General features: G+C 45.2%; 1 protein-coding gene across 1 annotated transcript; it reads left to right on the top strand.

Moving 5' to 3' along the window:
• The first annotated feature begins 42,382 nt into the window (after positions 1-42,382).
• On the top strand, positions 42,383-143,376 carry TRPM8 (transient receptor potential cation channel subfamily M member 8). Its single transcript, XM_008172588.4, has 26 exons — positions 42,383-42,461; positions 57,428-57,552; positions 60,645-60,718; positions 65,434-65,590; positions 68,184-68,361; positions 69,415-69,587; positions 70,956-71,130; positions 73,489-73,556; positions 78,782-78,979; positions 85,555-85,657; positions 88,288-88,406; positions 89,125-89,415; positions 91,177-91,272; positions 92,514-92,643; positions 94,619-94,764; positions 95,625-95,737; positions 96,484-96,700; positions 106,927-107,018; positions 108,857-108,998; positions 117,719-117,890; positions 118,974-119,151; positions 127,052-127,242; positions 132,370-132,469; positions 136,377-136,410; positions 137,733-137,820; positions 141,746-143,376. The coding sequence occupies exons 2-25, from the start codon at positions 57,454-57,456 to the stop codon at positions 137,781-137,783; spliced, it is 3,297 nt and encodes a 1,098-aa protein (XP_008170810.3). The 5' UTR covers positions 42,383-42,461; positions 57,428-57,453; the 3' UTR covers positions 137,784-137,820; positions 141,746-143,376.
• Positions 143,377-144,179: the final 803 nt, after the last annotated feature.

Raw genomic sequence — 144,179 nt, 5'->3', positions numbered from 1 at the left:
ACAAGGAGAGAGGTTCTGGTGACAACATAGTTAACGACAGAGCAGTTTGAATGGCTTGGACATCCCTGCAGCATTCAGATGACCACACAATAAAATGAAGTAACATTTAACTTGTGTGCTCTTATGGGCTGCTGCCCTTCTTAGTCCCCAGTCCTGGATAGAGTTCTTCACGGGTGGATCCCTGTGCCCACGTGGAGTCATTTTGGCTCTGTGTGCCCAGGGGACTCCTCACACCAAACTCATTGCTGGAATGTGGCCCTTGCCAAAATTCTCATTGAGTTAGAGCTTCATCCAAGCCCATTAGAGTTAATGAAAAGACTTCCACTGAGCCCCATGGGCTTTGGAACAGGGTAATTGGGAATGTACCTGAAAATGGACTGCTTCATTAGTCTAATTGTTACTGGTATTACAATAACATTTGGAAGTCCCAGTTGAAATTAGAACTCCATTGTGCTAGGTACTGTACATATTCTATGTACAATAAAATATGGGACAACAGTTCCTGCCCCAAAGAACTTGCAGTCTAAATAGATAAAGAATAGGCAAGGAAACAGAATTATAATGACTTGCCCAAGGTCCCACAGTGGAGCCTGGATTAGAACTCTGTTCTCCTGAGTCCCAGTTCACTGCCAATTTAAACCATTTTGCCTCTTAAATTCAAGCCTCTACCTATTTCCTCTCATATTTAAATTCAAGTATCCGGCACAGTTGCTCACCACAATGAAAATAGGTCTGAGATTGAAAGAATATCAAAATAGAGGATGTCAAGGTGCTTTCACTAAAAATGAAAATTATACTAACAATACTGGACTACACAATTGGACTACCTGACCCTGCAATTGGACCCGTGGTGGTAACCATTTGGTCCTGTGTGGTGTTCCATATAAGTCAGTGGGGGTCTGCGTAGCATGTAAGCGTACCCAAGTAGACGAGACTGCAGGTTCATTGGTTTTGCCTATTAAGGTCTGTGAGCCAAATTCTCATGGTCTTCTTATTGCATGTAGTTCCATTGGAAGCTTAGTTTGTTCCGATTTATAAGTCAAGGATAGACATCCATGTACTTCTGTGCTTTACACATCCAGGAGTAACAATGAAGAATACAGTAATGGGAAAATAACTGAAAGTGAGCTGACTGATTAATAAGAAATGGCAAGTTCTTTTAATTAAAGAAGAACAAGTTCTAATAAACAGCTGGAGCTTTTGGAGATCAAAGCCCAGGAAAAGGCTTTGAAATGAACGATTTTGGGGGGAACTGCATGTGGCTGTGTGTAATTTTAGCTGGAGCTCCTCCCAGGATTGAATCTCAAGCCAAGGGTTTTTGTTTTTTGGTTTTTTTTTGTGGGGGGGAGGGTGTCCATTTTGAAATTAATTACTAGCTCAGTTACTTAAAACTTTCAAGATTCTTAGCTGTGGTGTTTGTTAGGCTTTCTCTGAATAGGTCTGCATTAATATATTTCCTTTGAGGGAAGTGGAAAACTTCATTTTTTTTTAATCTTCTAAATCATATGATTAAAATTCATCTCCTCTGAGATGCCGAAGCTTATTCTCCGTCCCAGAGTCTGAGTGACACACACCCTGTCTAGTTCATTCAAGGATGGCAATAGAATATCACCCAAGCTTGGCAAGATTCACTGGTGGCATGAATCTCCATTGATTTCAGTGGACTTGGATCTGGTTACACTGATGGTGAATTTAGCCTTTAATCTTAGTATGTGAAGCAGGCCTCAGTATTGAGTCTAAACTTACTCTACTCTATTTTTGTAACTTCCCCCCTCACAGGGCCAGAGTCTGGCACCTTGGTACCTTCTGATTCCCAGTATTGCCTAAGCGTAGTTGCTTCCCTCCTGGAATCAAGTATAGCCGGGTAGCCTCCATTCTAGCTCTCCACAGAGAATGCCACACTCTAATTAAACAGATTTTATTCTCGGTGTGTTCAACTCTGAAAGTCAAGGGCATGTTTGCTATTGTGACCCTTATTTTGGTAGGAAATTATTGTCTGGCCTTTAAGGAATTAAAAATACTGAAGTATGAAGCATTTGGCCCCATTGTGCATTTTGTTCCATCTGGCAATATCTAGCAAGTGATGTAACTGTTGGGGTCTAGTGTGGTAAGCGGTGTTCAAACGTAACTGCTGTCGGACATACTCAGAATGCTTCCCAGGATTATTTTCATGGAGTAGCTGCTGAAATGAAATAGGAGGATTTCTAGTACTTGTCACGGTCACTTGACGCTAAATGGGGGAAGAAAGTACATTGCTAAACCCAGCTTTTATGGGTCATTCAGGGAGATTCAAGGATACACCAATTCCCACCCACTGAGATGACAATATGCCCCCAGAGGTGGGGCCTGATATTTGATGGAAGGAAATCTGAGCTGTCTAAAGTGGTGATGACTTCTCTCCAGAGCCTCTTGAGGGGTCTGTAGTAATCTGCTTCTGTCAACTGCTGATTCCCTTATCACAGACTGCAAATAGACTGCTCTGTTAGCTTGTTTTCTTTCTCTCCTCCATTGTTTACCTTCAGACTGTTTCCTTAGGACTGCCTGCATAAAAAGATGTATTAGGACTAACATGGGGCAAGGTATGTGATATGCCAGCACATTAGTGTGAAATTACCTATGACTGTACACTGTGACCTGCTCCAATGTTGGCTTTCTTACCTACATGCCCCTTTTCAAATGGCTTTTTCCACGGTTAACCCTTTTAAGCAGATGTTTCTTCTGGCCATATGAAGTGTGTGCAATGTTACACTTGTGAATTGACTGATTGCTTTTTCCTGAACTGCTTCGTTACTTTAAAAAAAACCCAATGTTATATAATAGATTCTAAGGCCAGAAGGGACAATTGTGATCTTCTTGTCTGACTGCTGCATAACATAGGCCATAGAGCTCCCCCAAAATAATTCCTGTTTGAACTAAAGCATAGCCTTTAGAAAAACATACCATTCTGATTTAAAAGTTGACAGTGATGGAGAATCCCCCACAGCCCTTGGTAAATTGCTCCATTGGTTATTTGCCCTCATTGGCTAAACGTTCACACCTTCTTACTGAGGCACAAAGAGGTGAAGTGACTTGCTCAAGGTCACACAGCCAATCAGTGGCAGAGCTGGGAAAAGAACCTAGCTATCGAGACTTCCAGTCAAATGCCCTGTCCACTAGACCAACCTGCCTCCTAAGCATATGTGTTGATTTTTTTCAGTAACTTAATTTTTGTTGTGGGGCTGTGTGGCGCAGCACAGAAAAAAATATGTAACAGCTGTCCTGGATTAGCTTTATTCTCAGGCAGGCTGCTCTATAGAATCATAGAAATGTAGGACTGGAAGGGACCTCAGTAGGTCATCTAGTCCAGTCCCCTCCACTCATGGCAGGACAGGCTATTCCTACGCTACAACCGGGATCCACGTTCTGAGATCGATCCACCGGCGGTCGATTTAGTGGGTCCAGTGAAGACCCACCAAATCGACAGCAGATCTCTCTCCGGTCGATCCCTGTACTCTACCGCCGATGAGAAGAGTAAGGTAAGTCAATGGGAGAGTTTCGCCCGTCGACCACCCGTGGTGTAGACCCCGCGGTAACTCGACCTAAGGTACATCGATTCCAGCTACATTATTCACATAGCTGGAGTTGTGTAGCGTAGGTCGACTTACCGCGGTAGTGTAGACATAGCTTCAGTAATAACTAGATCGTCCCTGACCGGAGTTTGTCTAACCTGTTCTTGAAAATCCCCTCCAAGGGGCAAGTGAGTAAAGCAGTCAAGCTCCTGGGAAAGAGCAGCCAATTAGGGAGCGGGCACAGATTCCTCCCCACCTCAGGAACTGACACCATCCTCACAGGAGGGAGCAAAAAGAGCCCAGCAGGTGAGGGCTGTGCTGCCTCCTCTCTCCCTCCCTGCAGCAGCTGGCCTGCGGAGGGGACCCGGCTGTGGCCCCTCCAGTGTCTGGGAGATGGGGTGAAGCGCCCCAGGAGAAGCTGGGCAGAGGGATGGGCAGGTGTGTGATGGACCCCTACTTTTTTCAGATCACTTTGTTACAGGCAACGCTTAATGTGCGGATGGGTTAACAGGGGTCGGCAACCTTTCAGAAGTGCTGGGCCGAGTCTTCATTTATTCACCCTAATTTAAGGTTTCGCGTGCCAGTCATACAGTTTAACATTTTTAGAAGGTCTCTTTCTCTAAGTCTATAATAGATAACTAAACTATTGTTGTAGATAAAGTAAATAAGGTTTTTAAAATGTTTAAGAAGTTTCATTTAAAATTCAATTAAAATGCAGAGCCCCCCGGACCAGTGCAGTGTGTGTGCCACTGAAATTCAGCTTGTGTACCGCCTTCGGCACGTGTTCCATAGGTTGCCTACCCCTGGGTTAACAGTTCTTTGTGGATGGACTTAGAGATGGACCGTGGATGTAGCCTGCTGGGACTGTGGGCGTAACGTACTCACGAAGATGGAAGAGCTCTGGGACTGCTGTTAGGCAGCAAGCACTGCTAGAAGTTGTTCGGGGCAGCTGACTGAAGAGAAGTCACTGCTTGGGTGCTCAAAGGCTAAGTGACTGTGGACTCCTCCCCAGAAGGTGCCGTGGAGAGGCATGCTGCCATGTGTGGGCACGGGCCTGGCTACAAGGTCTGAGGGATGTGGAATTTCAGTCTCCTTTATATTAATGCAATTTCCCCTCACATCCTCTGTACTTCTGGATTAAAATTCTGGATTTGAACATTGGGGTCTAAATCCATTTCTAATTCTTGCAACTTGCTTTTATTCCTTTACTTAGCTCATATCTAGGAGCTAAGGATGCCTTTTCCTGCCTTGCTTCCTGTCTCTCGGGAGCCCTCCCCTCCTGTTGTGTTACTTGTGCACTTCTGGAGGGCTGCTGAAGATTGCACAGATGTTTTCCCCAGGCTGTCATACACCTTTAAAGCAGTTTTTTAAGCAGCTGTCCATGTGTGAGCACCACCTCGTGCTTAAAGACACATTTTCTGCACAAACTAGAGTAGTGCAGCTCCACTATGTGCTTCTGATTTGATCTAAAGAGGAAAAGAATATTCCACACAGATGAAGTCTTTCTCCTCTAGGTTAATTGGCAATGGAACACAGAGCTATCCTCTACCTAACCTTCTCTCCCACACTGATAACACAACACACATCTCTAGTCTTGGTGATTTCTCTAGCTCTTGTATCCCAGCCTTACTGCTTCCCTAACTGTTTCATTGTAGGTTCAATTAACAATCAGACCTGGCCTCATTCTTCCATGCCAAACCAAGTCCCAAATTCAGGGAGTTGGGGTAGGGCAGACATGACATTGCACTGTTGCGTGGTGATGCCACCAGGGGGTGATATGCTCCTGGATGCTATCTCTGGGCCATCGGAAAGTGTTAATGATGCTTTAGCTTTGTGGTTACACTCAGCCCCAGTCTGCCTTTCTCAGTCCTTTGTGCATCTTGGGTCCTTCTGACCTTCTAGCCTCTTCCTCCGTTACCACCATCAGTAACATAACTGCATCAGCAGCTTCCTGGCTGTTAGCCCACTCAAAGCTTAGCAATGACAGCCCAATGAGTGGTAACCGTCTCTGCATCATTATGTGCAACGTTTTTGCTTTGTCACAGTTGCTTTCCACCTTCCTTCTAATGCTGCTTTGAGCTGTCGCTGTTCCTCCTTGGCTTTGGCCATCGCTTGCATCAGGCATTATTCACCATACGGCTTTATGATGCACGCTCCAAGGACTTGTTTGCTGCATGTGGAGAGCAGATCGTTCCTACTTACTGTATCCTTCGCTTCTTGGTACTTTGCTCCTACCCATGTCCTCTCCCACATTTACCTCAAAAGGCTCAAACCAGCTGTCTCTATCACTTGCAATTCTATCACCAGCCTTGCAACCTCTGAAACTGGCTTCAGAGGAAGGTGCAAGAAACCCTGCAGTACCAGTTACGGGATATTTATGGGAAAATTTCTTCTTAACACACACTTGATTTGGTTGGGTTTTGTATCCCTTCCAAAACTCCTGGGTGAATTTTAAAACTTTACAATTAAACTGGATATTCTTGTTATCCTTCTTTTGAGTCTTGTTCGTCTGGGGCTGAATGTTGCCACAAACCATTTGTGCATTGTGTGGGTGAAGTATTTTATTCAGTCAGCTTTAACTATAACTGATGTGGATGTTGAGAAGTCTTCTGCTGTACTGATGAGGCTCCTGCTTCCATATGACAGGTAATGCCACTTCCCTGACTCCTTCCAGACAAATCCTACCCCTTGTTTGTATGGCTGAAGATGGTGGAGCTGCTCAATTGAATTTGACAAGCTAAAGAGTCAAAACTGGTATCTCCTTTGCTAGTGGCACATGTTCCTGCTAGTACCAGTCATAGAATAACAGGGTTGGAAGGGACTTCAGGAGGTCATCTAGTCCAACCCCCTGCTCAAAGCAGGACCAATTCCCAAACAGAGTTTTGCCCTAGATCCCTAAATGACCCCTTCAAGGATTGAACTCACAACTCTGGGTTTAGCAGGCCAATGCTCAAACCACTGAGCTATCCCTCTCCCCCTCCAACAAAGGATGACTTTGTTATAGTGGTTTAAATGGATGGGACTTGGTTACGTTTCTGCTCACTCATCACCATGCCCAGTTTGACTGAGTCACAACTTCAAATTGCGGGTGCTGAGCCACAGTGCTGCACCTCCTGGTGCCTTGCTTTCTGTCGCCTTTGTTATGTTAATAGGGCTTGGGTGCGGAGATAAGTCACTTTCCATCACCCCTTTGATGCATTTCATCTGCACATCTGAGATGGTGGCAGAGCACAAAGCCAGCCATGTTATGCTTATCCAAAAGATCAAAAGCAGTGAATCCAAAGTCTGAATTCAGAAGAGGGAGAACAGACATGCAGATTGCCCCAGTGGGGGAGACTAGCTGTAATAGCCTCTAAACTTCCCTGCTTTTTGAGCGACTGTTGTGGTATAAAGCCCAGTCCCCTTGCAGAGTGGAACTTGGGGTCCTACCCTGGTACTTTCTGAATCATTTGCTTGATCATGAAACCTACTTGACAGTGTCTACTCAAGATGCTATAAGGGATCCCTCCCTCCTTAAGTGGGGGGACTGTAATTTTAAGTAGCCAAAAATAAGCAGAGTTCAGAGCTGGGGCTGGGCTCTGAGACCCTATGGGGTTTTTCCATTGCACTGTAGACATTGCCTCAGAGGATTGCTCGACGTATGCTTGTGTTATAAAGGTGGCCCTGTGAACAGTAACGCACTTAGGTATCAGGTCACTTCTGATAAGTGAGACCCTCCAGCTTGGCCTTAACTGCTCCCTCTCTGAAATGACAAAGGATGCCACTCTGGTCCCCATCCCACAAGGTCATTTGGATATTACTGTGATAAGTACCATGCAAGTGCCTAGATAGAGGAGGACTGAAGGATGAGAGAAACAATTTGGTGACCATCCAGATACAGTACAAAAGACATCTGTTTGATAGGGCTTTGGGGGGAGGATGGAGGGTAGGTTTCCAGTAACGATGAAGGGGTGAAAATGAATTTTGTAGATGTCTGGCTGGGTTCCTGTTGGAATGCTGGTGGCATTTCATTATATCACTGTATTGTTACTGACTTGTTAGGCTGCCTGGAGTCTTAGATAGATGTCTGTTTTATTTTAAATCTAAAAATAAAATTGTGGGGAAGTTTGGAGCACAGGAGGGAAAAAAATCACAATAAAAGGATAAGGAGGAAAAGGGCCAAAACCCAAGGAAAAATGTCTTGAGAAAAGTTGTGTATTTATATTTAAAATATAGAAATGTAGCCTTAAACAAAACAGCAGAGGAGATTCAAGACAGAGAAGCACAAAATGGGAAAACCATGTCCCCGCCCTAGAAATAGCCACATTATGAGATTCAGTGTTGCATAAAGCGAACTTCTGCTCTCAACAACAACAACTACAAAAAAGCCGGTCTGAAAGCATTCCTGGCTTTCATAGGAAAGAGATGACATCGGATCCTTACATGACCCTCTTGAGATACAAGAGAGAATGCTTCATTTTTCTATGAAAAGCTGACCAAATTAATCTTCCTGTTGTCTGGGAAGGTATACATCTATAAAATCTATTGGCTTTCCAGAGGGAAATAAGTAATTATTACTCGCCTCTTACATCTAGTACAGATGATAAAAATAAATGTTCCTGTTGGGGAAGATCTAGATTGCCTGTAATCTGACTTGATGCTGAGTTCTGTGCTTAAATAAACAGAATCTGAGGAAACAGATGCAACAGAATTCCATCTCAGGAGCACCGTGCCCTGCACTGAGTCGTCATTATGCAGGCTGCTTAACCTCTGCTCCTCAGGAAGAGAGATTAAGGTGCCTTTCTGTCGTGGTCTGGATCTTTTTAGTTTTGGAAAAAATCTGCAGTGCAGCTGCTTACTGGCCTCACAGAGGCATTATAAGGCTGAATTAGCAACGAGTTATATTTATAAAGGGCTTTGAAAATGAAGGGCCACTGTATCCCTGGCATAAGTTGGCACAAGTTCATTGTCATCTATAGAGCTGTCATTGTGAAATGCTGCAGTCCCTGCTCACATATTACTCCCCATTTTTCTGAAGAGTCCCTTATTCTGTGGGTGCATCTACACTGCAGAGTTCTAACGCAGGCCAACCCCCCTTCCGTCTACACACATTGCACGCTAACCCTGTCCATCACATCTCACACTCCAGTGTGTCTATGTTGGCTGTACCCCAAGTCTGGATGGTGGGAACGTCCTTTAGAAGGTTGTACTTCAACTAGATAATATTCTAGAGGGCTCTGCCCAGCAAATCCTACTTATTTTCAGATTTATTCAGGGCCGGATTAACCTTTTGTGGGGCTCGACGCCAAACATATTTGTGGGCCCTCATGACGGCAATGGAGCGTGGTGCGGAGGGGCCGGCCCCCGGAGCGAGGGGCCGGCCAGGGGTATGGCATGGCAGGGTTGGCCCCGCTCTGCCCAGCCCAGTGTGAGGGCACTATTTACAAACTGGCAGTTGGCAGATGCACAGTCGCCCGCCCGGCTCTGTGCTGACAGCGTGCCCCTTCCCCTCACAGAGCGGGCAATGCCGCACCACACATCCCCCTCTCCCAACACCGTAACACCCCCCCTTCCGGGGCAGCCTGGCCCAGACCCAGCTGCGGACCGGACCCAGGTGCGCCCCAGACCAGCCCGGACCCAGGTGCGGCTCGGGGCAGCGCAGACCCAGGAGTGGCCTGGACCGGCCCAGACCCAAGCACGGACAGAGCGGCCCGGCCCAGCCCAGACCCAGGTGCGGCTGGAGCGGCCAGGCCTGGCCTGGCCCCAGGTGCAGCTGAAGCAGTGTGGCCCGGCCCGGCCCTAGCAGCAGTCACGGTGGCATGGACCCAGGCGTGGCCGGAGCGGCCTGGCCTGGACCCAGGCACACCCAGGGCGGCGTGGCCTGGCCTAGCCCCAGACGCAGCCAGGGAAGCACAGCACAGCCCCAGTCCTGGCCTGGGTGGCGTGGCACGGACCCAGGTGCAGCTGGATCACCCCTCCCCTGGCCCAAACCCAGCCCTGGCCCGGACCTGCTGGGGCCAGGGAAGTGGTGCCTATCCTGCAGCCCAAATCCCGGAGCTGCCACGGCAGGGAGAGGCCCCTCTCCCTCACAACCCAGGTGTTACTGCGGGGAGAGAGAGCTGGGCGGAGTCCTCTCTCCGTGCAGTAGCCCCAGAGCCCCATCCTGCACCCCAAGCCCCTCTTCCCCTGTCCTACCCCAAAGCCCGCACCCCCAGCCAGAGCCCTCACACTCCTGCACCCCAACCCTCACATATCACTTCCATATTGGTGCACGTAACAAAATTAATTCTGCACATGGGTGGGAAAAATTAGTGGGAACACTGCCCAGTACTGACCCCTGGGGCACTCTGCTTGATACTGGTTGCCAACTAGACATCGAGCCATTGATCACTACCCGTTGAGCCCGATGATCTAACCAGCTTTCTATCCACCTTATAGTCCATTCAGCCAATCCATACTTCTTTAACTTGCTGGCAAGAAGCTGGCAGGGAGGGCCAGGGGGTGGAGAGGAGCCCTCGGCCAGCTGGTGGGCAGGCTAAGAGGAGCAAACGGTGGGTGGGGTGGGGGGCTGGTGGGGTCTCGGGGCACAGTGCAAGCAAAGCAGGCCGGGGCCTCTTCTGAGCATGGGCCCAGCTCCATGGAGCCACTGGTGCCATTGTAAACCTGGCACTGGATCTATTGGGCTGTGGGCCTAAGTGAGCAGAGTTTCTTTTGATTTACAAAAGTCCATTCTGTCCATTTTAATAAATTGCTGCATGAGGGAGCGAGGATTGGCATTAACAATGGATGACGCATGAAATCCAAATAACAACCCAAACCTTTGCCTGAAATGCAAACTGAACTGGAACCTCTTATGTGCATTACAATCCAATGCACTACTCATGTCTGCTTTTCTGGTCTGTGCCAGACATATACACAAGGTCTTTTAGAGAAAAGCCACCGTCCACACAAACAAGACAGCAATGGAAACCTCCCAAGAAAGACTGTTCTCCCAAGTTCTCTAGTCTGACTTCTCAAGCAAAGAGGTTTACAGGAGCATGCCAGTCAGCTGAGATTCTGTTGCTGCTAATTGGTTGTAATGCCGGGCAATAAAAACAAGAAGTCATTGACAAGGTAAGCAGCAAGGCTTGGGCCATGATGTTTTATTACAGTACTTGTTTGATCTCATGTGCAAACTGGGGCTGTTTCGAGTGCGGTGTTGTAGAACTGAACGAGCAACTGCTTCAGGCCCACAGGCAGTGCCGTACAGCTGTCACTTTGCCAAAGGGTGTTTACTGAGGAGTATTTCACGTACACAGGGGGCCCAATCTGGTTTTCTTTGCGCTCCAAATGGGGACGGGGGACTTGGGTTCTGTTCCCAGCTCTGTCCTGTGAGCAGAGCTGGTTGGGAAACCATTTAAAGAGAAAATGCAAATTCATCGAACCCAGAACATTTTGAATCACAGGCAGGGTTCTGATGGAACCCTGCTTGGCTTCCTAGTGGGTTGATAGGGAGCCCAGACTTTAGTGCCCTTGGCAGCACCACCACCATTCCGGGGCGTCAGGTTTCCTTCCAAGTGCTGAAAAGCATCTGTGAAACTGACAAGAATCATGTCTATTTCAGTCAGCAGCCAGTGGGCTCCCAGAGAGCAGGTTTCATTTCAGGAACACCATGTGTCAGTGCAACTTTTTTGGACATTATGGTTCATGGGAAATTTAGAAAAAAGTGGGTTTGTTCAGATTCGGAGTGAAACCAGATTTCAATAGGTCAAATTTCTTGTAATCTGGAAATTCTGAGTTTGGCCGGCTCTAGCCGTGTGAAGCCTAGGGCAAGTCACTTCTTTTCCCCGCCCATCTTCTCTCTGTCTTGTTTACTTAAGGCAGGGCAGGGGCTGTCTGACTGTCTGTATCCTGGCACAATGGGACTCTTGTGGTGTTTAGATGCTGCTGTAATTATTAGAACTGGGAGCACTGGCTGTTGGGAGTCTGAAAGGACAGGAAACAGGAAGGAGCAGGGAGGAGCTGAGGAGGCTGGGTGAGAGTTACAGAGGGTGCAGCTACAGCTTGGTAAAGAGGTTTCTACTGTAAAAATAAAGTCCTGTTGAAGCTTGTTAGTACCTTGCCTGGTTGATACAACATTTTGGCGACGAGGATGGATCTTCTGCCTCTGAACCCACCTGCACCCTTTCTGCAAAGCCCAGTTGGGCCTCCAATTGCTTTTAGTGTCTGGATCCATATGTTTGAGACTTATCTGCTTGCAATCAGTGCTACAGATACAACGACTCTCCTCTTGGTTGGGGCTACAAATAATGAGATTACAAGGAGCATTCTCATTTCTCAGGAGCTCTCCATCTCCATGTCGGTTCTACACCTCATGGAAGTTCCTGCAGCTTCAGTGCTGGAGTTACTCCTCTACGTGGGTCCTGCGTTAGGAGACTGGTCAGACCAGCTCTTCCAATAGGCTGGAAGGAGGGGAAACACCTTGTGACAACACCCATTGGTGATCCGATCCTCCTCCTCCCCATGGATGGGTCTGTAACAGATGAGGGTGATTGGAAGCGTGGTAGTCTTCAGAGATGTAGATCTAATCTTCCAGCCTGATGAGTGATGTATCCATTTCAAAAGGAAGCCATGCTAGTGTAACACCGACAGACCCTGGTTGTTGGCGGGCAGGATTGAACCTGGGACCTCTGGAGCTAAATGTATAAGCCGCTACTGCAATAGCTAAGCGCTACATGGCTCTCAGCTAAGGCTGTAGAGCAGACTCATTTTATATCGCTCTCTAAGTGGTCTCGGTGCCACTTCATGGGACAGAACACCACACCCAGGAGGTGTGGGGGTTACACTAGCATTCTACTTGGCTGAACAACATCCAGTCAGGAGGGCATAGTGCCCAACTGCTGTGCTGATAGGCAGCTGTGCAGTGCCTGTAATAGCACATTATGTAGCTGCTAGTGAAGGGGATGATCATGTATTCCATTTTGATTCAGTGGCAGGGAAGCCTTTGCAGGGGCGGCCGTCCTGAGCCTGAGAAGTAACCAGAATCTACCAATGTACATTGCCAAAGAGTCACAGTAATATGTAATGATTATATACGTATATGTGTGTGTGTGTGTATATATGCACACACATAATCATTATATAATTTGACAATGGATATTAATTATACATGTATAATATATAGTTAACGATAATAAAAATGTAACCTTTTACTTAGTGGGACTTCTGGCAATCTTTGCTTTCAACAATTCCCTTGAAGTTTGGTTTGTGTTCAGTTGTGCTCACGCACAACAGTTCTCTTAAATGGCTGTCTGTCCAAATGGATTGGTGCTTGGATTTTACGTTTGTGTGTCAAGAAAACAGACTCACAAAGATAGGTCGAGGCAAACATCGCGATTAATTTTAGGGCTGCACCTCTGATGTGGGGTATTTATCCTTTAGTACAGATTTCCAGAAAGTAAGGGTCCCCTCTGTCTTCTGAACAGATTTCAATCTGTCATCTTCCAAAAGTTCTATTATTTCCATCTGGGATGTTGCTTCGTCGATGACTAAAGGGGGCTTCAGACAATCGGCTTCACCACTAAAAGGGTCAATTAGAAATCTGATTTGAGGTCTTTTCTGCTGCAAATCTTGGAATCTTTCCTCAAAACTGTCTTTAATCACACTCGCATATCTAGTTGTGCTCAGTTTTAGGGGTTCTACTGCTGCGTCTTCTTTTGATCTAGCTTGAAGTTGTGACATTGAGGGAAAGTGTGTCAGCATTTGTCTGTGAAACAACTGCAGTTTGTTCATGAATGCAAATATGCTTTGCACTAGATCAGACAGCAAGTGGAATTTTCCTTGTAAGTCCGCATGTCTCCAAGAAGTGACCTCTAGAACCCACCCAGGATCTGTAAGTTCAGGGTGTATACTGTGCTTCTCCTCCATAAACATTTTTGCTGGTTCCAGGAGCTCGAAAAAAATGGGAAATAACTTTACCTCTCGAGAGTCATCAAACTGCGCATGAAATGGCAAATCGGCAGGGGAGTTGTCTTCATCCAGTTCTTCAGTTAGATTTTGAAATTGTCTGTGACTGAGTGCATTTGAGAGAATGAAATTCATAATGTGCAAGACAGGTTTCATGACATGATCAAATTTGATCTCATCAGACTTACAAAGCCCTATAATCCATTCACAGATCCCCACGTGGATGGAGCCCCGTCCTTTGCAATGGCAGTGAGCTTCTGTAAAGGAAAGTGGTGTTTCACAACTAACAACATCAATGCCTCCTTTAGATCTCATCCATGAGTTCTGTCCTTTAGTAGCACGATATCAAGGAGTTCTTCCCTTACAACACAGTCGTCAGACACAGTCCGGACAAATACCACTAATTGAGGTTTGTCCTGTGCATGACTTATCCAAAGCGATGCTCAAATACTCTCACTGATGAAGTTGCAAGTGCAGTTGCGATTTGATGTCACTGTTCAGGTCAGAGATTCTGCATTCTGTTGTGTGGCATGAAAGCTGCAGGCCAGAAATTTTCTCCTGTAGATTCTCATTCTCTGGTGACAGGATTGAAGTCACATCGGTGAGGCACGTTTTTATGAACTCACCTTCAGAGTAAGGCTTTTTCGCATGGGGTATGTGCCAGGCCACATAATAGGAGGCTAATGTTGCAGTCTGCGATTGGTTGGCAAATCTACTGAAGAACTGGGCTTCTACATCTGTTTGGTTTTTCAGAGTTTTGAGTTTTAAAGTGCGGAGCTCAGAACCTTGTGGGAATTCTTGATCCACATGTGCACGGCTACAAGTGAAATGACGCTGAAAATTTGAAGATTTGAACTGAGAGATTCACGTCTGGCAAAGAAGACACATGGCCTTATCATTACATTCAATGAAAAAGTACTTATTCTCTCACTCCTGTTGGAAGCCTCAATTTTCATCTATGTATTTTCTTTTCTGTTTGCACTTGCCTTTCAGTTTTATATGGTGTCAAGAAAAATTTTGGTTAAAAATTTCCACACTAGCTAGTCACCGTGTGCTGTATTCAAGGAGACACTGGCACTAACCGGGGGGTGCTGGACCCCTGGCTCTACCTCAGGCCCTTCCCCCCACTCCGGCCCTTTCCCCAAGTCCCCACTCCCACTCCGCCTCTTCCTGCCCCATTCTGCCTGTGACGGGTTCGATCACAGAAACCCCCTTGGGACTGCCACCTGATGTGCTGAGACTACCTCTGAGCCTGTTTTCCCTGCCAGCTTGGGACTTCAGAACCCTGTCTTGTTGAGCCAGATACGCTAGCCTGTTGCAAACACAGACCCAGGTCTGAACCACATTCCCCAAAAGCTGCAGACTTCACTGAAAATAGCTTAAGAAGTGCTCCTGTCTCTAACACCCAGATACCCAGTTCCCAATGGGATCCAAACCCCAAATAAATCAGTTTTTACTCTGTATAAAGCTTATACAGGGTAAACTCATAAATTGTCTGCCCTCTATAACACTGATAGAGAGAGATGCACAGCTGTTTGCTCCCCCAGGTATTCATTACTTACTCTGGGTTAATTAATAAGCAAAAAGTGATTTTTTATTAAGTATAAGAAGTAGGATTTAAGTGGTTCCAAGTAATAACTGACAGAACAAAGTAAGTCATCAAGCAAAATAAAGCAAAACAAGCAAGTCTAAGCCTAATACATTAAGAAACTGCATACAGGTAAATCTCACCTATAGAGATGTTCCAATAAGCTTCTTTCACAGACTGGACTCCTTCCTAGTCTGGGTCCAGCAATCACACCCTCTTTGTTCACACACTGTCCTTTGTTCCAGTTTCTTTCAGGAATCTCTTGGGGGTGAAGAGGCCATCTCTTAAGCCAGCTGAAGACAAAATGGAGAGATTTCCAGGGCCTTTTATATTCTCTCTTTTGTGGGTGGAACCCCCTTTGTTCTTCTGTGCAAAGTCACAGCAACAAGATGGAGTTTGTAGCCACCTGGGCAAGTCACATGTCTATGAATGATTCAGCTTTTTGCAGGCCAATGCCATTGTTTACATGTAGTTTGAAGGTTCCCAGGAAAGCTCAGATATGGATTGATGTCTTCCAAAGTCCATTGTCGGTTAAGTGTTTCTTGACTGGGCACTTACTGAGAACAGTCCTTTCTCAAGAAGCTGACCAAATGCTTCACCGAGGCTACTTAGAATCAAACACATTGAGATACAAGTACATAGCTAATATTCATAACTTCAAATACAAAAATGACACATATACAAACAGCATAATCATAACCAGCAAACTACAACCTTTCCATAGACACCCCACTTGAGCTCCTCTGTACAAGACCTGGTGCAACCATAGGACCCTGGTTGCAACAATGATCTATACGGTCACAGTTCATGCCAATAATGTCACACTGCCCCCGTCCTTGAGTGAGCTGCGTCCTTGCCCCTGCCCAGGGAGGGAGGGGAAGGCGCTGATGGGGGGGAGCACCGGCACGTGGGAGGTGCTGGGGGAGGGAAGGAGGGAGGGGTGGAGGCTGGTAGGGCTACTGGTGGGTGCTGAGTACCCCCCATTGTTCCCCCAGAGTCGGCTCCTGGCAGAAGCTGCATATTACCTTCTGAAGAGCCACATGCTTTACAGCTTCTTTCAGCAGAAGCTCAAATCTGCTGTGTTGAGGGCATAATGCTAAACATAGGGCAGGAATGAATGAATCCTAGAAACATGGTAGTGACTAGGGCTGGACAAACTTCTTAATATCCAGACAAACATAGCTCCCTTTTCTATTTGTGAATGATTTGCAAACACTTAGGCTTTTATGAACGGGTGTGGTGTTTGAACAGTTAATGCAAACATACTCCAGTCCATGGATGGCTTGCGAATCATTCACCTTCCCTATTGCTTTGATTATTGACCATTCAAACTTGCTATTCACACTGAGTCATGTGGTATACTTTCTGTGCTGATCTGAGTGAATTCTAAGCCCACACAAAGCTTTTCGAGATATCCTTGCAAATACTCATGGGAGCATACCCATGAAGTCTTCCTGGCACACTGACCTGCCAACACTCTTGCAAAGAAAAATTCACTTGTGCAAATATCCAGGGTAAATAAAAAGGGTCACGGAAAGAAACTGTGAGTTCATGTAATTGTTTGGTCAAATCAGCATTTGCAAATTCTTCTTTGCAATGTTTCCCCCAGCTCAGGTAGTGACTTCAAGCAAAGCTGGTGGAATAATATTGGTTGAATACATCAAGTTAGGGGGTTTGTTGGCTTCATGAATTCTATGTACAATAGATCTGTTAGATAATCCGTTTGGCAAAATATTCTACAAATATTACAAGCAAAGTATAGGAAGTATATGATGATGTATACTGTATAGATCCTCGGTTATTATGATGGATAGATGGAGTATTCAAGCTTAGAAATGGGCTACTCATGTCACACAATTTTGTTTTTGGCCCTATGCTAAGCTCTTAAACAGTGGCTGACTTTTGGACTAATTTTCCTGCTCCCACATTGCTGTATGACAAAGGCGTGTAAATGTAGAGCGTGTGAGGAGATAGAAAATGCATTCTACATTGAATTGCAGGCTACGTGTATTTGATCCTGGAGATGTGTATTGGACAGAAAAGCTTTGAATTCTCACTACCGTTCTGGATAACTGAATCTAACTGAAGGCAAAGTCACAAAATGTTCACAGCTGTATATCTAGGTCATGCTAAGCAGAATGAATGTGACGACACGTGCTCAGCTGGAACAGAATGAAAGTGTGCCTGTGCGATAGTTGAAGAATATTCTAAATATGCATAATCACGACTCTGCCACCTAGGTTGAGTCCAGCCTACCGAGGTGTGTGCTAGAATATTCAAATGCTTGCTAAGGCACCATGGAAGAAACTTTCATTTTATAGACTATGGTATCTCAGGCCTAGGATCACTCCTGGGGAAATGTGGTGTGTAGTAGTGGTTGAAAGACTGAGGGTTTAAACCACTCGCAGAACGTCCATGACACACTTAATTCCAAGCGTGACATTGGGAAGAGGGGTTAGAATGTTCAAGTGGAATAAAGTAACGAGTGCAGCCATGCTTAGCGCCCAGGAGCCGAGCAGCAAAGTACTCTGGAAAGCTTGGTCTGGTGGCAGATCAATGGAACAATAGACTGGTGGACACAGCCCAGCCTTTTGCTTTCCTCCCTTCCCCTCTATACCCCTTCTGCCCATCAGAGTTGGCAGCAACAAGGGCCTTTTCAATAACGCAATGCAAAACCGACTCAAGCCCCCATCCAGTGACCTGGGACAATTACCTACCACTCCCCTCGTTGCCTCTCAGAGGCAATACTTCCCCTCTTGCAAGCACAGAGTCTGAGTGTAGCAAAAGCCTTTTAATAAAGGAGGGAAACAATGCGGCATTATGTTGGGGAAACATCACAAACAGGTCTCATAACACAAACCGTGAGCAAAGATCCACCCCCAAGCAAGTTGGGCAGTGTCCTTTTCCCCTCAGGGTCTTAAGTCCAGCAACCCAATAGTCACCCAACTCACAATTGCTGTCCTTGGTCAATGCAGCTCCAGAGTTCAGAAGTTCATCTGCAGAGTTCACCTCCTAGCCTGGGTGGAAGGGGTGGAGAGGTATGGGGGGCATCTTACACTCTCCGCTGCTCGAGCCCTCGGCGGCCGATTGCCATACCTCTCTGTGGGGTTCTGCTCCAGTCCTCTCCGCCAGACACCCAGCTGGCCCCGCCTCTCTGCTAGCTGCTCACCAATAGGTCTTCAGGCTAGGCGGGGTGGGTGTGCCCATGCAAATGAGATCAGCCCCTGAAGTACTTTTCCATGGCTCACCACCAGATGTCAGGGGAGAGCTCATTCTGACTCTGCTTACACCTCTATGCCAGGCTGTAATGGGTGACTACAGAGGCAGTGATAATTTCAGAATTATTCATGTCCTATTTCCCTAGGGTTCAGTAAGAATCTCAGGGTTTTGCTTTTAATGTCATTCCGAGCTTTAAACGCTGTTGACCAATCCTCAGTTGTGGAAAAACTGCAAGCCGATTAGTGTTACTATGAGCTACAGGGCCTGGAAGGCCTTTCTTGAGAGAAGTCTGTGTTCATTGCTTAGCTTATCTTACCACTTGGAGAGTAGGCAGAGCAGTTGTAAGAGGAGAGATTGGTCTCCCTGCTGCCTGTCTCTGCTGTCTGCAGAGAGCTCCCTGCTATGCTGTTAACAAGCTGTTGTATCATCATGGCTGACTTGCAACTCCAGTCTTGAGTGCCTTTAACTTAACTAGCTCTAGGACTCCATTCCTCTCCGGCCCATGGAAAGGTATGGAGCTTTGAGTAGGTTTAATTTTCCTTTAATAAATGAAAAGAATGTTGCTGTATTCTGCAGAGTCTCTGTGCTTTGGGAATAACGCAAGCAAGGGAGGTCATCTTAATGGGAGCCGAATCCTATAGAAGAGACTGTAAATGGGAGAGATGGAGTGACCTTGTCTGTTCTCTGGCTGTGTCCTGTGGTATGGCTCAGGCAGAGAACTCCTCAGCATTCTGCAGTGGACTCAAAGAACATCGGGAGATGTTGACATACACCTGCCAGGCTGGGAGACTGCCAAGAAGTGCAGAGCTCAGGTGTATTGAACAGTTTAATCATTAATCTGCTTTAATGAGCAGGTACCTCCAGGGTGCTTAATACAGGGTTGAGCCAGTCTGCAGGAGCAGGCAAGCAACTGATCTGGATTTTTGCTACTCTTGTCTGACTCGTCACTCTCTCCTCAGTGTGCTGTACTCCCTCTGCCCTCTTTGTGTGGATGATCCCTGCTCTGCATAGGCATGTACAGTACCTGGCAGTGTTTCTGAGATGGCGTCATCAGAGTTGCAGTCCAGCTGCGGGTTTCCTATCTGGGAGTAGCTTGTGGCTAGCTGATCCAGCTGAAGGCTGCTAGTATAATTCTTTGCCTTTCCAAAGGGCCACTACTAGAGAAAGGACACGTCTGTTCTTCTTCAGTGACTGATTTCTGAATAACCATGAGTCACTTCTGAGACCTGGACAGCAGTCTTGGAATGAGATCTGTGGTTAATCAGCCAGACACAGCTGGTTGTTGATTACTTCTCCACTGATGGTACTCTCAAAAGGCAAGGTCCCAGATTCTGCTCTCAGTTGTACTGGTGATGGAGTTACTCCAGATCTACTTTGGGGTAACAGAAATCAGGATCTGGCTTGGGGACCTTGAGTCAAATAAATAGTCTGGACTTGCTGTAGATCAGGGGTTGGCAACCTACGGCATGCGTGCCAAACACGGCACGCGAGCCGATTCTGAGCGGCACGCAGCTCCCTGCCACGGTCCTGGCCCCCAGCCCCACTCAGCCCCCCCGCTCACCGCTCTCCCCTGTGGGGGCAGGAGGCAGAAGCTTGGTTCTGCGGCAGCCAAGCTTTCCCCCTCCCTCGCTTCTTCCCCTAGTGTGGTGCTTTCCGACCCCACCTCCTCTCCGTCCCTGGCCAATCAGCTGATGGCCCTAGCGAGGGGGAGAGGGAAGAGCGGCAGCGTGCACACAGCTCCGTAGAGGACGCAGAGAGAGGTAGGGATGGAGCCTGGGGGAAGGGGGTGGAACAGGGCATATCCCTTCCAGCCCCCTGCCCTGAGCCGCTCAGGGCAGGGGGCTGGGAGCACCCCCACGAGCCGAGCACCCCAGCCTTCTGGCCTGCACCCCCCACCCCTCTGCCCTGACCCCCCCACCCCAACACACAGCCAGGCCTTGCCCTGCTCCCCCACACACCCCCAGCCCTCTACCCTGAACCCCCCACACTCCAACACACACCCAGCCTTCTGCCCTGCACCCCCATACCCCCAGCCTTCTGCCCTGAACCCCCCCACCCCAACACACACCCATCCCTCTGCCCTGAACCCCCCCCCCCACAGCCTTCTGCCCTGCACCCCCACACCCCAACACACACCCAGCCTTCTGCCCTGCACCCCCAGCCCTCTGCCCTGAACCCCCCCACTGCAACACACATCCAGCCTTCTGCCCTGCACCCCCATACTCCCAGCCCTCTGCCCTGAACCCCTCACACCCCAACACACACCCAACCTTCTGTCCTACACCACCCACACACCCCAGCCTTCTGCCCTGCACCCCCTCCCCCAGCCCTCTGCCCTGACCCCTGAAACACCCACCCCCAGGTCTGGGGTCCCGGCCGCAGGCCCTACTCAGCCCGCTGCTGGCCTAGGTGAACAGAACCCCAGGCTGGCAGCGAGCTGAGCAGGCTGGTGGCGTAAGATCAGCATTTAATTTAATTTTAAATGACGCTTCTTAAACATTTTGAAAACCTTGTTTACTTTACATACAATAGTTTAGTTATATAATATAGACTTCTAGAAAGAGACCTTCTAAAAACGTTAACATGTATTACCGGCACGCGAAACCTTAAATTAGACTGAATAAATGAAGACTCGGCACCCCACTTCTGAAAGGTTGCCGACCCCTGCTTTAAAATAATGACAGGAGGTTCACTGTTCTCTTAGTCTCTCCATGAAAGAGGACAGGAGGTAAAAGCATGTAGAAGGAAGCAATAGCTGAGCAAGGTCACCGTGTGAAGTAAAACTGGGTGCTCAGGGACAGATTCTGGGCTGGTGAACTGGTATAGCTCCTGTGAAATCAATAGCCAGATGCTGCACAACATGACCTGGCCCCGAGTTAATAAGGAACATAAGAATGGCCATACTGGGTCAGGTAATGGTTTACCAGTATCCTATTTTCCGACAGTGGCCGGTGCCAGGTACCTCTGAGGGAATGAAGAGAGCAGGTAATCATCAAGTGATCCATCCCCTGGCTCCATGATGTATATTTCTATAGGTAAACTGGGGTGAGAGTCACTGTTTACATGGCCAGAACCTGACACTGGATCCAGCATAAAGCAGCAGCACAAATCAGACAGCCTGGCTCAATATCTGTTCAGAAAGCAGAGTTGTTTGGGAGCTCTGTAAGGCTGGCTCTGGCTTTGGGGTAAGGCAGGGTGTGCGGAGGTCTTGGGGAAGAGACACTGTCATCCTCAGTGTACTTGAGTCCTGGTATCCATTCTCTGAGGGCTCTCAGTGGGACAGATGAACGGGGCACTGTAATGGTTCTGACATGGGGAGGTGGGGGGGTCAGGAGGGACTCAAAGAATCCTCCCAGGAGGAAGGCGATTATTCCAGGCATCTCAGAGCCCTTCCCAAAGCCTAATTAAACCTCCTGCTATCTTTGTGAGGTAGGTAAGGGAGAGATAAAGGCAGGGCCCGACACCGCTGTGCATCTAGCATGCTAATTCTGTGCTGTCCGACTCTTCAGTCAGTCATTGCAGTCCTTTGAAATAGAGGCCGTAAGCCTGATCTTGTTGTGCTGTTTGAAGATGCTGATGAAATAGCTGCTTAAGGGCCTGACTGGAAGCCCATCAAAGTCAATGGGAGCCTTTCTGGGGACTGCGGCGAGCTTTGGAGCAGGCTCTAAATTCACATCAAAGGGTTTTTTGAATAACATGCAGAACGATATCTCTCCTCAGCAGGACTGTTGTTGCCGGTGTTCCGGTAGCAGATACTTCTGAAGTCAGTCCTATCTTGGAGAGTAAGGGAGACTTTATGCAATTGAATTACATTAATAGAATTAGCCAGTATAGCTCTCCAGTCTGCAGCCCTAGCCACCAAAGTACCCTGTGTTAGGAACAAAACACATCCACCCTCTGGCAAAGCAACTCGAGGGGCTGTTCTGAATCCATGACACCATAGAACATTGCTAACACGGAGGGTTGATTCTGCAAATAGCATCCCAGCTTGCCAAAGAATTAATCTTCTGGAATTGCAAAGTGAGACCAAACCGAGGCAAGGGGGATGGTCTTTGAAGGACAGACAGCAGCCACGCAATCCCACTTTCTGCATAAAGGCAGGGTCTTGTTCCATTGCTCTTGAAGGTGTTTAGTTCCACGGGAAGTAGCAAAATAACAAGCTTCCCCCCTCCTCCTTTTGCTGCTACGTCTAAAGAAAACTTTGCATTTTGTTTTTTGACAGAACTCTGTTTAGTTCTGTGACTGTGGTTTGAACCAGGCCATAGCTTCACCTACCTCCGCAGAATTTTTTTGCAAGTACTAAAGCAAACATCAACAAGCACAGTTCATTTCCACAGGGAGACTCATCTAATTATAACACTTCCCTGCAGGGGCCCTGTTATACTTTACAGCTACGATCTCTTTCATGGAACAGTGGCAGCAACCTGAATATGGAATTAATGTCATATCCTGCACCAGCGAAATCACTGGCAAAATTGTCATTAATATCGAAGGTCTTAATGTGTGTTTCTTGTATGTTCCCATATCTCACTAGATTTGGATTAGCCATGACCGTACACAAAACATATTTAAATAACAAAACCAGCCCATTTTCTTGACCATTTTAAAATTACTTAACTGACCCGCCCCGTCGTGTTACAAGTGAAATTTCTTGAAGCCAGCCTGATGTTACACTTGAAGTGCTCCTGTATAACTTAATTATGCACCATGTGCAAAGTACTTGGTCATTCAAAATATATGGAGAATACACTGCGGCAGGTTATAGTTTGAGATGCCGCATGTAGAAATGTCTTTATAAGGATGTGCCATTGATTTAGAAGGTTACTTTGATACCATCTCTGCCAGTGTGCTTGTGCCAGTTTCTGCAGCAATCATTTCAGATGAGATATTCAGAACCTTTGCTGTTGCTACAATTCCCACTGCAGTGTCTGAACCACTGAGGAATCGAGTAATGCAAATAGAGAAGCAAGTTCTTCTGCATGGTTATTGTCGCTATAGAAACCATTTGCTTAGTATCCATGTAAACAGCACTGGCTCCATCTAGGTATTTTAAAAGTCAAAATCTTACTTGAGCGACCTCTGGTGGCAATGGGTAAAAGTAGAGCAAAGTTTGTGTGAAATCAGTGAGAGAAGGTGGGTGAGGTAATATCTCTTACTGGACCAACAGTGCAAACAACAATGTGAAATCAGCATTACACTACATTGAAAAGAGGGTTTTTGTGTCAAGGAGGGGGGGATCAAAATCGGACTTATTACCCCCTTATTTTGGGGCATAAAACCCATACATTGTGTGTATGTTTCATGAAAAGGTTTAAAAAACAAAGAAATAGCACTGGGCCTACAATTTCCATGTACACAGTGAGTGAAAGTGGAGGAAGGACAGGTTACCACTTACTTTCGTTAGATCCTGCAGTCTGGAGGCTGCACAGGTATCACTGAAAGAATTTTTGATACCATATTTTTGTCTCCTGAGAAGCCATGCCAGGGTCCCAAGACACTGATTAAGAGCTCCATGTAAAGAGATGCATGGACAAGAAGCTTTATGGGTCCCATAAAACCCATATTGTTGAGTGCCATCTACTGGCACTTTATCTAGTAACTATCATGAGTTGACTTGGTTGTTCTCCCCCCCCCACCCCCCGAGGCTGCAGTTTGAGGGGGGTGGGGAGAAGGGGCTGGAGGGTTGAAAGAAGAAGGGGTTGTGGATGGCCACTGCTGTAGATCCAGAGGGGTGGAGCGGAGAGGTGGCATCAGAGACTTTGCAAAGCTCTATTCCAAGGCACCTCACAATTGCACAGGCATGCACCCGAGGAGAGGACAATGATGCAGACATTGGACCCTCTTCCTCTCACACCTGGTCTCACCCCCACAACTGCAGGCCTTAGTTGAGGCAGAGAAGTTTGTGCAGGCTTGGGGAGGGGGAGGGCTTGATGGGGGTGGAGCTGATAGAACAGGGGCAGCATTTCCGTTTAGTGTGTCCCATTGGGGAAGAATAACCCAAGTAATTGCCTCTATCAATGGAACTGGAAGGGGCAATTTGGGCTTTTATTACTGTTCACCCCAAGTGTTCAAAAATTGATTCATGCCCCAAATATCATGAAATTAGATAAAAGGAAATTGGGGAGTTGTCTGTATTTGCCTTCTGGTATTTGATCTCTTAGGGTTCATGTGTTTTCAGACTGTTCTCTGCAGACACATGTAGCATACGCAGGTTGTAATGTGCACAATCACACAAATTTGGCTGTTACTGCAGTGAAGCCCAATTGTATGGCTGTGCACATTACAACCAAAGGTTTCAAAGTAGCAGCCGTGTTAGTCTGTATCCACAAAAAGAACAGGAGTACTTGGGGCACCTTAGAGACTAACAAATTTATTTCAGCATAAGCTTTCGTGGGCTACAGCTCACTTCTTCAGATGCATAGAGTGAAACACACAGACAGAAGATATTTATACATGTATAAATGTGTCTGTGTTTCACTGTGTGTTTCACTCTATGCATCTGATGAAGTGGGCTGTAGCCCACGAAAGCTTATGCTGAAATAAATTTGTTAGTCTCTAAGGTGCCACAAGTACTCCTGTTCTTATTACAACCAAAGTGTACCACAAGGTGGCACTGTTAAACAGTGACAGAGATGCACGTATCTCAGAGATGCACAGAGCCAGAGATGCACCCATTCCTGCCTCCTCATAGGAGACCAAGGCTTCTGCAAACACCGGGGGTTCTACTCGCCGCAGCGATGCTGTGTAGCTTTCCAGTAACGACTCTGAATTTGTTACAGAGCAACAAAGCTGTCGACAGTGCTCGTTCCTCGCTTGCAGAAGCAACAAGTGAGTATCAAAGTGTAATGGTAAGGGGAGTACAACAGAGCTAAGGTCATGTAACATATCCATAAGAGTAGGGACACTTGCCTTACAAGAAAAATTAGCACCATGATTTGCTTTGTTTGCTCATGTCACTTGGTCCTTCTTTCCTCAAATAGCTCCGTTGTCTGCCTAATACGTGGGGTGGAATTGTGGCCATCCCAAATCAATGCACTTCTGTGCCTAGTTACCTCTCATCTTCCATCCTTTTGATGTGGCTGGTGGACTTGTTCCTTTCCTGCACTAACAGGGGTGTAGGAGCTAAGGAAGCAGAGTCTCTCAGGTTTCAGAGGAATGCATTTCATTGTATTAGTGTATCAGCGTCCGTCTCAAGGAACCTCTGAACTCTGTGTCTTCGCCCTACTTCCTGTGAGGTCCTTGCAGGGTCCACAAGATGGTGTTACTCTCCTCAGCATAAGTTTTGACTGTCCTGAAATCTGTGCATGTCTGATTACCCCAAGTGTCTCAGAGTTCCACCTGAGTGAGGTGCTTCTGTCCCACCTTTGGATCTGCAGAGTAAGAAGGTAACTGCTCCTTATCATTACTCAGGTTGAGTTGATTGAGAGTCCTGGGGGCCCAAGAGGGAGGCAAGGAAAGCACACGGGAGGGGAGAGTAAGATGTGACTGAGGAGGGAGAGCAGATGTGTCTGAGACACAAGAGGGGAGAAATATGAGGAGAGTTTCAAAGAGCAGGAAGGAGGAGACAATGATCTAGAGAGAGATGACCTCTTCACACTCACTGAAAGGGCTTGTTTTGCCTGGAAGATGTTTCCAGTTACAAGCGGTATATTTAAACCAGGATAGTTGTACTGGGATAATCCTACTGTGTGGACACTTGGGCAGGAATAAAAATGTCCACACAGGGAGTGGAACCAGTATAACTATAACATTTTAAATTCACACCCTACATTATACCGCTAGAACTTCCTGTGTGGACAAATCCTAAGAATAGTGGTATGAGTAGCAAACTACTGTAGCTGAGACACAGGCAGTCTCCAAATCCCCCTTTGCTCAGGGGCATCTGGCATTTGACAAACCAGCTGGTCTCTTCTATGCATGTTGTTTAGTTACTTACTCAAATTTTCTCTCCCACTAGGAAATTGCCTCACACACTGGCAAAACCCAGGGACCGTAATCTTATAAACAACATATATAGTTGTACAACCCCTTGATGCTCTTCACAAACACTAATGGATTCCATATCACTGCACCCCTGCAAGGGAGGTAGACGAGGTATCATCCCCTTTTTTACATATGGGAAAATAGAGGCACAGAGACTGACTCATCCAATGTCAGCCAATCAATCGCAGAACCTGGAACAGAAGCCGGGTCTCCTGCCTCCTAGCTCTGTGCTTAGCCATGCTCCTACTATAAACAAATACAGGTCTTGCTTCTTAGTCCCCTTCCAGTCAGCCCTCTTAGAGGCAGCCCTGTTATGTGATTGCTTGAGCAGAGAAGCATTAAACATGAACATCAGAGACTGAATTGACGTGATGAAATGTTTTACTACTGGCTTGCTGGTCGCCGGCAGGTACCAGTGTTAGCTCACAGTTCAGAAGGGGATAATCATTCTCTGCTGGTACCTAACAGATGGCAAACACTGCAGGCTGTCCTGACACCTGCCCACTTCTCTAGCCGGCTCAAATGGCACAACTTGATTCTCCGCCATCTTTTCTCTCAGAGCATCATCCACCTGCATGGGGTACTGATACCTGAAACACCTCTACCCCTCAGCACTGGTAAGTGACGGGCAGGATGGATAGTCAGTATATCCAGGTTTAATTACACTTGTAGACTGGCCATCTTTAGTCCTGCTCTCTGTTTTCAGATGGGATGAATGGTGGGGACTGAATTCCTCTCACACCCCAGGTTCCAGGCTGTACTATGTGACTAGAAAGTTAGTAGACCAGTAACTTGTGGTCGTACTAAAGCCATATTTCTTTAGAAAGGCATCTGATTTCGATTGTAAGACTTCCAAGTTGACAGAATAGCATTTAAGGTCAATTTCCAAGTGAGATTTCTGTACAAGCTAAAGAAAGAAAAACTCTCCTGTGTGCAGCATAGTGATGGATGGAGCCGTGTGTGAGGAAACTGAGTTTGCAGGAATTTAGAAATGCCATCCATTTTTCTTCCCCCCCACACCCTAAAAAAAGCCATGCACGCTTCTGCTGTGAGTCCCCACTACTCTTCAGAAGACAGTACTGTGCATTAGGACTGCCTGTGAAGTGTGCTCTGACCAGAAACTCTTGTAAGGCATGTGGATTTTTTGTTAAATGCCGAGGATTACCGTGCAGGCACCTCCTATAGTTGGGATACTGTATCTAAGATGTCAAACTTTGGGAAATCGGGACGGAGGCTGCTGGGATAAGACTAGAAATGTCTATTTAAGGAAAACTCTACACTATTGTGTCAAAAACAGAGGCCTAGATTAAGGCTGATTGATTCATAGAATCATTGATTAAAGCCAGGAGGAATCCCTGTGATCATCTAGTTTGACCTCCTGTATAACACAGATCATAGAACTTTGCAAGTTCATTCCTAGAGCAAATCTTTCAGAAAAAAACCATCCTTTCTTGATTTAAAATTTGCCAATGATGGAGAATCCACCACAAACCTTGGTACCTTGTTCCAGTGGTTAATTATCCTAGACCCCTCTAAAAACACACCTGTTTGATAGTGATTCCCTATTTTGAGACCTATCGTCCTGTTATGAATCCATTTGAGTGCCATGTTAATTTTATATTCTAGTTTTTAATCAAAATGTTGTGCACTACTAAGTCATATACTTTACAGAAGTCTATTACATCAACACTATTACCTTTATCAACCAAACTTGTTGTCTCATTTTAAAAAAAAGATATCAGGTTAGTTTAACGGGGTCTATTGGCATTAGTTGTTACCTGCTTTAATTCTTTATTAATACACTCCTGTATCAGCTGCTTTGTTACTTTGTTTGGGATTGATATCAGACTGACAGGCCTATAATTACCCGGGTCATTCCATTTACCCTTTTAAAATATTGGCACATCAATAGCTTTCTTCCAGTCTTCTGGAACTTTCCCAGCACTCCCAGACTTACTGAAAATCAGCATTAGCAGTCCACTGTGCTCCTCAGCCAGCTGTTTAAAAACTTTTGGGTGCAAATTATACACACCTGCTGATTTTAGAAAGTCCAACTTTAGTAGCTGCTGTTTAACATCCTCCTGCGAAGCTAGAGGAATGATGAGTGTTATCATAAGATGAGACTACATCTTTTTTTCCCCCAAATACAGAACAGAAATATTTATTGAATGCTTCTGCCTTTTCTGCATTATTATTATTACTTATTAAACCATTTCAATCTAGTAATGGAAGAGTACCACTGTCAGGATTCTTTTTGTTCCATATGTACTTTAAAAGTTCCTTCTTGTTGTCCCTATCTCTGCTGGCCACGTCCCTTTGCTTCCCTTATCATTTCCCCTCAATTCCCAGTTTCTGACTTATATTCATTACTTCCATTCATTATATATATATGTTTTTCTAGTTGCCTTCACATCCCATCTAAACCAGGTAGTTTTTTAACCAATATCGCCTTCTTCATTGATTGTGGCTTTTTGGGTGTCTGATTTTTCTGATTAAATTCTTCTTCTCATCTGACTTAGCTCAGGATTGTTTTCAGATTTGTGAAATTAGCACCAAGTATATCTATTATTTGTCTGGATTTTATTCTCTTTTGACACTATAAATGTAATCACTTCATGATCACTTGCCCCTAAACTACAATTAATTTTTCATTCTGTGATCAGTTCCTCTTTATCTGTCAAAGCAAGGGGTAATGTAGAATTCCTCTTTGTTGGAAACAACACTTTTTGACTGAGGAAATTGTCATCTATAATATTTAGAAATGCCAAGGATGTTTTAGTTCCTGCAGCATGAGACCTCTAGCATGTGCATATGATGGAGGATCCTGATACTGGTGACTTGGCAGGGACGAGTACTGGTAATAATAACCCAGTTGGTGGTGGTTGGTCATGGGATGAGACTGGGATTAGAAATGGTTTGAAATTTAAAAAAAATCAAAAGTTGCTTTGAACAAAAAAAAAATCATTTTGGTGGAAGTTTTTGGTTTTCAACAAACAGAAACCAGATTCTGTTTGGTAAAAATATTTCAGGATTGAGTAAAAATTTTCATTTTTTTCATCTCGCTTTTTGGTTACATTTTGGTTTTCTCCTTGTGTCTGGTCCTCCAGGTGGTTCAGGAGAGTATCAGATGACTGGTAGGGCTGGCAGTGATAAACGCGGGCCCCTTGCCATTAGCAATCCTGAAAAGGAGCTAGTCAATCAAGGATGTGGGTGTCCTGTCAGCACTACCATGCCTCCCACATGCACAGGCAGACTGCTGGGCTGGCTGAAAAAATCTGTAGGAGAGTGAAAATTGGAGCAGTGTGAACCAATGTAACTGAGTTGAGCGTAAGGGAACAAGAGGGATCTCACACTTCGGACTTTGGCCAATCCCACAGTGTTGATTACAGGGCTTGTTCAGAAGTGTTGTGATGAGCGGAACAAGCGTTTCTGGCTCTGGAAGGCCAACTCACGATTCCTGCAGAGAGGTGTGGTAGATCCCACTCCTCCTCTGCCAAGGATGATCCTCTTCTGCTGAGTTCCCTCCTTCCACTGCTGGTTCCTGCCTGCTCTCTCGTGTTGGGAGCTCAGGGCCAGGAGGCTCTAGCATGGGAACCTAGAGTGCCTCCCTCTGTTTAAGATATGAAGTTGGTAGCTGGGAGGAGGTAGGTCGGGGGTGGGGAGTGTGAAGCTGCCTGCTCCCTGGGAGGCAAAGTGAGGTCTTCAGTTTTGGGGGAAGGGAGGAGGTGGGATGGATCTAAGTTGCGATGGGAAGGAAAAGAGAGGCTATGGCAATACAGAATGGCAGGTAGAAGAGAGGGAAGCCAAATTCACCCACCTTAGAATCTGCAGAGCTATCCTGGGCCTTAATATGTGAAGTATTCAGTTCTCTTAATCACCCTTTATAGCCACTGTCCATGTGATGGAAAATTACTGCCCTGCTGTTCCCTCTTTGCCTTGTTATGGTACAAGCACTTTCATAAAGGTGCTTATCCACACTCCTAATGTGTAGTAATGGGATCACCATTTAAAAAAATCAATACAACCATCACATTAAAAAATCGGGGTTTATAGAGTTGTCTGGCAGGAGCTGTTTTTAATAGCTCTGTGTTTTCTGACATTTAAGACACCTTTCCCCCCAAAGCAACCATTCAGTGTAGGGTCTCTTATTATTTTTAAATATTTCACTTGGTACAGATTCCAGACTGGTAGATGGAAAGAATTATTATGTAACATACTCTTAATAGTGGAGGGCAAAGTTAGCTTTCCAGTAACTCTGAAAAATTAAATGAGAAATCAGAACTATATTTCCATTACTTAGTTTCCTGGGTTAATGGAAAGGCGGTCATGTAAGTTAGGGAGTGGTCAAATGCCAAGTACCCCCTGCAATACACTGTGTTTCAGTTGACTTGTAACTTCTGGACCATATAACTGGAGAGCTGAGGGGGTGATAGAATGATGAATATGGTCTTCTCCAGCTTGGCTGAAAACTCTGTTCAAAAGAAGGTAGTGATAGTAATGGGGAGAGAAGGATGGAGGAGATCATTAAAGGACAAGATGCTTCTTTGATGTCATCAAAGTCTTTATTCTTCTCTAATATACAGTCTGACATTTTCAAGGAGGAAAGCCACTGTCTATCTGAAGATCCCCGCAGGTTTCCACTTCATAACCCTTTCCTTCTCCCAGACAGTGAGGGAGAGAAGCCTGCATTACAAAAGGACTCGAGACTGTACCCCCCATTTCTGACACACTTTGATGAAAGAAGGTTGACAGTCAAGTTTCTTTTTCCTCATTTTCTAAGAAGAGGCTGTTCTAGACCCTCACCTGGAGTCCATCCCCCAGGAAATGACAAATCTCCTTGGGCTACCTTCTTAGGTTTTTTCCTGTCCTGAAATGAGACTAGCTCAGTTGAGTAACACTGGTGGAACCCAGAGCCCCGCTTCTGTCACGATCCTCATGAAGAGAGAGAAAAACATGGGCTTTGTATTTCCACGAGATACTTTTCAAAATTCCAGTGTCTGTTTGATCTGTCACAGGCCCAAACAAAGCTCCCAGATTTGAACTTCCTCAAACATAGAGTGGAGAGGCAAAATCCAAACTTGGATCCACTTCTTTGCAGCTTCTAGTTCCCTCCCATCTCTCATTCCGAGTTGCTGGATTAATGATTATTTAAGGGAGAGGTAGTTTTGGTCTCAAGGTGGGCAAACGCTGTCATTTTATCCAAACAACTGTCCTGGCCAAAAGCTTCACCAACAACTCAAACCTTAAACTTTTTTTGAGGCTTGGAAAATGCTTGCTTAACTTTCTTTAATTTTCACTTTTTTTGAGCTACTTCACTTCTGGAGATTAGTGTAACCTGGAAGCAGGAATTCTGAAAAGGTGTGAGAGCTTTTTTTAAAGATTAAGTTCTGTGCAAGTGGACTAGGTGATTTGGTTAGTTCATAGAATATCAAGGTTGGAAGGGACCTCAAGGAGGTCATCTAGTCCAACCCCCTGCTTAAAGCTGCCCCAAACAGATTTTTGCCCCGGATCCCTAAATGGCCGCCTTCAGAATTGAACTCACAACCGTGGGTTTAGCAGGCCAATGCTCAAACCACTGAGCTATGCCTCCACCTTAGTTAAACAAGTTTTGAATCAGAATCCAGCTCTCTTAAGTCAGGGGCTCCAGTGTCCTATCCAGTAGAAAACTCTCTGTAATGAAACTGAGCCCACCCATGTCTGTAGTGTTTGTCATCACTAGTCAAAGTGTGGGCCTGCTTGGTGCACTGAGAGGAAAATATTTTTGGTCCTGAAATCTTGGTGATGCAACTTCTCCCAGCTTGTGAGTATAGCATCTTAGTGAAAGGGAACGAATCAAGATTTGACCCCACATCCTCAGTGGAAAGAGTATAAAGCATTACGTTACAAAATTAGTTTGGCTTTGCACCGAACACTAGCAGACATTTGTCCTTCTCAGAAGACCTCTGCATAATTTACCGCAAGGTGTTACTGCAGCAGGTAATCTGATCAGGATAGGTCAAGAGCTGGTGTATTGGAGGTGTTTCAGGTTAGGTGTGAGTGATGTTGGAAAAGCTTCTGTCTGGCCTAATCTACTACAGTAACTGCACATTATAAAGTTCCTTCCATTTTTTAAAAAGATCGCCACTGTTTCCTGCATTCCCCATTTGAAGCATAGAGAATCTCTTAAAGATGGTAGCACCTTTCAAAATGGTCGAACTGTTTTAACCACAACTGCGCCGTCATCTATATAGAATATCCATGATCACAGTGGCTGAGATAGAGCCTTTAGCCTTACTTCAATGTCCACCAAAGTCCCTCACTCACAACCCCCCCAGCCAAACTCCTTAATGATCTTTCAAAAAACAAAGCATTTAATTGAGTGGATCAGAGTGATCAAATGCATAGTTTACTTTAGACCACTTACCTTTCAATGTATGTCAAGCATGTACTTTCATAAAGTAAAAACTGTAAACTGCCCCTTTAAAGAACATACTGAAGTGTTTTGGGCACAAAGACTTTGACAGCAGGACTGGATTAATAATTAATATAAATTAATGGCCAATGAAAGAAACATCTCTGCTAATTTATAATTACGGGAAGCTTCCTCATATATTTTTCATAAGTGTCTTTTCCTTGTAGGATTTTTTAAAAGGAAGTATATTCATTGTTTGTTGCTTTCAACAGTGGATTTCTGCAGATATTGACTGAAATACTGTATTGATCCATACCACCAGACCTCCCCATTTGGTGGATTTTATGCCTTTTGAATGTTTCTCTTCCTTCCTCCCTCCCAGTTGTCACATTACAGGTGGTCAGGCAGTGCTGCCTGTTCAAGTTGTCTGACACTTCTTATTACAAGATCGTGTTTTCAGTTGCTTATGACTTTGCCAAACTTCTCCCATGCCGGGTGAAATTCCGTGCCAGGTGTCTGCCTCAAGTTAAATTTTCTTGGCAAGTTTCCGTCAGAATGGGTTTTTGCCATTTGAGAATGAGGTTAGGGAAAAATCCACTGACTACCCATGTGTGTGTGTTTTTTTTTTTTTTTTTTTTGTAGCTCTGTGGAGATTGACTGTTTTGTCATTTCCAAACTTTTGAGCACTTGATATTGCAACCATAATGTTGTCTTAACATAGCAAGGTTTTGTGTGTGTGTGTGTGTGTCATATTAAATTAGTTTGGCACACACTGGATAGAAAATGGTTAAAATAAAATTTAGCTGCTCTTCACTTTTAGTTGCTGGATATCAGAACTACGACGGAGTGCTAGAGTTCCAGGTGAGCTGGTAGTGAGCGCTTACGCAAAATGCCAGTATAGATGACTGAGGCAAGAGTCCTTAAAAATAAGGGACTGGAAATGACTGCAATAGCTTGGGCTTCTTGGCTGTGTCAGGCACTGTAATGAGAGAGGAGCCGATAGGCAGAATCGGAGTGTGAGTCAGGACCTATTTGAATGCAGGCTGCTGCTGAACACTTTCTGTGCCACTTCCCATGGGCACTGAGGATCACGCCCCGAAAGGAGAATCCACCCCTCGTAGCCATTTATTTTCTGTTACAGCAATGCAGCAACAGGGCACAACGCTTCTGTGACTACTGCCAATAATTGCCAGTTTCCAGGACTTGCACGATAGATTCAAGGCACAGCAAGGGTTAGTACTTTGCACTTCCAGTTTCGCCTTCCATCTGAGATGCCAAAGCACTTTGCAGTCACTAACTTTTCACAACGGCCCTGTGAAAGAGAGGGAAGGATTACTACTGCTAGTTTACACATGGGAAAAGAGGCACAGGAAGGGACTTGACTCATAATCCAGCGAGCCGGTGGCACAGTCCAGATTAGAACAATGGTTCCTGACCCCTAGTGCTTTGCTTCAGCTGCTGGTCTTTGCTTCTTCTCTGCACTGCTAATTTCTGCTAGTTAAGATTTTGCATCTCCATGCTTTCATACCGGCCCAGTATTAAATGCACCTAACCAGGCATGATGCAAAGGAGTCAGGATGCATAATATATACTAGAGTTCATTGTTCAACAGTTCTCTGGTATTCCCTTTTTAACATACTGTGTCTCTTTCTCGCTAATGTGTTGAGTGGGTGCTGTTCTTGAGGGCAGTGCCAACAGCATGAGCCATTGTCTCCTTCCCTAATTTCCCACTTTGGAATAGTCTAAAGCTGCTTAGCATCTGTGACAGAGAGTGTGTATCTGGAAGGGAGCCACTAATTACACATCAGAAATGACAACAGAAAACAGAAGCCACTAATGACTGAAATAACCAACAAGGAGTCTGGTGGCACCTTAAAGACTAACAGATTTATTTGGGCATAAGCTTTCGTGAGTAAAAACCTCACTTCTTCAGATGCACGGCTAACACGGCTACCCCCTGATACTTGAAATAACCAAAACTCTGACCATTCCCAGGTCTGAAAGTTGGAATGAATTCTGATCAGGACTCTGAGTAGTGGAAACACTTTGGACAGACATGGAAAGACAGGTAAGTCACCTCTCCCACCCTCATGCTCTTGTCAAAAGATTTATACTGTGATTTGAGACAGTTGCTATTGGCTGGGGAACAGCCCTCTTTTTTTTGGTTCTGTTTCTGCTGGTGACCTCATGAGGTGAGTGAAGCTACCACAGCTCCTGTTGCTGGAATGCTGGTCTTGTATGTCTGGCACTCCATGATGAGGGTACCAGGTGTGATTACAGCATGTAAGACAAGGCACAGGGGTCTTCTGTTTTTGTTTGGTTGATTCAGAGAAACCAAATGCTGAGAAGCAATTTGTATAAAAGAACAAAGCAGGTCTGCATGTTCCTACTACTACTGGTGATCAGTGCAGATTGAGGTAACATGCTGTCATCCCCTTTTCTCTAAACAGAGGATTGAATGCAAAGGAATATTGATATAGGACTTTCTCCATTTATTTCAATTGACTTTGGATAGACCCTCCCCATCACTGACTTCAGTGTAGCACAATAGGGTCCTAGTCTGTGACTAGGGCTCCCGGGAGCTGCAGTAATACACATAAGTAATGACGGCTGCTTCTGCAAAGTTCTTGGGGGAAGAAACACTGTCTCTTTCATAATCTGTTAGTGTGTCAGTGAAAGAGATCCCGATTATTTTCATAGGGGAAGGGAATCCACTAATATGGATTAGACAAACATGGCTTTTAACCATTAAATTCCTCCAGTGGTGTCGTGTTGGGATGATGACAGAGGGCATGCTTTCCCTGTTGCTCTTGAAAGAACAGAGAAGATAACTGAAGAAAAAAGAAGTGATATAGGTAACAGTCTGCATCAAACGTTTAGTTCAGGAGAAATGTTGCAGTTGATCAGGAATCTGATATTAACAATGCTGCATCAGAGTAATATTTCTCTTAGCTAAAGCAAATACATGTACTGCTGTGTAGCTGTTTCCTTTTTATTAAATGCATTTTCATCTCTGGAAGCCCATTCGAACACACTTTTTCTTGTTTCTAAAAAATAATTTTTGCTCTTTGTGCTATAATGCTTCATTTTGAGCTCATCATGCTAAAAACCCTCAATAAAATACACACACTAATTCTATATGGAAGACAATGTTCCGTACCATGTGTCACTGATAAAGGGTTTAGATTAATATAATATATCAGAATGAGGTTACAGTGAAGAGGTTATGTTAGCTACTTACCAGACACTGGCTGTTGTAGTAAATTGTAAATTCTGCTTTAAAAGTATTAATTTAAGGCTAATTTCTGATATTTGCACCATATGTATCAGCCTGACTCTCACTTACATCAGTGGCATTAATGTAGCGTACGTGAGATGAGTTAGGGCAAGTGTGTAACATCTGTTGTCTGATTTTAGTCACGTTCTTTGATAAAAAGCATACACTGCGAAGCCCGTTAGGAGTTCTCTCTGTTACCATGCAACTTAAATAGGAAGGGCTTCTTGTTTCTGCTGAGCATTTGATTGTATTGGCAATTGGATTCTGATCTCTCTCACATCCGTATAAATCAGGAGTAATTCCATTGCAGTTGGAGCAAACCTAAGGTCATGATCTCACACTAGTGAAGCCATGGAAGCCAAGATTTTCAGAAGTGACTAGTGATTTTGAGCCTCAACTTGAGACACCTTAAAGGCACTTGAATTTCAAAGGGAGACTCCGCATCTTCTGAAAAGTAGTGATACCTTAAAAGGTGTCTGACTGAGGTATACAGAATCATTGGTCACGTTGGCAAATGTTGCCTTAAATGTTTAATATGCCACACAGAAAGTTACACTGATTATTTTCTACTAGATTTTATTTTCTTTCATTTTTTGTTCCCTATTTTTTTGAAAAACAAACAAACCCCAAAACCACTTTAATGTAGCATTCTGTTATCACCTGTTAATATTTCACACCAAAACTTGACCACAGGGCATTCTGGGCTAACATGCAAATTATAGAACACACTCATCCACTAAGCTCCGAGTCCTTATTCCTGTTTGTAGTCTTGCAGTTAGGACTGTACATTGTTAAAATGGATTTAAAATACCTGTGAAGCAAACAGCAAGATAGAAAGTAAGAGACACTAGGAACCAATCTCTTCCTTTTCAAAATCCAGTTTGGAAGCACTGTACAAGCCTTCATAATTTCCTAATTGTAAAAATGCATTTCCCTCCATGGAATTGCTTTTTTCGTGTTCTGTGAAATCTGCCTTGAAGAGCAGACCAGCAAAATGGGCCAGTGTGACAACCTAAGAGACAAGCAAAACATGGCTGCTTAGTAGATTTTAACTTTATTGATTTTCACTTTTTTATTGAGATCACAGACCTGCGTAATTATCTGAATATTCATCTCTCATTTGATCTATACCACCTTGAACGTGTTATGAACTGTAGAGTTGATAGAGTACTGTACTGATCTGTAACTTAAAGACAAATGGCTAAAAACTAGCTAAGTCACAAACAATATAGCTAAAGCCAGGTTGAGACTAGAGGTCGCACAGGTCATCCGAAACCAAAAGAGATAATATAATAATCAAAGCAAGTTACTAAACACGTTAGTTATACAAATGTCATAAACATATCAACAAAATGCCTTTTTGGTAGAGAAATTTGTTTGTTTGTTATCTTAGCCCCTCAAAATATTAATGAATTTCCCTGTGCAAGTAATATTCTCATTGTAGGGATGGGAATTGAGGCACAGAAACTGTGACTCGCCCAAAATCAGAGAGATTGTGGCAGAGCTGGGAATTTAATCCGATCCAATGCCTTAACCACAATACCATTCTTTTCTAGTGGTATGAGTTGTCCAGCCGTGAATGTTGTAAAACCAGTCCTTGTTGTAGGAGATGTTTATAGGGAAGCTCATTTTCTATGGAGAGAACTTACCATGTTTCTCTTAGCCATCTGTCCAATGCAGAGCATTGCTACTGAACAGAGAGAAGTCAACTGTAGTCCATGAATCTAATCATTTCACCAGTTTCTTTTCTTTACAGTTAATTAGTTTCAGCACCTAACCTTTATTGGGAAGCTCAACTAGCTCATAGAACATCAAACCATGCTGGCTTTCCATTAGAAGACACCATTTTAATTTTGTACGCTTTCCACAAAGATACATCAAGAACTCAGCTGACCACAATCTCCAACGTAAGGTAATAACAGCCTCTCTGAGGAAACTTATCTGCTATTAGTCCCCTGGGGTATGGTTTTGGCACAGCAGCCTTTAGAAGGTCATAGTAAAACAGTGACCAGAAAGGCTCTGAATAAGACTTTGGGACAGTTCCTTTTGGGTAAAGGCAGTGGTGGCTCATGACTCTTTTGACAAGTGAGGCATAAATCACTCACTAGTTATTTCTCCCCTTGCCGCATGTATAATGTAAGAGCTCTTAAAATATTCCTTATTTATAGCAAGGAAGCAGCGGGTGGGCCTGGGAGCTAGAGCTGCTGCCACTATCCGGGCCAGTGTGGGAGGTGGAGCACAAGGTGGGCCTGAGGGTTGGTGGCAGCTTCTCGTTTGCACACACCCAGTCTGCCCTGTGTGGGAGGGGACTGGAGAGGCGCAGGTGCAGGCCCCATCTCTGACACCTGCCACCTCCTGTAGCCTGGGCTTAACTGCTACAATACTGTTGTGGCCTCACCAAGCAGTGATCACCACAGCAAGGCTCCCGTAAAGTGGCGTGGTAAATTACCCTGGTAACAAGGCAGCCTCTTGAGGCGCTATTAGCTATACCAAGATTTGATCCTTTCACAGCACTATGTTGCACAATTTGAGAGTGTGAATTGGGACATTCAAATCAAATCATAATTTGTCCGTACATCTGTATGTATTTATCAATTAAGTAAAAAAGAGTATGCAAAATTTATTTTGTAGCTTTTTGGAATTCTTGGTTAAGGCTCTTGACTTGCATCTGAAGAAGTGAGGTTCTTACCCACGAAAGCTTATGCTCCCAATACTTCTGTTAGTCTTAAAGGTGCCACAGGACCCTCTGTTGGTTAAGGCTGTTACCTCATTTTCCTGGGCTGATGATATTGCAATGTGCTCTGCATTAAACTCCAGCCTACATTTATTTTCAACCACTGAAGTTGGTGCAGAATGCAATAGCAATTGTCTTGCTGGATGTAATGGCTGTACTCCAGGACCTGCCGTGGTCTCTCATTGGTCTCCAAAGGCATTAAAATGGTTGTTTTTGTCCTGCGTACATATATGGATGGCTGCCTCTCTGCTTTTGCCATATACTCCTGCAATTGTAGTCAATGGAAACACTTGAGCTGGGATCTCCCTGCCCCCTAACATACATGCACTCCCAGGGTATCTCTACCCTGGAGCTGGAGGTGTCATTGCCGGCTTGGATAGACCCACAGGTGCTAGCTTTGATCGAGCCAGTGCGCTAAAAATAGCAGTATCATCACAGCAAAATGGGCAGCGGCACAGGTTAGCCGTCAGATAGAATCTCTTCTGAAGCCCCAACATATGTACTCAGGATGCCTAGCCCATCCTGCTGCCCATGCAGCCACGGTTATGCTGCTATTCTTAGCATGCTAGTTTGGTCACAGCTAGCATGTATGTGTCTGTCTGAGTTGAAAATCATGTTTCCAGCTCCAGTGTAGGCAGAGACAAGGCTGCGGAAGGACCAGTTGTCTCTCTGACCTTCTCTCTTCTACCTTTTTTGTCCAGAATAATCCTAATTTGTTGACCTTCAGGGTGCATTGCATAACTAGATATCTGGTAGGGTTTCTGGGGTGGTCTGTGGGGTAGTTAGGTGCATTGGATGGGGTACATTTTTCTTAGTGGACAGTTTCAAGTTAGGCCAGCAAGTTCAGAAGAACAATGTGGATTATATATTCCTATGTGAAGATTACACTGTCAGGGTGTCTAGAGCATGTTGTATAGGTGTTAATATCTATGAAAATAAAATGACTGTTGCAGTAACCAGTTCCTATGTAATGACTTGGACCAATATAAGTCTGATGTAGGATTGATTTTGGGTTAGTTTATGGTTAACTCAACTTGGGCCTTTGAACATGATTCTGATCTGTTATACCACAGGGTAAATCAGGAACAAGGCCACTGAGCTCAGTGCAGTTATTTAAGTGTAAGCTGGTAAGAGGTCAGAATTGGTCCTTTATTCATATTTGTGGTCTTGAGGTCAGAATTTATTGGGATTTGGAATATTCATCTCTTTCCAAAGCCAGTGCTTGTGTAGCTCTACGGAGCCCTTTCTCCACACTTGGGCCAAACTGACCACCAGTGAATATTTTCATTGGCTTAAACAGAAAACGGGTTGATCTCTTTCTAAGGTGTATTCCTTGGCTATAATCTCTTTTGGATTTAGTCTGAAGATCAACTGAGATTTAGGTCAGCAGTGTAATGATTTTGTTATGCATAATCACTTGTTTAAGCAAAAGGTACTAAAATCAAGATAAGTAGCATTGTGCTTACCATGTCCGAGCTGAAATTCCATCTGCTGTGTACATCTCTGCAGGAGCTGATGAAGTGAAAGTTTTTGGATTCTGGCAAAATTCCCTGGAATGGAGTTGACTGATCAGTAACCAAAACTGATTGTTGAATGTTCTTTGTAATTTGAGGTTGATCAGCTCTTCTTTTGAGGCATAGTGAGTGGTTTAATATGGGCAAGGCTCTCTTGATACTTTAATGAATGCCAACGGGAACGAATCTCTACAGGCCCAATTCTGCTATCCTTACTTTGCAAGTAGTCCCATTGATATTAACAAGTTTCTATTACGTTGTTACTCTTATGTAAGAAGCTGCCTTGAAATGTCCAACCAAATTTTGTTTAATTTTTGGCAAAAGGAAGGAAATGTTGGCAAAACTTGTTTAAAAATGTCCCCTTCATAGAACGGTGCTCATGGTTTTTTCAACTAGCTGTGTACCTGTGAAATGACTGAAACATTAACCAGACATTCCAGTTGGTTTAGAACATTCTCAGATGTGTTTCTTGTTGAACCTATGCACTACTTAGAGCACAATTGCTTAGTGCAGTATATAATTTTTGCTTAGCATTGTTGATGGGTGTGATGCCAGATACAGCAGCATTGCTAGAAATATTTGCTTGATCGCCATTAGGCATGATGTTAAAGAATGATACTTAAGCATTTGGCTGGTTGTTGATGTATGCATGGCAATTACAATACATAGACCTGCCTGAGAGCATCCTTTAATGATTGTAAATGCTCTATTGTTTGCTGCACAGCAACTGGAGAGTAGAGCTCGGGGGAATCTATGCTAGGAGCAGTCAGTGACTGCCTTTCCTGTAGGACACCAAGAGATATTCCAGTTGGTCTCAGCAGGCCACTCACCATCTGCTACTCCATTGTGGCTCCACATGGCCTAAACTTTGTTTTGATCATTAGTTTGTTTCCCACTGCTACACTATTTTAAACAATACGATGTTTCCCACTGCTACAATATTTTAAACAATATTTGAAACAAAACTATTTTAAACAATACCTGAGAGGTACTGCAAAGTGCTTCTCTGAATTGAGCCATATATATATATATATATGGTGCAATCATAGAAGATTAGGGTTGGAAGAAACCTCAGGGGGTTATGTAGTCCAACTCCCTGCTCAAAGCAGGACCAACACCAACTATGCAACCGTCTATTCAACCATGCTCTGTAGCCACAACTTGGAAATATGGATCTTGTCACCATTGCTGGGAACACTGAGAACTTCAGAAGTGAGCTAGGGCCAGAGGTAGAAATGAACTGGAATTGAAATGGGGGTGAGGAGGGAAAATAGTAATGACTTATCTCATAGGTCTGTTGTGAAGATCACTCCAGTAATGTGTGTAAGGCACTTTGTGCTTGAAAAGTGCTTAGATAAGTGCTAAGTACTTTCCCACACTTCTTCACCTGTAATCTTTTGTCATTGTTATACTTTCCTGTGGTTTTTTCCCTCAGTGCAGCAGAGAAATGCAGTGTCTGAGCTGGAGACAAGATGAAACACATATATTGTCCCCAGTGGTTATGAAGGGATTGTTTTTCTTCTTCATTGTTACCACACAAGTGGCCAGAAGTCACACAAGTTATTACCTCTTAAAATAAGTTACAACAATTTGGATAAAAAGGGAAGAAATGAGCCGTTATTGCCTACAGTTATAAAAGGGGACACAGGAGACAGGTCATAGATGGCAAATTAGATGGAAAGTGAATTTTTTATGAACTAAAGTGGCTGTTTTCTTCCCTGGTTATGAGCTGAAGTGCTAGCAGACTGGAGCCAGAGCATAAGTGACATAGAAATTTTCACAGTTTGATTTCTATTACAAATAACGTTCCTACAAAAGGATAAAATTGCTTCTGGAAGAGTCTTTTATATTTGATTTATTTAAATCAGTGTAATAAGCCTTGTATTACAGAGCATCTTGGACATTGAGTGTTAGTAATCTGTGTAATAAAAACAGAAATATATTTTTATATATTGTGATGGGGCAAGGCCAGATGGCTATAGAAAAGTAGTGGGAGACAGATATATTAGCCCCAGGTTTAACAAATCCCTGGTACCAGGGTAAGTAAATGGCAGCTGCTCCAGGTCAATTAAGACACCTGGGGCCAATTAAGAGCTTTCCAGAAGGCAGGGAGGATGCTAGGTTGATTGGGACACCTGAAGCCAATCAGGGGCTGGCTGAACTAGTTAAAAGCCTCCCAGTTAGTCAGGTGGGCATGCATATCAGGAGCTGTGGGAGGAAGTTGTGCTGTTGGAGAGACTGAGCAGTACACACCATATTAGGCACAAGGAAGGAGGCCCTGAGGTAAGGGTGAAGTGGAGCTTGAGGAAGTGGGGGCTGCTGTGGGGAAGTAGCCCAGGGAATTGAATGTGTCCTGTTCCTAAAAGGTCAGCTACCATAGCTGATACTATTAGGGTCCCTGGGCTGGAGTAGAGGGTGGGCCTGGGCTCTCCCCCTTTGTCCCCTGATTAATCACTGAGACTGGGAGACAACAGAGACTGTGCAAGGGAGGGTAGCTTCTCCTCACCTCCCTCGCTGGCTTATGATGAAAATGGCTCAGTAGACTGTGACCCTTGTCTCTAGAGAGAGAAGGGTTAAGTGTAGGGTCACAGTGAACCTCTGAGGCTAGCGAAATCCATCAGGAAATGCAGGACCCATGCAGACAAGGACAGAGCTTTGTCACAATATGTATACATGTAATGTGTCAGGATTATCATGGTAGTGCATGGGGCCAACGGAGAATGGGTCACCATTGTGATAGGCACTATACAACAAGAATACGTGATATTTCCTGCCTGAAAAATTGACAAGCCAAAGACTAGGGTGAAGGGGTATAACTTTCAGAGTGAACAATGCGATGGCAGCAAATGTCAAGTGAGTTCTGTGACCTGTACTTTTGATTTGATCTGTGCTGAGTTGAGACACTGCATCGACCTAACTACATTGACCTAAGTGCCGGCGCACCTCAAAGAGATGGAGTTATTAGGTTGGTGTAGTGGGGGACTTGCATCAGCAGGAACAACACAGTAGTGTAGACACTTACAGAGTTAGGTCAACATAACGTTAAACTAACTCTGTAGTGTAGACCTGTCCTAAGACCCAAAGGACTCTCAGGAGAGAAGAGGAAACTTCCATGAGTGCAGTTGTTTGGTGTGTTTGTTTTCCCTCCCCTTAGATCTGTATGTCTCTTTGTCTAGAAGTAAAGTGTATGTGGTTTAGAGGTAGTTTTGCAGAGACTCTGTTACTTGATTTAACGGCGACAAAGTCCCTGATGTGTGAAACAGTAACTCGGGGTACCCACAAAGGTGGAGCTCTGGAGATGGCATGCAAGAGTGACTGGGAAATCTTGGGAGTGTGTGTCTTCATCAGTCTTGAGGCCTATGGCAGCTGGGCCCCACCTCACAAGAAGGAGGTGCCAGCACTGGAGTCTATACCCCAGGAGTGTGCCTGAAAGGCCAGAGAAAGAGACAGTATATGAACGCTGCTCAGAGACCGTAAGCTTAAAAGCCTATGGGATCCAAAGGTTTGCTTCGCGTACAGCCTGGTGAGTGTGGATAAGGGGAAACTCAGTCAGGGCTGTTACAACTGGTATTGTACGAATGACCTCATACGTTATGTGGTATTTGTAGTGTGAGTTGAAAGACCGTTATGAGAGGAGACACTCGACTCAGCAGAGAACCAGAGACTGGCCTCCTACCCAGAAGTCCCTCAATGACCAATATCAAGTCCTCTCTTTAACATATTCTGGTTCTTTCTAATATTCAGAGGATCAAGAACTCTATAAGCCTAACTTATCTCCGTTGGATTGCTACTTCTTGTTGTTCATGGCTTCTTATAATCTCAGTGTTTGTTTTTTTTTTTTAAAGGAGGTTTCAAATTTCCATTTTGTTGTTGTTGAATGAATATTCATGCTAAAATTCATGCAGCTTTAGGGGATTCATATGGATATGCACAATCTGACAACTGTAGAAATACTGAAAAATAACTATCATTCTGAAGTAGAAACCTCTATCAGTGGGAAATACTTGTAAAGCCGAATCGTACTATGTTGCTAACTTTAAAAAAACATGCTAAGTCATCCCTTGCTGCATATTATTCCTTGCATGTTAGTATATGTTTTGACTAACATTTTAGCCATCTCTAAATGACAGTACTTCATATAATATACATGGGTCTTAGTTAAATACTCATGAAACATAATAGGAGGAGCTGTTAGTGACCCCTATAATTAGATGGCCTAACATGTTCCATTATTATAGTGGTGGGCCAGCTCTGCTAAAATTAAGGTGAACCCCTTCCTGTTTAAAGGAAGACTCCTTCAAGAGCTCTAACATCTGGACGTTTACTTAGATTGACTGGACATTTGCTGTGTCTTAGGCAGGGCCGGCTCCAGGCACCAGCCGAGCAAGCTGGTGCTTGGGGCGGCAGATTGTATGAGGTGGCGTTCCGCCCAATCCTAGGGCGGCACGGCCACTTGTTTGTTTGTTTGTTTCTTTGTTCTTTGTTCCGCTCCGGCTGCCCTGTAGGGGGCAGTGGCATGGAGGACAGGAGCGCCCTGCAGCAAGCCCGGCAGGGCAGTCCGCGTCCTTCCCTCCCAGCCGACCGGGCGGCGCGGAGCCCTCCCGGCAGGTGGCAGGGGGCACGGCGGGAGGGGCTGCGTGGCAGCGCCCCGCTGAAGCCCTGGCCGCCCCCCTTCTCTCTCTCCCCCTACTCTCTTCCCCTCCCCCCGCTAGCTGGGGCACATCTGAAGCGCAGGGAGTCCGCCTGCACCCTGGCTCCAACCGCGTAGGTTTTTTTTTTTTTTGCTTTGTCGTTCTGGCCGCCCCGCTTTTTTTTTTTTTTTTGGCTTGGGGCGGCCAAAAAGCCAGAGCCAGCCCTGGTCTTAGGGAGATGAGGGATAGTTAGTCATTCAAATTTGGGGTCATATGAGCAAGGAGTTCCTGAGATACAGCTCCCCAACACCTGTGTTTCATAAAGTCCTACATGCGTCTGATGAAGTGGGCTTTCACCCACGAAAGCTTATGCTCCAATACATCTGTTAGTCTTTAAGGTGCCACAGGACTCTTTGTTGCTTTATAAAGTCCACAGTTGACCAACTTATTTTTGTACACACCTGGGGCTGAAACCATCACGCTAATCACTCCCGAACTGGTCTCAATTGCTTGATATTTTCTTAGTGTTTGATAATCACTGCTCCTTAGGGGAAGCGATACTGAAAATGTTGTTAAAAGAAGGGTTCAGTTCTCTAGATTGGTGTGTGCTAAACACTGGCGTACCAAACGGATTGCAATGCACATGTGCAGAAAGACTAGCTGAGAGGGTTTCCAGGCAGCCAGTTTTCATGTGACCTGAGGAGCTCAAGGGGACATGCTGTGCCTGTTGGACCTGAACTAAACCCAAGCGCTCTAAATTTTAACCCTACCGTTGGCAAAAATCTGAGAAGGGATTGTAGGCATGTTGCTGAAACCCTCTGTCAAGGCCTTCTTTTATTTTGGGGGGAATGGAAACTGAGCGCACGAGATAATTCAGAGGGTGCTCAAACTATTTATGGAAAGATAATAAAGATAATAATGACACATGCAAATGCTTGCTGCATGGTGCTGGGGATGTGGGGGTTGGGAAGGCACGGGGAGATGGGGGGATTAGTAGGTGGAAGGGAGTGAGAGCATACAGAGAGGGCTGTGGGGCAGTGGTGAGGGGAAGATAATGGGGAGCATGCTTGGTGGGGAGGGGACACTGGGAGGGTGACATGGAGGTGGGTGACAGAGGCAATGGGGGATTAGGGAAAGGGGGCTACAGCTCCACATTTACCCCTCCTGTGTGTGTGCTGGGGGTTTGGGGGAAACCCTAAGACCCTCTCCCTGCTGAATTTGAATGTAAAACTCTGAAAACCAGGGAATATAAAATAAGAGGGAGGAGTGAGGGCTTGGAATGGACTGGGTGGGCCAGGGGCATGATGGGGGGACATGAGGAGAGTGGGCATAATGTGTGTGTGGAGTGGCTCTGTGTAGAGCTCGGGCTCCATACCCAAGGAAGTGTGTAGCCCTCTAGTAAGCTGCTGTCTAATATGGACACAGCAGCAGAGGGCACCAGACAAGGAGCAACTTTTTTATGCACTTCTGCAGTGCTAATGGTTGAATGGGACAGGAAGGGGAGGGTGAGTGGGAAATGCTGGCAGGGAGGTGGTGGTGGGGAGACAAACTCCCCTGGAGCTGGCGATAGCGCCTGGCAATTATCTTCATGCCCTCCCGCTGAATTCACTGTGGTGAGGGTTGCTGTGCTGAACGGTGGAGAGAGTAGTAGGAGCAGCTTGCCAGAGTTGTGGTGGTGATATGAGGACAGCTGGAGGGCCCCTGCTTCTCTGGGGAGGGGTTCTGAGCCCCTTTCCCTGCCCCCCCTCGTGCGTGATCCAAGGAAAGAGGTGCCTGTCTGCTTCAAGAGAGCCTGGATTCCTCGTTTCAGAGACGAGTTCTGTAAGTGGGGTCATAGTCGTGCATAGGGGTCCTCTTGCCACAAGGGTTGTCAACAGCAAAGTGGGGTGTGGGTGGTTTGTAGGTGTGTGAAGGTCGAGTGTGAGATGGCGCTGTGAAGCTGAGCAGGTGTGATGTATGTTTGCCTGAGTCTCAGGCAGGTGTAGGTAGCTCCTGCTCAGTACAGCTCACTGAAACACAAGGTTTGCGTTACCAAAGAGGAGGCATTTGACTTTGTTCTGCAGTGGTCATGTGGCCCATCCCCACAGTGTTCTGCAGCAGCTGCAAAAGAAGAGTGAGAGGAGTATACTGGGACATGGCTCAAAGAGGGCAAAGTTAAGGCCGTGTTGTCCCTCAACTCTTTAGTTCCTGTTTTTCAGATGTTTGGGTTTTACTGAACTCAGTGGTTCTGAAAGTGATTAGATACCACTGGGCTAACTTTGTTAAAGCTTTCTGAAGGATTATAGGATCTCTCTCTCTGAGGAGCTCTAATATCTCCATTGTTTGCAGCAGCTTCTGCTGTCGGGCAGGGGGAATCCCCTCAGGAAAGAGGGCGTTTGTTCTGTCAGGTGAAATTCCCCACAGATGCAGCAGAGTTGTAAACCATTCGATGGTGAACCTGGCCAGAAGCTCTGAATGTTCTGAGGCTGGGCTGGCATTGCTGTCCACGCTGCGCTCCCCGGGGAGCTGCCAGAGTAGATGTAAGAGGGGTGGGGAAGAATCGGGCCTTCCTCCTCAACTCCTGAACCAGAATGTCCATTGTGGGGACCGCATGGGATAGGAGCTTCTCCACCTACTGGGGGTGGTAGTGAGAGAGAGAGAGAGAGAGAGAGAAACACCACATAGTTCAGGAGCTCTCCTAACTCCTGAGGTGTGGGGGAGAGACACGACCCAGGCTCCACCTCTTCTGGGGGCACCACGTAGGGCAGGGGACACCACGTAGGGCAGGAGCCACCCCATTGCTTCCCCACAACCACACTCTGGATCCAGTTCTCAGTGCCAGCAGCCCATCCCCTGCTCTGGGAGAGCAGCCCTATTCTGCTGCCAGCTAATGTAGTTAGTCCTGTGGCTCATCTGACAGCAGCCTGTGCAATGTTGAAGGTTCAGATCCTGCTGATGCTGTTATCATCATGCGCCAGTGGAAGGTAAAAGTGCCAGACTAGTAAAATATACCTATCTCATAGAACTGGAAGGGACCCTGAAAGGTCATTGAGTCCAGCCCCCTGCCTTCACTAGCAGGACCAAGTACTGATTTTGCCTCAGATCCCTAAGTGGCCCCCTCAAGGATTGAACTCACAACCCTGGGTTTAGCAGGCCAATGCCCAAACCACTGAGCTAACCCTCCCCCAGTACCTTTCTCTGTACGTACACTATTGTGCCATAAGGATCATCAGGAACCTGACACTGAGAGGAAAGATGGTGCAGTGATTAGCGTGCTAGCCTGGGACTCTGAAGACCCACGTTCAATTCCCTGTGCTGATGCAGATTTCCTATGGGACACTGGGTATGTGTCTGCTGCAGTCAGGAGGTGTGATGGCAACACACATAGCTAGATTGAGGAGCAGGCACGCGAGTATGTTCCCAGGGCCCTAGGCAGTCTGCTGCTAGCTAGATCCAAGCTAGGAGGGGCACATCTACATGTGCTCCAATAATACTTCTGTGACGCTGGCAGGCCAGATGCCAGCTTTGGCCCAGGTTGGAGGCATTAGCTAAGAGCTGACAACCCTCGTAGCTGGAGACCAAACCAGGCCACCTGTATGTTAGTTTTGCTCAAAATAGGTACTAGTATTATAAGAATGTATTTAGTCTTTAGACCCTGTGAAATGCTAGTATGTTGCTGCCTGCATTAATCTCACGTATAATGTCTATGCCCATGTTATAAGGTAATAGTTAAGTGTTTGCTCTGAAACTGTACACCTCCACAGTCAGGAGAGAAACATTACCAAGTGTGAAATACTAGTTTACCATGTGATGCTCTGTACCTCGGGGAAACACCCCACACTCCCATGTTCATCTTTATAAAATGATTGTGTGGTATCCAGTGCAAAGTTTGTCATGTTGGGTGTCTTCAGAAGGCTCATAATGCACTGAGCATGGTTGTTATAGTGATGTTATAGTAATTGTTACAGTGATTTTATAGTGAGGTTATAGGTTATAATTTCATGTATATAGTTATGAGGCTGAAAATGTGTCCTCATGACTTAAAGCAAGCCCAGGCAAAAACTCTCCAAGAACAGAGAGGCAGTTCACACCTCATCAGGGCATGGGTGGGACAAACCCAGCCCAGCCTCACAGGAACAATGGACACTGGCCTAGGCAGCAACAAAAGAATCTGTTAGACCCTCGAGGGAGTCACCCCCCTTCCCTTGGTCAGTTTGGGACTGCGGAGAGGTAATGCTCACCTGACTCTGATGGGGGGGAAGGGAGGGCAAAGTCAAGAGGAAAGAAAGGACATGGTAAAAGAGGGAGACATTTTTGCCAGGCTCTCTCTCTTCCACTTACGTCTACAGACTCCCCGACCAACAAATGACTGAAATGCAGATCAAAAGGGAGAGCCTGACTGAAAAGTAACCAGCCAGACTGTGGTGATAAGCATCTAAGTTTGTAAGGACATTGAAAGTGTTAAGATCCGCTTAGAATGTGTTTTGCTTTTATTTCATTTGACCAAATCTGACTTGTTGTGCTTTGACTTATAATCACTTAAAATCTATCTTTATAGTTAATAAATCTGTTTGTTTATTCCAGCTGAAGCAGTGTGTTTGGTTTGAAGCATGTCAGAGAGTCACCTTGGGATAACAAGCCTGATGCATATCAATTTCTTTGTTAAACTGATGAACTCATATAAGCTTGCAGTGTCCAGCGGGCATAACTGGACACTGCAAGACGGAGGTTCCTGGGGTTGTCTGGGACCGGAGATATTGGCTAGTGTCATTCGCCTGCAAGTAGCTAGGAGCAGCTTACATGCCAGAGGCTGTGCGTGAACAGCCCAGGAGTGGGGGTTCTCACAGCAGAGCAGGGTAAGGCTGGCTCCTGGAGTCAAGGATTGGAGAGGGCTAGCAGCTCACCGGTCTGGATAACACCAGGGGAACGTTACCCCCACGCTCCATGAAGAGGAGATATGCATGTGAATTCATCCCATCATCTTGAACTCTGGGGGGAAGGGAACAAAAATCCCTGACAAGGAGGCACCGCATCTTTTGGCTGTTTGAACTCTGAAGGGCTGGAGACACTAAGCTCAAGACCGAGATCCCCAGGGGCTGCCCAGAAAGATACTTTGAATTGACAGATCACTACAGCTCTGTCACTCTTAGGATTTAGATGGTAACTCATATCTGTGTGGGTTTGCTTTCTTTAGCCTGTAAATAATTATCTTATTCCTTTTTCCTAGTTTATAAACCTTTAGATAGTTTGTTCCAGGATTGGCTACAGGCATCATCTTTGATGTAAGATCTAGGGTAAGTGACTGTTCTCTTGGGACTGGAAGCAACCTGAATGCGGTGTGATTTTTGGTGTAAGTGACCATTTATCACCAAGTCCAGTTTGTCCGGGTGACAAGGGAGACTGGAGATTCTAAGGGGACTGTCTGTGACTCCACGGTAAAAGTGTTATAGTGATCCAGGAACTCACATTCATTACTGGCTTGGTGAAATCTAATTATAGAACACACCGCCAGTTTGGGGTGTCTGGCCTGTTTTTGACTGTCTGCCCTGAGGTCAGTACTCATGGTTTTGAGCCCTGTTGCCACGTAGACACACCTTAGTGTGTCTGTGCCTCACATCCCCACCTGTAAAATGGGGATAACTAATGCTTCATTACCTCACCAGGTGGCGGTTATGTTATATATAGTTCGCATTGTGAAGTGCTCAGATAATAATGTAGCAAGGACCAGAGATCACAAGGAAACTACACTCCATGGTCTTTGGCGTTAACAGGGGCTGGCAGCACTGGTGTTGCAGATCACCTGAAAGTAAAATTGTGTTAAATCAATCACTTGTCTTGTACCGGACACACTGCAAACAACATTGCCTCAGCTATGTACTTTTATTGTTCCCAGTGTTAAAGTGGCATATGTACTTCTGTAGAACAGTGCTACAACAAATAACTGTGCTTCCTACAATGTTTACATCCAGTTCAGTGCTGGATAATTTCCCGGGATACAAGGCTGAGAAGATCAGAACTACAGCTGTGCATAAACCTGTTTGTCTGTAGCTATTTTCAGGGATTCCACATAATGCGATCCCTATAAATACAGTTTCTTCAAGTGAGGTGGTTAGTTGAGCCGTCAAAAATCAGTGCAGTTTCATTCATTTCAGTGGAATATTCTGAGATCTTTTGAAACAGAAGAGTCTTGCAGTTTAAAAAAAAAAAAAAGGCCGTGAAATGTGGAATAAATTCTCTTTTGAGATCTCAATCCTTGGCAATAAAATTTCAGTAGCATTCTCATCAGGGTTCTTATCAGATTTATCTTAAAAATAAAATCTTTGTGTTATCAACATAAAGATATTAGTTAACACAGACTGTTGGTTTTCATAATGAGCATTTTCTCTTGCATTTGTGGCTTTCTAATAGTGCTGGTAATTGTAGAAATTAAATTGCGTACTACCAATGTACGGTAGAAATTGATAGCCATACAGCGAAGTGGAAACCAGTGTTATTTCAACAAAGTTTATAAATATCCGGCTGCAATTATTCATTTCGTACTCGTTATCAATCACTGAATAATCTCGCTCTTGATTTCTGTGTCCTGACCTTTTCATCCACCCACCATCCCCCTTAAAAGGGAGAATGACACAAATGAAAAAAGGCGGGGCTTTGAATGCTGAAATATATCAAACCCTTCCTCTTGAAAAGTAATGTGTACAACAAGATTGCTGGGACAAACATTCAGGAGATTTTGGCTGAGCGCTCTACACTGGTATGTCATTAGGGGTTGATTTTCAACAATTGCCTTTTGAAGTCTGAAGAAGAGATGGCAGTGGCTTAGGAAATGTACTTAGTAACTAATGTACTTCGTAACATTTTTCTTTTCTGTTTGTAAGCTTTGCTTTTTAAGCTAAGTGGCAGGATTAGACTGATGCAAATTGGCATTAGAAGCATACATTGAACTGAGAGAAACATTTTTGTGCATTGAAGTTTTCCTTGTTTAAGTCGGGACCAAGTACAGCTCAGTTTAGAAAACAGTTTGAAAAACTGGCGTGAAGTATTAGAGACTTTATAAAAATACCATTTTAAATGTAATTACCATTTATTGTTACTTCATTTAGCTCCAGGTACAAAGATTTCTCTGGAATGTACTTATTGCTGGAACTGCTACGGAATTCACAGTAACATTCTTACGATTAAGATGATTATTCTGTTTAGTTGGTGGTATAAAACTTGCTGGTTAAGAAGGTTAAGCTGTAATGGAATAGCCCATGCTATAAAACGCTAGTGTTTTTCCATAAACATATTGCAATACACTCTATAAAAAAATGAAGGGAACATATTGCTTTAGCTAGTTGGACAGTTCTCAGAGACTGAAATTCTGTATTTCATACTATTCTATATAGTATAAATGTGCGCAATACCTTTATTTCTAACCAAAACATGATTATGCATATGGAGCACTTTATATAAACTATCCATAATTAGTTAGCTGCTACATTTTTCTCACAAGCTCTCTAACAGTGAAAGAAATCAGAACTCTTTGAAACCTAAATTAAACATGGGGCACAAGATTTGCATTGATTCTGTGTCATCTCAAACTTTTTTTAGTTTTGCCGTAGCACAGCGAATCTTTTAAATTATTTACAAAGACAGCGAGAGAATTGAAATCCTTTGGAGTGTTGAATGAATAATTTAAAGCTTTCATTTCCATTTAACTTCTTTTTTTAAATGCAGTTATGTCCATGGTCACTTCTCTGGGTGTTAGATTTATTGGCCGAGTTTTATATGTTGGATTGCTTAATAAATTTATCGCGTAAATACAGATGAAAATGCATTTCTCCCTGTGGAGTTTTTACCTTGAAATGTAGCTTTAAAGGAAGCTTTACCCTGAAGGGAAATTCTTGAAAGTTAAAAGCATTTGCTTTTCAGGGTTGTGAGTTGGAAGTTAGTGGGCCAAATACTGCTAGTTTTACTCCAATAAAAGTTCAGCCCTGGTGTAATTATATGCTGATCACATAGACTTTGGTAGTCAAGATTTTTGGCAAAACTTGCCCCAAATAGTTATTTTACCATGTCTTTTATATAGTTCCTATGTGCTATGAAATTGTATCAGATTAAAAAAATAGTTTGGCATATGGGTACCTTCCATCTAATTAATGATGGATAATACACCAGAAGAACCAGCCTGCAAAAGCAGGACCTAAAGAGTTGTGGTAGCCTACTTTTTCTTCTGCTTTTGTATTTTTGAGATTGAACTTTGATGTAGTCTAGGAGTCCAGTTTTGGTCCCCTGTTCTACCAGCATAAATGTAGAGTTGTTACTGCAATAGTTACTATGGATTTTAGACAAGTAACTGGGAGCAGATTTTGGCCATTGTAGTTCCTGTCTGTGGCTGGAAAGAGATTATCTCCCTGGGACAGAACACCCATAAATGTGAAGGATCTGGGTGAAATGTGAGTGACAAAGAAGTTTGTGTACATTATGTGCAAAAAAATACATTAAACCAGCATTCAGGTTGCATAGTCAACCACTCACAAGTTAGGAAATGTCAGCATTCGTCATCTGTGCAACCTTAATTTGGCCCCCACGTGCATATACACTACAATAGTCTAATTACATGATAGCATAATATTTTTTCCACAGGACCCCTCCTGCATTCAGTGCACAGGATGGATAGTGCTTACTGAATTGGTAGCTGTTCAATATTTCTTTTTATCCTCTTCTTTCAGTGTGTTGGCCTCATGCCTTATTGACTGTGCACCACCAAACCCTCCACTGAATCCAGAATTATTTAATTTCCTCCTTGGCTTTTCCATGGCACTCATCACTGTAATAATCGAGTGCTTAACAAAGCCCCTCTGCGATATAGAGGTATCACCATTTTATCGATACTGAGGCACAGAGAGATGAGACAGCATTGTCTAGATCATCTGCTATTTTGGGTGTCTGATTTGAGAAGCCTAGGACCTGGCTTTCAGAATACTTAGCATTTTATAGCACTTCATATTTCAGTCTACAGGTCCCATTAACTTCTGTTGCTGTTGTGAGTGCTCAGTAATGTGTGCAAATCTCACCTCTGGGTGTCAAGTTGGGCTACTTATAAAATAAGGATAAATAAATGGAGATATCTTCTCTCCTAGAGCTGGAAGGGACCTTGAAAAGTCATTGAGTCCAGCCCGCTGCCTTCACTAGCAGGACCAAGTACAGATTTTGCCCTAGATTCCTAAGTGGCCCCCTCAAGGATTGAACTCACAACCCTGGGTTTAGCAGGCCAATGCTCAAACCACCAAGCTATCCCTCCCCCCTTAGTCACACAGTTAGTGGCCATCTGTGAAAATGTTTGATTTAAGAAACTTGTTCAGCATCACACAGGAACTCTGGGGGATAGAATCCAGTTCTCCAGGGTAGCTTTCAGCTGCCTTTACAAAGAACCCTTCCTTTCTCTTCCTGCAATGCCCTGCCTCCTTCACAACACACTTTCTACTGTCTGCAGTAAATGAGAATGGAAGAATGTGTAGGCAACTTGGTCTCTGTTATGCATGAGGAGTTGGTGCATGACTACAATTTGGACCAGAGTGACTTCCATAAAGAATGGGCATGGGGGACGTTTGCTGCCTGTAATGTACACGTGTAAGGTCTGAATGTGGCAGGTTGTCAGATTTACGTGGTGTACCCTCGTTTTGTCATCTGACAGAATGCAGATTCCATGTGCTAGTGTTACTTAAAAGTAACTTGAAATGATTTTTTTTTAAATTAGATTTGTCCCCTTTTTTTAAAAATGTTTTTCTTCATATAGTTTCCCCTGCTTTTGTTTTTACCTTAGAAATAACCGGAATGTGAAGTCAGGTCTTTCTTGCTCCTGTAGGATGACTTTCTTAGGTCTCCAGATATGTGGTGTGAGCTCATAGAATATCAGGGTTGGAAGGGACCTCGGGAGGTCATCTAGTCCAACCCCCTGCTCAAAGCAGGACCAATTCCCAACTAAATCATCCCAGCCAGGGCTTTGTCAAGCCTGACCTTAAAAACCTCACAGCTTCTGTGACAGCCTGGGGTGAGGGACATTCTCTCAAGCATTCATTAGTTACGTAGGTGTTAACCAAAACAGGTTTAAACAGTCTGATTCAAAATCTCATCGCATCTTACTTGTTCAGCTTTCACTCTTGAGTCGTCATATTTCCTATACGTACACCTCTACCTTGATATAACGCTACCCGATATAACGCGGTAAAGCAGTGCTCCGGGGGGGGCAGGGCTGCGTACTCGGGTGGATCAAAGCAAGTTCAATATAACGCGGTTTCACCTATAACACGGTAAGATTTTTTGGCTCCCGAGGACAGCGTTATATTGAGGTAGAGGTGTATAAAAAGAAAAAGCGGAAAACACCCTCATTCTTGACATTTTAATCCAGCCTTCCTTATACATCATGAAGTGCCTAACCTGACTTTGTCTCCAGCCCTCCCCACTTCTGCAGGTCATCTTTAAAGTATTCCTACTCTGACACGCAGAAAGCGAGGCCTCTCAGTTTGCTACCACCAGTACGCCATAATCCAACTGGCAAAAACTCTGCATTACTCGAATGTTGCTGGAATACTTCTACTGTTGCTAAGGGAATGCTCACTAGAATCCCTTTCCAGCAGTTCTTGAAATGACAAAAGCCTCTGAGGGGCAAAATGACTTCAAGACTGAAGGAGTGTTATATTTGGGGACAGCTTTAAGACTCCATTAACTCAGTAACGTTGAATTGTAATGGAACACCTATGGAACACATGGGACAGGCAGCCACGTAATTATACAGAGTTTATTTCTTATAATCAGTGCTGCTACAGAGCATATGAAGTGTATTCGCAATGATGGGACACAACGGTGTCGTTATTTTTGATAATAGCTAGTGAGAAGGTTGATGGGAAATTTCTGGGAACTGAGATTAGTTGAAAGACATCTAATGGCAAGAGATGTAATTCTTTTGGGATGACAATAAGGAATGCATGTTACAGATGCAGGGCCAGATTCTGATCTTGGTTACACTGGTGAAGTTATGGAGTGAAAGTGTAGATTTCCACCAATGTGATTGGGATCAGAATCTGTCCCACAGTGAAGAATGATATTAAATATTTGAGAGGAACAGTTTTCTAGCCTAGGAACACACATTAAATATTTGCTAAACAGTCATTAGAGAAGTGTAATATAAATAATACCTGATGGTATGTCTCTTGAGCTAGCTTGTTTTATCGCCTTCTGGGGTTACTTGCATCATGTTCTGAAATGGTATTTCCAGGCATTCATTGCTGTTTTTTGTCTCCAAACTCATGAATAAATCACTTGCCAGTTTTCAATCACCAGAAGTCATGTGCCTTATCACACAGACATGAGTATTTATTATTTACAATATAGAGGTGCTAAGTGACACCATTGTGCTCTCCATGCACAGAGGAGTATATGGTCCCTGCCCCAAACATCTTACACTCTAAATAGTCCAAGGGTGGGAAAAGGAAGTAATATTGGTCCCATTTTATGGATAGGGACTGAGGAGCAGAAAGATTGAGGCACTTATGGTCACACTTGAAATTTGGGTCTGAACTGGGAATTGAACTTAGTTCCATCTTAACCACTAGTTCCCTTTTAGAAGGGAGAAATAGCTTGTTTCATTGCAAGGTGCTAGGTGCCTTGGAAATAGTTTGCTACTTGCAACTTAAATTTATATTAGTGTTTCTATTTTCTGAGCTTCTGAATGTGGTTCAAATATGCTCACTGCCATGGGGACCAAGTTCTTATTCCTGAAAGTGCCTTAGTGAAGTCATAGTTAGAACTCTGTTCTGGGTAGCCTGGAGTACATACCCATCCATCCATTTCAACTTTCTCAATCCAGCAGTGTGCCACTATGCCTTGATTCTAACTATTGCAGTTCTAAATCCTTCTGACTAGATCTGTGAATTATGCTTAGATGTGGCATACTAATGCAGTAATTTTTATAATGAAGATAGACTAGAATGAACCCATTAAATATCTTTTCACTATAGAGATCAGAGAAGATTGTAAAAAATCCAGGCGAGGAAGGGTGGTATTGTTAAATAGTGGGATTAGGATTGAAGAGATGTGGTTTCAGTTTCTGCCTCTGTGCACTTCCTCTGTGCTGTTGAGCAAATTCTTTGATCTCTCTGTACCTCAGAATACTTTCTGTAGGAATAATTCCTTTTGTCTGGTTAGACAGTAAACTCTTTGGTGCAGCAACTGTTTTTTTTCTGTTTGTACGTACAGTGCCTAGTGACACAACAAGGCTTCACTCTCTGTTGAGACCTCTAGGCACCACATTATGTGAATTACTACAAGACTGCCCAACATGCTGAAATTTCAGCATCTCTACATCTATACACTATGGAATATATTGCACACTTCCTCTGCCTAAAGATGTTAAGTCAGTCCTGGGAGGAAAACCTGGTTCTTTCAATACTCTGGCATGAGGAATTTAGGGTTTTTTAGATATTGTATTTCACATTCCAAAAACCAGCTAGAATACCAAAGGCACTAATACAGGATTTTAATGGAACCCAAAGCACTAGGTGTGATCAATTTTTTTTTTTTTGTCTACTGGGTGGGGGAAGAGGGGAGAAGGCTAACACTAATGTTGATCCCCAAAATCTTTCTCTCCCCCCACAGGCTGGTGGTGGCTGCTTTTTGTTTGCATGGGCACCATGAGAAACAGAAGAAATGGCACTTTGGAAGGTTCAAAAGTTCTTTACTCCAGTATATCTCGCAGCACCGATGTGTCGTACAATGACTGTGTAAGTAACGGGCACAATGCATTTCCATTGTACGTGCATGGGTGTAGTCTCCCTTGGAACTGTGCCACAGTGACAATTATGAATTAGTCTCATACACAAGGAGGAAGATGTATAATGGTCTTGCAGCACTTTTTCTTTAAAGAAAAATACTGTTCTATTCTATAGCCAATGGCCTCTAAAGTTACTGTAAAGCTACAGTAGGTAGGTCAGTGTCACAGAATGCTAGAACATTTTTTTGAAGGACTTTATCACAGTTCTGGACCTTCTGTGGGCAGCAATAGAATGCTGCCCTATTGTGTGGGTAGGTTTCCATTATGGACATAGTTAAATTAGAATGAATCATGATCTAATTTACCACTTGAAACTAGATGTCCAGAAATGAGAATTTAAAGCACTACCCTCCTCCTCCTCGCCGCACATGTTGGATTCCAGGGATTTTTCCTTCATGCCAATCAAGACTCATTGGCTCTGACCCTCTGTTGCCTTGCACTTTGTGGAGTTACCCGATCAGAGTAGCTGTATGTTACACCCACTTTTCGTGGGTGTAAAAAAACCTTGCAAGGCGATGGACTTTGGAGCCTGGATGCTGTGGGCGGCTGCAGATGGACTCCTAACAAGTGTGAGCTTGGGGGTATCCCATAAACTATTTTTCATACTGCCAAAATGATGAATTATTAATGTAAAATCTTATTAGCTTTGTGCTTTGGTGAATAGTATCATCTTTGAAAGGGCACTATACTTTGAAGTATAAGTAGCAGATCTGCCGGTATAGGAACCGAAAGGTATAGGTACCGGCAGAGACCAGGAGCATATAAAACGAAGAGAATGAATTTGTCTCATGAAATGGACAGGCATCTGAAACAGAACAGTGCGAATGAAATAACTTTTGAGATGGGCCCAAGCTATTTCAGTTGGCTCCAAGTCTGGATTCAGAACACCCCAAATTGAAACATCTTCAGATCCAAGGTTTTGGTTTTGTGGCACCTTAGAGACTAACAAATTTATTAGAGCATAAGCTTTCGTGGACTACAGCCCACTTCTTCGAAAGCTTATGCTCTAATAAATTTGTTAGTCTCTAAGGTGCCACAAGTCCTCCTGTTCTTCTTTTTGCGGATACAGACTAACACGGCTGCTACTCTGAAAGGTTTTGGTTTGGCTCATAGGCAGGGGGCAGCTGCAAAATGTGACATGGGGTCTGTGTTTGGATTCTGTCCCTCCTCCTTCTATCATAGTCTAGGGATGTTCAGGACTGCGTGGCTTTGGTTTGGGCCTACTTTTGAATAAACACTTGAAGTTTTATACAAAGTCGATTTTCATATATATGGATCTCTTGGTTTGAAACACGTCAGACTTGAGGTCTTTCCAAGTGCTTAGCAATGTACATTTTTATTTCCAGTAGAATTTGTATCCAGGCTTCTTTCCTGGTCTAGATTAAACTCCACCGTTAACAGCAGCTGCACAAAAAGACCCCAAACAGGCGGTGCCTTTGAGAACTCTCATATGGTTAAAGGAGAACTCCACTTTACTGAAAAGATTCAGATTGTCATAGAACTAGTCGCAAAGGGGAGTAAACTGCTGCAGGCCCTGTGTGTGGGGCCATGTGCAGCAAGGAAAGAAATTGTACTTCAGAGGGATGTGACTCCCCTCCTCTTGTTCCAGGTGGGGAGTAACTTTGCTAATGGTAGCAACCTACTACTTCCCTCATCCTGGCTGACGTGTGGGCGTGGGCTAGGTTCTGCCAAATCTCTGCCCACTTGCTCATGGGGTTAGTAGCAGATATGAGTGCCTGCGCCCAAGGCCAGGGGAGGCTGTGCAGGAGTGTACAGGACAGGGTGCAATTGGTCTCCCCTTCCACGTCTGGAGTCAGCACAGTCCACGCCACGTTCTAGCCCTAAACAAATAAGAGTAAATAAAAGACAAATAAAATCATTTTATGATCAGATAGGAAGCTCCCATTTTGTTAGTCCCTGGAGGCAAATTAGGTGCAAAAGAACTAACATCTCCATAGAAACAGCTGCATATCGGAGAGCTTCCAATCATCCTAAGGCAAGGTCTATTGTAGTGTTAAACACTTGGTGTGTTTAATTTAGCAGGGTTTAATTATTAAATTAGAATTGGAAATTACCTTAAAACAATCTGAATTCCACTGGGGTTTGACTCGAGAGACTTAATCTCCTACTGGGGCATGCTGGGTTCGATTAAAATAGCAAGTGGAGCTGGCATCTCTTTTGGTAGAGGCTAAGGGGGAAAAAAAAGGTTTGTTTGGAATGATTTAAACACCATTTAGCAGATATGGTTAACTGTGATCCCATAACATTTCTAAAGGTGTTAAACCAGGTCTACACTAGGTGCTTAGTGGCGTTCAAAATTGTGGTGGAAGTGGGGGCTGCTTTGTAACTTCTTGATATTGACCTAGTTATTGGGATGTTTGCTGTATGAACATGTTGGGTTAAACCAATAGAGCTCTTACTGAATGAATAGGAAGATGAAGCCATGTTTCTAAATGTGATCCTGTGTAACCCACACACCTTCTGGTTGTGGTGTTCTGTCCCATCTAGTGGCACCGAGACCACTTAGAGAGAGAAAATGAGTCTGCTCTACAGCCTTAGCTAAAAGCTAGTTGGCTTTTAGCTCATGCAGTAGAGGTTCATGCACTAAACTCCAGAGGTCCCCGGTTCGATCCTGCCCGCCGACGACTGGGGTCTGTTGATGTTACATCTGTCCCCAGCATGTGCTTAAGGGACAATGCAAGAGCTGTTTGCTTTGATGCTCATCATGTTGTTAAAAACACCTTTTTCCTGATCTAAACAAGGCCTACTAGGACATGCTGATAGTTATTCATTATTTTTTTTTTTTTGAAAGTTCCTGTTTTAATATTTCTGTTATAGTTAAAGGATTTAGCTGTCACCTGCCGCGCTCTTGCATTGCTGCGTCCACACAGGCCCTGACCCTACTCTGCGAACAAATGAATTGCAATGAATCGCTGCAGTTTTCCTTTAAATGCCAGTGTAAAACACCTGTGTTGCCTTTAAAGCGTTTGCAGTGCTGGGAGTCCCTGAGCTAAAACTTTTCCCTCTAATCTTCCCCCAAAGGATTTGGTCACCTTCATTCAAGAACATTTTAAGAAGAGAGAATGTGTCTTCTTCACGAGAGATGCCAAGTCAATGTAAGCAAATACTCTGACCGTTGCTTTTGACAGGAGCGGGAGGTAGTGCTGGTTGAGAGCAACGTAATGAAGTAACAGTCAACACCAGCGTTAGGATTTTGGGGAGCTGCCAGGGCACTTCTTCCTTGTGCAGCCTCGTCTTCTAAGTCCCGCTTTTGCCTTCCACAATCTTTTTCTTTTCTCCCCTTCTCTGGTCATCCTCCCTGTGTTCTGGTCATGGTCCAGTGAGAGTCCTGATACAGCTCTGGGTTTGTTTAAGAGGTTGGAATGGCAGATTTTACTCTGCCCTTCAACACTCTGGCTGGGAGGAGAGATCAGGCCTCAAGTCTAGTCTACTCTGGGAAGTGAGTTTGATAAATGCACTCAAAGAGCAGGCCACACAATCCCATCTTAAAGTTGGGACTGTCATGCAAATGCGGGGGGTGGGGGAAGGGCACCCCGCCAGCAGGCATCTTCCTTCCCCACCAGCAGATTCCACAGCTCTCAAAAGCCAGTTTTGCATACAACTAGCTGGATAGCAGAGACATGGTGACAGAAGTTCTCATGGCCAGCACAGTAGCTTCTCCTTGGTATTCCGAACTTAAACTGATGCAACAAGAATGAAAAAACAGGGATCAAGGGACAAGGCCTATCCCGGGCACTAATGATTGTCTGGGTGTTGCTGAATGTCCCAATATCAAGTGCTATGGGAAATAATAAATTCAGTTGTCATGTTGTCTGGATCAAATGTAACATTATTTTACTGGCAAGCATCCCATTGAAGTGAATGGGGTCTCGTGGGATTGATGTGAGGTGGCATATTATTTTTATTATTATTTGTATTACCATAGCATGTAGGAGCCCTTGTCATGGGCCAGGGCCCCACTGTGCTGGGTGCTGTACAAATCCAGAACAAAAGATGGTCCCTGCCTCAAAGAACTTACAGTCGAAGTCTAAAACAAGAGACAACAGATGGATACAGACAGAAAGGGGAGTACAAGGAAACGCTGAGACAGTATTGGTCAGTATGATAGGCAGTGGTCTCAGCACACCTGGGGCCTAGGTGTTCTCAAGTTTTTGTAGGTATCACAGAAATGGAGAGTTTTAAAGAGGGTTTTGAAGGTGGATAATGAGATTAGCTTTGCGGGTGTTGATGCTTGGGAGGAGCTCCCCAGGAGGGGCAGCATGGGGGAAAACATGAAGGTGCTTGTTTGAAAACTCAACAAGCGGGTGGTTAAGGCTGGTATCATGGGCCAATCAGAGATGGTGGTCAACATCTCGATATTGGATGAGAGATGAGAGAGAGGGTGGGGATGGGCCATGATGGGCCTTGCAAGTGAGGGCAAGCTACTGCTCAATGTTATAGAGAAGAGGGAGCCAGTGGAGGGATGCAAAGAGAGGGGTGATATGGTCAAAGCGACAGGCTCGGAAAATGATCTTGGCAGCAGGATTCTGAATGGATATGAACGGGGCAAGACTGCATTTGTCAAGGCCAAAGAGAAGGTGGTTGCAGTAATCGAGACACGAGCTGAAAAGAGCCTCAATAAAAGAATCTTTCATCCCCAGTAGCATTCAGGGCACTCTTTACACTGGAAAGAGAATTTCCCCAAAATAATTCCTAGAGCACATCTTGTAGAGAACCATCTAATCTTGATTTAGTGATAGAGAATCCACCATGACCCCTGGTAAATGTGTTCCAGTGGTTAATCACTCTCATTGTTAAAAATGTACACCTTGTTTCCAGTCTGAATTTGTCTATCTTCGTCTTCCAGCCCTGCTGCATCTCACCTAAAGGCAAACCAGAAATGAAGGACCTGTTTAATAATTGATACACCAACAAAACCCAACTGTTGCATGTCTGACGACTTGCACGCTCCCCTTCAGCACAGGTGCCTCTCCTCTCGCATATAAACTGCGGCATGCTTTCCTATAACCTCAGAGAAGCCCTTTGTTGGAGTTCTGTAGGGATTCAGCTTTGGGGAAGGGTGAAAAAAGGACAGCTAGCTGGTTCTCACTAGATTCTCCCCCCACAAATCCAGGAGGAAAATATCAGACATTACTGGAGCATTTCCATTCTGTAGAGCCCACCTCCATCCCTTCCTTTTAGGAGAGAGAGGTGTGGCTAGCTGCCATGTTCAATCCCAGAGAGGGCTGTGCCTGCTTGGTGAGAGAACACAACATATATTGTTCTTTCATCAAAGCTCCCAACTAACACATCGGCACTTTATATTCCTAGAGAATTTATGAAGCATTTTAGAATTCTGGAATAGGCAAGCTATTAATCTTCTATCCAGTTCTTTCAGAGTGTTGGAAACCCTGGGTTCATAAAGCCTTTTCCCTTCTTTATTTCAACTTCCCTATCTGCACTGAACTGCTCTTCTGAAGGAAGTCAGTGCTGTGTTCTGATATGTCCAGAAGGGAAAGAAATATATGACATGTTCTTGTCCATAAACGTCTCCTGAGAGAACGCCTCAGAGACCTTGCAGATAATCAGGGATGTTAACACTCTTATAAACATACGTCAACAGATGGCCAGACCACTGTAGGTATCTTCTTGAGAATAGCACAAAAATGGAGGTTGGAGTCCATTTTGATTTTTCAAAGATATAATTAGCATCCGATGAGCACCTGTGTCATGCTGTTTAGCATTATGAATAGAGGTCACAGTCTGCAGCCCCACCATAGCAATTCACATATCTTATTTCAGAGAAAAAAGCTTTTAGCCGGTCAGTTCTACACTTATAAACAGCCCTTGTGTATCTCCTATCACCTTGGGACAATTTCTGCATCACCCACCCCTAAATTTCAAAGCAATGTTAGTATATTCTGTTACCATGAAATGTGCTTCATTCCTATTTCTCTCCCCCCACCTCCACACCTACACACCCCTATCCCACCACCTATGGCCATTGTTGAAAATATTTATGGACCAAAATTTTTTGATTATTTTTGACAGTGACTATTTCTAAGGATGGGTTTTTCCTCTATCCTGTAAGCAGCCCATTTTCACTCTCTGGGATTTTCACTCTCTGCAATATGGTCCAGGTAACCCAGCTCAGAATCCCCATCCTCATCCAGAGAAAGGAGACCTTGTAGTTAGCTTCAGTGGCTCAGTACCGAGGTATCTCATCTCACTAGCCTTCACTTCCAGCTCCTTTGGCTGCAAGCTGGACTCCAACTTTAGCTCCATAAACCCTATTGGCTGGTACCATGGACCCATGCAGGAAGCCTGCAGTGTAACCCAATAACGCTCCCTTGTGAGGAAAGTTGGAGAGCAAGAGGCAGATACTGGGCTGTGTCCTGTCTGTAACAAAATGCTGGTCTCCTGGCTGCAGCAAAATGGCCAACTCTGTGGCAGAATTGCTGAACGCCATACAGCTTAGAAAACACCAGAGTTCATAAAGCCTCAAATAAAATGAATGGAGCTGGTCACACCCTTTGGAGTTACTGTTCAAAGCTTTCTGCAGACTCAGGTGGGTGCCATGTGCATGGCATTGATTTACTGCATTGAATTGATAACCTTGGAAACATGGAACAGGAAATCTTCACAACCATAAGAACAAGGAAAGTTTTTCTTTTATTAAAAGCAAAGCTGAGATTCTGGTGCACAATCCTGTGGCATGATGTAAATTGGATGGTGGTGGAACACCTGGTGCCCTGTGTAGCGGGCCTATCTCTAGAGGAGTAACAGACTGTAACTTTTATATGTTCTTTCAATCCATCTGGGTGGTGGATACCAAGACATGTTGAGATGATCCTGGGATGTCGTCACTGGGAGTCCCCAAGTCATAGGCCTCAGATAGTGAAGGGACTTAAGTTCAAGTTGGCATCCTCTGACTCATGGTGGGATTTAGTTTAGAAGCAAATGTTATGGTGTTAGCACATTAAGATGGAAACCATCAGAAAGGCACTAATAAACTGAGCTTCAATCTGGCCAAAGCAGAGCAAAAAGGAGAGGGATTTAAAAATCCCTCATTGTCTCAACAAGAAACAGGTCAGAGACCCTCTAATATGGAGCAGAGTAGGTGTTGACACATGTGTTTGATTTTGTACATAAACAAGCTGAGGTCTTTCTGTAATATTACAGAGTTAAAACACTAAATATACTTTCTGTTTGTTGGGTAGGCCCATGACATGAAAACTTGAAAATACGCATCAGAGGGGTAGCCGTGTTAGTCTGAATCTGTAAAAAGCAACAGAGGGTCCTGTGGCACCTTTAAGACTCACAGAAGTATTGGGAGCATAAGCTTTCGTGGGTAAGAACCTCACTTCTTCAGATGCTTCTTGCATAAGCGTTCTTACCCACGAAAGCTTATGCTCCCAATATTTCTGTGAGTCTTAAAGGTGCCACAGGACCCTCTGTTGCTTTTTTGAAAATACGTGTTAGCTCTTGAGTTTTGGTTTTCTTCAGTCTTTCCCACTAGCGTAGACCTCAGCTATAGATGTTACATTTCACCTTGGGCCTTGTGCATCTTTCTGGCCAAGCACCGTAACTACTCAGTTTTGTTCAAGAATAAAACTTTAAATTCCCATGTAGAAGTATCCTATTTATTCGAGCATAAGTTGTAACATTATAGTTGCAAAATGTGCAGCCAACCTACTTGTCAAATACATGTGGAAAGGCTGCTCACCAGTCTTAGTTGTCATTATGCTATCAGTCACTGAAAGAAAAGAGTATGTTTTCTGGGCAAAAGATGTTAATCTATTTCTTTTTTTCTATTCACTCTTCATGGCAGGGACAACTTGTGTAAGTGTGGGTATTCCAAAAGCCAACATATAGAGGGGACTCAGGTAAATAACACTGAGAAATGGAGTTATAGGAAACACACAAAGGAACTTCCCACTGATGCTTTTGGTGACATTCAGTTTGAAAATCTTGGGAAGAGAGGGAAGGTGAGTAACTGCTGAGCTGACACGGGTATTTTAACTCCAGCCTATCCATAAATGGCTTCTGCCCTGTGACTTTTTGCATTAGCCTTTATAAAATAAATTCAGAATAATTAAAAAGAAGCTTAGATTTTTCCAACACGAGGAACCTAAAGTTAGGTACCTAAATAAGCAATCTGATTTTTTTTCAAGCCAGTGAGAACTGCTGGAAAATGGCAACTTATTTAAGGTTTAACAGAGCTGTTAAAAAAATTGACCTGTTTTAATGTTGGAAAATAGGGTTAAATGTACTTTTTGGAGAAAAAATTGTTTTTCTGAAATTATATATATATATATATATATAAAATATATATTTTGGGGAACAAACACTGGTTTTGAAATTCCAGTTTTTCCAACTGGAGAAAGTTGGGTAAACAGTCATGAATGAATTTCCCCCCACTTTACCACATTTTTAACCACTCCTACCACATGCACATATTTTCAAGTGGGTAAAAACCTTAAAAGAAACCAAAAAAATTCAAAAATCGAAATAAATTTCATTTAGAAACAAAATGGTTTTGAAATGAAATTTTTTTCATTCAGTTTCAAATGCAAAAATTCTGTGGAATATTGAAAAAATGGGGATGAAAAATTTCAATTGGGATTTTTTTTCTTGCAAAGTTTCTTGCAGGGAAAATTCCCATTTCCCACACAGCTCAATATGGATTTAGGAGACTTTTGGATGATCTTGTGCCCAGTTTTAAATGTTCAGATGGCCAAATCTGAAGATCCCGTAGCCCCTTAATAATGTTCAGGGACATTACACTATTCACGTAACTCAAATTGCGTAGCTTAGATCGACTTTTCGCTTTAGTGTAGACAAGGCCTGCGTATTCCATGGGAAGCCAGTGTAGAGCGCAGAGAACAGGGTTGTATTTGTGGTAGCCCATGTTGCTGGGGAGATGTGCTGTTGAAGTTTCCTAAGAGCTGATGACTTCATGCACAGGTAAATCACAAGCACAGAGAAGATCTGAATCCCATCTGCTACCTCCCAGGTGAGAGCCTTAATCACCATGCACAGAGCCATGCTCTCTCTCTCTCTGTGGCCCAATAAATATTTAAGAATTGATACAAGTGGAACAGCTTCAGTAGGAGAGTTTGGGAGCCACCCACCCTGGACTAGCCTACAGCCTGGTGATAAGGATGTTCACCTGACAGGGAGATGATGTGAGTTCAAGTCCCTGACCCAGAGTGGGGACTCGGACCTGGGTCTCATATCCTAGGCAAGTGCCCTAACCACTGGGCTAAAGGTTATAAGGGCAGACAGAGGGGAACACATCCTTTATCTGAAGCTGACCTTGAAAAAACTTTTTTCCCAACCAAAACTAATTGGATCAAATTCACCAATAGTTTCAGGTGGGCTGAAACTGCATTTTTTGAATAAATTTGTTGGAAAAACGTAGCCCATCTCTATTCAGGTGTCCTAGGAGTGAGGAAAATACAGGCCATAAAACAAGTCTTTAGAAAACACACACTGGGCCTGATTCTCCATTGCTTTGCACTTTGGTCATTTACTGCTGTGCAATGCGGGTGACAAATGTCACCTAATGGAACTGTTTTGACTCCTGCTTTGTATTTTGTTTAGATATAAATGACTGCATGGAGGGCAAGGGAATGGGAAACCAGGCCAGGGCCGGTGCAACCCATTAGGCGACCTAGGCGATCGCCAAGGGTGTTAGCATTTGGGGGGCGGCATTTTCTTTGGCGGCGACCGCGGCGGCTGGATCTTCGGCTGCCCCGGTCGTTGTCGGCATTTAGGCGGAGGGAACTGGGGCAGGGGGGCGCGGGGAGGGCCGCCTGCAGCAAGTAAGGGGGGGTGGGCGGCACGCAGGGGAACCGCTTCCCGCCCCAGCTCACCTCTGCTCCGCCTCCTCCCCTGAGCACGCCTCCCCGCTCTCCTTCTCTCCCTCCCAGGCTGATTGGAGCCGTAAGCCTGGGAGGCGGGAGAAGCGGAGCAGCGACGGCGTGCTCGGGGAGGAGGCGGAGCGGAGGTGAGCTGGGGTGGGGAGCTGCCGCACGGCTCCCCGGGTGGGGCGGGAGCTGCCACGGGGGGGCGCCTCAGGGCGGCGGGGGGGTGGGGAGCTGCCGCAGGGCTCGGGGAGGAGGCGGAGCAGAGGTGAGCTGGGGTAGGGAGCTGCTGCGCGGCTCCCCGGGCGGGGGGGGAGCTGCCACGGGGGGGCGCCTCAGGGCGGAGGGGTGGGTGGGAAGTTGCCGTGGGGGAGGCGCCTCAGGGCGGAGGCGGGGTGGGGAGCTGCTGCAGGGCTCGGGGAGGGGACGGAGCAGAGGTGAGCTGGGGTGGGGAGCTGCCACACAGCTCCCCGGGCTGGGGCGGGGGATCGCCTCAGGGCGGAGTGGGGAGCTGCCGCGGGGAGGTGCCTCGGGGCGGAGGGGGGGGGGCGGGGAGCTGCCGCAGGGCTTGGGGAGGGGGAAGGGCGCAAGGTGGAAGTTTTGCCTAGGGCGCAAAACATCCTTGAACCAGGCCATCGCTTTGAGACAAAATGGAATTACTCTGTTGCCATTTATTGCTGCTAACCCTGCATTGTGTCCTCTCTCATTGAAGTACATCCGGTTGTCCTACGACACAGACTCTGAAATGCTCTATGATCTGATGACTCAACACTGGCACCTGAAAAATCCCAACCTTGTCATCTCAGTCACAGGGGGAGCAAAAAACTTTGCTCTAAAGCCGCGGATGCGCAAGATATTCAGCAGGCTGATCTACATTGCCCAGTCCAAAGGTGAAAGGGGTATCTGGGCTGCCTTGAAGCTACTAGTTTTTATGTTTTTCTCCATTGTGCTAGCCTGGTATCTCTTGGTTTGTCAGTATAGTGGATAAATGGTGATGTTAGACACTAATATAGGGAAAGGAAAATAGATGATCAGGGAATATGCATCAAGAGAAAAATCCTGGTCCCATTGAAGTCCGTGCGAGTCTTTTAATTAAATGAATGTGGGCTTAATTTGGGGAAAAACGAGGCATATACCTTGGGGCAAGTCTATCTTTTTTGATGCCACTTTGAGTGTCCCCATGCCTTTTACAATCATTTATGTAATTAATACCTGTGAATTCAGTTGTAGCCATAGGCACATAGAGTTAGGATAGTAGAAAAAGCTAATTGTATTAATTTGTATTAAAAAAAACCCTAGGCTACGTTCACACCTAGTGTAACCCCTTTTTGAAGTCAGAAGAGTTCAAGCAAGTGAAGAACTTGGTTCAGTGAGTGCCATTGTGATTTAGCTGAAGTGAGAGGTGAATATTTCAGTCAACTGGTATATTAGCCTTCCACCAAATGAAGCTGGTGGAGAAGAAGAAGCTGTGAATAGTCAGCAGAGAGGCAGAGCTTTCTATTAGTGGTTGCCTGTTTAGTCCACTTCAGACAAATATGGCCTAATGACTTGGGAACTGGGTGGAGAGCCATTCTTGGCTTAGACAAGGATGTCCTTTGTAGCTTTGGGTAAGTCTCAACATCTCTTCTTCCTGTATCATATGGGAATTAACATCTGTCCTGTGATCGAGTGAGGATGAATTAGTTGGCTTAGTGTCTTGAAGGTAAACAACCCCGAGGGCCAAAATCCCCACTGCCTTGCCCTTTTGTGTTGTCACTTGCATCAGTGCGCAGTACTGCCACATCAGTGTCTTGCACCCATGTAACACAGGCCTTCATGACTACACGAGATGCAGGGCAGTGGAGAATTGGGGATGACACATGCACATATCTATAAAGACAAGAACTTTTTATGCACAGTGGCAGGTCTGTGGCTAAATTTCATTTGGTACCTGCCATCTGCAGGGGCCTGGATTTTCACAGGAGGCACTCACTATGGACTGATGAAATACATTGGCGAGGTGGTGAGAGACAACACCATCAGTAGGAGCTCAGAGGAGAACGTGGTGGCTATCGGCATAGCAGCCTGGGGCATGATTTCCAACCGGGATAGTCTGATCAGAAGCAGCGATACTGAGGTGAGGAAAATGTAGTGCTGTCAATGGGGTCATGGGAAGCCAGTGAAAACCCTACAAAACTGAGTTATATTCTGACCAAACGCAGTCTACTCTCCATAAATGCCTCACTGCTCTCCATCCACACCACTATCTGCATGGAGCCTGATGCCTTTGGCCTGTGACTGATTTGGATGTGAGGTCCTATTAGAGACTCTTCCTGCTACAGAACTTGTGCTGCACTGTTGTAAAATAGCCAGTGCCTATTAAAGATAATAGTTAAACAACAAATGAGATATATTGTACTCACAAATTGAGCATTGGATTTTGGAAAAGATGTGCCACTTAGACTCAGTGAGGTGGATTCACTAAAGGAGAAGGGGACAATATAGTCTCTCTTGTCCAGCTGAGCTGCACTTCTGCACAGGAACAAAGTAGGTGGTCAGAGGTGTCTGTGTGCACCTTTGTGTTGTCTCATTTCTGGCTCTGGCCTTGTGCCTGGGTAAGCTAGGCAGCTCTAACTCATTCGTCTGCTAGTGATCCTAAGAGGTTATTCCAGCAGCCACTAGTTGCTGTGGCATAAGAATATAAGGTTGTGGCAGCAAAAGGGAGGGCTTGTTATGCACACTAGAGGCTGGGGGGATGCAAAGAGGCACTCAGTAGTTCTTGGGTTGAACTGGGGCATCTGCCAGAAATTTCTGTAATGCAATAGTATTATTGTATATGTTGGTAAAAGGCAGAAATTTCAACTGAAGAGGAGGAGGAACAAACCAGCATGTCTTATCCTACGTCCACTCTGCTAGATTTCATAGAGTACATCAGCAAAACAGTGGACAAAGGAGACAATAGATTGTTTTGGGTTTTTTTTTTTTGAAAACCCATTGACACAAACCCTCACTAAGTAGCATTAAGGAAACAAAGCCTTGGGGTGAGGGGTAAAGGTTGGTCATAAATTAGAAAGTGGTTAAAATGGAGGAGAAATGAATTGTTAATTTTCAACATGGCCTAGCAGGATTCAAAAATCACTAGACATCTATACGTGTAACGAGAACATCCACAGTTCAGTTACATAAAACTATAGGAGGTGTAAACTCTCACTCTCCTGGGCACAAGCCCACCACGTGGGGGAAGGGAAGAATGTCCTCTGTGGACAGGTTATTCCATAACTGAGTTATGAGTGCTCTTGCAACTTTCTCTGAAGCAGCTGGTGCTGGCCATGGGTTAGATGGACCTTTGCTGTGAACTGGTCTGGAAATTCTTATGCTGCTAAAATCTGGAAAATAATAGAACAATAGTCATGCCCCTCCCACCGACCTGCTGTGTCCCCATTTCAAGTACTGCATGAACCATGCCCTTCCGAACTCAATGGAAACCCTTTGCTGATGTTTCTAGGGGTACTATTCAGCCCACTACATAATGGATGACCTTAAGAGGGACCCATTGTATTGCCTGGACAATAACCACACCCACCTATTGCTGGTCGATAACGGCACCCATGGATATCCAGCAATAGAGGCTAAGCTACGGACACAGTTAGAAAAATACATTTCGGAACGCGTTATCCCAGGTTGGTGCAGTTCTCTAACTTCAGATCATTCTGCTCAGGTGCTACAGGGCTAGATGCTACAGAACATACTGTGGGAGGAAACAAGCTTTCTCATGTTGCCATGCAATGGATGAGCGTTTTGCTCATATGCCTAATAACAAAGAAGGCTTCTGACGGTATACTGTCAATGTGACCCATGGTGATTTGTGCGTATTTCAAGGAGAACATGCATTCTGTGCATCTGATGAAGTGGGCTACAGCCCACGAAAGCTTATGCTGAAATAAATGTGTTAGTCTCTAAGGTGCCACAAGTACTCCTGTTCTCTATGCTTCCCATAGGTACAGATAAGTAGAGCTTACATACTCATGCAATAATCTATCTGAGGTTCACCACAGAGTACAATTTACTGGGTAAGGTGAGTTTCAAGTACTATATGGGATAAACATTCCTTTCCGTTCAGGAATCAAAGCAATTTCACCTGATGGGCCCAGGTTGCTTTCCATCCTTCTACTCTGTTTGTTGGGAATTCCAGCCTTTTGACACATGCTGGTGTGTTGGGGGAAGGGTTGTCTGAGGAATCTGGATTTGCCCTTGGGTCACACCTCTGGACTCAACTGGCTGTATATCTGTGTGGTGCTTTGCACAGCACATGGCATGGTGGGGACCTGACTAGGGCTCCTAGCCACTATGTTAATATAAATAATAATAACCAATGCTGATTATTAGCCACTACATGAATCATTCTGAAATAAATAAAATCAGTATTATACATTAGTGTTAAGTATATATTCACTGAGGCAATAAAACTGCACAAACTCATCACACGACTTTAATTTCAATAAATATGCTATTGGTTATCAACTAGTGTTTAACATATGAAAATCCTATTACATTAAACCCTTTAGATGTAATTGTAGGTGCTAAATTTTGATTTTCTAATGATTAAATTTACATCCATGTTAATGGTCCATCAGCTTAACTTCTTGATTAACTTATTCCTTTAATAATTACTAACGTATCAATCTACCTGTCATGATCCTGTGTGTGTGTGCGTATATATTTTTGTGTATAGATAATACAAACACAAGATCCGTGGTAGGTAGATTTAGAAAAGAATCTCAGACTTTGGCATAGGCCTAAACAGTCTGACACTCCCAACTTCCAGTCGGGATTGTAATCTGAGCTAACATACGAATGTTTCAGGTAACCCCCACTCTATACCAGAGTAATTCAAAACCTTGAACTCAAGCAGTCCCAAACTTGTGCGTGTGAAAACTGTAGATCTAAATTTACAGCTCAACCCCTACCTATCGTTCTAGCTCAGATTGTGCCTCTTTGCACAGCCCTGACCAAGGAGCGATCTGACCTGACTCATGAGTAGTGTTGGGCCTCTGAAGTACAAGTCCTCCTCTGCTCCTGTTGGGTGCTAGGCAATATACCGCTGCAGTCTTTTATAAGGCACAGCATGTTCCCCTCCTCACACTGCGATGGCTCCACCCCTTCCTGTCCACCCCCTATCTCTTTCTGCTGACATGCTCATGGGGGACATTTTGGACGCTTAACTCCTGCTCTTTCCCCACTCCACATGGCTGGGGGTGCGTCCCAGATGAGCCAAATGCATCTGTGCAGAAGCTGGCTTTGAACTGTCCTCCCACCTACTCCTGCTGTGCAGGTCCATTAGTCCCAGCCACAACCTAGTAGGGGGATCCACTCCCCTACATCACGAGAATGCAGGATCAGGGCCCTGGCAGAAGGACTATTTCTCTTTAAAGTTATCGCACTGGAATTAAATCTTTCTGAATGTTGGGATGTGATAAAATTGCAAGAGTTGGCACAATGATTGGTGGTTTTTCTTGAAGCTCTAACTCCTGGAGTCATGTGATTATGGTAGAATCTCTTTCTTTTGTTTTAAATTTACAGCCCTGATGCTTGCAAGGAGAAACTTGACGACCTACCCATACTAAAGGGTCAGAAATCAGCATGCAAATAACACTGCTCCCCCTCCTCCCAAGTCATGTCATGTATTTTTTTTTTTTTTTTTTTAGGCACTGTACATTGGCAATACTAAGTACTTAAGACTTTAGCCTTGCTTTGTTACTTCTGGGAAGACTGCATCTCGGTGTTGATATCTGACCTTAGAGTAGGCAAAATGGGTTAGTGAGAATAACTAAAGGTCATGTAACAATGGAGTAGATGACTTTAAAAATAGTTTGGTTAAATCAGCTGAAAGTCAGGAATACGAGTATTTGTGTGTAAAATATTATCAAAGCCAAATCTAATAAACGAGTGTATAAGTGATTATTGTGAAGTATAAAAATTGTTCAAATACATTGACACTGCAAAGTGAGACCCTCTCGCTTTTTTGGGATATATTTCAGATTCTAATTATGGTGGGAAGATTCCGATTGTGTGTTTCACCCAAGGAGGAGGGAAAGAAACTCTGAAGGTAAGTCTGAAAATAAGTCAGAAAAATTAAGTGTCCTGTGGTGTCTTGTCACAATTTTAACTGTATTCTAGATGAGGCAGGTAGCAAAGTATTAAGGTTGCCTGACACTTCCCATTATTAGACCCTATTTTCAATTGTGTTAAACTTTTTTCCAAATTTGGGCTGAAATTTTCCATGACACATGTCTGCCTCAGGCTGAAATGTTTTAGGAAGTTTCAGCCAACATGCATAAGCTGTTTCTGAGAGAGAGGCTAGAGGAAATTTTTTTTTCAATGTTACAAAACAAAACGCTGGTGACCTTTAGTTTGAGAATCTGTAGTGCCCCATGCTTTGGAGCAGGGACTTGTGTTAGAGATGTGCCTTTTGCTGTTCCTGTGAATATCCACTGAAATTTGAAAAAAATCTTAGTTCACACATTATCAGTAGAGACCAGGGTTTAACAGCTAAATTCCCGGAGGATTCTATCTGCACTGGGCATGCTCCATCTCAATCCTGTTCAGGACTTGCCCTGCAATTGCAGCTCTGGGCTATGCCAGTTGTCAAATTCAGGGCAGTTGCGCCTGTATTTCCCCATCATGGTCCACCAAGAGCACCCAGTCTATGCCCCTCAGCAGTCACCTCTCTTGGGAGGAGATGCAAGTCTCTCTCCCTCTTGACTGGGCTTTTTTCAGGCTGCACAGTTCCCTGCCTCTGTTGTGATATTCCCAGCAAGCCAGACTGCCTGATCGGGCCAACATCAGCACTTGGCTTTCTCTCCAGAGCCTATGAACAGCTGTAATGGCCAGCAGTTAACAAGTTGCCACACAGCTCTTTCTAAGCAAACAGGGTTATTCTTAAGGTGATAGCATTAGAGAAAAAGCATATTTAAAAGAACCTACACACGTGTTAATAAGCTTAGCAGAGATCCCACCTCTGACTCCCGCTAGAGCTCTGTCAGGAGTCAGTCCTTGAACACCTCACCCAGGGGTTCTTCTGTGGTTACAAGTTCAGCTCAGAACTAGTACCCCTGTAATAGCTTAGTCTTTCCTTTATACAGCTTGAGCCTTTGATTTTGAACAGGTTATCAGTAGACTGTGGACCTCTTATCAGGGCATAGCTTCAAAAGACTGTGGATTTGCATAACTGGAGATGGGGAAGTGAATGCAAATTCCCCTTCGAGATTCTCCAGGCAAATTACTTGACAGATTATCCAAAATCCCATTCTGATCAGACACGCTCAGTACAGTCCTTTGAAGTTCATCACACTTCCCGGGTGTAACAGGGCGCTGCAGGGCCCTCTTGGCTCCTGCTCCCGTTGGGCTGATAAAGTCACTTGGAGAACCTGGATTCGGTAACCACTTTACAGGTTGTGCTCCCACCACCCTTTTTTTTTTAAATTAAATTAATGGAGATATCCCATCTCCTAGAACTGGAAGGGACCTTGAAAGGTCATCTAGTCCAGCCCCCTGCCTTCACTAGCAGGACCAAGTACTGATTTTGCCCCAGATCCCTAAGTGGCCCCCTCAAGGATTGAACTCACAACCCTGGGTTTAGCAGGCCAATGCTCAAACCACTGAGCTATCCCTCCCCAGGCAAAGGGAGGGGAGAGCTACCTCCCTGCTTCCACTCCCTGCCTTTTCCCATTCTTCCTGCTCCCCCCCTGGTTTCCTTCTCCTGAGGCTTTTATACAGCCCCAGCCTAATTAGGCAGCAGGGGCTGTATAAAATCTCTGCTTCCCCCAATTAGGGCCAGGTGGTCTAACCAGCTCCAATTCACCTCCCTTAATTGGAGCTGGAGGGACAGAAGGCTGGCTCAGCAGTTCCTGCTCAACGCCCTGTCATACCAGGGTTCACATCACATCTCCCCCAGCATATGATCCAGCCCACAATAGTACATTACCTTTGCATTTAATACAATGGACTCCAAAGATACTTAAACTTAACACTATAAGGTTTCCAAGGATATTGGAAGCAATTGCCATATCTGTGTCACCAATGTGTCTCCGAGGCTCACCAAATATAGGGCATTGTGGGTAGTGCTATGCCAGGAGACGACACCAAGGCTACAGGTTTGCATGGCAACATCTGGTACAGTATTGTGGCTTGTCTGGTGATTCGTGTGGTGGAAATCTGTGCTGAAGGTTTAGGGTTCAAAGCCTGCTGGTGATAGGGGGAATTGTTACAGTCACACATAATAGAATTGATCCTAGTGCCTTAAAATATGTGAGTCTATAACTTCATGTCTGGGGCTGCATGAACGGCATGGACCATCTACAATGAGCTGGATTGTGTTCCAGAGAAGCTATCTAGGCAGATGAATTGAGTTATTGACACTCTTGTCAGGTCCAACTTTAACCCAAACTTTTTAAGACGTGTTAATAAAATATAATAAATCCAGTCCAGATAATCAAAGCTGATTACTACTTGTCTCCTCAGAAGAGGATTAGAAATGATTATCACTCTTGTTGCTGCCAATACTCACTGAAATAGATGGACTTAAATTTATATATTGATCATGCCAATTAAACTTATGTTATCCTGATGATCATAGTCCCATCAAAATCAATACTAACATTCATCTGTCTAATTTCTTCACCAATGTTAATTAATCCATTTGTCAATGCCACTCGCAGATTGTGAAATATCAAAGTGTGCCCCCAGCGTCACTGGTTGAATGATGTTCTAATATGCTTGCATTAAGTAGGCTTTACCCACAGGTATTTGCATCTGGTAGCATTCATTAACATAGATTTTTAATTGTTTCAATACACTCAATCTTAATTTTCATACAGATGCTCCCCGATTTATGCAAGCGTTCCATTCCGGAATGCCTTGCTTAACTCGAATTTTGTGTAAGTCGGAAACATATACCCTACCATTATGCAAAAAAAAAAAACCAACCCACCCTCCTATTTCTAGCTTATGGAACTTTTTCTGTAAGTGCGGATTTGCATAAATCGGGTTTGCGTAACCTGGGGGGCGTCTGTAGTTAAAATTGTTCTTTGTTTCTAAAGCCATATCAATTCATTTAATATCACAAATCAAAGATTTTTAAGATCAACTTCAGGTTGCTTTAGGTGCCAAGCTTTAGGCACCCAAGTTAATAATTTTGGCTATGACTGCTTCACTTATGTCCTTATGCATCATATAGAACCGTTATTCAAGCAAACAGAATGAGTTCTACACTGTACTGAGTTTAAGGTTTAATATTCTTAACAAAATATAAGTAGCCTACTGTAAATATTAATCTTAAACCCAAGTAACTAATGCATAAGGCATTCAAACTTAAAATCAGATGGACAGTTCTTGAAGTGTTTAATAACTTTGAAGAATAACTGGCTCATAATCCAGACAAGGGTCTGTGACAGTCTGACCAATTACTTGTCAGTGACACTGGTGAAGCACTGGAATGGGTTACCTAAGGAGGTGGTGGAATCTCCTTTCCTAGAGGTTTTTAAGGTCCGGCTTGACAAAGCCCTGGCTGGGATGATTTAGTTGCGGATTGGTCCTGCTTTGAGCAGGGGGTTGGACTAGATGACCTCCTGAGGTCCCTTCCAACCCTGATATTCTATGATTCTGTGTTGTTCAGATGTTCATGTCTTAGTTGTTACAGCTCATAGCTGGAGTGACCATCACCAGAAGCAGATAAAACTTTGTTTTAGTCCAAGGAGGCATAGCAATAGTTTCCAAGCTGCCGACTTCTCCTACTAAAAGAGACCCCAACTGAACAGTCATGCTTGATAGGTCTTACTGATATCAGCAATTGGCAGAATCTGAGAGAGGGCTGTACGCTAGGCTTGTGTGTTTCGTTTCTGATCGTTGGCTTCAGTTTAAGCAGAAGAGAAGTGGAAATCTTTCAGGCTTCTTCCTTATTTTAACATTCGCTGTGCCCCACACAGGAAAAGATCCTTTGTCCAGCTGGCATCGAAAATACGCTGCTCATGTCATATATCCCCTGTCCAATTGGAAGGCATACTATGTGCTTGTATTTGACTGCTCAAGAGTAATTTCTGTTCAGTAAATCTGCCTTTTCCCCCAAGTATTTTGGTGGATGTTCTCTCTGCGCTGTGGTCACGTGCCTTTATTTCTCCTGTCTCATTAACATTCATTAAGAATAGGGTTCCACTGGATAAACTTCTGTAGCTAATGGCAAACTAAATAAAGCCACCTGCTGAGTATTAATTGATAGACCTATATATGCTCTTTACGACATAGGGCTGACTCAAAGTCTAGAACGTCCTCATTCTAATGTCAGGTTAGATAAAAGGGTAATTTTTCTCACTCAATTGAGCAACTATCTGAGTAAAGCTGTTCTGTGATATTTAACAAAAATCATTAGATGCGTTATGTGCAATTAATAAAAACACCATCTTAATAATATAACCTGATATCTACAGTAATCCTGTGTGGATGTAAGGGTCTAGTTCCCACACCTTCAGCAAATAGACCAGAGCCTGCTACACTACTGGTCACCAGTACAAAAGTTTGGGAACCACTGAATTAGAGGCAATGGATACAAACTGGCCGTGGGGAAGTTCAGACTTGAAATTAGACGAAGGTTTCTGACCGTCAGAGGGGTGAAATATTGGAACGGCCTACCGAGGGAAACGGTGGGGGCGACGGACCTGTCTGGTTTTAAGATAAAGTTAGATAAGTTTATGGAGGGAATGGTTTAATGGTAAAACATAGTAGTCAAGGAAAGCCAAGCAATGGTGGGTAAATAGTATAATGGCTAACGGGGTCGGGCTGGAGACTCTTGCCTATATGCTCGGGGTCTTACTGATCGCCACATTTGGGGTCGGGAAGGAATTTTCCTCCAGGGCAGATTGGCTGAGCCTCTGGAGGTTTTTCGCCTTCCTCCGCAGCATGGGGCAGGGATCTCTAGCAGGAGGGTCTCTGCCGATTGCAGTCACTAAAAACAGGATTGGGGACTTCAACAGCAGAGTCCAGGGAAGGGGTAGGGACGGTTTTATGGCCTGCAGCATGCAGGGGGTCAGACCAAATGATCATAATGGTCCCTTCTGACCTTAAAGTCTATGAGTCTATGAGAGGCCATTGTAAAGAACTGGTATTGTAATATCCCTTGTTGGTAATAGTGAAAATATTTGGCTGGAGCTGGGGAATTCTGCAGTGCCTGCACACAAACCATACCAAAAATTGTTCTCTTGGTTACTGAACAGTAGACTTCAAATAGCCTGAGCCTTTATTAATCAGTTATCTCTGTCCCTCTCTGTTGTGTTTTCCTAGGCTATCAATGTTGCCATCAAGAGTAAAATTCCCTGCATAGTAGTGGAGGGCTCAGGTCTGATTGCTGATGTAATAGCGAGCTTAGTGGAGGCAGAAGGCACTCTAGCCTCTTCATCTGTCAAGGAGAGGTTGCTCCGATACCTGCCACACACCGTTTCGAGACTCACGGAAGAGGAGACTGAAAGCTGGATCAGATGGGTAGGTGTATGCTTTGCCATAGTGTTGATGAGACAGAAAGGAGAGGGGTGTGACATTACACTCAATATGCTTTATGGAAGTATGCTTATGAATATGATGTAACTGGAATATGCTTTATGCAAAAGGTCTCTTGTAAGGTATCATAAAACAGGTTATAAACTACTGAATATGTTCCTCCTATTCGTATGGATGTATCATTCTTGTATCTCAAACTAGAAATATGAAGTATAACTCGGAGGTCCTATTGTAATTATGCAAAGTGTGGGCCATTAATGGTGGCTTAGAATCTTGATGGCTCCCATTGACTAGGACAATTGGTTGTAAATGGTTTATTTACCTGCAAGACTTCCTGTGTACATGTGGGCCAATCCAGGAAGAATGGAGACTAGGGGTCTTACAGTGACATGTGACTATGTCACCTGATAAGGAAATCCATCTTAAATCTGGTACTTTTCCATTTAGAAGGAGGGGTGGGGACCCAGCGATACAAAAGATTCCTGCCTTGTGCCAAAGCTATAAAAGGGGGTGGAGCAGGACAAAGGGGGCTGCCAGTCATGAGAAAACCCCTGCTTACCATCTGAGATGTCTGCTGGAACTAACAAGGACTGTACCAGGGGAAAGGATTGGGCCCAGACTAGTCTGTGAAAGAAGCTTATTGAAACATCTTTGAGGATGAGATATTACCTGTAATCAGTTTCTTAATGTATTAATCTTAGACTTGTGTGTTTTGTTTTATTTTGCTTTGTGACTTACTTTGTTCTGGCTATTATTACTTGAAACCACTTAGATCCTACTTTTTTATACTTAATAAAATCACTTTTGTTTATTAATAAACCCAGAGTAAGTGATTAATACCTGTGGGAGCAAACAGCTGTGCATCTCTCAATCAGTGATATAGAGGGTGAACAATTTATGAAATTACCTTGTATAAGCTTTATACAGAGAAAAACGGATTTATTTGGGGTTCAGGCTCCCAGAAAGGCTGAACACTGGGTGCTGGAAAAGTCCCTGTTAACTGAGAAGCCCCTGGGCTGAGTGAATCTCAGTTTTGGTGAACTGCAGAGAGGCATGGCCCAACCTCTGGGTCTGTGCTGGAGCTGACGGGAGTGTCTAACACGGCAAAACAGGAGTGGAGGGGCGCCTTTTCTGGCAGGAGGGTTGTTCTCCGTGGTATCCCAGCTCATCAAGTGACAGTCTCGAGGGGAGTCTCTGTGACCGAACCTGTCACAAGGGGGATCAGGTGAGGAAAGGGCTACAGTTAAGCACCAAAGTATTTAAAACATTTAAAGAGCTTTCCTATAATAAATACGAAAACACTTTCTCTCACGGAGCACATTTAGCCTGTGCAACTCCTTGCCACAAGATACCTTTGAGGCCAAGAGCTTGCAGGATTTTAAAAAGATGGGATGCTTATCTGAATAACAAGAACACCAAGGGTTACTATAATGAGGATTAAAATGTAAAATACCAAGGTGCTTAAAGAATCATAGAATCAGAGAATATCAGGGCTGGAAGGGACCTCAGGAGGTCATCTAGTCCAACCCACTGCTTAAAGCAGGACCAATCCCCAAATAAATCATCCCAGCCAGGGCTTTGCCAAGCCTGACCTTAAAAATCTCTAAGAAAGGAGATTCCACCACCTCCCAAGGTAACCCATTCCAGTGCTTCACCACCCTCCTAGTGAAAAAGTTTTTCCTAATATCCAACGTAAACCTCCCCCACTGCAACTTGAGACCATTGCTCCTTGTTCTGTCATCTGCTACTACTGAGAACAGTCTAGATCCATCCTCTTTGGAATCCCCTTTCAGGTAGTTGAAAGCCGCTATCAAATCCCCCTCACTCTTCTCTTCTGCAGACTAAACAATCCCAGTTCCCTCAGCCTCTCCTCATAAGTCATGTGCTCCAGACCCCTAATCATTTTTGTTGCCCTCCGCTGGACTCTTTCCAATTTTTCCACATCCTTCTTGCAATGTGGGGCCAAAAACTGGACACAGTACTCCAGATGAGGCCTCACCAATGCCGAATAGAGGGGGAATGATCACGTTCCTTGATCTGCTGGCAATACTCCTACTTATACAGCCCAAAATGCTGCTAGAAGGATGTAAGCCCTCATGTTTCAGGGCTCAAGCCAAACACTAATCAATGGAGGTTAGGAAGAAACTTCAAGTAAGGGCCGGTTATCCCATAACTACTTACTACACGATTTCTTACACCTTCATCTGAAGTGTCGGCTACTAGCTGCTTTTCTTGGTAGGATACTGGTCTAAAAATGTAACTGTAAACAGGGAATCCTCATCAAGCCGGTTTGTTTCCAGTACAGTCCTACAGGGATCGGTTGTTGGCCCAGCGCTGTTTAACATTTTTATCAATGACACGGAGGAAAACATAAAATTGTCACTGATAAAGTTTGCAGATGACTCAAATTGGGGGAGTGAAAATGAACTGGACAGGTCAGTGATTCAGAGTGACCTGGATTGCTTGGTGAACTGGGCACAAGCAAGAAATATGTGCTTTAACACAGCTAAATGTAAGTACAGAGATCTAGAAACAAAGAATGTCAGCCATCCTTAGACGATAGGAGACTCTATCCTGGGAAGCAGTGAGTTTTGGGGAGAGGGGTGGATAATCAGCTGAACATGTGCTCCCAATATGACACTATGTGATCCTGGGATGTATCACGAGGGGAATCTCGAGTAGGAGCAGAGAGGTTATTTCATTTCTCTATTTGGCACTAGTGTGACTGCTGCTGAATACTGTGTCCAGTTCTGGTGCCCCCAATTCAAGAAGGAGGCTGATAAATTGGAGAAGGTTCAGAGAAGAGACACGGGAATGATTAAAGGGTTAGAAAACATGCCTTACAATGATAGACTCAAAGAACTCAATCTATTTAGTTTAACAAAGTGAAGGTTAAGGGATGACTATAGAATCACAGTCTATAGGTACCTACATGGGGAACAGACGTTTAATAGTGGACTCTCCAACCTAGCAGAGAAAGAAATTTGAAGCTGGACAAATTCAGACTGGAAATAAGGCGTGTATTTTTAACAATGAGAATAATTAACCATTGGAAGAACTTACCAAGGGCCATGGTGGATTCTTCATCACTGACCCCTTTTAAATCAGGATTAGATGTTTTTCTGAAAACTCTGCTCTAGGAATTATTTTGGGACAGTTCTCTGGCCTGTGTTATACAGGAGGTCAGACTAGATGATCACAATGGTCCCTTCTGGTCTTGGAACCTTTGATCCGATGAGCATGGCAGCTCCTATGTAAGCTTTGTAAAGAAGAAAAATGCTGGGGTGTGGGTTGACTGACACAACCATTCACTAAACAACACTATAACTGGTGAATTTCTCCAAGCTGACACAATATCATTCTGTTCTTTTTCCATAGATTTTCTTGAGGCAACAAGCTTACTATGTTAAATTTATAACATTGCTTAAGTTCCTTCGCTTACTTTCCCCTCCTTTCAGGCTTAACAGTGCCATGGACAAGTTTCCCCCTTCCTCTTCTAGACTGGGTTGTAGCTAGCAATACTAACTTTTCAGAGTAGCAGCCGTGTTAGTCTGTATCCGCAAAAAGAAGAACAGGAGGACTTGTGGCACCTTAGAGACTAACAAATTTATTAGAGCATAAGCTTTCGTGGACTACAGCCCACTTCTTCGGATGCATATAGAATGGAACATATATTGAGGAGATATATATACACACATACAGAGAGCATAAACAGGTGGGAGTTGTCTTACCACCTCTGAGAGGCCAATTAATTAAGAGAAAAAAAAACTTTTGAAGTGATAATCAAGCTAGCCCAGTACAGACAGACAGTTAGATAACAAGTGTGAGAATACTTACAAGGGGAGATAGATTCAATGTTTGTAATGGCTCAACCATTCCCATTTGACATCAGGAATCAAAATACTCAAAAACCAGTGGGAGAACACTTTAACCTGTCTGGCCATTCAGTGACAGACCTGCGGGTGGCTATATTACAACAGAAAAACTTCAAAAACAGACTCCAACGAGAAACTGCTGAGCTAGAATTGATATGCAAACTAGACACAATCAACTCCGGTTTGAATAAGGACTGGGAATGGTTGAGCCATTACAAACATTGAATCTATCTCCCCTTGTAAGTATTCTCACACTTGTTATCTAACTGTCTGTCTGTACTGGGCTAGCTTGATTATCACTTCAAAAGTTTTTTTTCTCTTAATTAATTGGCCTCTCAGAGGTGGTAAGACAACTCCCACCTGTTTATGCTCTCTGTATGTGTGTATATATATCTCCTCAATATATGTTCCATTCTATATGCATCCGAAGAAGTGGGCTGTAGTCCACGAAAGCTTATGCTCTAATAAATTTGTTAGTCTCTAAGGTGCCACAAGTCCTCCTGTTCTTCCTAATACTAACTTTGTATGCACACTGGCCAGTCTTTCATCACAGCAATACACCACAGACAACCATCTCCTTCCTTAGAGGTTTTTAAGGTCAGGCTTGACAAAGCCCTGGCTGGGATGATTTAGTTGGGAATTGGTCCTGCTTTGAGCAGGGGGTTGGACTAGATGACCTCCTGAGGTCCCTTCCAACCCTGATATTCTATGACTACGTGAAGTATAAGCTCACTACTACTATTCATTGGGTGCAGATAAAAAAATTAACATTGTCATATACCAGCAGATTTGCTTTTCCCTTGCTACTTGAACACAAGAGAGAGAGCCTCAGGACACTAGCCATCACTATGGGGTGCTTTACGAGGCTTATGCCTTCATGCCATGATGCTCCAGGGCCTGGAGGTGCTGTGTCTGCAGTGCTGCCAACTTGGAGACGTTGGCATGCTCAGGATAAAAATGTGATTCCCTTGCCACCTAACCAGCAGGCTGAGTTGTTTCAGCTGTGTTTCTACCCTCTTTAATAGTGGTAGGAAAAACTGAGTTGATGAAAACCTTAATGTTTAGTTATTTTTAGAAATGCAGTGCATAATAGCACTCACACAAGGAGCCATTATCATGGGGTAATTGGCTTTCTCAATTTCTTTTCCCAGTGCTTCATCACAGGGTCTCCTTATCTCTCAGTTGGTCAATTATTTTATGGCTGTGATCATCTTAGTGGGGGTATGATTGCTTGTTAGAACATCTGTTAAAATTCCTAATGTTAAGTTTATGGAAAATGTGCCATTACTTTCTGTACTCTTTCTGATTATTTTTTCTTCTTCTTAGCTTCACTTTCATCATGATTTGATTTGATTTTTTTAATGAATGCCCTAGAACATAATCTTTACAAAGCTGGGCATCAGAGTCAAGCAACAAAACTTCTCCATTGAACTCTTGCAATGACTATTATGTACCATTTACAATTCTGTGTCCCTCTGAGAATGCCATGATGCGGGGAATGAATCTCTCTATCTAGACTGCAATGCAAGGTGGTTGTTCTGCATAGGATGTGTCCCAGGGCTTATGCATATCACAAGATGATGGAGCAAACCAACTGCCTGTCTTGTGCAGTATCATCTTTAAAACATCATATATTGGTTGCTATTAAAGGAAGGTTTAACCTTTTATAATGCACCAAATTATGCAATACCATCCCAGAGATGGCAGAGGTGGGAATTTATTCTTGAACCCAGCTCATGGCTATGCTGAGAAGCAAGAGAACTGATAGGCATGGTGGATTCTTAATAGCTGGAGAGAAATTACATTCTCTTAACAGTGATGTGGCATCCACCCCGCAGGTCAGAACCAAAACTGCCCCTTTGGCCAGAACTAAAACCAACCATGAACCTTACTTCAGTGGGGGGGTTTATATATATCTAAACAGCATTATCCATGATTCAAAACTCCCAAATAGAACTGAACATTGGGGTTGCCTGAAAGTTCAATCTAGATATGGATCTTTATTTCACATCTGGCCCTGTATATTTATAGTTGGATGAACCAAAGCCTGGAATCCAAATTGAACTGGAAGACATTTGCGGTCCAGTTCTGGATCTGCGTTTTGTGGTTTGGGTTCATTTCTACTTTGTTTCACATGCCTCTGCTTCTCTTGGTTCATTCAGAGGCTGAAAGTGTAAACACAAATTCCTTACAGTCCCTCAGATTTCTAACTTGCCAGAAAGAAGGAAATTTCATAAAGCGTGATGGTGTGAGAACATAAGCTCTGTTTTTAGACTAGGCAAAGTGGCCAGAATAAACTTTTCCTTAACATATAAACTTCTAGATGTTTGGGAATTGGCACTAACACGGTATCTGAGATTTATTCCTTGTTAGTTTTTAATTTAATGAGAATTACCTAATTGGTCATCATTTTCTGTGTCTGTGTGTGTGGGAGAAGGGAATGACAAGAAACTGCCATATGTTAAAGGATCATTAATCTAACTGTTTTTAATTTGAACTACTGTGAGTTTATTAGAACTTAATCGCTGAAATTCTCATTTTATATAGTTTGTATGTAGGGAGAGGGCTTACGATAAACAGCTCTGTGAATAATACTGTATGACGGGACATTCCCCAAAGGGACATGCGCAGATAAACCACAAAGTCCTGAGAGAGCTTTAGAATTGGACTTCTTTTTTTTTGTAGATCAAAGAAATCCTGGAAAACCCTCACCTGCTAACTGTTATTAAAATAGAAGAAGCTGGAGATGAAATCGTGAGCAATGCCATTTCGTTTGCACTGTATAAAGGTGAGCACTGAGCTTTCGCCCATTGGCTTTGATTTCACTTTGCTCTTAGTACAAGTATGGCCCTGCGGCTAGGGCACTAGCCTAGGAAGCTGGCTACCTGGATTCAATTCCCTGGACAAGTCTATCTGTGCCTTAGCTCCCCATCCTGTCATGCATGAATCCTATCTGCTGGACCATCTCCGCGGAGGCTGGAATTTTCAAAGGCGCCTAAAGGAAGTCCCAGTTTGGACTGCCATTGATGGTAATGGGAGTTAAATTCATGGGGAGATGGCGCGTACACCTTGGATACGAGAAACAAGCATTGAGAACAGGAGACTATCCTCTTGCCCCATCCTACATTGGTACCCTCTCCTGGCAGTTGTATGGCTGTAGCAGAAGAGAATGTGGTTCCATACTCTTACTGAAGCAAGTCAGAGTATTGGAGTATCTCAGAACTGGTAATTCCAGTGTGGAGAGGGAAGCCCCCCGCAAATACTGAGCAATTAGACCCTCTAAAACATTGACTTTGGCATAGTATGGAGTGTTTTCTGCATATTAGGAAATGACTGAAAACCAACACAAGGGGTTTCTCCAATTATACTTTAGTAGATGGATTACTCAGCAGCTTGTGGTGTAAAACTCACAATAAAAAGGCTTGAGAGCACTGGCTGAGAGAGAACTTTGACAGTCAGCAATGAGGTGATGGCCAATTAAGAGTTCATCTCACTAATGCTCATGGTGCTACCTGATCCTTCTTACTTGCAAATTCCATTTAATCACTGCAGTGAGATGTGCTGGGGCCAGATTCTCCTCATAGTCCCACTAGTGTATAAATTAAACTCTATTGATTTTACACCTGTGTGAATGGAGAATGGGGTTCCCTCAATGCTTCCTGCTACCAGTCCCCTCAGGGTGGCTCTGGAAAGGGTTTGACTCCATTGAGTGAATTGGGGTCACTCACTGCTTAGTTGCAACTAGAGAGGGGACCCAGAGATATTAACTCATCTGTTGGGTCAATGCCCCGAGGCATGGTTGCCCCCTTCTCCCTTCCTACATCCTCTCCCAAACTCTGGGCAGCTCCTTCTGCGTGGAGCACCCATGGAGGAATTTGCGTGGGTTACTGGGTGACTGATAGTGCCAGAGAGGCAGCACTTACATTACATGTGGGCAGGCAGAGGCCACATTCTGGGATGCAGTCCTAATCAGTGAGAGGTTGTGTCACTGCCTGCCCTGTTACCCTTAAATGCTCTGCTGCTATTGTTCAGAGCCCAGACACCAACAGCCAGCAGACAAGCATGCAGTTCCCTGAGTGTGTGTCTGAGTGCTGGGCGGCCCTAGTTCAGTACTGATCCCAGCAGCCTGCCTACAACAGCCCCTCCCTGGGTCTCCACCAGCCTTGGTTATGACTTTGTGACCCCAACACACTCCCAGTCCTGAATTTCCCCAAAACCATCTGCCCTGAAATGTCCCCTCTCCTAAAACACTCGGAGTACTGAGGTCTGTTGCTCCTCTCAAGAGACAAAAGCACAGCAGTTTGTTGCTTTAACTGGAGCTATTCATCACTTCAAATCAAACATGGTCCTTGGTTGATTTAAAATAAAAACAAAACAAGTTTATTTAATCAAAAAGGGGTGTTTTAAGTGAGGTCAAGTATAAGGGCTAAAGTCAGAAATAATTAAAAACAAATAAAAATGAAAAAAATACTTTCTAGTGACTAAGACTTAATGAAAGGACAGCCTTGCTTCCAGGTAAGATTCTTATCGCACTTCCTGTCAGCAAGATGGTCTGACCATCCCCGTGGTCAGGATCTCCCGCAAAGTGCTCGGTTCCTTTTATGTCTTAGATGTAAGATAACTTGGGGTTCTTTGCCTCTCTCTTCTTTAGTAGACCGAACTTTTGAAATGTGCCCTTCTCAAAGTCCAGTGCCCCCGCAGTGAGGAAATGTGCCAGGGAGTCTGATGGGGAAGGTTCCGTGCTGGTTTCTTCCCTGCTGATGCTTTCTGTAATGCAGATTGATCGGTCCTGCATGTGCTGATATGCCAGTGAATGGCCACGTGACTATGATTGCCTGTTGTCTGTGATTGCACCTGGATAGAGGCAGCGACCTTTCCTTTGTCTGGAAAAAACCAGTTTGCCCACTCCCCAGACTTTTCTGGTTCAAACACATTTAGTTCCATATTTCCTTCATGTTTGTCCAGTCCTTTGGGAGTTTACCCTACATAGACAACACAAGAATATTACTGGTCAGTGTGTATCATTGGTTTTCCAATGATATTTTACATGACACCTATTAGATACAGATTGACATAAGTGAATTGGGGCACACTGAACTGGTCAGGCCCTCTGAAACTCACTACCTGATGCTCTTAGGGTCACAGGCTTGCTCTGGGTAGTTACATGGACAATCTGCCTTCAGGTAATGCAATCCGTGTCATTTTAAGTGCAGTTTAGTATATACATACCACATAGGTATATGTGTTTTAAAATGTGCACAACCTCTGAAGCTCTGTTAAAGCTATAAGCGACCATTAAAAACAGACAATAGAGGCTTCTTTTGTGGCTGGGATGGGGAGAGAGTTAGGGATGGTAGAATATAAGCCAAGGTGCTCTCCAATTTCCAGTCTTTACTTAGCTGACTCTTCCTTCTCCAGCTTTCAGTACCAATGAACAGGATAAAGATAACTGGAATGGGCAGCTGCAGCTGCTGTTGGAGTGGAACCAACTGGACCTGGCCAGTGATGAGATCTTCACCAATGACCGGCGCTGGGAGGTAGTCAAAGATTGCACCTTGGCACAGCTAGTGGGGTTGGCGGAGACAAGGAGTGAAATTCTTACTTGCACCATTTACGTGGGCATCGCTATTCTGATGTTTGTAAATAACAATTCCATTCCAGCTCATTCTGAAGTGAGCAGAATGTATAGGCTTAAAATACACTAACCTGTCAGACAAGGGTATTCTAACATGGCAAACCCATTGCTATGATGGCACTGCAGTGTCACAGCTTACCTGGGTATGAAATATACCATTACTTCAGGTAGGTTACTCGACTGCTTGGAAACTGATGGTCTCACTCCAGTTCCTTGTCAGCCACAATGGTGGTTGTTATGTTAGCTGATGATTAATATTATCTTTTGCTCTTTGAGCAGAGGTCAAGGCTTGAAAGAGTCCAGAGACTGAACCACCCTTTCTAGAAATGGACCTTCTAGAGTCAGATTTGGGCATTTTGGGGGCAGAGCGCAGAAGGTATCTGGAAATTCTTGATGAAGCCTATACATGGAATAGCTAGGTATGCTTATTTCAGTCACTTCCCAAAGCACAGCCATGGCTGCATTCTGAAGGAAATGTGGAGCAAAGGCAAAATGTGACCAATATTTATCCATAACAAAACATGTGAGCAACAGCAGAGGGATAGGGGACAATGAATTCTGCTCAGCCATCCACAGCTGGCCTTGTGATAATACCTGGCTTTTCCTCGTTTTCTCCCCAGTCTGCAGACCTTCAGGATGTCATGTTTATAGCTCTTATCAAGGACCGGCCCAAATTTGTTCGCCTCTTTCTGGAGAATGGCTTGAACCTGAGGAAGTTTCTTAGCAAGGAGGTCCTTACAGAGCTTTTCTCCAACAACTTTAGCAGCCTGGTGTTTAAGAACCTGCAGATTGCTAAGAACTCCTACAATGATGCACTCCTCACATTTGTGTGGAAGATGGTTGAGGACTTCCGAAGAAGCATCAAAAAAGAGGATAAGAACGGCAAGGATGAGACAGAAATACGGCTGTTGGTAAGTAACCAATCAGTTATCTAGCCATGTGTTCCTTAGTAGGAAAAGAATTGTCTTCCCTATTGCCATTATAACAGAAATGAATTTGTATTTCAATTGTTTAAAAAATGCTACAAATTGTGCGGAGTGCAATGGCCTTGAAGGTACTGATGCATTCCACATGTTAATCTACGGCATGGATCTTTGCATTGCTCAAGTGCTAGAAGAATACGTGAGTCTTTTGTGTGAGGGTCATGGTTCCATACTGTGGTGATCTCAGAGCAGTTTTAAAATATGTTGTAATGAAGGCCTACAAAGAACCCCAAATTCATATCATTGTGGATGAGAGAGCTTTCAATTGAAAATGGCTCAGTGAAGGAAATGGAAATTGTTTTTTATGTTACTGGGAAGAAAAAGTTTGAAAACGTGACAGTGCACAAGAAACCAGCTTGTCCAGACAACTTAACTCAATACTTCGAGAGCATCGTTCTAGCCCCTTGGGTCCCATGCTACTTTTGGGTCTGCCTACTCCTACTTCCATTGCCATGTACCACCAGCCTCTCCATGGCTTACAATAGGGCAGGATCAGGCCTTTAATGCAGACCTGAGTTACAGAACTGGAATTTCCAAGGCCTGTGCATGGAGGATAATTGGACTAGAAGGTCCCCTTCTGGCATTAGCATTTGTGAATCTGATTCCCTGTACATTCTTTTTCTTCATGAGCCATGGAGAGAACAAGAAGCTCTGCATTGCAGTCTTCATGCTCATAATGCCAGCAGCTCTGCATTAAGACAATAACTAGAGTCAAATCTCATGCTTCAGGGCTTTAGCCAGACACCTGCATGGGTCAGGATGGAATTTTTTTCCCTGATGCACATTTGGCCAACTGTATTCTGGGTTTGGTCACCTTCCTCTGAAAGCAACAGGGATTGGCCACAGCTGGATACAGGACATCAAGTGGGGTGGTATAGAGAATTTTCTTTTTTAAGATATGTCTACACTGCAAACCCTCTTCCCCACATCTCCCTGTGATTAAGTTTCACTCCGTTTCCCCTACATTTAACTCAATAACTCAGGTTAAAAGAAAGCAATTCAGTCCCCAGGAGACTAAGCATCTGGTATCCCACAGGCAGAGAAGAGGAGGGACTTCAGAGACACAACTCCCATTAAAATTAATATGAGTTGTCTCTTTAAATCCCCTAGTTGGCTTTGAAATCTTCAAAGAACACTTTGTTCTCCATTTTCTGCTGAGTTATTCTTGCTGCATGGCAGTTAATGTCCAGTAATAATTTTATTGGCAGGCTAGAACTTTTGAGTGTCATAAATGGATGCATGCTATATTAAAACGAAATAAAATAATGGAAGTTGTTACTATCAGAATATTTTCAAGTTTATGGTAAGAGGTCTGGTTCAACACTCAGGGCTTAACTAAAAGGTATAGAATGGGGGTGTTTCCACCTATCATTCATCTCCTTGTAAAAATGGCATTTAGCTATGAAGCCATGTGTATATCCTCGAGGCTGGCTAAGCTACGCTCTGCGCACGAGCAGCGTGGGAGCAAAGATGATTTTCTGCTGCCTTGCTATTGTTTTCCATTTTGGGAGCAGCTGAGAGCCAGCTCGTTCTTCAGCACAACTTAGAGCGGCCTTAAGGTTGCTGGGCAGCAGTGCAGAGAGAACAAACCAGGGAGCCAAGTTTAAGAGGTGTAATAACCTAATATCTACTTGATTTAAAAAATAAAACCAAGGTCAATGAACAGATAGTGCCTTTACTTCCTGCCAGGATGAATCTTCTATTACAAGGCATCCCTTGCAAGCTCTCTTTATCTGGTCAGTTCTTCAGAACAAGAAGGAGTTATCCAAAGTCATTTGGGAACAGGTAGGGTTCTTTCCCTTTCCCTTTCCCCCAGCACTGTTGTATTTATCGTGGCATGTTAAGCCTTTGCAAACATTTGCCCTCTGTCCTCCCCAGAGTAACCATCTGGGAACTCAAATGCCTGATAGATAAGCTACCGATTTAAAACGTTTTACAATTTTTCCTCTCTCAATCTTCTAACTAAATGGGTCTGAGTTACTAAATTTGGATCTGGGTTAGGATCCACATATGGATTTCAAGACACTCTCCTCACCTAAAGTTTGAGGGAGGGGTTGATTCAGCCTTTGAAAGGTGCTAGCTGTGAAATTCATAGCTGGGCCCATGTTTGGATTATGAACCCCCTCCCTCTTCACAGTATGAAGATCATGTGATCCAGGCATATGGTTTGATCTAGTTTCTACTTCCAATGAAAAATAGAGAGGCATATTTTTTAAGGAAACCAAAACTGTATATTGGCTTCAGGTCCATCTAGCCCAGTATCCTGTCTTCTGACAGTGGCCAGTGCCAGGTGCCCCAGTGGGAATGAACAGAACAGTTAATCAGCAAGTGATCCAGTCCCAAAGACTGACTGGTCATAGTCTAAAATTTGCCCTAGTTCCTTAATTCTTGGTTATCTAACTGGGCACTCAAAAATGGAGGCACCTGAAATTTAGTGGATACTCCTGATTCTTTTGTCCTGTGTGTCTTAAGCTGAGCACCCAATCTGCTAATACAGGTTCCTGTGCCCATGCCAAGCCATGGCAAGTTCAGCAGGGATCAGGAGGTGTCCAGGTGAGTGTGCTGTAGTGTAGGACTGTAGAGAGCATTCTAAACATCTGACTCCAGGACTCGTGTCTAAATTTCTGACACCTTGGAGAGGGTTTTAAGGCGATTTTAACCATAGAGACAAAATGAGTCACCTTGTGCCTAGAATAGTTCAGTTACAACCTGGTGTGATGGTGTTGCATTGAGTGTTGGACTATGCTTGTTTTGTGGATCTGGATCTTCATTTTCCGTTGCTGACAACGTGGCTCTATTTGCCAGCCTCTAATGAACCTCCAGAACAAACAAACAAGGCAAGAAAGACAAAGCAATGATGTAAAAGGGGGTGGTGGAAGAAGCCTGTGGGTCATTAAGCAGTGGAACACATCCTCACATTGCATGGAAGAACTGTTGGTGCTCTGAGCCAACAGTGGAGAAGAATGGTGATGGCCATGCTGTGCAAAGAGCTCCATGTGACTTCCTGATTCTCTGTCTCTTCGCAGACCAGGGGCTGCACTTTGGCAGCACTCGGGGCCAGTAAACTACTAAAAAGCCTGGCAAAAGTGAAGAATGACATTAATGCTGCTGGGGAGTCTGAGGAGCTGGCAAATGAATACGAGACGAGAGCAGTAGGTAAGCGCCTGTGTTAACAGACTTGGAAACATGAACCATGTTCAGGTGGTGATCAGCAGCTTGTAATGACGGACGCAGAGCTGCAAGATTTTTCACTTGTACTCCTTGAAAGCTTTATGGGATGTCATGTCGTAGAGACAGCCTCTGGCTGGGCTGGCAAGAGCCTCCAGGGGGAGGACAGAAGAAGAGGTGTCTGTGGACTGGAGCAGAGGACACAGACAGAAAATTCTTTGCTAGCTCCTGGCCCTGGATAGGCAAAGCACTCAAAAAAAAAAAAAAAAAAAAAAAAAGGTCTGTGGTGGCTAATGAGGCCTGTGTCTTTAAAACTTGCACAGACACCTACAGGAAGTGTGTGATGAATGTCAAGGCTGGAAGCTGAGCCCAGCTCTGAGTCCCAGTGCAGCACCTTAACCAGGGCCGGCTCCAGGCACCCGCCGAGCAAGCTGGTGCTTGGGGCGGCAGATTGTATGAGGCGGCGTTCTGCCCAATCCAGGTTCTGAGGCTCACTGCCATGGGTCTTTTTTTTTTTTTTTTCTTTTTTTGCAGTGTAGACATACCCATAGAATGAAATGGGGACACTTTTTTTCACCATGGTTCAAGGCAGCACACAAGAAGGGAAATCAAAGCTACACACTTGTGCAGAAAGAACGTACCCAGTTCTCAAGTGAATTTGAATTTTCACTTGGGGAGCTGGTTGTATCTCATGGGTTATGCTGAAATACTTAATAGGTGTTGTCAGAACATTTTATTTCATGTACGGGGTTTGTAAAAATTGCCTAATTTTATAGGGTCAGATTTTTAAAGGTATTTAGTTGCCTACTGGGATTTTCAAACACTCCTATTGAAATCAATGGGTGCTAGGTGCCTAAGTGCTTTTCAAAATTCTACAGGGCACCTATTTGCACCTTGGGGAACCTAAATACCATTAAAAATCTTGCCCGTAACCCTCCTCACCCTTATTTTTATCTAAAATAAAATATTAAGGCCAGAATGCTGCCAACCGTCCTCATTTGGGTAACCCTGTTGAAAGTAATGGGGTTATTCATGGAAATAAGGCCAGCAGAATTTGGGGCTCAGTCCTGATCCTATTGAAATTAATGGCAAAACTGCGATTGACTTGCTTGGCCCAGGACTGAGCTCTCAAAGGCCTTTTGACAAATGGAATTGTGAGGTTGTCTGCGTACAGTCTCAAACGCTCTATCCAATGTGCCGGTTAAAAGTGGGTATTTTTCTAACTGCCATCGCTACAAAATCCCCCTGGTGTTCGCAAGTTATATTGCAATGGGTTTGCCAGCTCCGAAGGGACTTTGCCAGCTTGCTCACTTTTAGCTGTGTTGGTTCTGCAGGGGTAATGGGAGTCCAGTGCTACAAAGACTCACTTTTATCACCGCAACCAGTAGCTAGACACACACATGGAGCAGATGTGTTAAGCAAGAAGGTACCATTTTTACTGGACTACTTCTCAGCGCTTAATCACAACCTAGTTTTGATATCAATATGCAATCATCAAATCAGTTTGAATTTCACCATACACTTCCATGCAGACATTAAATTTGGAGTCCACTCTTCTAATCTACGCTTGTGAAAATGGGGAAGAAGCTCTTGTATTGGACATTAATTGCCAAAAACGTTACGAATGCAAATTGAAGATTCTACAAGCAAATATGCCGGTCAGAAAAAAATGAGTTGACTCCTGCAGCTACATTAGCTCAGTCATGTTGCACAAACATAGTATTTCCTATTCCTATTAAATATGTAGCTTAACGTGTCACTGATTATATTGTAAAATATACAGGCTGTGCAAAATGGCTGAGTGAATGTTGCGCTACGAACCTTAGTCTCAAGATTTCCGGCCTCTTGAGTTCTGCGAGCATGAGTGAAACGGGGCCAGGGATCTGGGTAGAGTGAAGAGGTGCGTGGCTGACACGGGCTTTCTTTTTCCCCTTCTGTCCTTGTGGGACTGTCTCTCCTTTAGAGCTGTTCTCTGAGTGCTATAGCAGTGATGAAGAGCTGGCTGAACAGCTGCTGACTTATTCCTGTGAAGCCTGGGGTGGGAGCAATTGCCTGGAACTTGCTGTGGAAGCTAAAGATCAGCAGTTCATTGCGCAGCCGGGAGTGCAGGTAACACAAGCTAAAAAGTAGTGATTCTTCCCCCCCACCCCCACAAGAAAAAGATCGCTGATCACTTGCGATGTAAATATTGTGCTCACTTCCTTTTTAAAGGTTATATAGATTAATTGTTTGAAAACACCTATCCTAAAGAAATACAATGGCCGAGGCTCTCGTTTGTTTGGAAGTCAGGCGTTTCGGAGAAGCATCCCACAGCAACGTGAACTCTGTCCCTTTGCCATTGTGAATTACTTCCTCCCCTACACGATCAGATAAAGTGGTGGTTGTGCTGCTAAAAGGAACATGCTGTAGAACTGGTGGAGGGGTGCGTTTGAAACTTGCACGTGCAAAGTATGCATTGAATGAGTCAAAGTATGCATGGAGGGGAGTGGTGATTCACCCACAGGTGTTATGCCAGGAGAGGAAAGTTTTAATTTACAGCTGGGGTTCATAGAAGGTCTACTGATGGAGACTGCCTGAGATTTTTACTCCCAGTGCATCTCCTCCCTCTGCTCGTGTTCTTGGGCATAGCACTCAGCAGAGTGGTGTCCTTACCTAAGACTCCCTCAGCTAAATGAAACTAACTGTTTCTCCTGCCTCAAAACCTCTTGGAACATCCTGGAGATGCTAGTCTCTGGCACAAGATGGAGCAGTGGGCTTATGCAGTAGCCTTTCCTGTCTCTTGACCTGAGTAGCTCAATATTTCTGCAGCTCCCAAGTCCTCCAGTGCTACAGAAATCCAACAACTTAATATGTTTCAGTAGAAATCATTGTTGGGCTTTCTGCATTAAACATCAAACACATTTTACAGTTCTGCTTTCTCTACCCTGCTTCAATAAAACCTGGATGAATCTTTCTCCTCTTTGCTATAGAATTTCCTTTCCAAACAGTGGTATGGAGAGATCTCGAGGGACACTAAGAACTGGAAGATTATATTGTGTCTGTTCCTTTTCCCTTTAATCGGCTGTGGTTTCATCTCCTTCAGGTAACAGGGTTCTCATTGGTAGAAAAACAGAAGGGAAGCATGTCTATATAACCTATTTAGGTGCTAATATCTGGCTCACCTCATTATAGTATCTGGTGCCTGGAGCCGGCCCTGATCCCAAACAGCCTTTTTAAGTGGAAGTGTCCTTCCTTTTTTACAGATGAAAAAATATGGCACAGGATAGATGAAATGATTTGCCCAAAATCATGCTGGGACTTTGTGGCAGAACTAGGAATTGGACCCATGTTTCTCAAGTGCCACTCCAGTATCTTAAATGCAAATCCATCTTTCCTCTGATAGAGTCCATCTGCTGTGGAGATTAATCTGAGCACGATAGCAAGGAGGACAAAGTTTGAAATTAGGCAATACAAGTTGTTACCATTTGGCAGCAGTTTGGTGGCCTATATGAAAGGAGAGGCATGGCCTCGGCAAAATTCCCGGCTGACAAGTGATCCCATCAGTGCTCATTTGGCTGGGATTGCTAACAAGATGTCTAGTGGCTGAATGAGCCAGAGACAGAATAACTCTGGTCCTTCAGGGACAAGATAGGCCACCCTGCCAATGTACCATGAGTCAGGGACATTTAACTGATGCTGCCCAGACTATAATTATTTGACAGCACTTCAAAGTGATTTTTTCGATTAAAAAATCAGGCATGTTTGCATGGTCACTACTTTAGTTTCACAAGGAACATTTTTTTAAAGGCTTGAGAGATGTGTGTTTGAGATTATCCTTTTTTTATCTAGGAAAAAGCCCGTGGAGAGGAGCAAGAAGCTCTTGTTGTATTATGCCTCATTCTTCACCTCCCCATTTGTGGTCTTCTCCTGGAACGTCATCTTCTACATTGTTTTCCTGCTGCTCTTCGCCTACGTCCTGCTCATGGATTTCCAGAAAGAACCCACCATGCTGGAACTCATCCTCTATGTTCTGGTCTTCATCCTGCTTTGTGATGAAGTGAGACAAGTAGGCAACGCTTGTGAACCAAAATGGCCTATTTCCAGGCAGACTCTTTTTTTATTTCTCCTAGATGCAGAAAGAAATGAAGACCTTCTTACGGTTATGTGCAAAAGGCTATGCAAAAGTCATTCAGAGAGCCCAAAGGAAGTGATTGTGTTCACCATGACTGACACACACAACTCCTGCTAATGCAGGCAGAAGCTGTGTGTGTGTGTGTATGTGTGTGTGTGTTGAGGGAAACATACTGATCCTGTGCTGTATGTATTAGTCCATGGCCCAGATCCTCAAAGATATTTAGGTATCTTTCAATGGGATTTAGGCACCTAAATATCTTTGAGGATTTTGCCATTAGAGAGAGTTCTCAAAATCATGTGGTATCAATTGTCAAAGCAATCTAGGTCATTTTAGATTAATTTTGTAATGGAAAATGTGTCATCATGCTCTAGAATTTTTTACAAACCTATGCAGCTATCACTGGTATTTGTCATGTCATGAGTGAGAGAACTGTGGCTGACAGAAGCCCAGCACCCACCCCACAAAGAGGGAACACATCTATGCACTACAGAGGTACTCTGAATGAGATGCACTAATGTATTTTTTTGCAGAGTTATTTGACTATCTGTGGGGGAGGAGGGGAAATGGCTTTCTTCTGAGGAGAGAACGCCTCTAGTAATAGGAGTCCTTCAGAACGCTGGGGGATTTGAGTGTGGCTGGTGAAGAGGTCATGGCAACTTACGATCTGTCGTTGAGAAGATGGTGTGTGATTTATTAGTTGTTCAGTGCAGTCTTGAGTACCGTGTAAGGCATGCAGCCAGAGGATAAGTGCCAGCACAAGATCTGCATGCGTAAAGATCATTGCAGGATGAGCCTCTGCCATGCCCAGAGTGGCTGTAACCCTGCTATTTAATCTTAATGTTTTTTTTCAGAAAAAAATAAATCCATTACCAAATAAATAGGAGTGCACCTTTGGCTTGACAGATGTACCGTCTAGGGGATGAAGGGGAAAGGTTATAAGGGTCTGCTACCTTGACTCTCTGGACCCCTCCTGCACCTCCCACGTAGGCCCAGCCACCACTTGAGCAGCATGACACAGCCTGCCAGAGAGTTTCAGTTGCAACAGCTGAGTTGAGAATGTTAAGCAGCTCCCAGTTCAGAAAGGGAATCTGAAGGGGTTGGATGATCATAAAACCCAGCTGAAAAAGCAGTTAGGCATAAGGGAAACCTTTCTTTCCCTCCTCTTAAAATACCACCCCTCAGAAGTCAGGGCAGCCGGAACTGCTTCAGATCTAGGGCTCCGACCCTGCATCTTCTTACTCCTATGAGCAGGCCTGAAGCAAATAGTCTCACTCCTGTTGATTTTAATGAGGATTACATGCCCAAGGTCTCTACGTTTGAGTAAAGGCTGGCAGCATAGGCACTTACCAGGCATCTCATTTATTTGCAGTGATGGATATCGATACCCGGAGTCAGGCTGACTCTGGCAGTGCCCTGCTGTGTTGTGTGGCCTGGCGGCAGAAGAAAAGTTTGAAAATCCCAGCCAGTCAATGAAGCGCCCAACTCCCCTAGGTTATTTGGGAAATCCCAACACTTGGTTTCTCTTTGATTGGGACTGTTTAGGAGCATAGCAGGCAAACATCAAAGAAAAATGCAGTTGGTGTTCCTGCCCGGCTGCTATACTTACCGGCTTTTGGAGGAACGTGGGCATGTCTGACGCTCCAATTTCACTTCAGATGCTAAGGGAGATTAGCATTGCCTGGGCTCCAATGAAGACAATCCAGATTGTTTAAAAGCACGCAGCTGAGAAATGAGTTGAACCACTGTACTCAAGGGAACTGTGTGGGCTCTGCAGAGTGTGCCCCCAACCAATAGCCAGCCCTTCCCAACCTAATGGGCCAAACCTAAACTGCACACCTTTGGGAATGTTTGGAGCTGGAGCCAAACTCTTTGGCTTCAGCCTATCTTCACTTTTGAGACACCTAGATCATTTTAAGCCAGTGAAAGCCATACTCTCATTGGTCAGCAATGAACGTTCTGACTAAGGTCAGAATTAGCCTCAAACTGGGGGCTTTTTTCGATTGACATAGTTAAATAAAAGGAGAACTTAAGAGCCTGGCTCACCGCTGAGGAGTGGCTGGATGGGACCGGTATGGGTGCCAGTTCATCTTTCAACACTGCTTTTTGTTTTCCCACGGCCCAGTTCTTCAATATGTGTGGAGCTGTATCTGACTTCAGTGGGACTCCTGCACATGGAGAGCTTCTTGGCACTATTAGCAGTATTCACCATTATCGGCTGAAGGAAATGATAATTGCCCCCCTCCCCCAAGTTACTCTCAGTTTTTGTTCTGAATTCAAGGTCAAATCCTCTTTAAAAGGTGGATTGAGCTGGATGTCTGCAGATGAATAGGTGCCTCTGTTCAACCAGCCATGCTCTGTGTTTTAAATGTCCACATCCAAGCACCATAGTTCCCAATGGCCTGACGTAGAATTATCTGCTGGAGTCAGAGGCAGTTTACTTGCTGGGCTCAATAGTTGAATGAGATTTGTTTGACCAGCTCTGTCCTTACCCGTGAGTGCCTAACACTGAGGTCTGGAAGGAGAGTTATATAGATGTTTAATAGTAAAATAAAAGTACAGTGCTTACAATTTATTCATTTACAGCAGGAATCTGTGTTGAACTCCTGAAGGGTCACTGAGTGAGAGAGGTTTTGATTTTGCAGTCCTTTGTCAGGCAACACGCCTATTGCAGCCAACAGAGGCACTGAGTGAGAGAAGATTTCAGGTTCAGGTCCCACGTTTGTATGTTGGTCTACAGAAATGATGAAGATGTCTGCTGTGTATTTAGTACAAACGATCGGAGTGTTAATACAATGTAATGGTTGGAATTTCATGTGCACAGAGCAAAGGGGGACCATGTTCTGACTAGGTTTGCGGGGCACAGATGGTGGTGGTTTGAACAAAATTCTCATAGCAACTAACTTGGTTCTGTCGAGCATAGAAAGTGACTTCCTCAGGGAACTGATGGGCAGGATCCCCTGAGAGGTTAATATGAGGGGGAAAGGAGTCCAGGATTGCTGGCTGTATTTTAAAGAAGCCTTATTGAGGGTGCAGGAACAAACCATCCTGATGTACAGAAAGAATAGCAAATATGGCCGGTGATCAGTTTGGCTTAACAGAGAAATCTTTGGTGAGCTTAAACACAAAAAGGAAGCTTACAAGAAGTGGAAACTTGGACAGATGACTAGGGAGGAGTATAAAAATATTGCTCGAGCATGCAGGGGTGTAATCAGGAAGGCCAAAGCACAACTGGAGTTGCAGCTAGCAAGCGATGTGAAGGGTAACAAGAAGGGTTTCTACAAGTATGTTAGCAACAAGAAGAAGGTCAGGGAAAGTGTGGGACCCTTACTGAATGGGGGAGGCAACTTAGTGACCGATGATGTGGAAAAAGATGAAATACTCAATGCTTTTTTGCCTCGATCTTCATAGACAAGGTCAGCTCCCACATTGCTGCACTGTGTAGCACAGTATGAGGAGGAGGTGAGCAGCCCTCAGTGGTGAAAAAACAGGTTAAGGACTGTTTAGAAAAGCTGGACATGCACAAGTCCATGGGTCCAGATGTGCTGCATCCAAGGGTGCTGAGGAACTTGGCGGATGTGATTGCAGAGCCATTGGCCATTATCTGTGAAAATTCGTGGCAATTGGGGAAAGTTCCAGACAACTGGAAAAAGGCAAATATGGTGCCCATCTTTAAAAAAGGGAAGAAGGAGAATCCGGGGAACTACAGACAGGTCAGTCTCACCTCAATCCCTAGAAAAACATGGAGTAGATCCTCAAGGAATCCACTTTGAAGCACATGGAGGAGAGGAAGGTGATCAGGAACAGTCAACATGGATTCACCAAGGGCAAGTCATACTTGACCAACTTGATTGCCTTCTATGATGAGATAACTGGCTCTGTGGATATGGGGAAAGCAGTGGACGTGATATACCTTGACTTTAGCAAAGCTTTTGATATAGTCTCCCACAGTATTTTTGCCAGCAAGTTTAAAAAGTATGGATTGGAGGAATGGACTATAAGGTGGATTGAAAACTGGATATATCGTTGAGCTCAACAGGTAGTGATCAATAGCCCAATGTCTAGTTGGCAGCCAGTATCAAATGAAGTGCCCCAGGGGTTAGTCCTGGGGCTGGTTTTGTTCAACATCTTCATTAATGATCTGGATGATGGGATGGATTGCACCCTCGGCAAGTTCGCAGATAACACTAAGCTGGGGGGAGAGGTAGATACACTGGAGGGTAGAGATAGGATCCAGAGTGACCTAGACAAATTGGAGGATTGGGCCAAAAGAAATCTGATGAGGTTCAACAAGGACAAGTGCAGAGTCCTGCACTTAGGATGGAAGAATCCCATGTACTGCTACAGGCTGGGGACCGACTGGCTAAGCAGCAGTTCTGCAGAAAAGGACCTGGGGATTGCAGTGGACGAGAAGCTGGATATGAGTCAGGAGTGTGCGCTTGTTGCCAAGAAGGCTAACGGCATATTGGGCTGCATTATTAGGAGCATTTTCAGCAGATCGAGAGAAGTGATTATTCCCCTGTATTCGGAACTGGTGAGGCCACACCTGGAGTACTGCATCCAGTTTAGGCCCCCCACTACAGAAAGGATGTGGACAAATTGGAGAGAGTCCAGCAGAGGGCAGCAAAAATGATTAGGGGTCTGGGGAACATGACTTATCAGGAGAGGCTTGGGGAACTGGGCTTATTTAGTCTGCAGAAGAGAAGAATGAGGTGGGATTTGATAGCAATCTTCAACTACCTGAAGGGGGTTCCAAACACAGGGCCGGCTCCAGGCACCAGCTTACCAAGCAGGTGCTTGGGGCGGCCACTTCGGAGAGGGGCGGCACGTCCAGCTGTTCGGCAATTCGGCGGACGGTCCCTCACTCCTGCTCAGAGCGAAGGACCTCCCGCCGAATTGCCGCCGCAGATCGCAATCTTTTTTTTTTTTTGTTTGGCTGCTTGGGGAGGCCAAAACCCTGTCCAAAGAGGATGGAGCTCGGCTGGTCTCAGTGGTGGCAGATCACAGAACAAGAAGCAATGGTCTCAAGTTGCAGTCGGGGAGGTCTAGGTTGGATATTAGGAAAAACTATTTCACTAGGAGGGTGGTGAAGCACTGGAATGGGTTACCTAGGGAGGTGGTGGAATCTCCTTCCTTAGAGGTTTTTAAGGCCCGACTTGACAAAGCCCTGGCTGGGTGATTTAGTTGGTATTGGTCAGTCTTTGAGCTTGGGGTTGGACTAGATGACCTCCTGAGGTCTCTTCCAACTCTAATCTTCTATGATTCTATGATAGAGTATGTAGTGTTGTGTATTATTAGTTGTGCTAAATGTGTGACTTACATGGAATATGACCAACTTTACACTGGTGTGAGACTTGGAACTTTGAATTGCCAACTTGTGTAAATAATCAACTATTGCATGGCATAATGCATCCCCCCTCTTCCCCCCCCCCCCAGTGAGTTGCCTTGTTTAAGTGAGGTCCTACTCTAAAAGAGACTGAAAATGGCATTGGTGGGGATCCATGTTCTTTTTTCCTCCAGATCAGATCGGTACAGTTGAAAAGTGAAAAGATCATTTCCTAAATGCTTGCTCCACAACCTGAAACTGGAATTGGAACCCAACTTGAATTGTGTTCTGGTTCACACATCAGCAATAAAGATGATTCAATGTGCCCTTCATGACGCATGAGCCAGAAAACCACCCGGCTCCTTCTCTTATAGCTGTGGTATTCCTGGAGGTATAATGAGGGGAGAAAAAAGTAGTAAGAGCTTATTTCAGCAGACTCAGTAGATAAGTCTCTGGATACATATAGGGAGCAGCTCTATAGAGTAAGGAAGCACCAATTCTGTGTAATCACATTGTGCTTTAAAAAGAAGACAAAATGGCACCCTACTTATTCACTGTTCCATGAAAGTCTGAATATGTGATTTAGCAAATCCAGCCTTTATACTCTCCGAGGCGGTGCACCCTAATTGTGCGCACAACTTGACTTTGGGTCAGATGGGGCAGATAGGAAAATAAAACTCTAGAGTCCTCTTTCAAGTGACAATGGACTAGAAGGAGCTGATAAGGTCTGGCTGTCTCAGGAGTCATCTTGTTCGCATGTGTGTTCAGGAGGCTGGCGTGTACAGGGAGGCAAAAGTCCCCAAACATCTGAAATTTGGTTGCAAAATCAAAAAAACACAGCTCAGTGGGAAATAAAAGTGAGCTGTGGGGCTGGAGCTGAGACTATCTGCTAGTGGATATAGGGATATGTGAGTGGGTATATGGTATATATGGATCTCTGTATTTTGTGTGTGTATGAAAACGGCTTATTGGAAATGCCCTGAACCTATTTTCCTTACTGATTCAGACAGTTACCACCTCTTCATTACCATTGTTCCTCAGCTTCGGCAAAGCAAGCATTCTCCAGTGAGAACTAGCTACAGGACCAATCTGAGGCTTTAAAATTAAGAATTTTTTGAGTTATTTATGCACAAAGCAGTGTGAAAAGTGTTATTAAAGCCTAATAAACGCTTTTTCCTATGCTCAGGTACGGTCGCACTTTAAAATTAATACACGTCCCAAAATAATTCCCCTATGTGCTGAAAACATGACAGATTTCAGTGCAAAGGATTCCTTTATTCAAAGGGAAAAATATTAGCATCTGATTTTAAATTGTGAATCCAAGGGTTTTTAGACCTGCTAGAAGTGTGAAGATCAACACAACCCTAACTACAGAGATACTAACTGGCACTTCTGTAATAACTTCTTGTTACTGGTTGGACCAAAAACTTTAGTGGTATTGTGGCATGTCGACCCCTGGGCATGTGTGGATCCAAAACCAGCAGAAGCGAACGATAATGTAAAGAGTTAACACTTTGCTGAACCTCAGTGATTGGATTTGGGTTTGCTTTGAGGTTTGAGCCAGGGTTCTGGCTGGTTTGAAGCAGTGTGTCCCTCCCTATTCATAGTTAATTCTGATATGAATAGGCAGCAGTACTAGAGGACTGTATATTTCTAGGGTTGGATCCTTAGCTGGTGTAAACTTGTATAGCTCCAGTGACTCGAACGGAGCTATACTGACTTAAATTAGCCTAGGACTTAGCTCCTAGATGTTCAATTGCTACAATAAAATGTTTAATCCAGGTCAGTTCTGGCCATCTTTGGTTCATAAAAAGCAAGGGATTTTTAATTTCATTTGCAAAGCCACTAATGAGAGGATAACCGTGATAGTCTGGTTGACTTGCATTCTTTCACCCTTGAGCGTCTGCGTTTCCCAACATGTCATGTTCAAAGCGAGGTATGAGCCGAACATGAGCAGAAATAGAAATATCTTGAATTTGACAAGTGCTAATGTAGAGAGACAAGGTGGGTGAGGGAATATCTTTTATTGGACCAACTTCTGTTGGTGAGAGACAAACTTTCAAGCTACATAGAGCTGTTACTCTTAAGCTTTGTGTAGCTTGAAATCTTGTCTCTCACCAACAGAAGCTGGTCCAATAAAAGATATTCCCTCATCCACCTTGTCTTTCTGGTATCCTGGGACTAACCTAGCTACAATAACAGTGCAGATTCTAATCTAAACATTTGTGTAACCATGGTGCATTATTAACCATTCTTCCCATACTATGGAAAATGACAGCTACCATAGATGGATTTTAATAGCACAAGTAACAAGTCATATACACCAGGCACTCTGCTCTGCTATGTCATTGTGTAAAAAAGGTGAAAATGTCCAGGACACTGGTTTTCTTTCAAATGCATTGAGAATTGAGTAGGTATTCACTGCTCTCCAGTGGCTGAGATGCACCTGGGATGGTAGTAATTGATCCTATTCTAAAGATTCAGAACTATTTGAACTAATGAATGGAAAATGGAAAAATGAGCCCATACATTACTCCAGAATAGGATACCAAGGGGAAAACCAACCCTGAAAATTAATTCAACCAGCCACTAGATGCCACCATTCCACTTCATAAACACACCCAAATACTTGTACCAGAAGTAGGAATCTTGGTCCTAAACAGACTGGTTATAAAACATGTTTAAAGGATTGTTAAATCTGTGATGAACTCTCAGTACATGACAATTCTTTATAATGATTGAATATGCATTTGGACCAGATCGCTGTTTGAAATGATCTGATACTTTTATGTCATTTCCTTTTTGACGGATACAAAAGGAGACTAGAATTAACTGAAGGAGGGGATATTTGGATCTGTGATACCCTTAAGATAGAGTTCAAAGCTGAATCAGAACTAAGGTTTTGGATGAGATTTGTTGGTGCTGGGTGCTGTTGTGGTGCTTTGAGGAGAATGGGTCAAAATGCATAAATCTCTTTATTGATTGATCACACGGTACTTCTGTCAGATGTGGCCATGATTCAGAATCCAGTCCCCTTCCCCGTTTCAGGCCCAATGTGGACCCCCAAGCATTGAATGGGGGTTCTGGTCTGGAGGTCAGAATCTGACCCCTGTCCATGAAATGCAGGGGTGGGGGTTAAATTTGAGACTGAGTTTCAGAGGCAACATTGGTTGAAAATACATACAAGTAAATATTGTTCATTTGGAGAGTTTTAGGAAAAAACACACCTGATCCAGAAATATTTAATAGTGAGTTAGCAGTTACTTCCCATGGGATTTCAGCAGTGAGCTGTGTCTTTGCTGGACAAGAAGTGCGGGGCCACTGTCAAAGAATACAAAACCGAGGAGTCCTTGTGGCACTTTAGAGACTAACACATTTATTTGGGCATAAGCTTTCAAAAGCTTATGCCCAAATAAATGTGTTAGTCTCTAAGGTGCCACAAGGACTCCTAGGTTTTTTGGCTGATACAGACTAAAACGGCTACCACTGAAACCAGTCAAAGAATACTGTGTTATCTCAGTGGCTCTCAAATTGTGGTCCATGGACTACTGCTGGTGCATGAGGCACTTATCTTTGAAGCATTGTGCAAGTGTTAAACAGTTAATCTTTGCAGCTCCCTCTGTGGTGGGAAAGTTCTACTACATCCATCTTACAGGCGGGAGAAACTTAAGTTCAAAGGTTAGGGCCAAAATAATGATGGTGATCACTTTTAATTGGCCAAAGCAGGACTTTCTTTTGGCCCATCTGATAGAGCTGCTGCCTATGTTCCACAAGTATCCCAATTAACGTCTCAGCTGTGGTAATACGTAGGCTGCATGTTAACACACTGTGGGACTCTGTCCTTCTCTTGAGGCTGGCTCACTAAGAGATTTGTGTCGACTCCAGTTACCGGCTGTTGTCCTGTAGCTTAAGCAGTAGAGAGGCATGATTTTAGGTTAAAAGGTCCAAGGTTCAGTTCTTGCTGATGAGACATAGCAAACCCAGCCATCAGATGAAACACTCCGCAAATTTGTTCGACCTACCTTAGGGTTTGTCTACACAGCAGCTGGGAGGTATAACTCCCGGTTTGGATAGACATACACACTAGCTCTGGTTGTGCTAGTGCACCAACAATAGCAGTGTGGCCTCTACTGGTGGTGGCTCAGGCTAGCTGCTGGATTACAAACCTAGGTCCTCTGGGATTGTACTAGGTAGCCCCATCCATCACCTATGCTGCTGCCATGGCCATGTTGCTATTTTTAGTGCACTAGCTTGATCATAGCTAGTATGTGTATTTCTTCCCACACTGGCAGTCACACCTTCTAGCTGTGTACCCCTCCTGTGTATCCATCATTTTGCAGGCTTCGCTTTCAAGGCCAGATTGGGTACCCCTTATTTCCACTGGTGGGCTGTACTCAGCTGTATATTCCAACCGAGTGACCAGCTCAAGGAAATTAGTCTAGCACTCAGACTGCAATAGCAAAAGCATTTTCAAATTGAACCTTTAGGGCTAGAAAATCCTGATTTGTGTCTCTCTGATAGAGGTGAGCAGTGAAACCAATATTGAGAAGGATGTTTTCCCTAAAATGTCAGTGATTTGAACTATGCTGTAGCCAATAAATGTCTTCAACAAGGAGATGGAAAAATAAGAGCCAGTTCTATGGTTGTAAAGGGCCGAGTTTGGCCACACTTACTGTGAATAGTTCCTTATGTGCGGCTCCAGTGAAATCCATGAGAGCACTCGCGGACTAAGTTACCCCAGGCGAGTAATGGTGGTGGAATTGGGCCCACGATGGGAGTAATCAGTGCTGGCAGCATGCTGTTTTGGTGATTTTCTGCTCTTTTCCCTTTCCAGTGGTACATGAATGGGAATAAATATTTCTCAGATCTGTGGAATATCATGGATACGCTTGGAATCTTTTACTTCATAACAGGGATTATATTCAGGTGAGTAGTGTTTGTTGTAAAGGCATATTACCATGGCTCTCCTCAGTGCCAGGGTGTGTCTGGCTGTGAGAAGATGATGAACCAAGTCACTTGAACTCACTAGCAAACTCGTTATGTTTCCTATAATAATAGAAGGTTGTGGATTTTGGTTCCAAGGCACAAAGACTGGTTCTGCAGAATATCTCGTGAAGAGAACTTGTGCTGAGGAACTTTTCTCCTGCTCAGATAATGATTAACCCAGAGAAGTTTGGTTTGGGTGCTGCTACAGTCAGAATTCAACAACCCCACATTCTCTGGACTCAGAGGATGTTTTCCTGGATTTCAGGGCCCTTCTAGGCCAGCAGCGCAGTTAGATCCAGAGTTATAGGAAATATAGGGTATGGTTTAGCAGAATCACACAGAGCTAGTTGAGGGGATTAGATGTTGACTCAAGCCATTTGTCTGACCCTAGTGTCTATTCCTGATTCACCAAGTATCTATTGTAGCTCCTGGTAAGAGAGGGTTGCGTTGCTACTTCAGCCTTCTCTGATGTGCATCCATCAAAAGCCAAGTGGGCAGAGATCCCCAGCTTCAGCTCCCTCCCCTGCCAAACTCTTGGCGTTCTGTTCCAGAGGATGAGCTCCCCAGCCTTCCTTTGGGTGCCGGTCTTTCTCTTTAAGAACCTTCATGAGGCCCGCTGTCTTTTCCGCTACCACAGTGTGTGCAAACGCTATGAGTCATACTAGCGTGAATCCAGTGTCACTCTACTGAAGTCAGTGTGGTGACTCTGGATTTATGCTGGTGTAGCTAAGGTCAGAATTGGGCCCAATGAGGCCTGAAGTTTGCTCCGTGGAAATACCTCTGTCCTCCTGACTGCAGTAGCACTGATGGGTGATCCTGAGGATCTCTGCTCTTTGGGTGGGTGCACGACTGAAGCTTATGTGCTATGGTCTTGAGTTTTTGCAAAAGCCCAACGAACTGGATGACTCTGCTGACTGGTAATGGGGCATGAAGCTTTCTGGATTGCCAGTGAGAATTTCCCCCCCCGCTTATTAGTGGCTGAAAGCTGTTTATCGGCTGATAGTGATGTACGGTGTGCGTGAAGCGACTTGAGGCCTGAGCCAGCTTCCACTGAAGTCAGTGGAAAAGATTACATTGACTTCAATGGGCTTTGGATTGGGTCCTTAGTGCTGTTAGTTTGGTTTCTAATGGACAGATATTCCTGTCAGTTAAAAGATTCATAATTACAATTTAATTGTACCTTTTGACAGCCTCAGAAAAAGGGGCCAAGAGGATAGAATGGGAAGGGAGACTCCTGTTCCGTAGCAGAATTCAGGTGTCTGTCCCTGGTCATGAAAGGGTTGTGTGGGAAGCTGCTGGTTTTTCTTTTGGATTGTCCCACACCTAATCTCACTTAATAGACCGAATCTAGCCTTTTAGTGTGGTTTAGGGGATTGCTGTAATTTACATATACTATACAATAGAACCTCACTCCCATGTACAGACTGGATTCTAGGACGGGGCAAGTAAATGAACAGGCACGGATACATACATCCTGCAATATATCTTGTTTTGTCAGTTGTAGTTCCAGTTATTGATGTTACTCTGTCGTCAGACACTAGTAAAAGTTTGTGGTATATTTTGGGGGGAAGAAATGAAAGGAATGAGACCTGTACAGCATCTGTTACACTTTCGCTAAGAGGATAGAAGAGACCACCAACTTTTTTTGCAAAGACTATAAAGTGTGCAAATAAATAAGCATGGATTAACCAGGTTCTACTCTATGGGACTAGGCTGTTTCAATATATATTTGTCATAACTTTAGCCAATGTTTCACTATACTTCTTTTTCTTCCCCAGGCTCCGTTCTTCCAATGAAAACTCCTGGTACTCTGGGCGAGTCATTTTTTGCCTGGACTACATCATTTTTACTCTAAGGCTGATCCACATTTTCACAGTTAGCAGGAATCTAGGACCAAAAATTATTATGCTTCAGAGGATGGTAAGACACGGGCAATTGTTCATAACATTCTAAGTAAACGAAGTGACAAGCTTTTCTTCTTAGAGTGAAATTCCCCCCTGTACAGAGGACCAGCACAAGGCCCAAACCCCACATACATCCTCAAAATAGGGTTTAATTGAGATTGAAGAGGGACATAACTAGTACAGGACTGTGTATTGGCTTTCTGCATGGAGTGTGTGTGGGGGGTCCCTCTGAATGAACAGTGTGATACAGGAGGGCCAGGGAGCAATGGGACGTGGTAGAAGGGAAGTATATAAACCCTAGGTTAATTAAGGCGTGGTTCCCTGTAGACTAGGGAGGGTTGCTACAGGTTAATTGGAGCACCTGTAATCAATTAAGGCCATGTTAGAAACCTAATAAAACCCCCTGCTTCAGGCAGTCAGGGGGAAGGAGAGAGGACTGGAGCTTGGAGGTGTGCTGTTAGACTTGGAGGAACAGAAAACCGGAGTAAGGGAGACCCTGCCCTAGCAGGGGAGGGACATTCCCTCCCCCAGCGTTTAAGGACTGAAGGTACCCCACCCAAGGGAGAAGAAGGTAAGAACCTGCAGGAGTTGCGAGGGGCTGGGACTCAGAGTGAGGAGCAAACCCAGACCCCTCCCCCACTTCCCTCCTTTACCACCTTCCTGGGCCACTAGTGGGGCCCTCGGTGCCCCAAGAGCAGGGGTAAGGGATGGTATTTTAGCCCCCCCACCAAGAAAAGCGCAGGACCCACCCATACTATATCGACCATCTTGTCACACGTGGTGTCAGGGGTGGGATCTCTGCACCGTGAACATAATCCAGAGTGGGTCACAACCACCTTGCCTCAAGATGGAGGATCTGGTCAAAGCACTGGTGCAAGCCACTGCCGCCCAGCAGGAGGCTACCTGGGTTCAGGCAGCTGCCCAATAGGAGGCCATGCGGCTGCAGCAAGAGACCAATCATCTGCTGATGACCCAGGCCACCCAAGATCGGGCCATGCTGCAGGAACTAGTGAACCAAGTGAAGGTCCTTACGGAGCTGAGCCGCGGGTATGATGGGACACGGACCATACGGGCCAGCTACTGTCTGCAGAAAATGACCTGGGAGATGATATGGAGGAGTACCTCCTGGGTTTTGAGAGGACAGCTCTGAGGGAGGCCTGGCCCCAAGACCAGTGGTCAGGGATCCTTGCCCCATTTTTGTGCGGGGAGGCCCAGAAGGCCTACTATGATATGACCACAGAGGAGGCAGCAGATTACCCCCGACTGAAGGTGGAGATCCTAGCCAGGGCAGGGGTAACAACGGCCTTGAGAGCCCGGAGGTTCCATGAATAGCAGTACTGTGAAGACAAGACACCGCAATCACAACTATTTGACCTAATCCACCTAGCCCGGAAGTGGTTACGCCCGGAGGCTCTCAGCTCAGAGAAAATGATGGAGTTCCTGGTACTGGACCACTATACGAGGGGACTACCCTCAGGCCTCCGAGCCTGGGTAGGCCAGAATGACCCCTCCACCTATGACGAACTAGTCACCCTTGTAGAGAGACAACTGGCAGCCCGTGAACTGTTCGAAACCCCAGGAGGTGAAACACGGCGTTTTAGGAAACCAGTCCCAACCCCGAGGTTCCGGATCATCGAGAACTCCAGAAAAGCCATAGCTGGAAGAACAGGCACCAAGGAGCAGCCTGAGGCCCCAAAGGGACCTGAGGGTCCGGGGGGAGAGGGTTGGGGAAGCGAGTCAGAGGGCCCAAGACAGAGGGCAACCTCCGGAATGAGATATCGCTGTTATGAGTGTGGGGAATTGGGGCATGTAGCAGCCCAGTGCCCCAACAGGGAGGAGCCCATGCAATGTAATCTGGGGGATCCCGGGGACCAATGTGGCCTAATCAGCCTGGTGGGGGTTGCGATGGCCCAACATGAGTACACCAGGCCAATAAAGATGAATCGCATCCAGACCATAGCTTTGGTGGACTCTGGGAGTGCTGTCACATTGGTCTCAGGGAAATTAGTGGGGCAAGACCAACTGAGCCGGGCCAAGAGCACTGGAGTGACATGTGTCCATGGCACAGTAAATTTCTACCCCACAATTCCAATACGGATTGAGATCCAGGGAAGTATTACCAAGATGACTACAGGGGTGGTCCCCAAGCTCCCCTACCCAGTCTTAATTGGCAGGGACTTTCCTGGGTTCGAGAGCCTACTCCCCCCACTTGAGTTAGGGAAGGGAAGTAAACCCCGAGCAGAATGTGAGGTACTCATGGATGATCCTACCACAATTTTTGCTAGGTTTTCCCCAGAGTTATTTTCACCCCCTGGAAAGTCCCAGAAATCCAGACGGGAAAGGAGAGCAGACAAAAGATTAGGAACCAGGATCTTGGCAGCAAACCAGAAAGCTGCCCTGGTTGGGAGGAAGGCTCGTGGAGACCCAGAGACGGCCCCCAGCACGAGCAGAAGCACCCCAAAAGCAGGAGGGGAACCCAAGTCAATAGAATCAGGCCAGATTGGTCCCGCACGCAAATGTTTTGGGCAGGACCAAGCCGATGACCCACTATATGCAAACGTGAGGGAGGAGGTAGTAGAGGTAAATGGTGTGCCAGTAGAAGGGAAAACCAAAGGCACAGGGCCATACTATATAATCAAGCAGGATCTGTTGTACTGGGTAGTGCCAATACGGGGGGAAGTAGAAGAATAGCTCTTGGTGCCACAGAAGCACACAAGGGCTGTATTAGAATTAGCTCACAGTCATCTGTTTGGGGGACATTTAGCAGCAGACAAGACCCTGGATAGAGTCCTAAGAAGGTTCTACTGGCCGGGGGTACGGGCAGAAGTCCAACACTATTGCACCTCCTGCCCAGAGTGCCAGCTGCATCGTCCCCGACCTCAGTTAAGGGCCCCATTGGTACCCTTGCCCATAATTGAAGTTCCTTTTGAAAGAATAGCAAGGGATCTAGTGGGTCCACTAGAAAGAACAGCCCGGGGCCACCGAAGCATACTTGTCATCCTGGACTACGCTACACGGTACCCCGAAGCCATTCCTTTAAGGAACCCCACGTCCAAGGCAATTGCAAAAGAACTGGTGCAGGTTTTTGCTAGGGTAGGCAACCCTAAGGAGATCCTGACAGATCAAGTGACTCCCTTCATGTCGAGAGTAATGAAAGACTTATGTACCCTGCTCCGCATCCAAGCCTTGTGGACCTCGGTCTATCATCCCCAAACAGATGGTCTGGTTGAGCGATTTAACTGCACTCTCAAGAGTATGATCCGAAAGGTGGTGGCCCAAGACGGAAAAGATTGGGATACCCTCCTACCATATCTGATGTTTGCAATACGAGAAGTTTCCCAAGCCTCTGCAGGTTTCTCCCCCTTCGAGCTACTGTATGGACGCCACCCACGTGGCATATTAGACATCGCGAAGGAAGAATGGGAGGAACAACCCAACCCAGGGAAGAATGTCATTGCACACGTAGCCCAGATGAGAGAACGAATAGCCCAAGTGACCCCCATAGTACGAGAGCATTTGGAGAAAGCACAAGAGGCCCAATGAACCTACTACAATCGTCAGGCAAAAACACGGAAATTTCAACCAGGAGAATGGGTGCTGGTGCTGGTACTGGTACCAACAGAGAAAGTAAGCTCCTGGCCAGTTGGCATGGACCCTATGAGATCATGGAAGCTGTTGGGGAGGTGAATTATAAGGTAAAGCAGCCAGACCTCTGAAGGCCAGAGCAGATCTATCATGTCAACTTACTAAAACCCTGGCATGATCGGGAGATGTGCCTGGCCATCCTGCCGGCCACACCCCAGGCAGATGGCCCACAAGGGCAGGTAAGGTTATCCCCCGAATTAGCCCCAGAACAACGAACAGAGGTCATCAAAATGATCCAGCGGAACCAAGATGTGTTCTCCAAACAACCAGGCCGTACGACGCTGATCCAACACCACATTGTCACCTGTCCCAGAGCAAGGGTGAACATAAAACCATATTGCATACCGGAGGCAAAAAGAGAAGAAATTAGGGCAGAAGTAAGGAAGATGCTGGAACTTGGGGTGATTGAGGAATCCCACAGCCAGTGGTCCAGCCCTATTGTCTTGGTCCCCAAGCCTGATGGCACCCTGAGGTTTTGTAATGACTTTTGGAAGTTAAATGAGGTATCCCAATTCAATGCTGACCCGATACCACGTGTTGATGAGCTGGTGGATCAGTTAGGCAAGGCCCGATACTTGTCCACCTTGGACTTGACAAAAGGCTACTGGCAGATCCCCCTGGCTGAGGACGCCAAGGAAAAAACCGCTTTCTCTACACCTGACAGCCTCTTCCAATATACCTTCCTCCCTTTTGGGCTCCATGGGGCCGCCGCAACTTTCCAACGATTGATGGACAGATTACTTCAACCCCATGCCAAGTATGCTTCTGCCTATTTAGATGACGTGGTAATCCATAGTCCTGACTGGGAGACACACCTGGGGAAAGTGGAAGCGGTACTAGATACTCTTAGACAGGCTGGCCTCATCGCTAACCCATCCTAATGTGCCATAGGGCTATCCGAGGCCAGATATCTCGGGTATGTAGTCGGAAGGGGCCTGGTGAAGCCCCAGTGGAACAAAGTGGAGGCAATACAGAAATGGCCCCGCCCAATCCGAAAAAAACAAGTCAGAGCATTCTTAGGGATAGTAGGATACTATCGCCGGTTCATCCCTCACTTCGCCATAAGGGCAGTGCCTCTGACGAACCTAATAAGAGCTCGGGGCCCGGAGATAGTTAAGTGGACCGAGAAAGCAGAGGAAGCTTTCACAGACCTAAGGACAGCCCTTTGCAGCCATCCAGTGCTCATAGCCCCAGATTTCACAAAGGAATTCATCCTACAAACAGACGCCTCGGAGGTAGGACTTGGGGCCGTCCTTTCACAGATGGTGGGAGATGAGGAGCACCCGATCCTTTACCTCAGCCAAAAGCTCCTGCTCAGGGAGCAACGGTACGCCGTAGTAGAAAAGGAATGCCTAGCGGTTAAATGGGCCATGGAGATTCTACAGTACTACCTACTTGGGTGGCAGTTCACCCTTATGACGGACCACGCCCCACTCCAATGGATGCACACAAATAAGGAGAGGAATGCACGAGTGACTAGATGGTTCCTGTCCCTACAACCTTTTCACTTCCGGATCCAGCATAGAGCCGGCAGCCAACACAGCAACGCGGATGGCCTGTCACGACAACACTGTCTTTCGTCCCAAGTAACCCAACCCCATGGCGTTGAGCAGGGGAGGGGGATACAGGAGGGCCAGGGAGCAGTGGGAAGTGGTAGAAGGGAAGTAGATAAACCCTAGGTTAATTAGGGCGTGGTTCCCTGTAGACTAGGGAGGGTTGCTGCAGGTTAATTGGAGCACCTGTAATCAATTAAGGCCCTGTTAGAAACCTAATAAAACCCCCTGCTTCAGGCAGTCAGAGGAAAGGAGGAAGGAGAGAGGACTGGAGCTTGGAAGTGTGCTGTTAGACTTGGAGGAACAGAAAACCGGAGTAAGGGAGACCCTGCCCTAGCAGGGGAGGGACATTCCCTCCCCCAGTGTTTAAGTACTGATGGTACCCCACCCAAGGGAGAAGAAGGTAAGAACCTGCAGGGGTTGCGAGGGGCTGGGATTCAGAGTGAGGAGCAAACCCAGACCCCTCCCCCACTTCCCTCCTTTACCACCTTCCTGGGCCACTAGTGGGGCCCTCGGTGCCCCAAGAGCAGGGGTAAGGGGTGGTATTTTAGCCCCCCCCACCAAGAAAAGCGCAGGACCCACCATACTATATCGACCATCTTGTCACAACAGTTAACGTTGGAAAGACAACGAGCTTGGTTTCACAGCACCTTTCAGCCTCAGGGCATATTAAATGCTTCAGAGCTGGATTTTGCAGCCCAACTCATTACTCACATGAAGATTCCTTACTCAACACGAGTAAGGGTATGGCTGAGGAAGGAAAACCTCAATTCTTCTGAGAAGCTAGACTTAGCAGCTGTTGGGAGTTTGCCTGCTTCAGGAATTGGACTAGGGAGTGGTCTTGCTGACTTCACTCCCTTTTAGAGTGGGGAAAGAGAGCCCTGTCTACTAATCGCTGGCAAAGCTTACTGGGAGGGGGAGACGCTGGGGGGTGGCTTGGCTCACTTCAGTGATGGCAGGAGGAGAGGCGTGCCGCTGAAGAAACAGCTCCAGAGAAGGAGGCGCTGGAGAGAGCTCTCGGTCCAAGAGTATGGACGGTGAGCTGAAAAAGGAACTGGATTGTGCACACAGGCTGGGGCCTGTCTACTTCCCAGGAAAGGAAAAGAGGCTTGGATCACACGTGGGGTGCGCTGAACCTGAGGAACTTCTGAAGAAATAGCACTGAGAGCAATTGAATGTACATGCAGGTGAAATTAACACTGAGGTTTTTAAAGAATTGCTACGTCTCTGGCTTCCATTTTTCTGCCACTTCTGTGGTGGTCGGGTCATCCTGGCCCCCCAGTTTCTATTGTGTAGCCTCCAAGCAGAGGCAAACCAATAGGAACAACCTGGTGCTCCTGCCCTCTTGGGCAGGGCGAAGCAGTGAGCAATCTGTAGTCCTCAGTCCCCACGTTGGAGGGGGCAGTAATTCAAAGCCTGAATCTCTGGCCCTTTGGGTGGGATGGAGCAGGGAGCAGGCTTTAGCCTAAACACCCTGGCTAAGGCAGCCAGCAAACACTCAGTCTAGGCTCTGGTTCTTTGGGCAGGGCAGAGCAGGGCATAGGCTTTAGCCCACAGGCCCCTGGCTGGGACTGGCAACAAGTACAAGTCTAGCATGCCCTGACCCTCACATGGGGTGGAGCAAACAAAGGTCTGGCGTCTTACCGCATTTGCTCCAATCCCTCAGATAGAGATAAGCACCTACAAGATCTCTATCAAGCATTCTTAAAACTACAATACCCACCTGCTGAAGTGAAAAAACAGTTTGACAGAGCCAGACGAGTACCCAGAAGTCACCTCCTACAAGACAGGCCCAACAAAGAAAATAACAGAACACCACTAGCTGTCACCTTCGGCCCCCAACTAAAACCTCTCCAGCGCATCATCAGAGATCTACAACCTATCCTGAAAGATGATCCTTTACTCTCACAGATCTTGGGAGACAGACCTGTCCTCGCTTACAGACAACCCCCCAACCTAAAGCAAATACTCACCAGCAACCACACATCACTGAACAAAAACACTGACCCAGGAACCTATCCTTGTAACAAACCCCGATGCCAACTCTGTCCACATATCTATTCAAGTGACATCATCATAGGACCTAATCACATCAGCCATACCATCAGGGGCTCCTTCACCTGCACATCTACCAATGTGATATATGCCATCATGTGCCAGCAATGCCCCTCTGCCATGTACATTGGCCAAACCGGACAGTCTCTATACAAAAGAATTAATGGACACAAATCTGACATCAGGAATCATAATACTCAAAAACCAGTGGGAGAACACGTTAACCTGTCTGGTCATTCAGTGACAGACCTGCGGGTGGCTATCTTATGACAGAAAAACTTCAAAAACAGACTCCAACGAGTGACTGCTGAGCTGGAATTGATATGCAAACTAGATACAATCAACTCAGGATTGAATAAGGACTGGGAATGGCTGAGCCATTACAAACATTGAATCTATCTCCCCTTGTAAGTATTCTCACACTTCTTATCAAACTGTCTGTATTGGGCTATCTTGATTATCACTTCAAAAGTTTTTTTTCTCTTACTTAATTGGCCTCTCAGAGTTGGTAAGACAACTCCCACCTGTTCATGCTCTCTGTATGTGTGTATATATATCTCCTCAATATATGTTCCATTCTATATGCATCCGAAGAAGTGGGCTGTAGTCCACGAAAGCTTATGCTCTAATAAATTTGTTAGTCTCTAAGGTGCCACAAGTACTCCTGTTCTTAACTCGGGCAGACGGCAGTCAAAGGCAGGCCTCTTGGCCTACAGCGGGGAAGGGGTGGGGTGGCAGGGGTTAGGACGATGCTGTTACTGCCTCCTCAATGTAGGGGCTATTCTTTTGTGTGATTTTTCTTTTTCTTTTTCTCTGTCAGTCTCTCAAATGGCAGATCCCCAGTATTTAGAGGAAAGAGGTAATATTTTGAGGAGGTGGGAGAGGAGAGAGGAGAGAGGAGACAAGAGAACGCTTGTTTTTTTGTGGGTGTATCAAATGGAAAGTTGCTTCCTGGAATACACACTGTCGATCATCTCTGCAGGAACACCAAGGGGAAGGAATTCAGCAATCCATCACCTGTGGGCATCTAGAAAATGAACATTTCTTTTTCAAGGTGCCCAGGACCAAATTGTCAGAAGTGGTTACCAGTTTTGCTGTTTTAAATGTTGCATACGTGAAACCTATGTCTGAGTGTGAATCAGGTCAGTTATTCATCTTGGACCTGTGTACAGAACTTGCATGTGTAAATTTTGGGGTCTGATCCAAACCCCATGAAAGTCAATGGGATTTTCCCATTGATCTCAATGGGCTTTGGATCAGGCACTGATCTTATAATCACTTAGGTTCGAGCATACCGTTTGAGACTGGATGGAGACCATCTGAAAATGTGGCTATACGGTGTTGCCGAGGGACTGGATTTTCACATCCGTTCCCAACCTTCTGTTTAATTCACTGGGAACAAACTCCTGGCCTCCTTACATTGTGACTCGCTGCAGGAATGTGGATGATGCACTGATCTGTTTTTTATACCCTCCTTTTCTAGATGATTGATGTCTTCTTCTTCCTGTTCCTCTTCGGTGTGTGGATGGTGGCCTTTGGCGTGGCCAGGCAGGGCATCCTGAGGAAGAATGAGTACCGCTGGGAATGGATCTTCCGATCAGTTATCTACGAGCCTTACCTGGCCATGTTTGGCCAGTACCCTGATGACATTGATGGTAGCCATCTTCTGTGTGTACCTCCCCTGGGCAGGGGGGGCTGCACTCGTTTGGCTCAGCTAGTGAGCCCACAGTGTCTCTTAAGGCCAGATCCTGCATTGGATCTGTGTTTATACTGAGCCCTGCTGACTTGAGTGGGGCTCTGCAGAGACGCGGGTCTGCCCATGGACAGCTGCTTGAAGGATTTGACCCTTAATGACTGTTCAAGCCAGTATTAAAGCAGGATAGACTATAAGTGGTTGGGGCCAAGGCATCAGATGACAGTGGGGGCGTGATTGGAGACCTTAGAGGGATGTGGTTCATCAGCCCTCTGAAAATTGGGCCCCGTTACAGGAGCCCTCACTCCCCTCCCATCTGGCACCCAGCACTTCGCCAGACCTGGCCCAGCTCCAATGTGCCCCTCCGGTTCCCACTGCCCTTCTCTCCAGGCATCTGGTACAGCACCTTCATACTCACTCCAATCAACCCCCCTAACAGACTCCTGCTCCAACCTTCCTGACCCCTTCCTTCCAAACAGCAGGAAGGTGGGTTTTCACACGAGACTTCATCCCATGCAATCCATTCCAGTATCGGAAGGAGGGATGGTGGTGGTTACAGTCTTTCTCTGACTTGTCTGACGTTAAATGGCTAATGCCAGAGCTTTTTGGCGCACTCTCCTACATGTGCGTATGGTGTGTTCGGTGCTAATGGAATATCGTTGCCGTGTTCATTTCTCTAGTTCACAAGCTGCCCTTTGCAACTGCCATCTCCATATAAACTGGAGGGCCGCGGTCTGCCCTCCCCTGTGCATTGCAGTGATGGCCCTAGTGCAGCTGCACTGATGTCTGGCCAGCAATGACTGCAGCCCAGGGCACTGCTGTAAATGCCTAGTGCAGACGGGCAGAGCTACTGCTGATGGCGCTAACGCTGGTTTCAAGCAGTGGTAGTCTACTCCCAGGCAAATTGCATTTCATCTGTTTATGCTAAACGGTAGCATCAGTGGATGGTCTTGGGGTAAATCCCCGATGTTACAGACACATCAGAGAGCAAAAGGCTTCCTTTGCACAGCCCCCGCAGTCTCACTCTCTCCTCCTCTTGCTCTAGGTACCACATACAATTTTGATCGCTGCACCTTCTCCGGGAATGAGTCTAAACCTTTGTGTGTGGAACTGGATGCTAACAACCATCCCCGCTTCCCGGAGTGGATCACCATCCCCCTGGTGTGCATCTACATGCTCTCCACCAACATCCTCCTGGTTAACCTGCTGGTTGCCATGTTCGGGTATGTATTAGATGAGCGGTTCTCTGATGGTGACCCTTGCAGTCTGCAGAATGGCCAGACCAAGGGAAAATGGGTCCAAGAGGGAACCTCCTTAGAAAGTCTACTAAGGAGTGGAAAAGCTGGAGAAAGCCCTGTGTTAACACTCACCAGAGAACGTCAGAGACCCAGGGTGTGAGTAGTGTGCTGTTTAGCGGGACAGCACCAAGGTTTTCAAGCCTAAAAGAAAGCCCCTCCCATAAATTAAATATCTGCCTCGTTACCGGAAAGAACCTCCCCACCTCGGCAAAATAAAAATGGCAGCTCTGCTGAAATCCCAGCTCCTTCAGGTGACTTGCCATCAATAAATCTAAAGCGCTAGACGTGCTGCAGGTACGCACATGAATGAGAAGCATGTGCAATGGTGTGACGTGACATGCACGAGAGCCTCTCCGTTTCTGTGAGCCAGTAGGACGTGGAGCTGATAAGAATCCTGCTGTTTCACGGGAGTGAAGAGCAATGTTCTTGATGACTTCACTCATGAGCCAGCAAGCGACTTAAGTCAGCAGAGGGACAGTACGATATCCAGGCAGCATCTGCAGGAGCCACGGATTCAGGTTTACTAGATACACTGACCATCTGTTTGTACTTAGAACTCGTATTTATGTAGCACCTCTCCTCCCGGAGGAGCAGATCTTTACAAACTGACCTGCACATGTCTGGTGCTCCTCTTTTGGAAGACAGCTTGGTTCTTGTCCTGATTGTAGGGAACTGAGGGCAGAATATCTTGTTTAATATCTTTATTAATGATCTGGAGGATGGCGTGGACTGCACTCTCAGCAAGTTTGCAGATGACACTAAACTAGGAGGCGTGGTAGATACACTAGAGGGTAGGGATCGGATACAGAGGGACCTAGACAAATTAGAGGATTGGGCAGAAAAAAACCTGATGAGGTTCAACAAGGACAAGTGCAGAGTCCTGCACTTAGGACGGAAGAATCCCATGCACTGCTACAGACTAGGGACCGAATGGCTAGGTAGCAGTTCTGCTGAAAAGGACCTAGGGGTCACAGTGGACGAGAAGCTGGATATGAGTCAACAGTGTGCTCTTGTTGCCAAGAAGGCTAACGGCATTTTGGGCTGTATAAGTAGGGGCATTGCCAGCAGATCGAGGAACGTGATCGTTCCCCTTTATTCGACATTGGTGAGGCCTCATCTGGAATACTGTGTCCAGTTTTGGTCCCCACACTACAAGAAGGATGTGGAAAAATTGGAAAGAGTCCAGCGGAGGGCAACAAAAATGATTAGGGGTCTGGAGCACATGACTTATGAGGAGAGGCTGAGAGAACTGGGATTGTTTAGTCTCCAGAAGAGAAGAATGAGGGGGGATTTGATAGCAGCCTTCAACTACCTGAAGGGGGGTTCCAAAGAGGATGGAGCTCGGCTGTTCTCAGTGGTGGCAGATGACAGAACAAGGAGCAATGGTCTCAAGTTGCGGTGGGGGAGGTCCAGGTTGGATATCAGGAAAAACTATTTCACTAGGAGGGTGGTGAAACACTGGAATGCGTTACCTAGGGAGGTGGTGGAGTCTCCTTCCTTGGAGGTTTTTAAGGCCCGGCTTGACAAAGCCCTGGCTGGGATGATTTAGCTGGGAATTGGTCCTGCTTTGAGCAGGGGGTTGGACTAGATGACCTCTTGAGGTCCCTTCCAACTCTGATATTCTATGATTCTATGATTCTATGAATGGCGAGCTTACACTCAGCCCTGTATGAGGAGCATTGTGTAGCTATGCTGTCCTGGGAGGAGCCCTGGGAAGGAACTGCAGCTCCTTCCTCAGAGCGTTACTCACTGCAGCTTGGAAAGGCGGCTGCAGCTTACTCACCCCTTCCTGCCAGCCCATTTCCACTGACAGCGGAATACAGGGGGGTGGAGCCAATGCTGGGGCCCCTCCCTTTCCTTATCCACATGTTTGCAGCCGGGGTGGGAAAAGCAGAGGCTGCACTCTGCACCAGACCTGGACCCTAGATCTGGGTAAGTCTTCACTGGTTGAATCGGGCTGGGGTGGCTTACTGTCCTACATGGTTGAGAAAGTTTAGCCTTTAGGGTGGAGGGTGGAGGGTTTAGCCCTTTAAAATGCGCTCATTCTCTGTCTTTTAGGTGGTTGTGGGATATAGAGTTCAGTCTGCCACTCCTAGGTTAATCTGAGTGCTCAGGCCCATGATGCTTTTCAATCAAAATCTCCAAACATGGCGCTGTAGATCAACTAACTCTCTGTTAAATAAATAATCATTATAGTCCAGTAGCACCTGGAGCCCGAAACCAAAACCAGGGCCCCATTATACTGGGGGCTGTGCACACTGTAGTATGACAGTCCTTACCCCAAAGAGCATAAGTCTAATTAGCAAGTCGGAGTGGGAGGAGGGGAGTATTATTGTCCCCTTTTATGGATGGGGAAACTGACACAGAGACCAAGGGACTGTCCTAAAAGTCCCCCAGGGAGTCAGTGGCAGAAGAATCCCAGTGCAGTGCCTTAAGTACAGACTGTCCTTACTCTTCAGCTATCCCTGGTGGTTTATTGTAAGCTTGGGATCCAGCCCTGCAGTGCCTTCCTTTACGGCATATCCATAGAGCTCAGGGAGAGTTTGGGAGTAGGAGAGCTGCTGCCGGATCAGGTCTGAATTAACCAAGGGATCTGCGGAGAGGGTTTGATTCTGTTTGTTTCAGGACTGTTAAATTATCATCTTCAGCGTGGATGATAATCCGGTATTTGTGTAACATTCTACGTCTGTATAATTACTGTCCTATTAACCCTTTGAATGCAGACACTCCCAGACTGCTCCAGTAATGGGTAGCAGGCAGTATGTTGAATTTAATACATGCTTGTGGTCCGACTAAAACATGCAATACTCAGATCTGTAGGGGAGGTGTCATACTTCCCCCAAATGTCCACTCGTTCAAATAAATGATTCGATCCAAAGTAAGGGCTAGGATTCTCCTGAGTCCCAACAGGGCTGCTCAGGAGACTGGGGAGTTAAGAATCCCCCCATTCCTTGCCACCGTGGGCCATGGGGTGGTAGCCGCGGTTGGAGTAGAATCCAGAATCTCTTTCCCAGGCAGCGGGTTACAAGAAGTGGAGAATGGTGGGGGAGGGATAGAATTGGCCACGTGCAGGAGCTACGTTCTGTTTACGTGCGTGCTTGTCATTTCAGTTCCTTCGTATTTATTTGTATTGTTCCAAAATTACAAACTAGAAAACCACCTAGCGCCTATTACCGCACCGTACACTGCAGCTACATGGACAAGGGCAATAAAATACATTAGAAGGCATAGACATCTAAAGATAGTAGACGCCAAGACCATCAACAAAATACATCCACCATAATCTTCAGCAGCAATTCACGACAAGAGTTACAAACTGGACCCTGATGAGGTACAGCTCTCTGCACAATTGGCATTTCACGGAGTAGCTAACCATCCTTTGGTCTAGTTTGTGCCACAATGACACCGCCCGTTGTAAGGGGACGGCCTGTGGCTGCTTTACCGTAAAAGCCTCCCAGGGAAAAGAACTATGCCCACAATTCCTTCCCTGTTCCTCTATTTGCTCCTGGAGGGGGGTTTGTAATTGGTACTGCGCTATAACAGCACCAAACTGGTACCACAGCACATCCAAACTCAAGATCTGGAGAGGGGTGTGAGGAGGTTCTTACTGCTTCTTGTGCTCAGACACACACACGCAGTGTAAGTCAATATCTAACAGGCCCTTTTCTTTCCAAAAGAACATGCACATTTGTTGCTGATCAATATCACTGCTCACAGATGTTTTTCATTTGAAACTGGAAGCCTCTAACATTTGCTAAGTATACATCAGAAGGCTCATAGGCTCCCCTGAGAGATGTATGTGCCAGTGACTTTAAGGGGATTTGCACATCCATAGTGGAGAGCATGACAAAGTCGGACGTAATTGATATTGATAGGAAGTTCACATCTTGTGACCAGAAGTTCTGCCACTTGACACTTCAAAACCAATAGATTATTTCTTGCATCTGGTGCAAAGATTACTAGCAAGTCAAAATCAAATGATACCTTAGCTTTAAAATAAGAGAGCCTGGGCAAACCATGCCATAGTCACATGCACACGGATCCCCTGCCACACCCTCTTCCTCATCCCTGCATAGGCTGGCTGTCCATTGTCCAGCAGGGTTGGATGCTGGCTGTGATGTCTTAGTTTCAGCACCGCCAGGCATTACAGTGGTATAGGAGTGGGCAACTTTTAGAGGAGTTAAAGTGCAATCAAGTTATATTCACAACGTGTGCGCTCAAAGCTTCTCTTCTCCTTGCCGCTTGGGGCATTCATCATCCAACCCTGCTGTTCACTTGGAAGAACAGCACTTGCGTCTCATATGTTTCACATTCAGGGCTGAACAGTGTGCAATCAGCTCCTTCAGGCTTATCCCTTCCGTGCACTCTGGGAGCTACCATGCCTTAATGTTGTTTGTTCAAGCCCGGTTCTTTCGATCATCAATTTTTGCTCTTTGCCAGGTAATCTTTCCGCATTGGTGGCGTCTTCCCATCTGATGATTTTACTTTTTCCCAGCAGAAACTCACTTTCCTGTTGCTGCCACATTCCCTGACACTCCTATAACAAATTTTGTTTCACATTGCAAGTGAAATTAGTTCACCCCTTGGTTTTATAGCTCCTTGTATTTTTCTGATGGGGTGCAGTGGCCATTGCAATGTCAGTAAAATCGATATGGGATGTCTGGAAAATATGCAGAGGCTGGTTAGGTGTCTTTCTGCTGCCTCTGAACCCTCTGATTCCTTTACATCTCCTTCTGATGGAGGTAAAGGGCCTCACTGAGTCTCTTGCAAGAATAGGGTTAAAGCTACTTCCTAAACAGCCAACTGGCCCTGCATTCTGCTTAAAATGCAGTAGTTACTGTATGAGAATGACTTAAAACATGGCACCAACCGACTTTCCCACAGGCCTCCCTATGTCTGGCAGAACTGCCTCCAAAGCTTGCCAAATGATTTCAGATTGTGCCCATCAGGGAGAGGTGTCTCTTACTCCCATTTTGGAGGTGAACGCTGACACTGGAATGGTTGGAAAAAATCCAGTTCCAGTTCTCAAGCCATGGGGTTACCTGGCTGCAGAGGAAAATGAAAGTAGCCATGCACAGGCCAGCTGCTTACAAACAGAGCCTGAAGTGATAAATGGAAGTTAGCTGTGGGGTGGGTACTGAGTGTCTGTTCCAGGGGCCAGAAGCAGTAATTGCAGATGATTAACCGCCTTTACTTCATTAACAACTTTAAATGACTCTTCATCCCTGGGAAAAGTTGGGCTCCTATATCATAGAATCATAGAATCATAGAATATCAGAGTTGGAAGGGACCTCAAGAGGTCATCTAGTCCAACCCCCTGCTCAAAGCAGGACCAATTCCCAGCTAAATCATCCCAGCCAGGGCTTTGTCAAGCCGGGCCTTAAAAACCTCCAAGGAAGGAGACTCCACCACCTCCCTAGGTAACGCATTCCAGTGTTTCACCACCCTCCTAGTGAAATAGTTTTTCCTGATATCCAACCTGGACTTCCCCCACCGCAACTTGAGACCATTGCTCCTTGTTCTGTCATCTGCCACCACTGAGAACAGCCGAGCTCCATCCTCTTTGGAACCCCCCTTCAGGTAGTTGAAGGCTGCTATCAAATCCCCCCTCATTCTTCTCTTCTGGAGACTAAACAATCCCAGTTCTCTCAGCCTCTCCTCATAAGTCATATGCTCCAGACCCCTAATCATTTTTGTTGCCCTCCGCTGGACTCTTTCCAATTTTTCCACATCCTTCTTGTAGTGTGGGGCCCAAAACTGGACACAGTATTCCAGATGAGGCCTCACCAATGTCGAATAAAGGGGAACGATCACGTTCCTCGATCTGCTGGCAATGCCCCTACTTATACAGCCCAAAATGCCGTTAGCCTTCTTGGCAACAAGAGCACACTGTTGACTCATATCCAGCTTCTCGTCCACTGTGACCCCTAGGTGCTTTTGAAAATTGGATCCTAGGACTTTAATCTTCCAAGATTATTGCTGCTGGCTGCTGGAATTTGCACCCTGTTACCACTTTCAAAAGTGACTTTGGGCATTGAGTGCTACAGGTATGGAAACTCCTAAGGCACATAGGTGCTGCTGAAAAAGTTTACCTTAGTCCCTTCCCAAAATTAAAACATTTGATCTCAGCGGAGTTAAACTTCCAAAACTAGAGCCCACCCCGCCACCTTTGGGATGGGTTCTAAATCCCAACTCAGATTTGGATCCAACAGTTGTAGCTCTTCTCCATCTCTCTGGGCTGGACTCAAACCCCTGCAGTTTAGGAGGGACTTAAAATCTGGATTAATGTTTTATTAACCATGAGCTGGAGCTTTCCACCAGTTGATCTTGCCAGTAGTACAATACACCAGATCAGATGGATACGATCTTATTTAATGTGCTCTTTTTATGAGTCAATAATAACCAGAATTGCTGCTCTGGTGCATGATTTGTAGCAAGCATTCAGTGCACTAGTGCCTTAATGTTCCTGCTATTTATCACTCTGACTTGTAGCACAAGCACTATGCTGTATCATCTGTGGATGAATGGAAGAACTCAAGAGACTTCCTCTAGGGAGATATTAATGGCTTTTTATTTTAGATGGGAGTTACCCATTGAGGAGGGTAGACTGGCCAGACAGGTAAGTCTGACATCTGAAATGTGCTATCAGTCATTCTTCACCTTATCACAAATCCTTAGGGTCGTGGGTCTTTCAGACAAACAGAGTTAAAAGTATTGACTATTTTAGTAATGGATGAACTGCTTTTGGTAAAATCAGAATGGACTGGAGCTAGTCAGAAAATGAAAGTCTGTGTGAAACCTGGTCTGACATTTGTCCTAGCTTGTCGATCCTCAACTCATGCTGCAAAGCCTGTTTGTCTGCATGGTCTGTGCGGGCCACGGAGGACTCTGGTAGTGGGAAGTGTGGTTCTGGCTGCTGGCTTATGATCTGTGTTGGGGCCAACTGGGGCTCCTGGAGCAGTCTGGGTGAAGGCCTGTGTGTGTAAAACATGTCGAGGAACCCACAAGCAGAGCGTAGTCACACCTATTAATGGAATGTATGATTCCTTCTCCCAGGTTCCCCACCTCCTCTGATCATCTGTCAATTTGTAATAACGCTGCTGGCTGATTGGTTCTCCAGCAATAGAGCAAGAATAATGTAGATCATATCCTGTCTTACTTTATTCTTTCACACTAGATTATAGAAATGTTAAAGTTTATCTTAACCTTCTGAAGATCCTATTAAGAGTTCTTGAAAGAGCCATTTTGAAATATCTCGGGAAAGGATTGGGGCAGGTACCATGGTTTTGTTTTGTTTGTATAACACCTATTTCTGGTCCATGACTTGGGCTCCTATAATACTACTCCTTATAATAAACTCGCAGGAGTTGCAGGCTTTGCAAACAGCCTATTTTTTAGTTTTGCACAAAATTGTAAGAGTTGGCAAATATTATTCATGCAACCCATTGTCTAGCTATAGGGCAGCCTGTGTGGTATGGCAAAGCTAGAAGAACATCCCCTAAAGCCAGACTGGCACAAGTAGGAAGAGCTCCATACATCATTTAATCTTTTATTAGTTTTTACACAGGGTGCCTTTTTTCGCAATCAGTGTGTATTTTCACTTTCCTCTGCTCCACTTCTTCCTTTGTTTTCCAGCCTCTCCAAATCAGAGTCCAACTTTTAAATCCAGGATGTTCATGTGACTGAAACTATGTAAAACCAATTCCCCATCCTTGCTAATAGGAAAACTTCTCTTATTTGGATCTAACGAAAATCTTCATTGGATAATAAATAACTAGTGATACCCTGAGACAAACAGAGGTTAATCTTTTAATCTGCCCCTTAGTTACACGGTTGGATCAGTACAAGAAAACAACGACCAGGTGTGGAAGTTCCAGCGCTATTTCTTGGTTCAGGAGTACGGCAGCCGTTTGACTATTCCATTTCCCTTCGTCATCTTTGCCTACATCTACATGGTGATGAAGAAATGCTTTAAATGCTGCTGTAAAAAAGAATGCAAAGAGCCATCCATCTGTTGTAAGTAGGATTGGGTGTTGTTTCTATCCCTTGTTAGGGTTCCAGGATGAGCTGTACCTTTGTCCCCACACTCATTCCCTTTGTAGTCATCCCTTCCCAGTGCTTGTACTTCTCTCTGGGTAGAATCCCACAACTGAATTCCACTCCTAGAATGGGTCACCAGGTTATGGCACCCCTGTTGACCCCCAGCGTCCTCAGCAGGTCCAACTGAGTTTTTTGGCCCAGGTGGCCCTGGATTTCTTTCCAGGAGCCTGCAGTCAGTGTGAAAGTTCAGCGGCAGAACACTTTCTTCAATACAAAGTATGTATTTATTCATAGGAACACAACAAACAGAGGAAGAGGGTCAAAACAACAAAAGGCCTATACTTATGTCCTCCAACCTACACCTTAGCCTTACGTGGCAAATGTACCTTGTCACAGGCAGTCAGTACCCTCTCACTCAGTCAGCCCCAGTGTCTCTCCATCCTGAGTTGATAGGCAGTCTCTTACCTATTTCAAAGTCCCTTTCTTTGTCCCGGAACATCTGAACCTGGTCAGCTGGGTTTATGCATCTCCCCAGGTGGGACGGAAGCAGGCTTGTAGTAGTGGAGTTGTCATATTGTCCATTTGAGCATTAATAATTGAACTAGTGGATAGCTCAGTGGTTTGAGCATTGGCCTGCTAAACTCAGGGTTGTGTGATCAATCCTTGAGGGGCCACTTAGGGATCTGGGGCAAAATCAGTAATTAGTCCTGCTAGTGAAGGCAGGGGGCTGGACTCAATGACCTTTTGGGGTCCCTTCCAGTTCTGAGATAGCTATAGCTCCATATATTTATTTATTTTATTTAGTCATTGCCTGATTGCTGGGGTGTGTGCAGAGAGTTGAAGCTGGCATTACCCATAGTGTTCCACAGAGCCAGCCATACTGCAGTCTCAAACACACAATATTCATAAAAACATGACATATAGCTCCCACATTCATCACTCTCCCAAAGGAGCCAGTTCTGGGCTGTAACCACGCTACTGTGTGCTGTAATCCCGTTGAATCTCACAAGCTAAGCAACAATGGGCTGGGGTTGGTATTTAGATGGGAGACCTTCCAGGGGAAACGAAATGATGTCGCAAGTGACTGTAGTAATTCAGTAGGTTGTCACTGTGTGCTGCTGAAGGTACCATGTTTCAGAGTAGCTGTACGGTGGAGTCCCTGATTTCTTGTGATGAATAAACTTCCCACTGTGTTTAAAATCTAAGTTAAGACTTGTCCAGGACCTTGGGGCTAACACCGTACTTCTTCCTCCTTTTAAATTTGCAGTTGGACAGAATAGAAGTTTTTTTCATTTTCTGATCTAAATTGCTCAGATTTTTGCGGAGGTAAGCAGCTCCTGCATTCCGCCCCAACGGCTAAAGCAGTTCGGTGGTGGGTAAAGTGATCCCTGTACGGTCTTTATCCTGGAGGTACTGAGGTATAACTAGTTGATATTTGTAAAGAACTTTTAAAATAATGAAATTTGCACCTTTCAAGGTGCATATGGTGCTTAGTAGATTTCTCCTTTAGGGCACTGATTCGGTTCTAGCCAAGGCTGGCAGTGGCTGGAAATCATTATTTGATGGCTGGGCAGCCTGGCCTGTATATGAAAGGAGTAAATCATTTCCTGTCAACATCAGAATTGGCAGTGGTGCGCTCCTGGACAATCTCGGATGAGGCTTGGGAGTGAATTGAGCCAGCAGCTCTCACACTAAAGTCTTCAACAAGATTTAAATACAAGATCACTTCCACTTTTTTTCCAATCAATACAGTACTTACCTTTTCATAGTTTTCTTCCCCCTCCCCTCTCCCCCCGATTTGTTGATTTGGGCACTTACATAAGAACAGCCATAATGGGTCAGACCAAAGGTCCATCTAGCTCAGTATCCTGTCTTCAGACAGTGGCCAATGCCAGGTGCCCCAGAGGGAATGAACACAACAGGTAATCATCAAGTGATCCATTCCCTGTCGCTCATTCCCAGCTTCTGGCAAACAGAGGTTAGGGACACTATCCTTGCCCATCCTGGCTAAGAGCCATTGATGGACCTATCCTCCATGCTGGCAAGAATCAGTCTGGAGATAACGAGCACCGCACCATAACAACTCTAACTCAGGAACCAATCCATGCAACAAACCTCAATGCCAACTCTGCCCATATATCTACACCAACAACACCATCACAGGACCTAACCAGATCATCTACAACATCACCGGTTCATTCACCTGCACGTCCACCAATGTTATATATGCCATCATGTGCCAGCAATGTCCCTCTGCTATGTACATTGGCCAAACTGGACAGTCACTACGCAAGAGGATAAATGGACACAAGTCAGATATCAGGAATGGCAATATACACAAACCTGTAGGAGAACACTTCAACCTCCCTGGCCACACAATAGCAGATGTAAAGGTAGCCATCTTACAGCAAAAAAACTTCAGGACCAGACTCCAAAGAGAAACTGCTGAGCTTCAGTTCATTTGCAAATTTGACACCATCAGCTCAGGATTAAACAAAGACTGTGAATGGCTATCCAACTACAGAAGCAGCTTCTCCTCCCTTGGTGTTCACACTTCAACTGCTAGCAGAGGACCTCACCCTCCCGGATTGAACTAACCTCGTTATCTCCATACTGATTCTTGCCAGCATATTTATACCTGCCCCTGGAAATTTCCATTACATGCATCCGACGAAGTGGGCATTCACCCACGAAAGCTTATGCTCCAATACATCTGTTAGTCTTAAAGGTGCCACAGGACTCTCTGTTGCTTTTTACAGATCTAGACTAACACGGCTACCCCTCTGATACTATCCTCCATGAATTTATCTAGTTCTTTTTTGAACCCTGTTATAGTCTTCATGTAATGACACAATGGGGGTGGCAAAACTATTAGATCTTAGCGGCTTTGTGTTTTGATGGGTTAAAATCTAAGAGGTATAGGCCAACACCCCACCCCAATCTGACCCACTGTTATTTATCCTTGCCCTTTATTTATGCTCCTTCAGCTAATGACGCTTGGGTGGGCACTATAATACATTATTCAAGGACAGCCTGTTAGCAGTGCTAACTTCTCCAGCGGCTCTTCTGCCCTCTGGAGATTGATGGAAAAAGAAAACGAATACTCCTCTGACCACATGGCTGTTGCTGCTGCTAAGTGAACTATATCAGGAACACGTATATATAGAAATCCATTCTTGGCTTTGGGTAAGGCCTCTAACAGTTCTCCCTGCATTTATTCGGTCAGCGAGCACAGATATGAATTGCTTTAACAAGCTTTTCCGACAAATTGGCTCTTGTCTCTGGTATTCTCCCAGCTTTTTGTAAAGTGCCATTCATAAGAGATGAGAGAGAGAAGAGAGCTTCAATTAATTGACAGGCTTTTTCCTATACATCAGCAGCACGGCTTTTGCCCTGCAGCATTGATTGAAACTCTTACTTAGTTTAGGAAAAAGTTACTTGTAGAATGTGCAGATCCCCTGTGGGTTTGGTTGCCCAAATCGTCAGTGTTGCAAATGGCGTTTAGCTTCCACACCAGACAGATGATGATCTGACCATAGAAACGCCTGCTGAGCTGATCTATAATTGATCTTGTACTTCTAGACCCAATGGGAGGACTTAATTAGAGCCAATTTGTGGCTGCTCCAGCAGAGTTGTGCTGCTGGTAAAGAGCACTGGGGGCTGCTTACTCCCTGTGCAGTAGGCAGCCATAATGCTCTCGCTCCCGCTCCCGTGCAAGGAGTGGGGAAAGGTGGCCACGGACTCACTCTTGTGTGGGGTGGACTCCCATTGCCGTCAGAGGGATTCAGTGTGGGCACAGGGGACTGCTCATAGGGAGCAGCTTGCAAAATCAGGGCTTAAGTCGCCTGGCAGCCCTGACTGAGGCAGAAGGCCTGGTTCGGTTGCAGGTCCCGGTCAAGCACCCCCCATTGGCCACTCACTAGACTGCCGTGAGGGAACCCAGCTGCTGGGTTCCCCGGTGTGTTAAGCCTCTGGAGCCCAACCGCTGTCCCAGTCCTGGGGTCCCTAGGCACCCACTTGGGGTGCAGATCCTCTGTCTAGCACCCTCTCCTGAGGGCTGAAACCTGCTGTCCAGCTGCCTAGCCCCTGGGCTCAGTGCTGACCCTTTAGACTCCCCTGTAACTTAAACACACCCTTTCCCAGAACTCCCCCACAAGGTGTGAGCTTTCTGGTCCCTGTTGAACTCTCTCAGAAGGTGCATAGTAGCTGTGAGGTATATAACCCGTACAGACACCTTGCCAGTCTCACCATTGCTCTTCTTCTACTTTACATAAAGCACAGGGGAGTGGGGCTCATTTAGAATATAACACAAATCCTAACCGCAGTTGCCCCTCAAGAATGCTTGGAATCATAGAATATCAGGGTTGGAAGAGACCTCAGGAGGTCATCTAGTCCAACCACCTCCTCAAAGCAGGACCAATCCCCAGACAGATTTTTACCCCAGATCCCTAAATGGCCCTCTCAAGGATTGAACTCACAACCCTGGGTTTAGTAGGTCAATGCTCAAACCACCGAGCTATCCCTCCCCGTCCTTTGGATTCAGGGGACCGTCTGGATTCAGGTAAGCAGGCAGGGTCCCCAGCCTCATAAGGCATCTACATTCTGGCCCCCTCTATTTTTATAACCTTCCAGTCTTCTCTGTCAGGTGACACCCTCAGGTGCCCAGAAACTCCTCCAAGGTGACTTTGTTACCAAGGTGACCTCCCTCCCCGTAGGATGACACAGAATGATTACAGATTGTGAGGTTCCCCAAATTGTCACACAGTATCACTCGCATGTTTGATGTTTGCCTGAAATGCACATTTCATTTAAAACCTCCCCAAAGCTGAATGCTTCGAAACCTCAAATATTGTGTCCATTTGGAAGTTGGAGTGGAAATGTGAGTCAATTCCTCTTTTTAATACAAACCCAGTTAGCTTGTCCCATGCTGTGATCAGGCAATAAAATACATTAATGTTCTATTTACATTATCGCTGCTAATTTTCTGTATGCAGAGAAATGAATTCCGTGAGCTCTGGTGAACAGAATCACCAGCAGGCTTTTTCACATTTCAAAACGGTAGAGGCAAATTAAGTTAGTCTAATGCCTTTTTGTATTTCTCAGGCTCAAAATATGAGGACAATGAAACGCTTGCATGGGAAGCAGTCATGAAAGAAAATTACCTCGTCAAAATCAATTCCAAAGCAAACGATTCATCAGAGGAGTATGTCTGTTTTGTCTCTCTGCTCGACTCTTAGACGAAACTGCACTTCTGCAAACTTTTTATTTTTAATAAGAAAAAGAAAACCTTTTTTTACATTTAGAAAGTCTGCTTATACACTAATATATTAATAAAACCAGCCTAAAACTGCTCGTCCATTCTGCCTCAAGTAAAATATTGGAGATTTTATAATCCATTAGCATAGTGCAGGTTGGTTGCCTAGGTTGTTAAATTTTCATTAGTATTTTGCAAATTTGACAATATGTGCTGAATAGATTTATTTATGTACAATTACATACTAAAAATGTCTTCCATTAGCTTGCTAGGGTGAACTTGGGCAAATCACCTCTCTGTGCCTCAATGTTCCCATCTGTCAGGTGGGGATAATCATAGAATCATAGAAAATTAGGGTTGGAAGAGACCTCAAAGCAGGACCAACCCCAACTAAATCATCCCAGCCAGGGCTTTGTCAAGCCGGGCCTTAAAAACCTCTAAGGATGGAGATTCCATCACCTCCCTAGGTAACCCATTCCAGTGCTTCACCACCCTCCTAGTGAAATAGTTTTTTCTAATATCCAACCTAGACCTCCCCCACTGCAACTTGAGAACATTGCTCCTTGTTCTGTCATTGGCCACCACTGAGAACAGCTGAGCTCCATCCTTTTTGGAATCCCCCTTCAAGTAGTTGAAGGCTGCTATCAAATCCCCCCTCACTCTTCTCTTCTGCAGACTAAATAAGCCCAGTTCCCTCAACCTCACCTCATAAGTCATGTGCCTCAGCCCTCTAATCATTTTCATTGCCCTCCGCTGGACTCTCTGCAATTTATCCACATCCTTTCTGTAGTGGGGGGACCAAAACTGGATACAGTACTCCAGATGTGGTCTCACCAGTGCTGAATACAGGGAAATAATCACTTCCCTCAATCTGCTGAAAATGCTCCTAATAATGCAGCCCAATATGCCGTTAGCCTTCTTGGCAACAAGCGCACACTGTTGATTCATATCCAGCTTCTTGTCCACTGCAATCCCCAGGTCCTTTTCTGCAGAACTGCTGCTTAGCCAGTCGGTCCCCAGCCTGTAGCAGTACATGGGATTCTTCCATCCTAAGTGCAGGACTCTGCACTTGTCCTTGTTGAACCTCATCAGATTTCTTTTGGCCCAATCCTCCAATTTGTCTTGGTGACTCTGGACCCTATCCCTACCCTCCAGTGTATCTACCTCTCCCCCCAGCTTAGTGTTATCTGCGAACTTGCTGAGGGTGCAATCCATCCCATCATCCAGATCATTAATGAAGATGTTGATCCAAACCAGTCCCATGACTGACCCCTGGGGCACTCCACTTGATACTGGCTGCCAACTAGACATCGAGCCGTTGATCATTATCCATTGAGCCCGACGATCTAACCAGCTTTTTATCCACCTTATAGAATCATACTTTTTTGACTTGCTGGCAAGAATACTGTGGGAGACTGTATCAAAATCTTTGCCAAAGTCAAGGTATATCATGTCCACCGCTTTCCCCATATCCACAGAGCCAGTTATCTCATCATAGAAGGCAATCAGGTTGATCAGGCATGACTTGTCCTTGGTGAATCCATGTTGACTGTTCCTGATCACCTTGAGGACCTGCTCCTTGATTTTTTCCAGGGATTGAGGTGAGGCTGACCAGTCTGTAGTTCCCCGGATTCTCCTTCTTCCCTTTTTTAAAGATGGGCACTATATTTGCCTTTTTCCAATTGTCTGGAACTTCCCCCAATTGCCATGAGTTTTCACAGATAACAGCCAATGGCTCTGCAATCACCTCGGCCAACTCCCTGAGCACCCTTGGATGCATTGCATCTGGCCCCATGGACTTGTGCATGTCCAGCTTTTCTAAATAGTCCTTAATCTGTTCTTTCACCACTGAGGGCTGCTCACCGCCTCCCCATATTGTGCTTCCCAGTGCATCAGTGTGGGAGATGACCTTGTCTGTGAAGACCGAGACAAAGCATTGAGTACTTCAGCTTTTTCCATATAATCTATCACTAGGTTGCCTCCCCCATTCAGTAAGGGTCTCACACTTTCTTTGACTTTCTCCTTGTTGCTAAGTTACCGGGAGAAACCCATCTTGTTACCCTTCATATCCCTTGCTAGCTGCAACTCCAATTGTGCTTTGGCCTTCCTGCTTACACCCCTGCATTCTTGAGCAATATTTTTATACTCCTCCCTAGTCATCTGTCCAAGTTTCCACTTCTTGTAAGCTTCCTTTTTGTGTTTAAGGTCACCGAAGATTTGTCTGTTAAGCCAAGCTGGTCACCGGCCATATTTGCTATTCTTTTTGCACATCAGGATGGTTTGTTCCTGCATCCTCAATAAGGCTTCTTTAAAATACAGCCAGCTCTCCTGGACTCCTTTCCTCCTCATATTAGCCTCCCAAGGGATCCTGCCCATCAGTTCCCTGAGGGAGTCAATGTCTGCTGCCCAGGTTGCCACCCACTTCTACTTCTCCTACCAATTCTTCCCTCTTAGTGAGCAGCAGGTCAAGAGGAACATGGCCCCTAATTGGTTCCTCCAGCACTTGCACCAGGAAGTTGTCCCCAACACTCTCCAAAACTTGTCTGTGCACTGCTGTATTGCTCTCCCAGCTGATGTCAGGGTGATTGAAGTCCCCCATGAGAACCAGGGCCTGTGATCTGGAAACTTCTGTTAGTTGTCTGAAGAAAGCCTCGTCTACCTCATCCTCCTGTTCTTGTGGTCTATAGCAGACGCCCATCACGACATCACCCTTGTTGCTCTCGCCTCTAAACGTAACCCAAAGACTCATGTTTTCCTCCTTTTTCAAAGTGCTTTGAGATTCATTGATTAAAAGTGCTATGTAAGAGCTAGCAATCATTTTTACATAGATTAATGGCGCATACCAGACATGTAACCATGAGAAATAAGGTTCTACATAGATTGCGGGGATTCCAAGCTGACCAGAAATCTTTACTAAGCACGAGTAGTAGATGGGGTCTCCAATTCTTTGTTGGGACTTGAAAGGTTAAATATGTCCTAAGGCTACGGGTAGCTTCACAAATTCTTTGTCAAATCCTGACACTTGGCTGATCAGCCTCAGAGTTCTTTCAGGAATCACCTCAGCATTTTTACAGCTACAACTAAGTCAGACAAACTGCCAAGAAAAAAGAAAAGCATACAGACCAGAATCAGGGAACAAAGTGATCAAAAGGCAGAGCGGCAGATTTTTACCTAACTCCCATGGAGACCACGCATGCAACTTTATTGAACATGCTACTGAGTATAAAAAGCAACCCTCCAATAGTGTCTAGGTGTTCTCCATTTCCATTTTTGGCATTGAAAAGCTGGTAACTTCGGGTGGAGGGTTTCACTAGTGCTAGGGCATGCAGCTTTCCTGTTATGGACATTCCATCCTTAAATGCATAAGTAAGACTTGCCATATGCTGTTTGGCATTAAGTTATAAGCTAGATGTATTCAAATTGGGGTGGCCAAATTTTGAGCCAAAAAGGGTCAGGTAAGAAACTTGCCAAGAGCAAAACTGACAGTAATTTGTACAGAGTTACATTAGATGTGATCAAAACCAGGTGCACACAACCATAATGACTTGTCTCATCCTGGAAAGATGAATGGGAACTATTTGAGTTCCCAGGCAATAACACCTGCAGTCAATATCCGCCTTGTCATTAACCTTCAGCTATGTGCATTCAGAGTAGAAGAGCATTCTAGGATCCAAGAGCCATAGTTTTCCTTGGTCCACATTTTGGGTGCTCCTATGTGACTAGGTGTCCTGCTTTAAATTAATTGTATGTAATGTTCTGCTGCACAATTTGACACTGAATCAAGGAGTAGGTGCCAATCGCTAGTTTAATTTTTAGTCCCACAAGACTCATTTTAGTATTTGTCATCTCTTCACAGGATGGCACATCGATTTAGACAACTGGATATGAAGGTACTTTGTTTTTGATTGGTCTGGGAAATATGTGTCTATGTGATATGACAGTGAGTGGCATATATAGAAACTGGACCCCTTTATTTATGCACTGTTTACACTTAACTGCAGTCAGATATAATTTTCTTAGGGCTGTACTTCTAAGGTACTGTCCTGTATTGGGGGCAGAGCAGAGGCACTGTGCCTCAAGCAGAAAACTTTGTGTGTGGCACAGATATCTGATAAGGTTACAACAGCCACATGAGGTCGCTTAGATGCTGGGAAGCATCTTGTTGTGCTGAAGAATGAAGGAGCAGATATTTTCTAAGCTCTGCAAATGTGGAGAGAAGCCACGCTGTGCTGCTGCTTCTAAGAGCTTTATTAGGTAGGATTTAATTTCTAAATAGTGCCTTAAACGTGCTTCAATTTCAGGAACTGCCTCAGAGCAATGTTCTTGTCAGACCCATTGCTTGATTACTAGAAAACCACTAGAGAGTTCTAAAGCAGAAGGGAATCTCAGTGTTGCATAGTAACTGAACAAGGTGTCTCCCCCATTGTAAATACACTTTGAAGGCAGAAACTTCATGCGGCAGTGTGCGCTGTCACCTGTCCAGTTAATTCCATCAAGCAAGATTCTGATCCCCCTACAGCACCTTATCCATGAGTAGTCCCACTGACTTCCCAGGAAGTAAGTGATGTCTCAGTGAGGGTAAGGGTATCAGTTTGCTGTGTGTGCATCTGAGTGAAAGAAGCATTAGAGGAAACAAGTGTAAAAACGTAACAGTCTTTACAGTAGACTGGTTTCCACAAAACTGGTGATCCCGTCTCAGGAGCCAAGGCCGATTCAGAGTAATTTGGAGTCAGTTGGTTTCATGATGCCCGCTTGTTAAATGCGTGAAATATGTATGCATTAGGACTCACTACATTTATTACATTGATGAACATTGTAATGGTTGTTGTCCTTCCAAATGGACTGTACTGGGGCAATGTTTGAAGAGGCACTTCTATTGCTCACCAGGGCTATTTCGCTGTGAAAAATAACTATAAGCACTGCATTGTTTATCTGCACAGCTGAGTTTGTCTGATAAATGCAAATAGCAATTGGCTAATGCTCCGTCACTAACAGCTGGCATTCAGAGGGTAACCAAAGAAACAGGAGTTTAACTTGGAGGTGCCATGGGAGTTATTGTTACTGGTTTACAGCCATTCCCAGGCATTTGAAAGGACTTACTGCTTATTTGCCTCATACGTCTCTCTGGCTGTTATCCAAGCTGCAAAAATGCCTTGGAATAAGCTAGGCTGACTTCGAACTAACATGAATCTTGATTTGTTTTTGTTTTTAGCTTAATGATCTGAAAGGCCTTCTGAAAGAGATTGCTAACAAAATAAAATAAAAGCAACTTGAAAGCAGAGGCGGCAAACCTCAGCAATGTAAGCTCGCTTTATTGACTAACGTACAAGAGAGGATTTAATCAGCATCTCCAGTGCTTAAATGCATCTGTCTAAGTGAGAGGAAGGGTTCCACTTGACATTGGTTATTGATGCTTCTATTTATACCTTCAGCATTGAAAAGGGAACACTAGGCCCTGGGTTTCTGTCTCACTTGGTCATTCTGGATTAGATCCAAGGATGTGCTAGCACCATCTTTCATTTCCAGATGGTCATTTTTAAAAAACCTATTAAACCCCATCAGAATTGTCTTGTTTTGACCCCTTGTTTGTTGAAAAGCTCCAAGCTGTACCAGTTCATGTATTATTTATACTAGAGGCCCCAACTGAGATCAGGGGTACCATTGTGGTAGGTGCTGTACAGACACAATGAAAGTGCTTGTCCTGATCAGCTAAGTCAGGGATCAGCAACCTTTGGCACGCGGCCTGCCAGGGTAAGCCCCCTGGCGGGCCGGGCCACTTTGTTTACCTGCCGTGTCCGCAGGTTCGGCCGATCGCAGCTCCCACTGGCCGCGGTTCACCCTCCAGGCCAATGAGGGCTGCAGGAAGTGGCGGCCAGCACATCCCTCAGACCGCGCCTCTTCCGGCAGCCCCCATTGGCCTGGAGCTGCGAACCACAGCCAGTGGGAGCTGTGATCTGCCGAACCTGTGAACACGGCAGGTAAACAAACCATCCCGGCCCGCCAGGGGGCTTACCCTGGCAGGCCGCGTGCCAAAAGTTGCCGATCCCTGAGGCTAAATCAAAAAGACAGACCCAAGGGGATAAGAGAGCACGGATTATTTTTTAATATGGAGATATACCTATCTCATAAAACTGTAAGGGACCTTGAAAGGTCATCGAGTCCAGCCTCCTGCCTTCACTAGCAGGACCAAGTACTGATTTTGCCCCAGATTCCTAAGTGGCCCCCTCAAGGATTGAACTCACAACCCTGGGTTTAGCAGGCCAAACTATTATTCCCTGGGACTGTGGCATAGAATGTAATTTACCCAAAATGACATGGGAAGTTTATAGCAGAGCTAGGGACTGAACCAAGATTTCCCAAATCCTAAGCTAGTATGCTCACCAACAAGGCCATCCTTTCTCTCTCAGCAAATTGTCTACTTCCTTTGATAGGTTTCCTTATTCTTCTTCAGTTTGTGATTGTCAGGCGTTACTGTATGGTGTGAGGGATTCAGAGCCCTTGGGATAGCAAAAGGAATTTGAGATGCCTGATGAAAAGGCTAGAGTGATGTAGAACAACATCCAAACTAGCAATGACTGGCATCTTCCTTTGCAGAGAAAATGGAATAAGAAATGTGGCTGTCTGGAAGTGAGGACTATCTGGAATTACTATGTCAAACTAAACTTTAAAGCACAGGTGGGCAAACTATGGCCCGCGGTCCACATCTGTCTCACCAGCTGATTTAATCCACCTCAGATGAGGAGCGGGGTTGGGAGCCGCTCCGCACGTGCGTGCCGTGGCTCCGTGTGGCTCCCGGAAAGAGCGGCATGTCTACCCTCTGGCTCCTATGCAGCGGCGCGGCCAGGGGGCTCTGCGTGCTGCCCCTGCAGCTCCCATTGGCCAGGAACTGCAGCCAGTGGGAGCTGCAGGGGCGGCGTCTGCGGATGGGGCAGTGCGCAGAGCCGCCTGGCCGCACCTCCGCATAGGAGCCAGAGGGGGGACATGCCGCTGCTTCAGGGAGCTGCTTGAGGTAAGCGCCGCCCGGAGCCTGCATCCCTGAGCCCCTCCCGTGGCCCAACCTCCAGCCCTGATCCCCCTCCTGCCCTCCGAACCTCTTGATACCGGCCCAGAACACCCTCCTGCACCCCAAACCCCTCATCCACAGCCCCACCCCAGAGCCTGCACCCCTCATCCACAGCTCAACCCCAGAGCCTGCACCCCCAGTGAAAGCCCTCCCCCCCCCATGCCCCAACCCCCGGCCCCAGCCCTGATTCCAATCCTGCTTTCTGAACCCCTTGGTCCCAGCCTGGATCACCCTCCTACACCCCAAATCCCTCATCCCCAGCCCCACCCCAGAGCTCGGACCTCCAGCCTGAGACCTCACCCCGACACACACATCCCAACCCCCTGCCCCAGCCGTGATCCCCCTCCCGCCCTCTGAACCCCTCATTTCTGGTCCCATCCCAGAGCCCGCACCCCCAGCCAGAGTCCTCACCCCCTCCTACACCCCTACCCACAATTTTGTGAGCATTCATGGCCCACTATACAATTTCCATACCCAGATATGGCCCTTGGGCCCAAAAGTTTGCCCATCCCTGCTTTAAAGCCACAGGGCTTTCTTTCAGGGATTGAAGAGATTTGTTCCTTGTAGAGAATCATTTTCACCAGTGCAAAATGAGCGTAAAACGCTGCCAACTCAGTTCTCCACTCGCTCATAGTGGGGGATATGATTTTATGCCCACTTTGCAGAGGTAAATGATTATATAAGACGCAATGCCAGAGAGACCCATGGGGGTAAACTGCACGGTTCGAGGAAAGGGCTTAGGGTTTGGCTACACTTGCGAGTTACAGCGCAATAAAGCAGCCCCGGGCGCACTAGCTCACTCCCTGTCCACACTGGCATGGCACGTAGAGCGCTCTGACTCCGTGGCTACAGCGCTGCTGGTACTCCACCTCGGCGAGAGGAATAACATTTGCTGTGCCTTGGCTACAACGCCCGGGCGTCAGTGTGAACGAGGTATTGCGTTACTGCGCTCTGATCAGCCTCCGGAAACGTCCCATAATCCCCTTAAATCAAGTGGCCACTCTTGTCATTGTTTTGATCTCCAGTAGGAATGCGGAAATGCCCTTTCAAAGCTCCGTTTCTGAGAGCCGGCCTGCAAGCCGTTACTGTGGAATGCTGTGTGTGTGTGTGAGAGAGTGAGGCGGGGGGAGGAGGGGTCTGCTGCTGTCTGAACTTAAAAGACAGCATGCTGACATGCTCTCAGCCCCCCAAAACCCACTTCCCCCCCCCACATACTACCTGTCACACTCCACCCAACCCCTCCCATTTGAAAAGCATGTTGCAGTCACTTGCATGCTGGGATAGCTGCCCATAATGCACCACTTCAATGCCACTGCAAGTGCCGCAAATGTGGCCAGTTGTCAGCTGTCAGTGTGGACAGACTACAGCATTTTCCCTACTGCGCTCTACGAAGGCTGGTTTAACTCAAAGCGCTCTACATCTGCAAGTGTAGCCATGCTCTTCGTCTCTCTAGTCCTTAGAGGTAGTAAATTCCAAGTTGTTCAACTTGTCAGTTAGCTCAAGTCAGGTAAAAGGTCTGAACTCTAGTCTGGTAGCTTGGGGACTACTCTGGTTCCTAAGTGATGAAGTATAACGGAAGTTGAGGATGTTGGGTCCATCTGAAATTTGGCTTACTGCTTGCTGGCTGGCAGTCAGTGAAATCTTCCTGGATGCTGTGAACGCTCTCTTGTGTATGAGCTGTCCAGGTTCTGAAGCTGGGCTCTCCCAGAAAAATGACCCAATGTACTAACTAATCTAGATTTATGGGAAGGGCAGACAAGCGATTGCCTCCCAAGAAGCTGAAGCTGTATCTTTGTAGTACCTCGGCCAAGGGGTGTAACCAATCAGCACGGTGATGTTTACATCCACGCTGCACTCGTTTGGTGCAGGGGGAAATGATTGCAGACAGTGCAGGGCATTGGAGAATCAGGCCCAGCACCTGCAGAAGATGCTGAATTGACAGCCCCAAAACTTCCCCACTGCCACTGCTCTGAATTGGATAGAGCTGCCGCTCTTCCTCATTTCTTAGCAGAGCAGCAAGCTCTTTTTATCCCTTGTAATTTGTTAGGATTAGACCCCTGGATTCCATGTTGACAGATACTGGAATGAAAACAAAAGGTGTCAACTGACGGCAGCGGGAGATTTATTCTAAAATTCTCTTTTTATTTTCTTTGCTCACGCAGGTACGGACTTGTTCACACTAATTTCTAGGAGACGTCTCAAAGCGAATCGTATCCTGCCACAAATGGCAGCACCTGGAAAGGCGTGAGGAGGATGCACGGTGCTTTTAAAATGACATTTCTGCTTTTTTGCGTCTCAGAGCTCTGGGCTCTTTTATTTCCATGGTCATTTTACATGCTGATGATAAAAAATGATCCTCCTAGTTGAGCTCCAAATTCTAGAAGCTGATCTGTTGCTTTTCTTCTCAGTCTTTAGTTATTGGCCTTAAGCAGATAGCTCTCATCAGCTGCTCAGAGATCACTTTCCTAACTCCAACAATTCTGCTGCCAACCTGCTCTGGTTTGAGTCTCGGGAACAGATCTTCACCCAGGCGTCAACTAGACACTCAAGTGCAGATCGTCAGAGGTGTTTAGGCTCCTAGCTCAAAGAAAGTTAGGAACCTAAATACTTTTGAGGATTTGGGCCTCATTGTTCCTTTTAGTGACCCCCCAATGATCTCCTCCCCTGCCTTCCTTGCTGCTCACATAGTGTATTTCCAAACCCGGATTATATTTTTACATGCTGGCATATAAGGATGAAAGGCCTCCTGCCTTCCCTAATAGGACATATTGCACTTGGCATCCAAAACTAACCTGCCACCTGGATTCCTGGTGAACACTAAAGACTTCTTCAGATTAGTCTGAGACACTATTTTGTAGCCCAGACTGAGTGCCTACACTCCAGTGCTGAAGGCATGCAGTTCATAAATAAGTCTAACAGTGATGTTTTGCAAGGCCCTGATATTGCATTTGGTTTCACTTGTTCAAGTTCTGTATGGCCTGTTCGTGTTCTGATTCCTTAACAAACAAGAGGTGGTATGTGATTCACCACTCTTTTGATGCAACAGCAGGACTAGCTCCTGGTATCACAGTAGTTTAGAAAGCAAGTGTCCCCAGTCGAGTGTTCTTTCCTGGAAGGGAAAGGGGCTTCTAAATGCAATGCTGCCCGTAGCAAGATCAGCTGGATGTCAGCTTGGCTCAACCAGAATGGCTCTGCCTTTGTGTTACATGCTGAAAGTCTTCCGGAGAGCCAAGCCCCGGCAAGCTATTAACTCAAATGACTGCTGTGTTTTCTCTGTATAAGAAAACAACTGAATATATTTTCCAGGGGAAGCATTATTAATTGCCTGTTACAATAAAACTCTTTCAGCATCTTGCTGTTCACATCTTTGCTGTGTGATCTGCTATCCAAACTTACCAAATGCACTGAGACAGGTCAAGCTCAGTGTTGATTACAACACCAATACTAAAGGTGATATCTGTTCAGCAGTGCAACATAAGATTTCAGTAGTCCCACATTGGAAAGGCTTGTCAGGACGTGCTCAGACTCCCACTGACTTCAATGGAAGTTGGATTGGGTCCTAAACGACTAAGATAAATCTACTTTATATAAATGGATTTTCGTTTGTCACTGGTGTCTGCCTTTACTGTGGAAAATGTGCCTTTGTTCCATTTTTATTGTCTGTCGTGCCATATTCTATGGTACCTGTAACAGTGTTGTTCTCCTGCGTATTGTGCTGGATGTAGCTATGAGTAGTGTAACAAAGAATCAAATGTACCTTTATGAACATACACATTAAATAAGAAGTTAACTCTGGCTTCTTGCCTTATTTCGGGGTGGGAAAGATAAACAAGGTATTTTCCTAAGCCAAATAGGTTCTACTACCATTGCTACCCTTGTGACACTTTCTGTATTTATTTATCTAATCTCAATTCTACAGGCAAGTGTTCTGTGTTATTGCCAGTTACATATCACCCATTGCCTTACTCTAGGAATTGCAACACAACTGAAAAGACTTTGGGAATAATTAGGGAAACAGTTGCACTAGGCACCCATCTCTGTTTGAAAAGGATTCTCCAATGAGAGGAAAGACATTCTGACGGTCAATGCCAGTGGCCTTTCCTCCTGACCAATAGAGCGTGCTGTTTTCTGCAGTGAGGGAGCCTCACTTCCTAAAGGGTCCAGCACCCACATCTCCCACTGATGTTAAGTTCAGCATCAGGCTACAATTCAGATCTGTATGAAAGAGATGGAATCCTCCTGGCGCTGCCCCATGCTGAGGTCCTTTCCAAGCTGTCGTACGGCTCTTGGAAAATAATCGGAGAAATGTGTCTCCATACTATGAAACTCCTGGGAAGGATCAACCAACTGGATCGCTCCACAGCTCGGAGTACATCTGCACTGCAAGGTGTAATTGAAGCATGTGTAGACGTACCTGAGGTGTGAGTGCAACACGTGCAGACATACCTGAGCTAGCATTGATCTACCTAGCTCAAATAATAGTAGCAGTGAAGCCATGACCACATGGGCTTGCCACTTGAGTACATACCCAGGGTCCCACAGGAGTTTTTTGAGCCAGCTAGGTCAAAGCTGGCTTGGGTACATCTACAAGTGCTG

The sequence above is a fragment of the Chrysemys picta genome, chromosome 11 (assembly GCF_011386835.1).
Source record: "Chrysemys picta bellii isolate R12L10 chromosome 11, ASM1138683v2, whole genome shotgun sequence".
In the NCBI taxonomy this organism is placed as follows: domain Eukaryota; kingdom Metazoa; phylum Chordata; order Testudines; family Emydidae; genus Chrysemys; species Chrysemys picta.
The sequence above is the reverse complement of the archived record's forward strand: the minus strand, read 5'-3'. Positions and strand labels throughout refer to the sequence as shown.

Bases quoted from the DNA above. Each gene is read 5' to 3' on its own strand.
- TRPM8 (XM_008172588.4), top strand. From the start codon at position 57,454: ATGGGCACCATGAGAAACAGAAGAAATGGCACTTTGGAAGGTTCAAAA. The intron at 107,019-108,856 runs GTGAGTAGTGTT...TTTCTTCCCCAG, and splicing joins ATAACAGGGATTATATTCAG to GCTCCGTTCTTCCAATGAAA. The intron at 132,470-136,376 runs GTATGTCTGTTT...ATCTCTTCACAG, and splicing joins GCAAACGATTCATCAGAGGA to GATGGCACATCGATTTAGAC.